At 38.3% G+C, this 144,179-nt stretch overlaps 2 protein-coding genes across 3 annotated transcripts in view; both read left to right on the forward strand.

The window, feature by feature from the left end:
* Window positions 1–16,085: 16,085 nt before the first annotated feature.
* Window positions 16,086–115,335, forward strand: fam20ca (FAM20C golgi associated secretory pathway kinase a). 2 transcript variants are annotated; one of them, XR_010530857.2, is made up of 11 exons: window positions 16,086–17,228; window positions 19,562–19,736; window positions 32,859–32,937; window positions 80,792–80,884; window positions 87,102–87,217; window positions 101,509–101,689; window positions 101,944–102,053; window positions 102,507–102,588; window positions 106,672–106,731; window positions 112,713–114,248; window positions 114,302–115,335. XR_010530857.2 is itself a non-coding variant. In XM_065263091.2 (10 exons), the coding sequence occupies exons 1-10, from the start codon at window positions 16,698–16,700 to the stop codon at window positions 112,972–112,974; spliced, it is 1,689 nt and encodes a 562-aa protein (XP_065119163.1). In that variant the 5' UTR covers window positions 16,086–16,697; the 3' UTR covers window positions 112,975–115,335. The 2 variants fall into 2 exon arrangements, 1 of the variants encoding a protein (XP_065119163.1); XM_065263091.2 differs by having other exon boundaries at window positions 112,713–115,335.
* Window positions 115,336–126,212: 10,877 nt separating this feature from the next.
* The window catches only part of rai1 (retinoic acid induced 1), a 64,100-nt gene continuing 46,133 nt past the window's right edge, over window positions 126,213–144,179 (forward strand). Inside the window, exon 1 of the mRNA XM_065263321.1 lies at window positions 126,213–126,390. The gene's annotated coding sequence lies outside the window, so the exon portion shown is untranslated. The remainder of the gene's footprint in view (window positions 126,391–144,179) is intronic.

Consider the following 144,179-nt stretch of genomic DNA (forward strand, 5'->3'; position numbering starts at 1 on the left):
ATGTGCAAAAGGATCTCTTTTACAACACTTTTGCATTTTCACGTAAAAATTCTTCAGCTATTTTTAGCAGTTAGTGTAATGCTGCGTTAACACCAAGGCGTCAAAAACACGCTATTCGCGCGTAGTTGGACACTTTTGAGTTCATTCTTTCATTCGCGCAGGAAAGCTGCACGTGAAATTCTAGTCATTCGATACATTCACGCGGAACTTCGTGTCAGGGGAGGAGCTTCTGGGACTTAGCCACTCTGCTCGCTTCCTGTAATTACGTCACTACTACAGCAAGGTCCTGATTGGTTAACGCGGCACGGAAATCCGCCGAAGTTCAGATTTTTCAACATGCTGTTTCCCACAGTAACACTCAACTTGCGCAGAACGCGCCATCCGCACGTTTCAATCCACTTGCCTCGCGTGTACCGCACCGCAGGATGCCTAATCGCATCTTTGCACTGACTTAACATGTAAATCACCCGCGCTTGCCACTGTCATAAGCAATTCCAAGGATTGGTACCGAGCACTAATGCCTGTTCAAAAATGTGTCATTGCGATATCTCGTCACATTTTTACAAATACAATTTTTTTTAAATAAAAGTTAACAATAAAATAATATAATAAACTTTTGTGTCAACATCTGCTTTACAAAAACAATACTTTTATTTTTGTAAATAATTAACATACCTTACGAAATGTATTTTTTTAATAGTAAAAGTGTAGTAATCATGGCTTATAAATTATAATTTTAATGTGTGATTTAGCTTTGTAGGAATCATGTTTTGTATAAGTAATTTATTAACTTTACACAGTACAAAAGTGGAAAGGGTACAGTATAATAATCTTAATAATAAAATTACACAAGCAATGTGTAGATCTCCCACCTATAGCCTCATTTATATACTACTATATGAAACACATCATTTAAAAGACATCAATTGTAACGTTTATAACGTTTTATAACTACCCATGAGGAGTTTTTTCAGCCAGCCAATGGAATCACACGGGGGTCCTAAGGGGGCAGAATTGCCAGGGGGGACCGAATGGCTCATGAGACCGCCTGCTGCTGGTGTAAATGCAGCATAACTCAGTGGTTCTCAACCCCAGTCCTCGCCCCCCCCCCCCAGAATGTTTTAGGCCCTGTTTACACGTACATGGTTATTTGGAAAAACTGAGACATTTCACCCGCCTCTGAATCCGATTCTTTCTAAAAACTCCGGCTAGAGTGGAGATTTGGAAAATCGTCGGGTTACACAGTTGCATGTAAACTGAGACAAAAGGATGTTTAGCCAGCCAAATGGATGTTTAGCGCCAGAGCTCACACCTATGCCAAAAGTGCGACCTTATTTAAAAGAGGAACAGGAAGTGATTTGTTGCTGTTTTCAGGATTCTGATTGGCTTACATGGGCTTCAGTTTCTCGATACATCGCCACCTAGAGTTTTGGCATGCTCTTAACGGCTTATTTACATCGGTACGTGTCAATGAATACTTTGAAACCGGAGAGGAGGTCTGTTTATGAAAATAGCCGCCCATGTGTAAACATAGTCTTAGATGTCATCTTATATGAAACACCTCATTAGGCTCCTTCCAGAATGTTTGAAACTTTCCCTTATTAACACACTAACAAGCTGATGAACTAAATCAGGTGTTTTATATATGGAGACATCTAAAATGGTCTGGGGGGGGGGGGGGGCGAGGACTGGAGTTGAAAACCACTGGTGTAACTAATCACTGTAATTGGTTGCCTCACTACGTGTCAACAGTCCAGATATGATTTATGGCTAAAAATACAATGATTAATCTTTACGTGAGGTTATCTTTGATGAAGTGGTAACTGTAAATTTGGATGGTTGCCATTGTTTCCCCTGATTGGGGACAGAGGCACAAACGTTTATTGCACATAATTAACAAATTCCTCTTTTCTGGGTTTTCTTCTTTGACGGCATTCTGTAGAAGCACAGCCCAGGATTATCTCCTCGTCGATTGCACCTTAATTTATTCAGTATTTCAACAAAAATAATCACACACTTCTTAACCTGTGGACAACGCTCTCTTGCCCTCCAGCGGGGCGTTGCCCTAAGTGTGTGAGGTCAGATGAAATAATGCGTGTCAAATTGTGGGGCTTTTTGGGTGTGCTTTTTGTGAGATGTGCTATTAACTAAATGACTTACAATTGTACCTGTCAGATGACAAATCATCAAAGTGACATTTTAACAAACCAACAGCAATGACGCAATGATGCACAAACAATGTAAAAATAAATTGTGTTATTTTTGTACAAAAGTATAGACGTATAATACCATGCTCTACATGCCACCTGCTTGCAGGATATAGCCTTGTAATCCCTTCATAGACCCACCACAGTCTTTTTCCTTTACTTTACACTACACATAATCTGCAGGAGATCAGAGAAAGGTTCAAATGACAGGATTTAACCTCAACTGAGGGGATTTTGATGTTTTTCTTTATCCAAGGCTTACACTGCGAGGACACATCGTCCCATTTAACCGCTCAATAAACACATCTGACCAAGACCTGACCGACTATGACCAATTTGTTTGTTTGTTCAAAGCAAAAAAGCACTTAGCTAGTATACAATGCATACAAATACATAATACTGTAACATGACAACACATTTTACTAGATGCATAGATATCCTTCAAATGTTTTAAAGTGAGTGAATTTGTACTTTTATGTAAGAACATAATAATAAAAATAACATTTATGGAGAGAGCAGATGCAGATCTCCCTGAACATCTGAAGGTGATCTGTAAGGTGGTCTATTCAGAGTTTCCTAAATATACCAGGGGTGTCTGATTTCCCAAAGCCATGCGCCCTTATAACTAAATCTCTTCTGAACAGACTGTTGTTTAAAATTAAAAGATGATGTATGATATGATGTATGGAGTGGTTCACCAGTATATAGTCTTTCTGTGGTTTTGTCCTGCGCAAAGAAATTGATTTTTTTTTTCAAAAATGCTTGCATGCACTTAGAGGGTTTTGCATCTGAATTCATATGTTGGATATTTCATCTTATCAGGAGCACGTAAGTGTTTTACTGTACAGCAAACCTTATTATTGTGACAAGTGAGGAAAGATGAATGGTGGATAAAAGTTGAACTCGCCTCAGATGATGGATGAATAAGTGAAGTGATGTTAGATTGGCAAGGCATGAGTCACATCGGCACTATAGGCGAGAAATTACACCCTATGGCTCTGTAAATGCATGCATGCTGGTTCGATGTATGCCCGTGTTAGGATTTCAAGGACAGCCAGAGAAGGCATGTGGCGCTACCACGTAATTTATGCCTTAAAAACATGTCTACACCAGTGCCATTTGGCATGGACATAAAAAATTATAAAAAATACATATACATTATAAAACTACATGTGAGCATGCAAGCTTTCTTCATCCCATTCTCAGTAAGAATAATTCACAAAGGTCCAAACCTTACGACCAGCGACGCAAAAACCGTTACTAAAAATCACAGCACCACATAGATGTTCATTTATTTGTTTCGCTTTTTCAACTCCAGCACATAGTGAATATATGTGCTTGGTTATAAATAAGTAAAGCTCTGTGCGCAAGTAAAAGGTCAGGCGCTGCTGTTATCAATAATGTAAAGAATTCATCTGCCTCAGGCTGAGACTCAGGTTGAGATCATCATTTACAGAGAGACAAATAAACGTCAACTCAAAAAGATACGAGAGTCCGAAATAAAAGCAGAGCACTTGTGTATATACCAGTCACGAGACGTTTTTCTGTAGTTATATTTTCATCCAAAACAATTGAAAATGTACAGCCATATTCTGACAGGAATGCTGGAATGTAATGGGATGCTATACAGCAGACTTGTAACTGCAACCAGGGTCCAAAATGTTCCTTTCGCCAACCTGGCAATGGTGTCTTTATTGAGGACATTCATGGGCCATCATGTTTTTGGTGTCATCAAAGTTTATTTTAAACATTAATACATCATCCAAGGGTCATTTTATGATGAAATTCTTAAAATGTTGGAATGTGGACCTGACATTGGTCTTACTGTTAAAATTTAGTATAATTAGTATATAAAACTTTCAAAAACACAAAGCATACTTTTTTGTATGTTTAAATAGACGTGAAGCATACCATGTAAACGTACACTCACCTAAAGGATTATTAGGAACACCTGTTAAATTTCTCATTAATGCAATTATCTAATCAACCAATCACATGGCAGTTGCTTCAATGCATTTAGGGGTGTGGTCCTGGTCAAGACAATATCATGAACTCCAAACTGAACGTCAGAATGGGAAAGAAAGGTGATTTAAGCAATTTTGAGCGTGGCATGGTTGTTGGTGCCAGACGAGCCGGTCTGAGTATTTCACTGAGTATATCTGCTCAGTTACTGGGATTTTCACACACAAACCATTTCAAGGGTTTACAAAGAATGATGTGAAAAGGGAAAAACATCCAGTATGTGGCAGTCCTGTGGGCGAAAATGCCTTGTTGATGCTAGAGGTCAGAGGAGAATGGGCCGACTGATTCAAGCTGATAGAAGAGCAACTGTGACTGAAATAACCACTTGTGACAACCGAGGTATGCAGCAAAGCATTTGTGAAGACAGAACACACACAACCTTGAGGCGGATGGGCTACAACAGCAGAAGACCCCATTGGGTACCACTCATCTCCACTACAAATAGGAAAAATATGATAACTGAGATCAAGATCGCTGGATAAAAGGCTGAATTTGGATCTGTTCCTCGCAATTGTATAAATTTTAAAGATGTGAATTACAAGGAATAAATAAAATGAACATTGTGAATTAATGTTCCGTTTTGGTGTAATTACTGTTGCATAGGAGAATACAGCACATGAGAAAACACATTTTGTGTGACATGGCAAACAACCTTAATATTACAGAATGATTAAATGATTACAGGTTACTTGTAACTAATTTTAAGGTTTTAAATGAATTTTAATGTAGTCTTATTTAATTGTGGAACGTTCATTCTTTGAAAGTCATGAACATTTCATTATTTAAATGAGCAAACGGTCTTAAATTAGTGGAAAATATGACTGAAAACATTGTGTAAGAAATGTCAATACCTGCGTGTCCTGTCAACATGTCTATTTTATACGTTTCAATGTGTATGAAAACCTAAGTAAATTTACGTTTGGTACAACCACACTTTACGTAAAAATACACACGTATTCTCATGAGATTACTTTGTTGACATTGTGACCTTTTGTTCTGAAACCTGATATTCCTGTCACTAATTCGTTTAATTATAACTTCTCTCTTCTCCTGCCCTACTTTGAATATTATCTGTACCTTAGACGCAATCAAGCTGTCAATAGCTCACAAAGCAAAACTCAAATAGCACTGGGAACACTGCAGAGCTGTGTGTCAAAGCATCTAAAAGTAGAACATAATGGATTGTGATGAAAAGGCAACAAACATGATAGAAACTCAATTATCCACCTCAGTGTCCTGCAACTTCGAATCTAAAGCATCTAAACAGTGTGGATGTCAGTCAAACCAAACGCACCTAAAGCCCAGAATCCTTTGTGACACTGGGGACTCAACGCTGCTAACAGAATTTACAAAGCCAATAGAGATACCGAGACTTCCTGTGAAGAATCCTGCCGGACCTGCGTGGTGCAGAATAATGAATGTCCATTGATCCGCTGATACCGGACCCTGGCAAAGTTTTATTCCCACATTCCAATCTTCTTGTGTCGGAGAGGGAACAATCCATTCTTGAAATATCTTCCTGACTTGGCACAGAGTGTGAGTCTATCTTGGATACATGCCAAGTACGATGTGCTTCTCCTTTGGGTCGAAAATGCCACATTTGAGCACACAGGTCATCAACCTTTAGTGACTGCAACTTATAAATGTGACACATCGACATTATACTGGGAAAGGCATAGCTGAGGAGTATACCAAAGTGATCTCATGAGAATACTTGTGAATTTTTACGTAATGTGTGGTTGTACCTCCTTTTTTCATACACACTGAAATGGATAATATCTAAGTATTGACAGGACTTATATGTTAAATATTTACATATTAACAGCTTTACAGACATACAAATATAAAAATTTCAGGCATTGGCGTTTTAGTCATATTTTCTGCCCTAATTATTTAAGACAGTTTACTAATTTACCTAATGAAATGTTAATGACTGACATATAATTACACAAGATTAAACAAGACTACACATTAATACCTTAAACTGAATAACATTTCTGTTAGACTTCTCATTAAAAAAACTACACCTTGACCAGGGAGATCTTAATAACTTTAGACCAACCTCAAATCTCCATCTTCTTTCTAAATTATTAGAAAAAGTAGTAGCAAGTCATCTATGCTTAGTGAATAATAGTACGTATGAAAAGTTCCAATCAGGATTCAGGATTCCAATCCCGACCATAGCACAGAGACAGCACTGCTTAGAGTCACAAATGACCTCCTTTTAACATCTGATCGTGGTGAAATCTCAATTGTTATATTATAAGACCTTAGTGAAGCCTTTGACACAATAGATCACACAATCTTACTCAATAGACTAGAAAACTATGTTGGCATCAGTGGTCAGGCGTTAGCCTGGTTTAGATCGTATCTATGTAAATGTATCATTTTATGTAAATGAGAAAGAGTCATATCACTCCCCGGTTAAACACGGTGTACCGCAGGGATCAGTTTTGGGTCCAATCCTGGACCACTTCCTTATGCTAAACTCCAATAAGAAAGAGATACTTATTATCTAACCGAATCGCTCCAAACAAAATATGTCAGATTACACTTGTAAAGTTAATTCATAGCCGCTGTATTTTGCTAATTATGTTGTCTGTCGATTTTTCTGTGTTTTCCCCTGCTTCTATTAATGTAAAGCTGCTTTGAAACAATTAACAATTGTGAAAAGCGCTAAATAAATAAATTTTATTGAATTGTTATCATTAAAACATTTTGTAATATTTAGTTTGTTTGCCATGACAACTGTTTTGGGTAGGTTTAGGGGTAGAACTTTTTCAGTGGCTTAAAACTTCTTTTAAATGCTATGTTGTTGTTGTTTCCCTACACATTTCTGTCCGTTATGTTGCATAATAAAAATAATACATTTTTAAAGAATACGGTATCGATAAAATGGTTAAAGGGAAATTATACAGCAATCTTTTATGGTATTTAAGATTTGTTAACGTTTAAAGTTTTGTAGCTGTAAAAAAGTAATAATGCTACGATTAAATGTTGCAAATATGTCTACATTTTATGCTTCAGCATCTATTTACAAAAAAGTATGTTTCGTGTTCTTGAAAGTTACGTATTGTTACTACGTATTAACAGTGAGACCAGGCGGTATTGATAGCTTCAGCAGTAAAAACATGAACAAACGATTTACATGGAACAAACTTCCGGTAAACTCTGCAAATAATCAATAACAACAGTCGCTATAGAGTAGTTTATTTCTGATAACAAGCTAAATAAACCACAAGTGGATTGCTTTAGTTCAAATCATAGCTAAAGCGTATCAAAAACTACACTGAGCGTGTTACTGTATAAAATGTGTACTATATAATGTATACTTAATGTCAGGAACTGTGGACAAATGAACCCAAACGCAAACGATGCCGGGGAGAACAAAAAAACACTTTATTAAACTGACATAAACAAAAACCCACGAGGGTGTACACAACATAAAACACGAAACAGATACACTAAATTTGACAAGATATGTGGCTGAATTACCACACAAAATACGGGAACAAAACAAAATGAACCTGCACAGAACTAAGGACACAATGACATTAAATAAGGAATTCTAAACAAGATAACGAGGGGGAACAGGTGATGGGAGAAAAACAAAGATTACTAATAAGCAGGAGAACGCGGGGGCCGGGACAAGAGACAAGACACCGGAGGCACATGACACAATAATCAAGGCCATGAACCTCCACATAAAGTATGGGACTGCCAGAACACTGCCATTATGACTAGATATAAATACAAAACAAGACTCCTTGGCAGGATTCTGACAGTACCCCCCCCCCCCTTAAGGGACGGGCACAGGGTATACAAGACAATAATGTCCAAGGGGGTGCAGGACGCAGGCGCAGCTGGGACTGCGCAAACTGCGCAGATTTTGACTGCACGGGCTGGGTCGACTGCGCGGGCTGTGTCGGCAGCACAGACTGGGCAGGCTGTGTCGGCGCAGGCTTGGCCATCCCGTGAGCTGAGGTAAACATAACAATGGCCAAGCCAAGGATTGGACCAAAAATGCAGCCAACCCCTCAAGGTTTGGATCGGACATAACGGTGGCCCTCCAAAGTTCGCCGAAAAACCACACACCGATCCTCCTGATCAGCCAATCCGGAACAGGGCGCACCGCGAGTGGCAGCAGAACAAAAACCGGAGGTGTAGCAACTATCCCTAACTTCCTAATAACAGATTTACTATCTTTCTTTAGTTACCCTTCTCTTTATCTCTTTCTCTATTTCCTCTTTATCTATATAAAAAAAATTACTAACATACCCTTGGCTATGTATATTGTGTTGGACTTGATGAGACTATTTCCAGTGCACTTATGTATTGCTGTTCTTATGTTGCCATAATTGCTTCTATTGTTTACCTCACTTGTAAGTCGCTTTGGACAAAAGCGTCTGCTAAATGACAAAATGTAAATGTAAATGTAAACCCTGGTTATTCCATCTATTGAGTTTTTATGACATAAAAAAACAGCAGAAATGGTTACCTGTCATTCTGGCCTTTAAATCTGTGGCGGAAGAAAGTAGTTCCCCAACAAAAAAGCTATTAAAATCACTCTGTTGTTGTTTTCTACTTTTCTCTTTTTAAACTTGTGCTGTCGAACTGTTGTATAAAAGAAATATCGCTCTCGGAGTCATGTGACAAATCTCTACATCATCATTGCTTCCTCTACTCGGCCGTAATGATATTGAGCAATATCACACTTCTACTCGAGCAATATTGCTACAGTTCAGCTGCCAAACCTCCCTTTACATATCAGTAATCAATAATCGCTGTCTCCCCTCATCTTTAGAAAACCAAAACATTTGTTATTTTCTACGAGATATTTGTTCCAGAGTTCAGTTTAGTCACTAGTTAGACCATTAAACAAACAGAGACCGGAAACCCAGACGCGTAACCACTACAACGCACATGCGTCCGATGAAACCTACGCACATGCGTCTATATACAGTACAGAGTGCTTAAAAGAGAGGCTTTTATACAATTTATGGTCAAAACTTTCCGGATAACCAAATACAACACCCACCAATAGGCTCATTTCAGATCCAAATAATAGTGAATTGGTCCTAACACCTTGCAATGATCTGTGAAGGCTTTCCAATAAATGTTGCAAGATGCCTGTGGGATTGATTCCCATTCAGACAGGCAAGCATCAGTGAGGTCAGGTCCGATGTTGGGTGATAAGGTCTGACTCACAGTTAACCTTCCAATTGATCCTAAAGGGATTCAGATCTAGGCTTTGTGCAGGCCAGTTCTTTCACATTAGACTCAATAAAGCAGTGAATGTTTCTCTATGCACCTGCTACCTTTGATGGGTATAGCTGTGACCGCCAATCTGGTACTTTTGGCCATGTTATGTACATTACACTAGCAGACATTATGGATCCAGCTTTGTACTGTTTGTCATGATGAAAAATTGGCATTTCCAGTCACAGACCTGCTGTGCAAACAGTACATCAATACAATAAACCTGTCCACGATTTACTAATATATTAAGCTGAGTACTTCTGCAATGAAATGTAAGCTCTACTACTGCTTCACTTTGGGATTTTGGGGAATTATTTGATATTGTTTTTAGCTTTGATTCCAGGGTCTACTATCTAAAACAGTGCTTTTCAATTCCAGTCCTTTTGCCCCCCCCAAGAATATTTTAAAAGTCTACCTATATAAAAAAACATCTGTATCAGCCCTTTCCAATGAAAGTTTTTTTCGACTAGATTCGGCAACCGCACAGAACGATCACATCATTACCGCGATAGTGTGATGTCACACGATAAACAATCTTTGAGGAACCGTTAAAGTCAATCAAGGCTGTAGGTGTCTCCCTTATTAAAACATTACCAAGCTGTTTAGTTTATTTATATTTTTATTTTATTTGAGCAGTAACCATTCTGCACAAAAGGAGTAGGCCGAAGCAAAAGAGCTTTTAAGCGCAAAATTAATAAAAATTCTCATTTTACAATAGTACAAAAAACCATAATACAAAAGCAACAACAGAACGATACAACATAAAAAAAAACAAAAAACAATACGTAAATAAAACAAAAATGGATTATATACACTTGAAATATCTGATCATGGTACAATAATAGCAATTCATCTTTTTTATTCTTTATACTTTTAAAAAATCTTTTGTTGGTATTTGATATTTGGACATCGTTTCATCTCCTCATGAGTGGAATCAGGTTTTTTATATAGAAAGACAACTAAAACATTTTGGGCGGGAAATGAGAAACACTAATCTAAACCCTGAATATAAAATAAATACATAAATAAATAAATATTAAGCTTAAATCTATTTGAAATTCCAAATTCTGCCAACTGGCTCATTGATATTCCAGCTTCACAAACATGTTTCTCCTGGTTGTCGAATGGTTAAAGGAAATGCGTGTGTTTGCGATTTTCACAGACCTGTTTAAGAGCTAATGAAATCTTGCTGCAACAGCTTGGATGATTACAATGTTTTATTTAAGCAGGTAAACCCCTTCAAATACTGTACAGCTCGCAATGAAAAATCCATCTAGCACTGCCATGAATTATCTTGAGAAAAACAAAGGTTAATAAATGGGGGAAAAACACTTTGCCTGCATTGTATCTGTTTCAAGACCCTGGAATTCCTTCATCATTATTTTTCTGACTAAAATGAAAGAAGGAAGCATCTCTGTTGTTTCCAGCGAAAACTGGGCTGAATAACCAGCTGGGCCGGGTGGTAAACAGGTTTAATATGAAGGTTAATGACGAGGGCATGATGTCGGAAGATGAGAAGGAATAATAATATGTTCTACACACCCATATACAAGCTATTAATGCAAGTCTCAGTTTTCTAATCCGTAATAAAACCAAGGCATGTTCACACAAGCTCTCAGATTTCCCAGAATCGCATCAGTGGAGCATAAGAGCAAGTGAGAGGATAACACAAAGGATAACATCTTCATTACTTCACATCTTTTGTTATGTTATGAAAGAGAGCTGGAAATTGGCTTTCAGTACAGAGGACAGGCAAATAAGGAAAGGTCATTTAGAAACAAAGGTGGATTTTGACCTACGTATAACCCGTATTTGGTTTCATCCTGGTCCTCTCGGTAAAACTGAACTGTAACCTCAATCTATAAATGCAGTTTAAAGAATATATGGCATTGAATGGTTGTATTAAGGCTATAACCTAATATAAACTAGTAATACAACTAACCAATCAGGCATGCAAATGTTAATTACCTATATTTATACCAGGGGCCCTGTTTAATGCTTTATTTTGATTGGTTGAGAAAGGTTCCACGGGTATGCATTATTTTTTAATAAATGCACACCTGACTTGTCAAATGTCTTAAAATAGCCACCAGAGCAATGTTTGAAGTGACATAAACGTAATAATTGACTTCGGTCTTATCTGAAACACAGTGGCTCAATGGGTAGCATGGTTGCCTTACATCTAAAAGGTTTCTGGTTCGAGCCCCGACTAAGTCAGGTGAAATGTCCCTGTGTCAGTATGCGTTTACTTCGGGTATTCTGGTTTCTTCCAACAGGCCAATTGGAGAAACCAAATTGCCCCTCTCCCTAACCTGTGTGTGGATCAATTTGTGTATGGATTAACCCAGTGGTTTTCAAACTTTTTTTATGACAATTTATGAAATACCATAATTTATCATGAATTCTCTGTTATTAAACCTAAAAAAAAAATAAGGCTACTAACCTAAATCACTACTTTTTGAATAATTTAATGGGTTTTTTTTTTATTAAAATGTTGAGTTTTAGAACAGTTTTTTGTCACAAATTTTCTTTTTTGAGGGGGGCCGCGAAGGAATGCACCGTACACAAGGGGGGCCACACGCTGAAAAAGTTTGGGAACCACTGGATTAACCATTTCTCAACATGAATATAGCCATAGATGCTAGAATGGGATAAAGAAGAAGAAGAATTATTTAAAATAATGCACACCTGCTTCTCCTCATGCCGCATTACCACCTTGTGCATTATTTTTGAATAATTTAACACCCGTTGTCAATTATTCCTCACGTAGGCCTACATTACAGCTATAAATTGTACAAATCTTTATTACACTGTAAGGTTGGTGTTATTATATTCATATTCTGTGTTATCTTTCACATAAGCCTTGCCAAAAAAATCTGTCATTAATCCTGCAGACACCTGAACTGCAGATCTAGGAAAGTTTCGGGATATTTTTAGCCTTCTTTGCTGGATCACGCAGAAAGATAAAAGCAGAAAGGTTTGATCAGACAACATGTAGAGCAGGATTGTTCTGACACAAGACATTGAGTTTTGTGTTCAGTCACATCAAAGAAATGCGGAACGAAACATCCTCACAGAAAATTTCACAACAATTTTTAAGATTAACCCTTTATACGGTACATTTCCTAAGTGTTATTCGGTGTGATTTCAGCTGTTACATTTCAAATCTGACATAAATGCAAACACTTTTATACACTTTCTTTTGAAGTCAAATTAAATCTGTATTATATTCCTGTTAGGAATGTTACATTTTCCCATTTGATCCTCTGTGGGGCTCTGTTTCAGACTCTAATTAGCTATGAAACAGTATTTTTCCTCTACTGTACTGTACTTGTTTTGAGTCAATTATAATCCTTATTAAGAAACCGCAGGAAAATGACAGTTTTTCATCAAATATATGTCCCAGGTATGAAACATAGCAGACTGCAATAGCAACTTTTAATGTTTTTATATATATTTTAGCAACATAATGTCAAATATGTACTTTCTATCAAGTTAGCACTTAATAAGTTTAAATGGGAAAGATTTTCAAGACTTTTTTAAGATGTAAAATAAATCTTTGTTGTCCCCAGAGTACACATGTAAAGTTTTAGCTTAAAATACCATATAGATAATTTATTATAGTATGTTAAAAATGCCACGTTGCAGGTGTGAAAAAAAGTGAAATTTTTAGGTGTGTCCTTTTAAATGCAAATAAGCTGATAAAATGCAAATACTGATTCGTCATGATGGTGGTTTGTTGAAATTGAAACTCAGTTGTGCCTACCCAGTCTCATGTGGATGCGTATAAATAGCAGTGTGAAAATCGAGCAATACATACGCTAAATTCCAGTTTGGCGTGCATTTGATACCCCAGTCCTTCCCATTCATTTAAACAACGCATCTTTTTTTGTCGTTTATTTATTGGTTTCTCATTGTTGTTGTTTTTTTAAACTATTTTCGCTTGGGTTTAGGGTTAGATTTCAGATTTGCTTAAGGAGGTTATTTAATATACAGGTTTCTCCATGTTTCTGTCTATATTTAAAGGAACAGTATGTAAGAAATGTATATTAATTAATCATAAAATGGCCCTGATATGTCACTAGACATTATGAAATCATTTTCATTTCAAATACTTATATCACTCACAACAGTGGTCTGGCCAGGATATTGTCATTTAAAAAGTGGAGTTGCAGTCCTCATCTGATGTTTATGTTGTCATTTTGTGTATTGGCCACCAGTTTTGTGATTGCAATACCAGTTTTGGCCACAATCCTAAATACAGTACTGTTCCTTTAAGCCATGGCGCTTGGAGTCGGGGTTAGAATTGGGGACCCAAGCGAAAATGGTAAAAAAGCAAAAAAAAGAGAAACCAATAAATAAAACAACAAAAAAGATGCGCTGTTTAAGTGAATGGGAAGGACTGGCGTATCATATGCACACCAAAGTGGAATTTGGCGTAGGTATTGCATGATTTTCACACTTCTACTCCGTGAGACTAGGTTAGTTGTGCTGTCAATTATTTTCTCTCTCTCTTTCTTTCTCTCCCCCCCCCCCCTCTCTCTCTCTCTCTCTCTCTCTGCACTAAGTGGAAGTACTGTGGTTGGATAGTACAGATTAAAGGGGTGGTAGTATTATAAAAAGATCCCCTTCTGACATCACAATGGGAGCCAAATTTTAATGACCTATTTTTACATGCTTGTAGAGAATGATTTACCAAAACTAAATTACTGGGTTGTTCTTTATTATATTTTCTTTGTTCACTGAAAAAAATGATTCATTGAATTTAATCAATTTTTTAAGGTAAGTGTATGCAATCAGTTTATTTAAGCTACATTTAAACACAAAAGATTAGTAAAGTAAAATAAAATATAAAACTTTTGTTTAAATGTAGCTTAAATTAATTGATTGCGACCACTTACCTTAAAAAAAATTGATTAAATTTGATGAATAATTTTTTTCAGTGTTGATAGAAGCAATGAGGACACAATTACACATGGAAGATTTTTATTATATGAAGAGTTTGGTTCGAAAAAGCAATATATCTATTTTGACTAATTTCGGTAAAAATGGGTTTTCTATACCAAGAAAGTGACGAGATGAAAACCACTATTTTCTGTTACAAACTTACACATAGCATCTTTATGTTATAATACCATTAAAAATTAAAATCCATAATTTGATTTTCAAAGATCTATTACTGTAAACTGATTTTTTCCCCCACAAAATGCAATAAATCCAAGTTTATTTCAGAATGCTATAAATCTTTTGAATCAATATATAAATGTGCATTTATCTTTTCCATGTTATATTCATTTAGTTGACTAGTGGTATATACTGATTGAAAAATATACATTAAACACTTACTTTGTCAGAACACTGTCATTGCTGCTGTCATCCTTGGGAGGTCGTCGCTAAAGCTTGATGCTTACTTATTTAATTATTAAATATTTTGATGGCTTACGTTTCTTCACCACCACAGGTTTATACTGCCATCAAAAGCATTATTTTGTTGTTTTTTTGTTTGTTGACCACGAAGTACAAAGTAGATGAAGAAAACTAGGATTCTGTGTGTATTCAACGCGCCGCCATTATTGTTTACAATGCGTGGAATGGTGCGGTGTGATTTATTGAGCGGATTTATTGCATTCTGCAGAGAAGGAGGACTGACGTTTATTGCGTTTTGGTAAAAAAGTGAGAAAAGATGACAGAATAACACGGCGGATATCAGATTATGCATAAAATGAAGAATTTATTTTTAATACTGGCCTGATACAATACTGATTTTGGCTGTAACTCATTTATTTTTATGGCGTTTATCGCGTTTTTGAACCAAACTCTTGAAATGTCTCCTTTAAAACGGTCGTGGATTTCTCGAAAATTGCAATACTAGGTTTACATTCTCAGGTATAAGTGTTAATAAACATATGATACAATGTTATGGGGTTAGTGATAGGTCACTGATCATCCACTCCCTCACCACATAGCTGCATTATTGGTCTTTTATGTATCATATATGGGCAGTACAATGTCTTTTTTGGAGTGGACAGGACAAATGATCATCTATTTTTTTTAATCTATAGTATGAAGACGAGCTTGGACATTCTGTACAATATCTACATTTGTATTATGTAGAAAATAATATGGATACACCCATGCAGGTGAACAAATAATTACAGCATTTTCCCTTTTAGAAACTATAGTCCAATTCCTCGGAAAAAATGCTGTAGTATAGTTTAGTATTTACTATAGTAAAGTGGAGAAAAAATCCTAGATGCTATAGTGTTTTACCATAGTAATTATTAAAGTATCTTGCATTATTTACTATAGTTTATTAATCCACTAAAGGGAACACTACAGAATACTATAGTATTATACATTAACAAAGTGTAATAACTGTTAGCCTACTACAGTATTTTTCATGTGGGATATGTAGGTTGGTCGATTTTTTTATCATTATAGTTCAGTGAACATTCAAATCTGATAAGCATTTCATAATGCTTCCATTTTTAACACCCAAGTTACTATCATGTTACCAATCACCAAGTCAGCACAGTGCGCATGAGCGCCCTCTTTACTTTCAGTAAGGAATTACAACACTAAACTGTGCGAGTCGCTGGGGCTCTGCCTGTGTGTCTGGACGCAGCCAATCTGAATCCCGTGACGAGGAGAGAGGCAGGGTCCCAATATTTAACACACAGGGCACTGATACATCTACACCTGTCACTGACTGCTTCCCATGAAGAGCAACTACAACAGCACTTTATCTCTTCAAAACCCGAGAATGAGGAGTTCATGGCACAGGACTGGTGATCAGACATCCGCGATGCTCTCGTGAACTCAAACGGCGATTATTTTTACCGGGACATTTATAAGATTCGCGTGCGTTTTGCGCAAACGCGCGTGGAGAGATGGACAGAAAGGATGCGCTCTGTTATGTACTGAACCTGTGACGATGCGACCACGCGTCTGATTTTCACCACAATTATCTCAACTATGCCGACAAGAAATATTTCTTGATCCGTAAGGACGCACCGGGAGATGCCAGGAAGATTTTGTACCTGTTTACGCATGGATCTCCCATCATAAGAAGGATTATTATAGGCTACTGGAAATGATAGAAGATATTTACCACAAGCACCTTTAAATATTTATTATTATTGTTATTATTATAGTGACACATATTGTCGCACTTTTTAATATTAAACATTTTTTACATCACTACAATACATGTACTTTAACACTATGAAGACGATCCTCTTACGCAAATTTCGCGTGCTGATTTTATTGGTGTTTCTCGTCGCATGCACCATGCACATCATGATAGACCTGTTACCCAAACTGGAGAAACGCGCGGTCGGATCGAGCACCGGAGCGGGAGGCGGCTGCTCGTGTCCACACAGCCCGGGCGAGGAGCCTCGAGCCTGGGCCATGCAGCGCTCGGAGCCTAAAAAACACTCTTTGAGACTACTGCAGGATTTCAGCAACGAGCCCAACTCGAATCTGAGCTCGCCGGAGAAGGTGACAGAGAAAGGCGAGTCTGTGAAGAGACTACAGCAGGGCTCAAAGACTCGAGCTTTGATGAAGGATACAGTGAATGGCGAGAAGAGAGCTGTCCAGGGTTCCTCCAGACTCAAACAGCTTCATGCGCATCCTCTTTATAACACTGAACTGCCACATTTATCCGATGATGACACCTTATTTAACCTCAACACTGAAATCAAATTTTACACCAAACCTGCAGATCCCCAAGAATGGCAAGTATTGCTTTAAAACAGTAATACTACTGAGTGATAATAGAAAATAGCATTGAGCAGGACACTTAGCAGCAACTATACTTTATAATAGCATATATTAACAGTAAGTCTTTAGCAAAGACAGATCTGACGTGTGGATATATAAAGTTCAAATCCCAATTGTTTGCATTGTGTGCTTAAATGCAATCATATCTCATTTTTACCTTTGGATTCTTTGTCAAACTTTAACATGGACACTTTCATTTTCAATAAGTGATGCTTTCTTATACCCAAGGCTGGAAATGGCACATTCACTGAGGAGACTAGTTTGGAGGGGTGATTTTAGATGACTTTTTGGATGGGTTTACAATGACATAACATTACAATTATTTATGTTTCAAGTATTTAAGCCATAAACTTAATTTAACAGGTTAAATACAATTTTGCAGAGTGTAAATATTTGAATATTTAGTTAACAAATATTGATTTTCTTTTTGTGAAACCGATACATCAGTCATATTGTGCCAATGTGACTGTGACAAGCTTGATGCAGCATTATAAAATAATAGATGCAATAAAAACACATAATGGGGAGTTGTTTAAAATGCTATAAAGTTGTTTAAATATCCTTTCCAATTCTACCATTTCTAAATTTGTAACCAATTTGAGGTGAAACTCTGCTCCCCCCTTCAAAAAAATTACTTCCTGGACTCATTCCCCCCATTTCCAGCCCTGCTTGTATCCCAAACCAGGTCCCCAAGACCGTGAAGTCCTGTACCACTTTAAACCATGATGTAGATGTAAAATAACAATTTACCCCAATTGTCTGCATTGCATGTCAAATCATAAGTACTCGTTACACTAAAAAAAAAAGGTTTATTTTCAACCCAGCGCGGGGTCAAAAAGGGGCAAACCCAGCTGTTGAGTTAAATTATCCCTGAAAATGTTTAGCTTCGACCCAGCAATGGGTTAAAAAAACAGCATAGGTTAAAGAGATAGTTCACCAAAAAATGAAAAATCGGTCATTCTTTTTTTCATCCTCACCTTTTTCCATTTTTCTGATGAACACAAAATAAGATATTTTGATAAATGATGGTAAGTACAAAGCTGATTGTAACCAAAGTAGGAAAAACAAATATGATGGAATTCAAACTGTGTGCTTACCACCATTTATCAAAATATCTTCTTTTGTGTTCATCAGAAAAAAAAATTCTTACAGATGAGGATGAGAAAATGATGACAGAATTCATTTTTGGGTGAATTATCCCTTTAAATTGGGTCGGTTTCATCCCTTTTTGATTCAACTATCTGTTCTTGAAAATAACCCAGCAGTTTCAAGTGTAAATGGTTACATACCCAACCTTACACAGTACAATAAAAAATAATGCACAGCAAAATATGTGATTGTTCAGATTTCCTCAGGAATCCGAGAATAGAAGAACTAAACTTAAACACAGAAGTGTGTATTTTTAAATATGCACACATAAAAACAGTACATGTTACGGAAAAAAAACATGCAAGTGTGTACTTTAATTTAAGATTCACGACTTATCGTGACTCACGTTGAGTGTTAAAAGCTTTGCTGTTAAAACTCATCTTTGCTCCTGTAGTGTGATGTGTTGTTTTTCTTCGAGCTGTCAGAGGCATTAAGCTGAAGAGGTTTTGTTGGTGTCATGGCTTTAGTTGCTCCTGCATCATGTCTTTCTCTTCTTCATTCGGCCAGCATTCGTATCCTCCTGGGATATTTCAGGGATAGCTTATACGCTCTCTCTGCCTGTTATCCATGCCTGGATTAACTAAACATCGCTTTAAACCATGCATGAATGATCCAAACATTGCCAAATAAACCTAAACACGAATACTCTCAGTTTTAACACTTTGAATATGTGTGCCAACCATTATGCTTTCATTTTTCCAAAATGTTTAGATTGAACTTTTTTTGTCGAAATTGTGTTGTTGAAAAGTCACGGGCCAGAGGGAATTGAAAGGACGTTTAGCTGAAGTGATGTATTCGGTCGTTCCTATTGCCATCGTAGTGTTTTCTGTGCACGGCATCGGTCCAGCACACACATCCAAACAAGTTAAACCCTCATATGTGTTCTTCAAGCATCTCCATCTGCTGCATTTCACAGTCATCAAACAATAGTATATTAACATAGAAAGAACAAGAGAACCCATCAGTTGTCTCCTGCATTTTACTATTTATATTTTCTTCAGTTCAGTTATTGTACCAATCCTAGAATATATAAAATCATTTTATTCTCGTGTGGCCATGTGGTTTCTTGTTGTCCTGCTGCATGTAAGATGAACACTGCTAGTTGTGACTCATGCCCTCCGCTGTCCTTTACTTACAGGCAGAACGAAGGCAATGAGGAAGATGAGTACAGTCCGGCAGGAGAGGCCGCAGCTGACTCATATCCCAACTGGCTCCGCTTCCACATCGGGATTAACCGCTACGAGCTTTACTCCAGACACAACCCTGTCATTGAGTCTCTGCTGAAAGACCTGACCTCTCAGAAGATCACCAGCGTAGGTGAGTTTGCCCAATGAAGATGGAGAAGACCTGCTCCTGTTTTAATGTCATAGCCCGACTGAAGGCACTAGACTGTGCTTTCATCACAAAAGCAATTATTGCCAAGTGCTTTAGAGCCATTATGGGAATGGCACGAGCCAACTAGGTCAGCGATGTGCGGTGTGTAATTTTGGCTGAATAACAATGAAGTTTCAGGGCTGGAGGGCCTGTAGAGGATGTGTGTGGACTGTTGGCGCCTATGTGTTTTTGTGATGGCTATTTAAAGCTAATTTACTTAAGGATGTTTGCCGAGTTTTTTTGTGTTGGATGCACAAACCATATTGATCTGCTTGATTACTAACAATATAATTTTAGCGGGTATGATTTATATTAAAATAATTATATATCTTATACTGTATATTTTCTGAGCCCCTAAGGTGACATTGGAGTAAAACAAATCTTACGTTTAGTTTCATGTGCTCACATGAAACTTTCATGTGCTCACATGAAACTTTCATGTGCTTACGCGAAACCTTTTTTTTACGTTTAATTTCGCATGCTCACGTGAAAGTTTTGCGTGCGCACTTGAAACTTTCGCATGCGCACGTTAAAGCAAAAGTTTCACGTAACCACGCAAAAGTTTCACGTGAGCACACAAAAGTTTCACGTAAGCACGCGGAAGTTTCACGTAAGCCCCCCAAACTTTCATGTGAGCACGCAAAACTAAACATTTTTAAATTTTTGCTCCATGTCCCCTTAGGGGCTCCATAGTATATCTTTAAAGGGCACTTATTATGCAACTTTTTACAAGATGTAATTTAAGTCTCGGGTGTGCCCAGAATGTGTCTGTGAAGTTTTACTTCAAAATCCCCATAGATATTTTCTAAATATATACATGCATGTGTGTGTATTTATATACACACACATATATGATGTAAACAAAAACTTTTACTGTGCAAACGATTAGTTGCGATTAATCGGTATGCAGCCCTACTCACTATTGAGATATGGGTACATGAGACCAGACAACTCATAACTTTGATAATACAGGGCTGTCAGTCAGTGGCTGTGAGTGGGGCTTTATCGGTGAGACCTCACATTGATAAGAGAAGCAAAACAGCATGTCTAATGACTAATAAAACATGACTGTGTGGATCATTTTGATTGTACGGTGGTTGTGTTCACACACAGTTAACACACATTTCACAAGTTTGCATTAATGTAATTTAATCAATAGGGAATGAAATAAAGCATATTTGGCGTGCTTTCCAAAGGGAGGGCTCAGAGCTCGGAATATTAGCCCGATCCCAAAGTACTCCCCCTCTTTAACTGGGATAGATACTGTACAGACAAGCAGTAGCAGAGCGACGCAAACTCATTCATTTCAATGGAAGCTTGGCGACTTTCAGTGACAGTCAAGTGACCGTTGGTGACCTTATGAGTGTGTCCAGCGATGCGTGAAAGTTACGAGAAGTTTAACTTTAGGCAAATGATGAGCGATTTTCGGTAGCGACTACCAGCGAAGCAGAGGAGTTCACGTCATCCTTCTCTCCTCAGTTTCTGTAGTGGATGGTAATCATTTGTTTATGACAACCAGATTTCGAAACACCTCATTGAAAGAGATGGGCGTCACGCAGCGAGAAAGTTGCGAGGCTTGAGGCAATGGGGTGGAGGAGGGATGCTGCAAAAATGGGACGGAGGTGAGAGGCAGCTATAAATAGAGACCTCTTTGCGATGATTGGTTGGATTACATGACCATGCTCCTCCCGAACTTAGGTTAATATACTTCATTTGTGTCCAGACACCTTGTAAAAGTGGATTTTGCATAATAGGTGCCCTAATTTAAATAACAAGGATTGACTGTCAGTTTAATTTTGGCTAAATAACAAAATCACACATATCATCCAAATTTTGGTAAGAGTTGCAAAAATCGCATACCTTAGAAAGTACATCTGAAATTAAACAACTGATGCCAGGTTTGACTTCCTGAGGTTTATAATTAAAGGTCAAGCATGTCTCTTCACTGACAGTTTGCCTCGATTTTTTTTATTTTTTAGTCTCTACTTTGCACATTTTTAATGCAAGTGTCATGTACTTTATTTCTAAGCTCGGTGTGGTCTCCAGAAAGAGATCTACATATAGGTGTACATGCGCTCAATCCAATCTGGTACACATCAAGAGTTATTTCTGTAGGTAAAATTCTGGCAGAAGTTATGCACACACATCTTCTCGTTCCCTGGAGATGATGTGATTGACAATAACTCTTCCTCCATTAGTCTCTAAAAGCCCACCTCAACATCTCATGTGACCTTTCCACTACTGTGAACATCAATCTGCATTATAAAACACACAGTCTCTTACCCCAGGGACTGTAGCCACTATACATCTAAAGTGATTCTGTTGAAGTCAAGAGTGTTTTTATGGATGAATTAATCCAATGATGTTGACTTACACCAAGCCAAGTCAATGGTCAGGAAATGTTCAACAATAACACATACTCACTTTGTAAAGTGTGGTTCAACACTCTGAAAGAAATCACACCTTTGTGCAAGGTAGTTTTAGTTATATTAAAATTAATTAAGGTTATAAATTGAATACTTTTTAAATTACTTTGTGTGTGAAAGCAAGATTAACACTAATTCAGCATTTGGCCTTAAACATTTATCAGAAATAGAAGGAATTAAATTAAGCCTTGTGTGATTTTGAAACAAATCATAAGTATCTTTATTTTATTATTTTATTTTATTTTTGTATTTTAAAGTAATAAACTAAAGGCCTTTGGCAGAATGGATCAGTTTCAGCTCAAACTATTGAGTTCAATAAGACTTTACTTTGGCTTAATTGCACAGTTGCCCCTTCAGGAAAATATCATATTGAATATATTTGTTTTTACCATAAAATCCTCTGATATGATTAATCACCCTGCCAAAATGAAATAAAAATCTTATCACAGTTTTGTGATTTTTTTTCTGGACTGTGTTGATTTAACTCTTCTAAGTATAGACCACATTTTGCACATACGCGTATCCAATTGTCACCATCAGTACTGTACACGCACCACAGATCTTTGAAAACTGCATACATTGTATGCGTAAGTCGGCAATGCGCGTACAGGAGAAGAAAGTAGTTTGTAGCCATATAAGTGATGTATAAGAGATACAAGAGATGGATTGCATTTCGTCGCAATGCGTATTGGTCTTACATTTGTGTACATGTAAAAGTCAAATAAACTATACCTTGCAAGACTATATGTTTGCATACACTTCAAGGTGCAGTAGAATGTAAAACGTCTCGGTTACGGATGTAACCCTCGTTCCCTGAAGGAGGGAACGGAGACGTCACGTCGTGACCGACGAATTGGGAACTCGCTTAGAGAGACCAATCTGCTTCGTATACTACTAAAACGCCAATGAACTTGGCATTGAGATATTTGCATAATGCTGGCGCCGCCCCGCCAGGTGCGTATATAAGCAGCAGGTGCAAATAGGGAAATTAGCTTCTTTTCGCTGAGAAAGCCGGAAAGTGTGACCGGCCGTAACAGCAGGTGGCAGCACCTGTGGCGACGGGACGTGACGTCTCCGTTCCCTCCTTCAGGGAACGAGGGTTACATCCGTAACCGAGACGTTCCCTTTCAGTCGGTCACTACGACGTCACGTCGTGACCGACGAATTGGGAATCCCTATCAAAACGCCACTAGGGGCTGACCTCTTCCAGTGACTGCGTAAAAGCCCTCCGGTTCCACTTAAGGAGGAGGAGATAGGTTTTAAGGCAGAAGGCCGGGCACTAGATGTTCCATAACCCCACAGTAGTGCCAGCGACTGGGAAGCGCCCTACCTGAGCGGGATAGGAACGCTGCGGAAGCCACCACCCGTCTTAAGGGCTAATGGTGGGCGAAAGTCAACCGTAGTTGAGGAAAAAAGACAGCCGTGGCTGTGTAAGCAAAGCAGTGCTCTGCTAAGGGAAACGTGGGCTGGTAGGATTAACCCCACGGAAAAATACTCACAAAGGAACCCGGTGGGACACAATGTGGAGCCCGAGCCAGACACGTAGGTTCGCGAGGATACAGCTAGTGAAAGGCTGACAGCCAATGCTCCGCAACAAAGGCTGCCAAGGCAGCGGAGGAAGAACAATTCAAACCATTACGCATTTTTGTTCTGAAGGCCTTCCATACTGACACAGTTATGAAGCATCAGTTGGAGGCTGCAAGCCGACCTGCGAGACTGTTCTCCGTGCTCCCCCTGGTGAGGAAAGAACACGAGAGGATACAGGCTCGATACGAACACTGTAAAATCTAATGAACGTATTAGGTGTCGCCCAACCAGCAGCTCTACAGATGTCTGTTAGCGAGGAACCACGAGCTAAAGCCCAAGATGAGGCAACACTCCGTGTGGAGTGCGCTCTCAAATTAAAGGGGCAAGGAATACCCTGAAGATTATAAGCCAGGGCGATAGTATCAACTATCCAATGAGACATCCTCTGCTTAGTGACAGCTTTCCCTTTCTGCTGGCCACCATAACAAACAAAGAGCTGGTCTGAGGTCCTGAGGCTTTGCGTGCGAACCACGTAGAGTCGCAGTGCGCGTACGGGGCACAACAAAGCCATGGTTGGGTCTGCGTCCTCCGGGGGCAGCGCTTGCAAGCTCACCACCTTATCTCTGAAGGGAGTGGTGGGAACTTTGGGCACGTAGCCTGGTCTGGGTCTCAGTGAGACAGCAGGACCAAACTAAAGCACGAATCGTCAACAGAGAATGCATGTAAATCCCCTACTCTCTTCATGGAGGCCAATGCTATCAGGGTCAGAGTTTTCATTGATAAAAACATCAGACTCGTAGACTGCAAAGGCTCAAAAGGGAGACCTGAAGGCTTCAGCACCATGGACAGGTCTCAGGCGGAAAGAGGGAGGGCGCGAGGGGTTTAGCCTACGAGCGCCTCTTAAAATGTAATAATTAAATCATGCTGGCCAACTGATCTGCCGTTGATAAGTGAGTGATAAGCAGAAATAGCGGCGATATCAACTTTAATGGCGGAGGGACAGCCTACCATCTAACCTATGTTAAAGATATAAAAGCACAATGTTAATGGCATTCTCTGGGGTCCTCGCGTTTGCGAAGAGCACCGGTGACGAAAAAGGTTTCATTAAGCGCGTAAGCCCGTCTTGTGGACGGTGCTCGAACCGCGTCGATGGTGTTAGATACCGCTTGCGATAAATCACCTAAACCTTGCGCGCGCTCAACGACCATACATGGAAATCCCACAGGTCGGGGCGCGGGTGCCATAATGTGCCCCTTCCTGAGAAAGAAAGTCTTTCCTCAGGGGAAATCGTCAGGGAGGGGCTGTCGCGAGGAGCATTAACTCTGAAAACCCATTCCTGGTAGTCCAGTACGGGCGACTAATAAAAAGGCTCTCCTCGTCCTGCCTGACTTTGCACAGTGTCTGCGCAATAAAGCTCACTGGAAGGAATGCGTATTTACGCACCCCCCGCGGCCAGCTGTGTGCCAACGCATCCACGCCGAGGCTGCCCTCGGTTAGTGAATAAAATAGGCGACAGTGGGTATCGTCCGGCGACGCAAACATATCCATCTACGCACAACCAAACTTCTTCCCATTTAGCTGGACCGTCTGGAGGTGGAGTCGCCATTCGCCGGGGGCGCAGCTCGGGAAGCGCGTCTGCCGCTGAATTGAGCGAACCCGGGATGTAAATGGCACGAAGGGACCTCAGATGCTTCTGACTCCAAAGGAGGAGATGACGAGCGAGATGCGACAGGTGACGAGAGCGCAAAACCGCCTTAACGGTAAATAACGCAACAGTCGCAATGTTATTGGTGTCGGCTAATACATCCTTCCCTCGCATCTCCTATAGCGGAGCGTACAAGTCCCAGATATACAGCGCACCGCTCGCGGCAGTTGGGGTGCTATGCACACCCCTGAGACTGCAAGCCCGTCATACGTGGCTGATCATCCCGTGCTGAGGGCATTGCAATATACAGAATGCCAGGAGACCCCTCAGGGGCATATCTTCTATCGGAAATGCCGGGTCTACCACGGGGAAAAATTGAAATGACACGCAGGTGCAATGTTTACACGGTGTATGTCGGTGTGCCACGCTCTCCTCGAGACTCGATCGTAAGCCAACGCTGAAGCGGTCTCATATGAAGCAGCTCGGGCGGCGTCACAGCCGCAGCATGCTGTCATATGTCCAGGAGCTTCTGAAATTGTTTCAGAGGGACCGCGTACTTCCCTCGAATTAAACCGAGGCAAGTCAGAACTGACTGGTTGCGCGCTCTTGTTAAACACGCCAATTAGTCGATCGAGTCTTATTTCCATACTGAGAAAAAGGATCCTCTGCACGGGGCAAAGTTGCTCTTTCCCAGTCGACCTGAAGACTAAAACGAGCGAGATGCCGAAGCATTAACTCTCTGTGTTCGCGCACGTCTGCCAAGAACGGGCTATTATAAGTCGACGTAGAAAAAAGCAGAATGCGAACAACGCTCTCTCTCTGACATTTTAATGCCGTGACTAGCACATGGAGACACGGAGAGAGAGAGACAGCTCGAATGGTGTACTTAGTATTAATATGCCCACCCCACGACGCAGAGCGAAAAACGGTCTAAAGCGAGGGGAGATGGACACATAAAGTACACGTCTTACAGGTCTAAGGCTGCAAACCGATCTGAATATTGAAATACGAGCCTCGGCGTTATCATCCAAAAAGAACATCTTCGTAGAGCCGGTGCGTAAATCAAATCGATCGTAACCCGCCGCGTATTTTGGGTACTATGAGATAAAGGCTGGAAAAACCCTATCATCATCATCTCGGTAAGAGGGACCGGCTCGAACATCCTTCGCCAACAGGATATCGACTTTTGCACGCAGTACATGTGCATCGGACGCTTTCACCACAGTGAAACGAAAGCCCGAATTTTGGGGTGTGCCGGATTCGTAACCGAGGCGGATCGTGCGTAAAACCCAACGAAACGGGCTGGGAACTGAAGCCAAGCACCCAGGCACCGTACGAGGAGAATAACGACACTACCGAAGTACCCGCGGTGGGGCAGCGAAGCGAGACAGGTGGGACTGCCGGTGCGTCTGCTGTGACAGCATAAACATCTACAGTATGTGTGTGTGACACTGACCTGAGCCCGCTGAGGGTGACGGTCGTCTGGTCTCCTCTGCGGAGAGCGCAGACTCCGATAAGGGTGCTGGTGGTCCGGTCTCCTCAGCGGAGAGCTCGGACTCCTCAGGTCACCCGCTGGCGATAGAGGAGAGGTAGGGTGAGCTGGTGTGTGCCCGCTCACGGCTCTCTCGATCCTCTGGAGACCTGGAGAGGGAAGAGGAATGCACTCTATGTGTGGTTAGTGGGTACCGGCTAAACAGCCGGTGGAACATATGCAAACCAAGGATTTTCCACCCGACCCTCTATCGGGGGAAGGAGCTCCATCTCCTGAAGAGTGATCCTCTGCCAATCCGGGTCGCCCTTCACTGGCCACTTAAACTCCCGATTTTCACGGGAAGCGGCTAAGCGGGCGGGGCGAGCTGCTGACGACCGGTTCCCCTGCGCTGCCGAGATGGGGTCCGAGGAGGGGAACGGAGGTGGTCGCCGCAGGACGCCGACGGCGAGAGGCAGACTGAGGAGCCGGCGTGGTGGACCAAGGGCAGCTCTGTTCCGCCGGGGCATGACCTAGGAGATCGCCTCAGTCTGTGCAGCGGAGCTGTACGACTCCCCTGGCTCGCCGAAGAGGCCGGTCTGTGAGACAGGAGCATTCAAGTTGTTCTCGTCTGCGTCCGTCATGTCAGCCAGACACAGCCAAAGGTGGCGATCTTGAACCACTGAGGTGGACATCGCACGACTGAAGGTCGCGGCCTCCCTGGTAAATCCTTTGTGAGCCTGCAGCAACGTTATTACGTGCAGGGCTGAAGCCGCCTCTCCGGCATGCCTGATGGGCAGCGTCCGTAACCGGACGACTGTCTACAAACACGGGAGGGAAGGGTTGGGTGGTCCCTCCAGGAACGCATCCCGCTCCACTGAAGGGGTCCCCGCCCTTAGCGGCTCCGTTGGTGAGGGAGGTGAGGGGTGAAAGCTGAACGGCCGGACGGCCGCAAATCACGTCAGCTCTTCGTGCCGTCGGGGAAGAAAGGCACAGGAGGAGAGGACCGAGAGGCCCGAGCAGCTCCGAAGTACCAATCATGTGGGCGGGACGGTTCGGGCGGAGAGGGGTTAACCTTTCCAACTCTACCGTCTCCGCCGCTCGCGGGCACGGCCGCCATCTCCGGAACGACTCTGCCTCGGAGGAAAAATGGACACCCCTCTGATGCTGCAGAAGTGACGGGACCAGCAGGAGGTCCAATGGATTCGGCAGACATCGTAGAACACGACTCTGCAGTCTCCACCGGAGCCTCAACCGGCTGAGGATGAGAAGGCCGGTAGGTGGAGGACGCATCCTCCGTCCTACTCAGCGTAGTGACGCGAAGGGCGCCCTGCGAGCGCTTGACAGCCGCACCATGGCGGCGTCAGCACTGCAAAGGCGCGGACAGCGTTCCCGTAGAAACGACAGTCGTCTCCGCAATCCAAGAGGGTTATGCTCTCACAGAGAGAACAGAAACTCTCCACGAACGCAGCCCCGGAGTGCTCGATGCCTGAGCACGAAGACAGCGCTCGTGACCGTCACTGGAACCCTTATACTTCTCGCATCCAAGATCGCACGGCGAAAAGCTATCCTGAAAAGGACGCTGATCTCCGCATATACGAGAGAGTGGCTGCCTTTAAAAAGACACAGAGCTCTCACGTATCACTCTTTTAGGGAAATCACTCTTTAGGTGCTCAGCTGATGATGCGCACAGGGAAGGCAACGCACACACTAAACTCAAAACAAAAAAGATGCAGAGCCGTGGAATACTGCGAGCGTCCGCTGTGTTAGTACTGCTTGTCAATCAACTTCAGCAACCGTTCCCAGAAGAGCAGAGAGTAGCTTCTCAGTAGCAGATAAAGCCGGCTTTCGAAGCGAAAAAGCTAATTTCCCTATTTGCACCTGCTGCTTATATACGCACCTGGCGGGGCGGCGCCAGCATTATGCAAATATCTCAATGCCAAGTTCATTGGCGTTTTAGTAGTATACGAAGCAGATTGGTCTCTCTAAGCGAGTTCCCAATTCGTCGGTCACGACGTGACGTCGTAGTGACCGACTGAAAGGGAACTGTATTTACTTAGTACCTTTGTACATGATAATGACATATTGTGAGCCTCAAACACGATTGCTTCCTTCTTTTTATGTAAACCTTGTGCAATGCAAAAGACAGCTGGAAAACAGACCAACTGTGATGTTTCAGTTCAGATGTACGCCTCCAACATAAAATTTCACATTAGATAAAGTACAATGTTCTTATAATGCTAAAAACAAAGTTGTTACTGTTGAGTTAGCGCTATGTGCTAGTTAATGTTATATGCTAGCGTTAAGGCTAAAGTGCTATTGACTTTATAGTTACGTTTTGCAGGTCCATACTAAAAAACACAAACTTACCACTCAAAAACGTTCATTAAATGCGGAGTGCACAATGTTTGAAAAAAGCTTTGGAAAAGGGAGTCAGGCCGACTACCAAAACACACTTGTTGCCAATCAGCAGTAAGGGTGGTGTCTACTAACCAACATCCTTGCCTGGGTTGCGTATGTGTGGGGCGGGATCTATCAAAAGAAGGTCCAGATTCTATTGGGGTAGGGGGAGTAGGTCAACATTGGCTTTCAAACATTGTGCACTCCGCCTTTAACAATCTCCAAACAATTGATCATTCCTTAAATTCTGTATCTTCATCTAATACAGACATAAGATCTGTTTACACACACACAGAGCTACTGAAGTAGCTGCTCTGAGAAACAGCCAATCAGAGTAGAGCTAAAAATTATTATTCATGACCCTTTCATATAAGGCAATAGGGTTGTAAATAGACATGTAAACCATCTCTAGACTTTTGCACTAAATAAATCCACAAACCTTATATCATAGAATAATTTAACATATTAATTTAATGCATCCTTTGGCACCTTTAAAAACAGACTATACTCCAGGCTTTAGGGGTGGTTTCCTGGACAGGGTTTAGACTAAGCCCAGATCTAGGCCTTAGTTAGATGTATTTAAAGTAGTTTTTACAAACATACTTTACGAAAATCATTACTAGTGTGCATCTTACGACAAAACATTGGCACTGTTATGTTTTAAGAAATGTCATTGCATGCATTTTAGTCTGGGACTAAGCTTAAGTCCTGTCTGGGATACCGCCCCATAGAGTGGGGGAAGGAATGTACAGTACTAATTATATCTGGCACAACCTGTCCCGATATAAGCCAAGAAAAACATGCCCTAACAATAGACAGTAGTGTGTTTTCAGAGGTTTATGTGGTTTGTAATAAACATGATTGTCGTCAGCCAGTAAAGCTGTCAAAGACTTTAACATGATTTACTTGTACCCTAGGGAGTGGCTGTATTTGTGATGAAACACATTTTAAAGGGCTAGTTCACTTGATATTAAGAATTATGTTGTCATATGTGAGCCTGTCTGTGTAAACCCAGCTTAAGTAATTTTATATGTTTTCTACATAAAATCATCCTACATAATGTAAAGATCATTTAGTAAAAATATAAACGTGATATCTTTAATATTGACTGAGTAAGATCAAAGATTGAAATCAATGTGAAACTTTGTTGCTCTTAAACTCATCATTAGATTATAAGACTAGTCTTGTTTTCACAGACAAGGTCACATTTTGTTTTCCAAACACAATTTTTCTTGGTTGAGTTTTGTTATTGATGCTTTTCAACATGTTTCAGCATGACTTTTTTATTTTCATGATATATTCCCTCAGAATATCTGTGGATTTTCAAAATGTCCAGACATGTATACCATGAATCACTTTACTTCAGTGGCGGGCCGTGCATTTACACCTAGGCTTTCAGTGGTGTCCTATCTGAATTAATCCATCATGTAATACCATCAATATGACGTCAGGGCAATAAAAGCACATCAACTGTTAGATTGCAAAGTAAAATAGAAATGACAGTATTTTACACCTCAAGGAATAACACTCAAAATTGACTATTAAAAAAAGACACTATAAAATAAGACGCATCGAATATTATACAGAAACCCGTTTGAAAGGTATTTTTTTTGCAAAAGAAATCACATAAATGGTTCTTGAAAAAGCTTACCAATTATTTTGGAGAATCAAAATTATAACAAATGATTTTGTTGACAGTCTATTTTTCAAATATAAAGCAAAGAGCCTTTTCAAAGGTTTACTATAAAAAAGTGATATTTACTTTTTAAATGCATTAAACTCACCAAATTAGCCTGTGGATTATTTGTAAACACAATCCATCTTCCTTTCTTTCCTCAAGAAGACTTTGATCACTTTGTTGTACAAGATGAGTTTCAGGACCCATCAAGTTTCAGGACCCTAAAACGCTGTTGTCATGTAAAAACTTTAAAATCTAGAGTAAACGCCCCTCAATGCCTCTCTATCGCCATGACAGCTAATGCTGAAAGTCGAGACTGTCCAGTAGTATTTTTGGCATAAGTGGCATAAGTTTGAAATCATTTTAGGTCGAAGCAGATGACACAGGATTAAAGGGATAGTTCGGCCAAAAATGATATTAAAGCCATGATTTACTCACCCCCAAGCTGTCCGAGTTGCATATGTCCATCATTTTTCAGACAAACACATTTTCGGATATTTTAGAAAATGTTTTAGATCTTTCAGTTGATGTAATGTTACGGGGTCCACGACCTTCAAGTCCAAAAAAAAGTGCGTCCATCCTTCACAAATTAAATCCAAACGGCTCCAGGATGATAAACAAAGGTCTTCTGAGGGTAATCTGCGCGGTGTTGTTGTAGAAATATCCATATTTAAAACTTTATTAACGTAAATAAATACCTTCCGGTAGCGCCGCCATCTTAGACTCCTCTGTATTCAGGAGAGCGTATTAGCGTAGTGTACGCACTTTTCTTAGTGACGTATGACAAATTCGGAGGGCGAGGGCACAGAGCAGCAGCAGAGTAGCCTCCGTAGGCTGCGTAAGCTCTCATCCTGAATGCGGACACGACTAAGATGGCGGCGCTACCGGAAGGTATTTATTTACGTTAATAAAGTTTTAAATATGGATATTTCTACAACAACACCGCACAGATTACCCTCAGAAGACCTTTGTTTATCATCCTGGAGCCGTTTGGATTTAATTTGTGAAGGATGGACGCACTTTTTTTGGACTTGAAGGTCGTGGACCCCGTAACATTACATTTAATCAACTGAAAGATCTAAAACATTTTCTAAAATATCCGAAAATGTGTTTGTCTGAAAAACTATGGACATATGCAACTCGGACAGCTTGGGGGTGAGAAAATCATGGGTTTAATATCATTTTTGGCCGAACTATCCCTTAATCACAGCCAAACATGTCAACGCGTACAGCTGCTGGATTTTTATGATGAAAAAAGATTTTTGCCTTCAAAATCAGTCAGGGCATACATTACAGTCAGTTCTGTGTGACTCTGCATTAAGCTGGAGGACGCTGTATTCGGTATCTTTCCCAAACATTCCAACGCTGACGTAATTGTAAGCTTTCTAGATGACCCCGGCGACACTAACTTGAAATCTGATTGGGTAATGCAATGATTTCATTGCCATTTATCTTAAGCTGAAGGCGCCAGCACTGTTCGTTCTGAAGCCGCTGGCTGAAATATGATTGGATAAATGCTTTATCATAAAAATACACTACTGGAAGCTGCGCAACCAAGAGAAAAGCTATGAAATAAAGATAATAGAATATTATGGCATTTATTTAATACACATTCATGGAAAAATATATTAAAATGTAAAATAGTGGTTTAGATAGTGTTTAGGTCAGCAGAGAAGCCAGCGACGGCCCACCACGGCCTTACTTATATTCCACCCTTGACACTTTGCCTATATCAGATGGTTGGATGCTTATGTAAGCATGTAATTCTGCACTCATGATCTGAGACCTGATAACACAAAGACTTGTTTTTCACACCCTTCACTGATATCGCACGTAAATGCTGGATGTTTACATTGATTTGATATTAAAAGTTTTTTTTTTATAAACTTTCAATGATGCATTTATTTTGTTTGCTTTACAGCTATGAAGTCAGGTGGCACCCAGTTGAAGCTTATCATGTCTTTCCAAAACTACGGACAAGCCCTGTTCAAGCCCATGAAGTAAGTGACATTGCTGTCTATGGTCATAATTACAGCGGGGGTGTGATGAATAACCAGTTTTCCTCTGCATACCTGCACTACAGGTTTACTAAATAGGTGTGGCACAAAGCCTTTAATGTCTCAACAAGAACTCATGTGTTATATATTTTAAATATGATGACACAGATGATACAATAATACTTTTGTTCATTTGTCCTTGTCTTTGTTAGAAAAGCACAGGTATAGTTAAAGTGGTTTTACCCCTAAATTATTGAAAATTGGGGGGCATTTACACTACAAAGTTTTCAAACTAAAGTTTTTAGTTTTTATGCATTTTGGCTGTTACATACATGAAAAAGCAAAGGACTACATCATTGTGTGTAAACATCTTCTCAGATAGTCTGCCCCCTGGAGGAGTTATAGCAAACAGTGTTTGGACGACAGCAGGGAGATTCACAGTACCTGTGTGATCTTTTGTGGTGCGTCACTCAATCTGGTTTAAGCAAACATTGCTAGGCTTATCCACTTAATTAAAAAAGACACTTTTATAGCTCTCAGGGATATTATCCAGCAGAAGTCGTAACTGAACAAAACAGGGCGGTACAATGGCGTGTGTCTGCCATATTGCATCTGTTGAAACAACCTTGCCAGGGCTACCTGACTCATTTATGATCAAATAATTGCTATGGGATGCTTGATTGCTCGCACCCAGAGGAAGCCACATCTCTGTTCTCTTTGATTATGCTTTGTCAATGCCATCTGTGGTTTCTTAGTCATGCTTGATGGGTAGAAAGACATAAAAATGCATTTATTGCGCAGCATCAGTGCCTTCGGTAGAAATGCGGTTTACAAACCAAACAAGGTGGCTTATTTATAGATCAGTACTTAATAACCAGCTTACATTAGGATGAATTAGTGCTGGTATGGTTGTAGTCTAAGCTAGTCTAAACTACATACATCATGATGCTTTTCCATTGCGTAGTACGATTATGCTCGGCATTAATGCTTTAATTTGGCTCAGTTTGCTTTTCCAATGCAGTTTAGTACCTCATAAAAATGGGTGGAACTACAGACTTTTTGTTATACTTGCCCCGCCTCTACTGCAGTGACATCATCGTAATACAACGTGATACAAACAAACTCCCTCGACACGGGAGCAACGGATCTGGATGTTTTTCACTGCACTTTGTTGTACAAGAGTTTGGGAGCTTGTACAACAAAGTGCAGATGCCGACATCACAATTTTTACTTGACACCACACAAGGGTTAACTAATCATGCATTTAGCAATGATGGCGGTAGTGACGATTATCTCTGACCGATCAGTAACAGCGCATTCAAATGGGGCGAAAGCGTTAACGCTTGATGGAAGGCTTGTCTGAAGCGTGCTCTGCCTAGGTTATATGTATAAGGCAATCTGATTGGCTGACGCTCGCGTTGCCGCTTGAAAAGTTGAGAAATTTTTAACTTCTGTCGCGAGCAACGGCAGTGACGCGTCGCCAACGGATCCACAATTCAGTTCGCCAATGCTTGACGTCACCCATTAAAAGTGAATGGGAAGCGTCAACGCTAACGCCCCTTGTGAATGCGCCAGTTTTTAAGCGGCTTTATACTTCTGCGTCGTTATACGGCATAGCCTACGCAGAGACGCAAACTCTACGCAGTAGCCTACAGCGTAGCCTGACATGTACCTCTCCCAAAATGTAACAGAGCATCAATGCTACGCGGACCGCAAGCGCTGTGATTGGGCTGCTAGAACCCCTTCCGTCAGGTCATTTACGACTGTAAAAACGAAGATAAAAAACAATTTTCTGAAATGCGTTAAGATTTACTTAGCTCATCGTTCTAAAAAGCACTGTGTGCTCGGATTGGTCAGCTACTGTATGCATTTTGTTTTGCTAGCCTAAATACCTCATGTGACAGAGATGTTACACCCCTTTCCATGACATGGCACTGGCAGCAACAATACTTTGGGCGGTGTTGTGCAAATCTTCCCACACATTGACGTAGATATGTGGGGACGTGTTTAAATGAGGTGTTTTTGGAAGGCATGGGTTAAGAATATAGTTTTGAGACTTTAATCTTATGGATCTTCAATATGCAGAAACAGCGTTTAACACTTTAAAGACTAAGGAAAACATGAAATTGCATCATATGACCCCTTCAAAAGGGCGACAGAAGTTAAAAAGCCTGGTGAGAATGCCAGCATCTGAAAACGACCATAATGTTTGCTACATAGGTGTCACATAGGACTTTGGAAAGAAAGGCGTATATGTTAGAATATATTGGCAATGGCTTGCCGCCTCCTTGCATGTTTTTCAAGCTGAGATGTTATTTATAGACATTTAATTAGATGTGTCACACAAAGTAACACATTTAAGATAGCGCTTGCCTTTACATCAGCGTTAAGCTCGTGACAAAGCCTGAGAAAGTAATCACACTTGGTTTATGATTTACTTAAGAAAAGCGTGATCCTCCCACAAGAGAACATTGTGTATCAGAAGTCATCTGATAAGACATAATCCATCTTTCATGTACTGCTGAGATTATATAAGTCATCTATATACAATGTTTGACAATAACTAATAATCTTCTAGACTGTCTGACAAAGAGTGCTTTTATTACACTGAGGTGTTAAGCAAACAACATATATTGTGCCATTGGTGAAACTTGGCAACCTTTATTGGTTTGCGCTTTGAGTAATAACAGTTAATGGCATAGTTACTCTTAAACTAAATTCAGTCATAATTTATGTATGCTCGTCTGCATCGTGTTTTCCTGTAAAACACAAAAGAAAAAAATGAAAAAATGTTGACAATTAATTCAATTTTTGCTTTCAATGCACGAACACATATGTGAAGAAATGACAGCAATCTTGTGAATTATCACTACAAAAAAGCAAATACCAAGTGCTAAGCTTGACGGATGACCTTGAATCATCTATCCGTCATATCATAGCCTGACATGAATAGCCTGCCATATGGTCCCAATCCAATGATCTAACATCCAAAGCACATCAAGGTCCTCAAATAATCGAGTTTGAACTTTTTTATGGCGAATGAACCAGCGGGTTACCCTCATTCCCAGGCTTAACGTCTATCTCCGACATGACTGTAGATTTCTCCAGCTCTGAAATGCTCATAGTATTTCCCAAAATCCTCATTGGGGTGCAGGGCCCTCACCTGCCCCACTGTGCGGACGCAGCGGGCATCAAAGCTTCTTTTGATGCTTCTTAGAGCTGGATGCTAATCTGTCCGCGGACACGTGGAAGGCTAACTGCACCGGTTCCTAACGTATGTACCAGGAGTTTATTGAGCTGAGTTATCTGGCTGGAAAATAAGTGGAACTGCAGCAATAAATGGTTGTGCAACCTTTCTTTCTGCGCGTTCATTCAGAGGGCAGATCGGCGAAAAATCTCTCGACCCATCAGTATGTTAAAGGAGTGGCTGTGTTATGCAGGAAAGCTCTGCTCACTGAACGGTTTCATTATTTCAGCGATGAGCGCTGCTGGCATGGAAAGAGAAAGAGTTTAAATGAGGGTAGGAGGGAGATGAGGGCTTTGTTTGGTGCAGGTTTACATATTTCTTCTTTGTAGCGTTCCTTCAACACAATGCATTGAGAGACTGTGACTCATATGTTTTTGTGTGTGCACAATAATTCTTCCAAGAAGGATGTGTTCCTAATCAATATCAATTAATGTGACTCTTACAACAATCCTCTGAACTAAAAGGATTTTCCCACTAACCTATACATAACCTTAACCCTTAAATCATTAGCCAATGATTGGTTAATAGCAGTGCTGTTCCAGGTCATTAAACCCTAACCCTGAAATCATACAGTGCTGATTGGTTAATAGTAGGGTTGTAAAGGGATGGAACGTTTCCTTTGGAACTTAATCTGGGGAATTTGGGAAATATTCCAAATTAAAAACTTTTAATGGGATTTTATTGGAATTAAAAATAGTAAGGTGTCCAAAATTTTGGGTGGTACAGTAATTCTGTATGATAACAGAAAACTGGCTAGCAGAATGTAGAAGAAAGTGTATCACAGCTTGGCTAGCCTTATACATTTTCAATAAAAAAGTGCTACAAAAGCTTACATTTAAATATGTCGTCGTTGCCCGATGAAACTCACGTATGTCCAAAATGGTTACTTTTCAGGAAGTGAAAAAACACTGTTATTCAAAAGCAGTTGAATGTAGCGTTGTCATACTTGGTATGGTATCTTTACATGTAACTATATTCTTGCCAGTGTAATGATAAATACACATTTGACCAAAATTGAGTTTAAATGGACATACGTGCATATTTGGTGGTCGAAAGAATGGTCAAGTCGCGTTTCATATTGACAGATGAATACGCTCAGTTTATTAAATAGCCTACATCTTAGTTTATTAAATTTATTAAGTTTATGGTAATGCTAGACAGATACTTTGTTTGCACAATCCTACCGTAATTTTGTCACTCCTAGACGTACGTCTGGCGTCAGGGGGGAAACGTTTACCTAAATGAAGGAAAGTCATTGTCTCACCAGGCTATGTTTATTCGGCTATCCAGTGCTGAGGTTCGATTAAACTTTACAAGACCGGTGAGATGCTTCCACAGGGCGGGAGATACGCGGCGTGATTGACAGCTTTGACACCAAATGGATATACGTGAAAATCAGATGACATGATTTCACAACTTTTCATTGGCCATTTAGATATGTGTGGATATGAAATTGTTTAACGCCAAACTTAAACTTAATAAACTTACGTTCAAAACTACTTAGAACACTATCTAAGGCTTCATTGAAAAGTAACTTCGCATCTGCTGCTGTGCTGGATACACAAAACTGCTTTGGTGTGTCACATAGACGTCATCATCGTCTTGCTGCCCCTTCCCCATTCTGTGATTGGTTCCCTATATCAGGGGCAAAAAAGGTCCATAGATTCCATGCTAGACTTGCAGTGTGAATAAATTTGCGTGCAAGGCATCGTGCGGAAACCCAGGCTAATTAATTCCCATTAATTCACATATATACCTGTTAATTCCTATATATTCCCATTAATTCCCATGGAAAGTTTTCAGTCTTGAAAATTCCTGGAATTTTGCAACCCTAGTTGATAGGAATGTTGTTCCAGGGTGACCAACATGATTAAGACATGATTTTTCTTGGTTCAATCCAGGTCTTAAATTGTGCTGGATCTGGCATCTTCAAGTTTAAATTTGTGTTGTCTTAATTATACTTATGTACAGCATGTGTTGAATTCATTTTTATTTTGTTTTGGGTTTATTTGCATGTCACGTGCAGTGACCATGATAACCTGTATGTGTATATACCTACCTAACTGTAGTTTTGGGACAAATTTGTACCCAAAAGTGAGCAAAACCTGTACAAAACCTTGTTTGGGGACATCCTCATTTGTAAAAAAAAAATAAAATGCTATAAAAATATACTTAAAATATATAAGTTTAGACAGCAGCCCTCAATAAACTGTGTGCCAGATTAAATGCGTCTCAACGGTGAAACAAAGGAAAACAAAAACTCTCACGCAGCAAAAACAGCTTGTGTATCTGAAGGTACAGAGCCAAGTTTGAGTTTTCATTCCTCTCTTGTTAATTTTTTTCTAGCATTACTTGTTAAATTGCTGCAGTGCCTTGATACAAACCCTCTCGGCGGCAATAGAAAATATTTTTGCTACAGCTGTTGTGCATTCATTGATGTAATGTAAAATGCGCTCCCGTAATGCAAAATATTACATGCAGCTCACCAAGGGCAAAGTTTTCTCTCAGACAGAGTTTTCAGAGAATGTGCTTTGGTGTCTCTCTCTCTCTCTCTCTCTCTCTCTCTCTCTACCTCCCAGGCCCAGCACCAGGGCATACATGCCCAGGGGCATTCACATTCTGGGGGGGCAACAAATTGGTATTTGGGCGACCTGTATAGCTCATACATATATGTAAGGGATAATGTATAGGCAGCAGGTTGTTAAAACAGAAATAAGCCACAAATGACACAAATACCCTCTTTGGTTTAATCATTTGTAAATATAACATCATATATGTTATTAAAAAAGATTAAATTTAACTTTTAATATTAAACTGAAGCGAAGGATTTTCAGCATCCGGTTTACCTTGTGTTATTTGTTTTTTGTGGTTGTTACCTGAAAAGAACAAAACTTGGCATGTTGTGACTGGCCCATCAGAATTAAACATTTTAGAAAGGCGTGTAATACATTTAATTTCATTTAATTTCATTAAATGCACTTAATATAAAGTTAAATAAGAACTTAAATAAGACGTGATTAATATGTTTTTTGAATAGCGCACATCCTGTATGGCTGTGTTTTGTCCATTACACAGAAAGTCACGTTAGCAAACGGCTAACGCATGCTCACTTACAGTTTTGCTATGGCCCGGTTAGCTTACATAAATGCTTCAATGAGTGTAAAATGTTAGTTTATGTCGTCGTTTTTATTGCTTGGGTTAATGATGAATGATGTCGATAATGTCTTCTCAGTAAATCACGTTAGCACTAGGTCAATACATGTTGCACTATTGTTGGTCTGTGCGGAGACTAGAGGTCTTCACGGGTCCACTTAGATCCGAAAACCCGAGGTCCGACCCGAGACCCGATCGGGTCTAAAAGTTTCACATGTGCCTGGGACACGGGTCGGGTACAATAATAGCGGCATCGGGTCTCGGGTAATTTAAATATGAATGTGTTTTTTCTGAACAGACCCGAGAAGACCCGAACTCTCTCGCCTGTGTGCGTCAATGTCCTTTTCAAACCTCTCATCTGTTTGCCAAGAGCGCTTGCGACATTGTGTGGTTGTCGGAAGGTTCATTTTCGTTGAGACAAACATGTCAGTCATTTATAAATGTACATTTTAGCGGTTACGTTGGTGTCGTCGTCAGATAACAAAGTAAAACGAATGGAGCAGCTCACCAAATTGGTTGCAAGGCCACTGGAGTTTCTTTCTGTCTGACTGCTGCGCGTGGGTCTGCAGAATGCACACACGTCAGTGCCGTTTACATTCGGTTCCAGTTGGGAAAAAAAAAATTTCCACTAGTTCGGGTCGGACTCGGGTCTAATTTTCTCGGGTTTGTCCTCGGGTCGGGTCTTTCTTTAACATTTTTTTATTTATGCACGTCGGGTTCGGGTATGAAGTGATTCGGGTCATTTCGGGTCGGGTACATTTCTTTGGACCCGAGAAGACCTCTAGCGGAGACTCTGTCAGTTAACCAATCAGAGGAAAGTAGGCTACAGAAGGCTGGGTTTAGGAAAACTGAGTCGTTGAACGGCTTCACACGAACCGTTTGGGGATCTCTGAGAAATGGGGTAATTTTAAATGTATATTCTAAGAAAATTACAGTGTTTTCTGACCTTGCATGCATTTAAACCTGTTGTCCGGGACATAAACAGTGATAGGATGCTTAAATTTGGCATCTTACTGGCTCTTTAAGCTAACTTTAGCAGTTAGTATAACTAATCACTGTAGTTGGCTGCCTCGGTATGCGACAATAATTCAGTAAGAAACTTTTGACTTGACTTATGGTTATAAAAAAAAAAAGGTTATGATGAAGTGGTTACTGTGAATACGAGTGTATGTTGATGGTTGTCATTGTTTCCCCTCACTGGGGAAAGTACTTTATAGAAACAATAAGGCTTTATACTTTTGCAAATGAAACACTTCATTCAAAACTTTACAAAAATGTATGAATACCCAATTATGGAAATTGGCACCGTATGGCACACACATGGTTCATACAATCTGTTTCTGTTCGAACCACTTACACACTGCAGTGCTCAATCTTAAACACTTAGTCTAGGTTTGATTTTCTTTCAGTAAAGTACGTGTATTGTTTAACAAAAAGTGTAAGGCTGTGAGGTTTTGCTTCTTGAGTATCAAGCCATTGTATTTAGCAATTGTAAAAAACCTGTTAAAAGTCTGGTCAATGAATAAGGACGTACATAAATACATAAATAATTCAGTATGTCTGGATCTATATTGGATCTCATTTTGAAACACAATTCTGATGTAGCGAAAGAGGCTTAGAATATTTTAGGTGGAAATCCTGTTATGGTGTTTCACATGTCAGACTGCATGAAATATGACAACTGGGGTAATGTTTAGAGCGTGCTGTCTAAGCCCTGAGCCGTGACAGAAAGTTAAGCTGAACTGAATGCATTTATGTGTTCGGTATGGAGAGAGATCCAAGTTTTTAAAAGTGACAGACACTCAACTCAGGTCTGACTGAAAGACGTGATGTGCGGGATTAGTCGATGATGCAAACAAATGTAGACAATATACAAGGTTGCCAGATAAACCATAATAGGAAAACTGTATAACCTTCACATATTGAAAGATATACAAAGGGGGGCCGAGGTCGCAGGTTTGTACGTCCTTCGATTTTAAAGAAGCTTATTTTGCAGTAAAAATGTAAAATGATGACTTTAGGAGCCTGCAGGTTTAATAGCTTGTTTTATGTAGCAGTAGGCTGAATGAACACACCAGTGCTCGTCTACAAATGTCTGCCTTTCAGTAAATCATTTAGTGTGAACGTCACAAAATGTAATTAATATTCATGACCCAATCTGTACCTGAGCCGCTATAGTAAGTAAACTAGAAGAAAAAGAGAAGAAAATGTATTTATACAACATTATAAAATATTACATTTCTAGTAGTCGGTTTTAGACCTCATTTTTGAGCTTTTATGATAAAAATAATATAGTTACTGAGGTCTTTAGAAAGTTTAAAAGTTAAAACTTTTACTATTTCATATAAGAGTTTCCATGGCAACTGAAGCATTTGAAACAGTGCCACAAACACACAAATCTACAAACGCTAGAATAACATTTGTAGTTAGATTCTTACTTCTTTCATTTAAACCATGTTCATATTGTCCGCCTCAAGCATCACACGAGTTAAACGCGGGCCGTCCGGTTGCGTCACTCTGTTTTCCGAATCCTCCGAGCAGAAATGAATTCGGTCTGAGCCCCTGAGGAGTGTGAAGGTAAACCTCTGTTAATGCATGCATTTCTGAAGCCATGCAGGGTGCTGGAAGCCAGCGAGCAGTGAATCAACATGTCAGAGCGCATTGTCTGCCTTATTCCTGACAGCTGTCTCGCACAGCTGCACGGCTTGCTTCACTGATCCAGGGTCTGTTTCTGTGCTCAGCTAAATGGGGACTTGAAATGTGTGGGTTTGGCTGTACTTGTGTGGGTGAAATTTGGGGAGTCTATTCAGGAATATAGTGAAGAAGTGATCATTACTACTGTAAGGCTCAGAAAGCATTCAAATCGTAAATTTATATCTATAACAATGTTTTGTGTGGGGGGTTAAGTATGAAAACTATTCTTGAGTCATTTGTATAGCAGTTTTTATAGCAGTTATTGTAGGGGCAGTTTTCAGGACATGGCTTATCCTAGTTCCAGACTAAAATGAACTATGGATAATGGTCTATGGATAATCCGGCCCTGATCAGCGCCGTTGTTTTGTCTCAAGATGCACATCAGTATTGTTTTTTGTAAGGTTTGTTTGTAAAAAAATTTAAGAATTGTGAGCATTGAGATGATGACGTCTTAAGAGATGGACATGAAACAGAAGTTGCGATTGTCTTTATTTTTTTGTCGTGATGCACATCCGATTGAAACGGCTTTTGAAATGAGAAAACTTGGATGGGACTTGATTTTGTCTATCGGGAACTGATTGGATCGTTGGAAGTTGGGGATTGCTAATAAAGCATGGAGGGCGGTGGTGGTGGCGCAGTGGATAAGACACACGCCTTTGGTGTGAGAGACCCGGGTTCGAATCCACGTGACACACCATTTTGTCCCTGACCAAGACACTTTACCCCTAGTTGCTCCAGAGGCGTGCGACCTCTGACATATATAGCAATTGTGAGTCGCTTTGGATAAAAGCGTCAGCTTAATGAATAAGTAAGATGATCAACTGCAGCGACCAGTGCTGAAGAGCAGTTAACTACAAGTAGTGACACTACTAACTTAACTACATTTTTCTGTAGCTTGACGGTAGTTCAGTTACTTTTCAAAAAGTGTAGCTGTAACAGTAGTTAAATACTTTTTTCCAGCAAGTCGCGGTGTAGCGTGACCAAACGATACATTACGTTGTGCCTTTTAGCAAAGAGCAGCACTGAGCACACTACTGTATGTACTTCTAAGATCACAGACTAAAATTCTTCATTACTGGCATTTATTGTTCTGTCACGCGTCTTTGTTAAGATTGTCTGACGAATATGTACAGAGCTTGCAGGGGTAAAGTGAAAAAAACACTCATATTATAATGTTCATGATGGAGCGGCATGATGCCAGAATCTGACGATGTAGAGATTAATTGTCCATGGCCATATTTGCACAAGTTCATATGTCATAAAGAAAAAAACAGTAAAGCTTACACGTTCATATGTAAAGTCCAATTTATAGTCGTGCACAAGGTCTACAGCGTATCTATACCGTAGGTTATCCATAGTCTCTGCGTAGCCTGATGTGCACCTCGCCAAATTTTTGTGGGTTAACATTTTTGATAAAGATTATGATTACTGTTCATTTTAATACTTTTCAACACAATCGTGACCAGTCACGGAAAGTAGGGACACAAGTCAGGTCTGGGCATTTTGAGTTATTCACAGATTCTGAAAGTGCAGTTTCTAAGCTTTCCAACGATGTCTAACACATGGAAATCTGATAAGAAGTTGTGGCCATTTGAATATAGGAACTCAGAAATACTCAAACCGAGAAAATCGAAACGAAAGGGACTCTTCTTTCCAGCTGGGGGAGACAATAGGGCTCATTTACATCTCATTTAGCTAAGCCATACCCCCTGTAAAGCCGTTTTGAGATGTTCTAGCATCATATGTGATATTTTATGACCAAATGAAAACATGCAAAAATAAACATGACTCTTTTTACCTTTGTGGGGATCACAAGTCGAATCCAGTCTGTTTCAGATTATCCAATGACCATTTTTCTCCACAAATGCGTATAATCCGTGAAATATAGATTGTTTACATCAGATTTCGCATGAATGTCTGGTAATACAATATAATATACAATCTGAAGACTATTTAAATCGTAACATGTAAGGGTATATGAACTTACACTCCTTTAAACACATGAACCCACCTTCAGTTTGTATTTAAAATAGGGAAGTAGTATAATAGATCATCCAAACAGCGCCGTCGAAAACGTGACATCCTTTAGAGATGTTACCAATGGCTCGCTCGTTCCTCCATCAGCCAATGACTTCATGGAAAAAATAGTTGGTGGACAAAACATGTAGCCAATTATACGAAGAATACAACGATATCTTTGTAACTTCTGTGTGTTTGGACTCATGCTGCAATGCAAGAACTGACATGGATATGACGTCAAAGTACCGCGAGAGCGAGTCGAAATTAAACTACTCCGTAAGATTTCTTAAGAGCTCTCGTGGTACTTTGACGTCATCCGACTGCGGCCCCGCATAAAGTCAGTGACGCGGCTGACGTACGATGCGGCTGACTGTTATTTGTTCCGCCCCAGCTTCTTGTATTTTTCTTTGGTTTTGTGCGCCTGAGCTTTACAGTCTGGGGAGACGCAGGCTATAAGTTTGAAAAAAAAAAAAACTTAGCAAACATGTCTGAGAAACAGGGCAGCCGCGTCACTACAGTCACATGACTTCACGCTCGAGCCGGAAGAGAAGACCATGCTGAATAAAGTCGTAATTCTGCTATTTTTGGACTAAACTGTATTTTCGATGCATCAACACAATCTTATCGACCCACTGATGTCCCATGGACTACTTTGATAATGTTTTTATTACCTTTCTGGACATGGAAACCATACATAGATTTTCAATGAAGGGGATAGAAAGCTCTCGGACTAAATCTAACGATAAAACATCTTAAACTGTGTTCCGAAGATGAACGGAGGTCTTCCGAGTTTGGAACGACATAAGGGTGAGTCATTAATTAGATTATTTTCATTTTTGGGCGAACTATCCTTATTTAGTAGTCACGCTGTTCCCTTTGGGGGCGGAGGCGAAAACAAAAGCTTATACAGTATGTAAATATACACACAGACATTGACGCCCCCCGCTGCACGCTAGAATCTCCGGAAAAACAAGCCTATTTCAAACGCAAAATGTACGCTTTTAAATATACAAAAACTGCTATCTCAAACATGGAGAGGGTTCTTTGTGATCTCAACTAAAAGATTCTGCAATAAAACGAAAATCCCAAATTTTGAAAAAAAAACTTTGTTTCTCATTTTCTCGAAACTTGTGCTGCCGACTTGTGTCCCTGGTTTCCGTGACGGGTCACAATTTGTTGAATCTTCGACATTTGGGTATTGAACAAGTTGAGGTACCACGAAGGGGTGGTGATATTGACAAAAACTTTCTACAGAGGAAAGCATTTTTTATATAGACGGTTTCAGCAATAACAACATAAACAAGCAGCGTTGTGGGACAAACTTAACTTTCGGTAAACCACGCAAAGAATCAATAACAACAGAGTCCTTTTAGAGTAGATTATTTCTGAAAAACAAGCAAAATAAACAACAGGTACTGCACATTACCATAAAGCTACACTTAGCTAACGTTACTGTGTAAAATGTGTACTATATAATGTATACAATCTTAACTACAGATCGGCTGCCAAACCTTCCTTCACAAAGCGGTGATCCATGATTGCCATCTTCCCTTGTCTTTAAGAAACTAAAATGTGTAATTTTCGATGAGGTATTTGTTTCAGAGTTCAGTTTAGCCACTAGTCAGACCATTAAACAAACATAACCGCGACAATGCACGTGCACCTGATAAAACCATCTATACACGTTAAATACTCTTTTTTCAAAATGTCTTCAAAAATATTTTTGATCTTTCTTTTGTTTTGTTATCTTTTTTGCCAAAAATGTCTTAATTTTGTGAACATGTTGAATGCCTGATGAAGACCTTTTAGGTCGAACAGTGCTTGTATTTTAATAAATTATCATGGGAGCAGTGGTGCCAGTGTCCCAATTCTTGTTTTCTATTAGTGAAGCATTTTGGCCAATTGTGCACCTGCCAAAAGTTTTTTTTTTTTTGAAAGTGCACATATATTTTTTGTTTTTTTTTAAAGATTATGAGAACACTCAAATAAAAATAAATGCACAGATGAATAATTTATAAAAAACACTTCAATTCCATAAAGAATAAGAATTGTCCATTGGGATTTCATGATGACTTTCAAAGTTTTATTGCATGTTGATTTGAGAAACTATTTTCTCAAGGTGCTATTGAAACTATAGGTACACAATGTCCTGCACAGTGCATTTATTTTTTTCATAATACTTTCCGAACCAAGGCCATTGTAAAAGTGGGCGGTCACAGTTGTGCTCTGTGTCCCGGTGACTCACCTCAGCCGTGACAAAGGGGAAATCTGATCCTAGATCAGACTTCCGAGGGACTTCATGAGCACAAACCTCTGTTCTCTCAGTTTCACCCCACCTGTCTCAAGAACAACCACAATACAATTCCTCTCACTGATTGTGTGTTGTTATGCACCAGAGAGCCAGCAGGAGCTCTGTTATCAAAGAAACACAGAGTCACATTTCACAGACAATTGTCTTGTTAGAGCGCCAAAGCCATAGCGTTGCCTTATTGCCAGGAGTCTTGCATGCTTACAATTATTATTATGTGTGATTTTGTGAACTTTTAGGCTGTGTGATGAGGAACTTTTTGACTTGAATTGATGAAGAATGTTTTGTAGATATGAAGATGTGTAGCTTTTTCTAGCTAGGAGCCAAATGTCAGAGGCATGAGAGTACAGAGTAAGAATGGAGGATTATTTTCACGATTTCCCCTCCTGGCTGTTTTGTGTTATTAATTCATACCGACTCTTACTATGAAAGTATCAAGGGTAGTGTCTTGTTTGAAACTAGCATTCGTGACATTGTCTGAAGGGGTTTAAACCGACTGGTGTAGATGGTTACATTTTCATTTTCCTCTACCTTTTCTCGATTACTCAAATATGTCTGCTCAAGTGCCTGCTTCACAATCTCAGCCTCTTAGTCTCATTGTATTCGGCTAACGTGACCCACAGTCCACCCCCTGATCTCTCATTCCCGTCTTTGTGATTCCATCGGTGAGATGGCAGGCAGTCAAAACACGCTCAGATAACAGGCCGGTTTCTTTCTCGGCAGTAAGCATACGCTCCCTGACTTAGTAGGACGGTCCTTTCAGTTCCGGTTACTCGCTCGCCCCCCTCTCTTCCTGTCTCTCTCACCACCTGCCTATTCTACCCACCCTGTGTCTCTCTCTTTCCTCACCCTGAACCTGTCTTTCTCTCTGGCATTTTTCTGGAATCTGCATGTGAATCGTCTCTCTTTCTCCTCAGTTCTCGTTCTCTCTCTGGCTCTCACACCTTCACTTTCTTCCCTGCTTCTCTGCCCTCAGATCTGCTGAATTGTAAGTGACAAAGGGAAGTGTGTGTCAGGATTAATCAGCAGTGTCAAACAATAAAAACCTCAGCAATTTCACCCCTGCAGACAGTGAGGTGAGTGTACCTAGTGAAGCATTAACACAAGGGCTCAGACTCTCTGTCTTCAGGTTCGGGGATGTGTGCTTTTGCAGAGGTTGTTGAAGAGTTTTCAAAGCGTATTTGTCAGATCATCATAGCAGCTGCTGTGATGCAGATGTAATGAGCTCATCATAAATGATTCCTGAGAAGGCAGATGGTCCGTTGTGTATTATACCTGCATTAAGATTGATGTTTCCGTCTTCTCCCATCACAGCAGATGTCTTTCAAACCTGCACGTCTAATCATCTCTCCATTTTCACCTGTAACTATTTGCACCTTTAAAGATGGACATCTTTTCTTCTCCTTTTATTTTCTTTGTGTAAACATAACAAAGTCTTTAACACATACACCTCATGTATTTTTCAGACTTCATGTCTCTACCTTCCTTCTGTAGTTTAGATTATGAAGGCTGATGTTATACTAGATATAGATAACCAGATAGCCTCAATGTGTCTCTGGTGACCTTTCAAAGAAAGGTTTGGAGTTCAGTAGCAGAATTCAACATTGAGCTCTACTGATATCATCTATGGCATGCCGTCGATTACCACAGAAAAAAAAAAAAACAGAAACGATGTGTTGGCAGATATGCACTTATAATGGAGCAGAGCAATCATGGTATGTCAGCCTGTGTAGTCTTTTGTAAGGGCAATTGTAACTGTCTAACTAAATGTTGTGTCTTGCACCTAAACGTGTCATGGCAATTATAGGAATAGAATTGAAAATCTTGCAAATCCAAATCTTGTATATCATAATGTTCCCGTTATATTACGTAAAGGAAAGAAAGTCATGGTTTGGGAACAACAAGATGACAGGATTTTTAGTTTTAGGGCGTACTGACACTATGCTTACCGAACCGTGTACCCAAGTATGTTTGACCCAACTAAAAATGTAAGTATTACAGTATTGTAGTAATGAAATGATTTTCTTAAACGTAATAAAATCTTAGATTGTATGAGAAATATTGTCATAACTGACGTTTTAAACATTGCAAATGTATTATTAGTGATCCTTGCATTAATGCAAAGCATCACTATTGTGATATAGTGTAGAGACATGGTGGGCTTGTTTCACTCAGCTTAATCACATCGGTGGATGTCAATTCCATAGCAATCATTTAGCGAGACCTATCCACCTTATTTTTGGCAATGTGGGCGCCGCCATCTTTGAGCTCTTTTGTGTAAGACTTCCGGTGAGCCACTAAAGCTAATGGTAGTTGTATTACGAGGGAAACGAGTGTGGCGTTTTGATTGTTTATTATAAAATTAAGGAAGACTGGCATAATTTGTACAGTTTGCTGTAATAGCTGGTACAAATGCAGTAAATCTCTACAAAACATTTAACCATAATCCATGCACAAGAGCTGAATTTGTATGTGGCGCACGTGCACCCATGATCTGTATCCACAGTAAAACCTTTCATAGAAACTGCCAGTAAACAATGAATACAATAATTGTTAAAAACAAATAATGTAATGCTGATAAAAATATGCTGATTTAGCTGGTTTATTTATTCTGCATACTATATATTATTTAAAAAATGTGATTACAGTACAGAATAAATTGCATGTGTTTTTGTTATGTTTTAAATGAAAAAGCAAATAATTTTAAAATAAGCAAATATTTTCCTAAGCTCATGTCTCCATCTAATGCATAATAAGTGATGTAATAATATTTTCATAAAACGAAAACAATACTGAATACATATAATAGTTTAATATGTTTATTATGGTTTGTTCAAAAATTTTACAATTGAATAAGAAATGCTGCTGACTGTCGGTGTATATTTTTCTATACCAGAACATTGTAGACACGTGGGTGGTTTCATTTCCTTCAACTGTAATCATTGGTGGATGCTAGGGCTGTAACGATTAAAAATGCCTGTCTGAAATGGATTCTGAATCGCAAGGCTGCGATTCTGTGTTTCATGCACCGCTTGTGCGTATACTACGGCATTTGGTCAGTAGCAAGTCCTCATCAATCTAAAATCATTATGAGTCAGAATCGTTTATAACGTGCATTTAAAAAAGCAACACTCGTCAAACACAATCATTCAAAATATTCTTTATTATCATGAAAATACCTGAAACAATTTGAAGAACAGCGATATAAATATTCCTGTAGACATTTCCTGGAATAGCGTTCGTAATGCTACAGTACTTCATCTGTGGCACATAGGGAGTTTCTGCACGAGAGCGCCCCCTGGCTTTGGGATGTGCCGGGATTTCACCGTAATTCATTAAAATTCATTCATTGAGAAAATGCGCATTTGCACGATTAATCATTACAGCCATAGTGGATGCCAATTCACTCCCTCTCAGCCACCCCTGGGTACCCTAGCAACCGCATAGCAACAGCCTATCAACCACCCAAGGTACCCCAGCAATCACATAGCAATACCCCAGCTACCACCTAGCAACCGCATGGCAGTCCCCCAGGTACCCTAGCAACCGTATAGCAACACCATATACAGGATTTATTGAGATATTATCAGTATTGTATGCCATGTATTGTGTATTGCATTGTATCATGAGTTACCCTATGACCCCCCCCCCCCACCCATTAGAGTGCTCCCTTGGATACTTTGTAGTTTTAGAGACATTATAGGCTACTTTACTTTTTAGTACTTTATTTACCCTAAAATATTTGAAATGTCTAACTCAGGATTTAACAAAATGGTCGAAACACTTTGGGGTGGTTCCCAAACAGAGCTTATCCTAGTCCCAAACTAAAATGCATGTTTGAGCTGCCTTAATTTAAAAAACATCTTTGATTCATTGAATTTAATACATTTTTTAAGGTAAATGGTTGCAATCAATTTATTTAAGCTACATTTATTTTGAATCATTTTTTTTCAGTGTATCAGCGTCATTGTCTACTTAAATTGTCTAAATATAATTAAGACCTAGTCCTGGATTAATCTAAACCCTGTCTGGGAAACTGCCCCAATATTTTAGTTTCTTCAGACTATTTAAGATGGAAGGTGGATAGTAAAATAATAAAGTGTGTTGTATTTTATCGGCCCACACAAACTAGCAAATCTGTGAGTCTGATATCACTTGGACTTTATTAATTCTGCCGTGTTAATGGAAAGAGCAAATACAACTTCCCTCCACATCAGCTGAGACTACACAACAGGTCCAAATGATCTGCCATGTGCAGAAACCTTCAAGTTCATCCTTGTATTACTAGTAAAGATGCTGTTAAGATTCAAAACACTTTGTGAAGACAACCCATAAATAACACCTAATGTGCTTTATTAAATAAAACATTTGAACAGTAATTGCAGCTTAATTGTACAGAGAAATTGAATGTCTATGATTATGTCTTCCTGTTTCTTTCAATTAATTGCGCATATAGGTGAAAAACAATTTAACGCATACATTTCGGCATAAGCTAACGTCTTTTTAGACATGTGCCTTTCTAATCACGCTAACTGTTACGGATGAATAGATATACATTAGCTGAGAAAAAGTTCAGAGCATAGAGGAAAAACTGATTCAGTGCCGTACTTTGTGATCCTTAAATCATTGTCATGGAGGAAGGGTTTTGCTTTCTAATTACCATTTACAAGAAGAAAAGCATTTGAATTTGTCGAAATGCTTTTGTACTTCTTAGTAAAATGAAGCACGGCTTTAATAGATGAAGAAAACTTGCTGGTAAATTGGCTAAGAAGTACAACTTAATGAAAGATGAAGAACTCCGATTTTCTCATAGTTATTCAAACACGCAGATGGTGAACCAACCACAGCCAATTACTGTACTGTCTGAAAGTAAAAGTTCCAATCAGATTGTTCGATTACAGTGCAACTATCTGTCAAGTTGGTGGTTCTTGTGCAGAATGAGCAAACTACACTGTAAAAAAATTCCGTAGAAATTACAATGTTATTGCAGCTGGGTTGCCGGTAATTTACCGTAGATTTACATTTATGTTATTTACTGGCAAGAGTTTGTTCAAAGTTAAATAAATTTTAAATATTAACAAGTCTTTATCTTTACAGAATAAAACTATACAATAAAAGCCTCATGCAAAGCATTCTGGGAACCAGAAATCATCATCAACCTTTTTCAGTTTTTTGCTTCAGATTTTGTTTCCCAGAATGTTTTGCTTGATGCTGTTTTTTAGGTTTACTCTGTAAAGACAAAGACTTGTAAATGTTTAATGTTTATTTAACTTTGAACAAAATGTTGCCAGTAAGAAACATAAATTTAAATCTACGGTAATTTACCGGCAACCCAGCTGCAATTTCTACGGAATTTTTTAACTCCAATGTGAGGATGCACAATATAAAAAAACTAAATCGGCGGCACCAGAGCAAGCACACTTTCGCAGTTCCTCCGGAAATGCATTTTCTATCTACAGTTTTTATCTATCATTTATCTAATCTAACTAAAATAAATAAAACACATATTTTCATATAACACATATCATCACATATTTAATAAATACATTAATAATTAAAGAATGTAATTACAAAAAATTATATTAATAATTCACTGCAAAAAATGATGTTCTTAATTAGTATTTTTTCTTGTTTTCAGTAGAAATATTCAAAAATTCTAGTTTTTAGACAAAAAAATACAATTTAGGTGAATTTGTGCTTAAAACAAGCAAAAAAATATGGCAATGGGGTAAGCAATTTTTTTAATTAAGTGTTTAAGAAAAAATGGCAGGTTGCCCCATTGGCAGATTCTTTTGCTTGTTTTATAAACCAATTCACCTAAATTGTATATTTTTTGGTCTAAAACCTAGACTTTTTTTCTTAGGTGATTTTGCTTTTCAAGAAAATGCATCTTCATTTAAGATTTTTTAGATATTTGTACTGAAAACAAGACAAAACAATGACTAAGTAAGAAAGTCATTTTTGGCAGCGTTTAAGCATGATGGACCAGATAAATCATCATCGCTACACAAAGCTCCTCTGTTTTTGTTCATGTTAGCTTGTACCTAGGTGGTTATCTGATTATTTGGCCATGCATCAGTGGGTAAAATCAGCATTGATGTGATTAGAGCTTTTTAACCCGCTTGAGTCAACTTCTTCAGCACTCTGAGCTGCACATTTGGCCATTGTCATTATAATGAGGTGCTGTTGTCGTAAGGGGCTGCAAAACCACCATGGAGGCGTTTTCAGCCTAACTCGCCTCACAGTTTGAGGTGGAACACAGTGATAGGATATAATGATGCTTAAGGCCCTCAGCAATCTTTCCTAAGTGGCTTTATTTGAGGTTCGTTGCTCCCACACACACAATTTCGACCAAGTTCTTCGAGCATGCTGTGCCTTTCCTGGAACAGTCGGAAGTTTTGACTCTATTAATGTTGTTTGCATGAAAGGTCTGATTCTGTGCCCAATTGTCATCAATGAGTACCACTGTGAGTGAGGACATGGATGAGAAAATTTCAGCTTAATTGTTGTTTTATTCTTGATTTCATTACCACCAAGAACTTCACTTCTGCTCACCTGCATCAGATATAAAAGCTGCTTTCTGTAGACAGTTTTGTCTGAGACAAAAGGCTTATGAGAAATGCATTACACTGTAACAAGGCTGAGCAGGAGTGTGCAAAGATTTAAATGATACATCATCAATTGCGGTTCACTTCCACAGTTTACATAACAGATTACGTTCGTGCCAACTGCGAACCGAAGCAGAGCACAAGAGGAATTTAAAAAACCAAAGGAGCCTCAAGTCGAGCTTTCTACAGTATCTCATCACAGAAGTGTAATTTTTCCTTAAAAAGATCTGGATGTGCCTGAAAGAACCTTTGCCTCTAGATTTGGTTCTCATCATACAAAAATGAAAAACAAGTCTAGTCTTATTTTAAAATCCCTTTAGCCCGTACAGTCACCACCATGCGCCTGCATTTCACAAGACCACAATCCCACTAAGTGTTGTTTATGCATTTGTTCTATTTATGAAGTAAATGCGGTTTTAGAAGGTTGTTACAAAGAAGAAGGCAGGTTCACAAACATTAACATACAAGAGTAGAAACAAAAACAGCCCACATCAATAGATTCAGATTGTTTGAAAGACATTGGATGGTTGGTATTAAAGTGCACGATTTTTGCACCCCTATAAGAGCATTGCCTTTTCACACTGTGCGACATGGATTGTTTAAACTTGGGTACAAAAAGCATGTAGACTCTACGATGATGACACCTTTTGAGTCGGAGGCTTTGAAGGCTGCGATACACGTTAATAGTATGGAGGTCGTAGCAACAAACACTTGGGGTGGCAGTGGCTTGGTGGTTAATGTAGGTTGTATACAAACTGGAAGGTTGGTGGTCAATCCCGGGCTCCACCTGACCAAGTGTCGAGGTTTCTTTGAGCAAGTCATGGGATATTAGCAAACGAGACTTCATTACATCATAACTGTTTCGAAACATTTCAAAAATCTGATGGTTCACCACTTTGGGGAAATGATCACAATGACCAGTGTGTAATATGGTTAGTTGAACTCAAGTCAATAAACATGCATCCTTTAGACATGGGGTGGGCATTCCTGGTCCTGGAGGGCCACTGTTTTGAACATTTTAGTTCCAATCATTATCAAACACACCTGAAAATCCTAATCAAAGGCTACAGGATTACTTGGAAATGACTTTGGAGGACAGTGGCCCTCCAGGACAAGGAATGCCCACCCTTGCTTTAGATTCATAGTACAACCCTACCTCAAAGCATTTCATGGTATAGTCACAAAAGATTTGATTTATTTTTCGTGTTTAGATACACAATTTTCTGCTTTTTTCGTGTCATTGATCACAAATGTCTTTTTAGTGTCACTTAGCATGAATGTCTTATGATTAATTTCTTTTTTATGTAATTTTAGTTATTGTATTATCCTTTGGGGTTGGGGTGCAATTTTATGTATTGGTTTCTACTTGGTTTTTCCAATTTTAAAACTATTTTTGCTTGGGGTCAGATTTGGGGTTTGGGTTAGGATGTTAGAAAGTCGTTCTAACCCCAACCCCAAGTGACAATGGTAAAAAAAATCATAAAATGACATGGAAAAAGAAGTTGTGCTACCGACACGAAAAACTTTTTATAGATATTTGTGCTAAGTGACACGAAAAATACACGGAAAAGCAGAAATTAATAAATGAAATATTTTGTGACTCTACCACAACTTGCCTTGAGATTGGGTTTTGAAAAGGTACACTGTAAAAAATAAATTGTTGGCTCAATGAATTATTTTTTAGTAATCCACAGAAATTTTACGTTCACTCAATTTCTGACTCCAAAGTGTTACCTGGATTGATGTTTTTTAGTTGGCCCAATTTTGACTCAAATATAAAAAAGTATGTTTGCTCAACTAGCTTTATAGTTCATTCAACTAAAATGTTTTAATCAGTTGAATCTTTAAAAACTTACAGCAAAGACTCTGTCAATTAAATTTTAAGTATTTACTCAATGTTTTATGTGTTACTTCAATTAATATTTATTATTTGGGAATACTTAATACATTTTTTTTAAATTATTAATCAAATAATTTATGCTGGTGTTGTTAACAAATAATTAACTTCAGTCACATAAAAACAAAAGCTTTATTCACTTATCATACAGACTGAACATACAGAATTAAGTCTTCTCTAAATCGAGGGCATAAAACAGTCCAAAAGCACTCCATAAACAGTCAGAACATCTCCAGGGCCATTTAGGAGAACTTCTTTCGCCATGTATCCCTCTCTGCCTCTCTCCACATCATCACCGCTCTGGTTTGATAAACAGAGGAATATAAATACATACATAAAAACATGTTTAATATAATAAAGCTTGATGGTGAAAGACTTTATACCCTAAAAATGCCAAATTTCCCTCAGACATCACACGTAATTGAATTAAACACTATTGGGCTGTTTTCTCGAACAGGACTTATCACTGACTAAAATACTGACATCTCTTAACATATGAGTGCTATTGTTTTGTCTCAAAATGCACGCCAGTATTGTATTTTATAAGGTTTGTTTGTAAAAATGTCCCAATTATAATTAAGATGGAGTAATAAACCCTGTCCGGTAATCTTAACTAAAATAGCTCCACTTTAACTCGGACACATAACATAACACACCTTTATATAACTTATATCTTTACAAAAACGTCGAGTATTTGCGTCTTTGCCAATTAATATAGTCTAAAATTAACATTTATTTACAAACACTTACCTGACGTGAACTTGAGGAAACGGCTGTTGACTTGTGTCATGTGAATCAGTAAGTGATTCAGGCTGTTAGGTGCGGATTGATCTCAGATGAAATGACCTGTGTTCCAGTCCAGATCCTTCCGAGTTAAGACATTTTAAATTAAAAACTCACGCACATACTGTACATACATACACACGCGCGCGCGAGCGGGTCGCGCGTACGCGCGCGCGCACACGGGTACACACACGGGTATATTTAGAAGTTTTATTTAAGATTGTTATGATATTGGGACTATTTCTCCCCCCGCTCCTTCAGCTCTGAAGTTCAAATTCGCATGCAGTCCGGTTATAACGAATGTAAAAGATATGAAACATCACTCAACAGCCATATTAATTAAGTGCAATCCTAAAATATGATTTAAAACATAACCCTTTCATTGTTAAGTATGAGAAATTAAATTGAATTAAATCACGTTTAAACGCCACAGAGATATCAGAGCCAGCAGTCGATTTCTGATGCGCTTGCCGAGGCGAGGCTGCGCTGGGCAGGGGTGTGAGCACTTAAGCGCCGGTGATTTTCTGGAGCTCATATTGAGCTCATATGGAGCTCCGTCCGAAAGTGTCCGAGCACATTTTTAAATAGGCGCTAACTTTATTAACCGACCGCATATTTAAACTTTGAGCACATACATTCACGCCTGAACAACTCTTACAATTACATTTTGTGACCAAATAACAGTAATATTATGAGCATTTTGTTGTCAGGAAACAAAGCTGTCATAAGTCCACATATTTACCTGATTTGTCTTAATTAGTTCAGTCAACATTAGCCATTCTGAATGTTGACTGGAACTGAAAATAACCATTCATTTAATGTTTTAAACACAGATTTATCTAGACTTAAAATAATATGTCTTCTCAACTAGCTCAAACAAAAAAATTGGTTTAACTTATATATTTTTGCCCGTCCAACATTTCATTAATTGGATTTTTTACAGTGTAACCATTTTTCCTACTTTTTGTTTACAGACGCATTTAACGTCTATTAGGGCTGCTCGATGTGAGGAAAAGTTGCGATGTGCGGTGACATTATTTAATGTTGCGTTGACGATTGCGATAAATATTTTATATGTTTTCATGTTTTAGGGGCCATTCACATGTCGGGCCTAAAAACGTGTGGAAAACGCTAGACACATAGGTTATTGACACTGCCTACTTTCATACTATATAGTATGCAAAAAGTTCGAGAAGTAGTGCGTTTCGCCTACTATATAGTATGGAAGTATGCGGTTTGGGACGCAGGGCATGTCTTCAGGACTAAACGTGATAGGTCAAACGTTTATTACATGCGCTTACCGTTTTCTGTCTAACCCCAGGCTGTCTGTTGCGATGTGTTCATCGCGTGAGTTCATATCGCGATGACGATGAAAATTCAATGTATCATTCAGCCCTAACGTTTATAATTAAAAAGGGAAGTTTGGTTGTTAATGATTTGTTTACCCTAAATAAAACTAAAAATACAGAATATAATTTAACTTAATGGCTTAATTAAGTTAAATAATTTATTTTCATAGTTTTAGAAAAATCGTACAATGTTTGGACTGAGATCTTGTACCTTTACAATGTTTTCACCAGCAGGTGGCACCATAATTAGGAGTTTTGAGCGTTTCGAAACAATGTTCAATTGATTTGAAGTTTCGAAAAGCTTTGTTTTTCCCATCACATAGATGTTCCACATCCCTCGTTCATCTTCTGAACACAGATTAAGATATTTTTTATTAAATCCGAGAGCTTTTGGAGAACAAAATATTTGGACCTATTTGGTCTTCTTTGGTACAGTTATACCAGAAGAGGTACCAGAAGCGAGGGCCCACCAATAAGTTATTTATCCTGGGCCTGTACATTTTTGGGACTGGCAGCCAAACAGTATTGTCTAAATTGCCTCGCGTCTACCACCTGACCAGCGAATCTTCATAAAAAATATCATGCAGCAGGCTTACTGAAATCTCTTAATTGAAGACTAGCATTTAGACTAGCATTTAGCTTCTATGCTAATCAAACATACCTGACACTGATGATCAAATTCTTAAAGAAAACATGAGAAGTACAGGTGAGGAATAGGGTGGCCATTCGTGCCAGTTCCGCCAGACACCCGGAACAGGATTTCGGGTGCGTTTCCCCGGAAGTCGCGTTGCTTGACCGCATATGTCATCAAGGTTCTTTTCAGTTAAAATACGTTAGAAAATTAAGATATATTTCTTTTAAGACGTACAATCATTGTAGTTTCATTCTTAATTTGAAATGCAACGGCTGCTTTTCTGAAATTAAACTCGAAATAGTAAACCTTGATGATGTATGCGTTCGACCAACGCAACTTCTGGAAAATGCACCCGAAATCCTGCGGGGCGTGTCTGGCAGAACTGACACGAATGGCCTAGTGAGAAAGGGCAGGATGTGCATGAAAAGTATATTTATTTTGCCGTATAGTAAATGTTTGGTTAGCTACATTTAGCATAGATTTTTCCTCTTGTTGCCTAATTTCACCCGACCAGAACAGACCATTTTTGGTGACTAATATTTTGGGTTTGCAACCCACCCACTGGGGAACCTTTGGCTTAGAGGATGTTTCTGACAGGTGCTTGGAGGAGATGATATTGTGCACTTCCTCTTTATACCAAATTAGCAATGAGTCATGTGCCACCATTATATGACGTTGTAATGAACATCAGGCTGTTTCAGTAAGGGCACTGACAGCTGTGTAGAGGGGCGTAGAGTCTATTCTTAGGTTGTTGTTATACTTGGTAGAAAAAACAAAACTGAAAGCTGTGAATTGCCACACTGTCATTGTGGTCAAATCTGTGGTTTTTTAAGTTTGTTTAAGTAGATACAGATGGAGTGTTCAGAGAATATTCTTTTGGTCTCTCTCTCTCTCTCTCTCTCTCTCTCTCTCTCTCTCTCTCTCTCTCTCGGTCAAACCTCTGCTGAAGCCAGAATCCCACAGTTAGAAGCTCAGGCTTGTTTTCCACTTCATTTAAAGTGTTTTCACTCTTCTGTGGTAGGAAACTGTGCTCAAGATCTCCAAAAGCCTTCAGTCTACATATAGAAAGATAAAAGCTCAGCTGAGAGTCATTAGTCAAATGTTAACAGGAGTTTGTTAAGACAAATTCAGCAGAACCGGGGCACAGCCGGTGACTGAAAAGCCCATGTGAAATAATGGCAGATTATTATTATCATCACAATTCAGCCAACGTGTACTGCTTCACTGAAGTGTAAATGTGTACATGAGGATACACTCATTCTTAAAGAGCATATTCTTTCCTACTGTCTTTATTTTGCATTTTGTAAGATAAATAAGATAGAAACAGTAAATTATGAAAAATGACTTCAGGTGGGTTTTTACAGGCAAAGTCACATTTACCAAAAAGACAGTTGGACGTTTTTAAGGCGCGTTCTTGTAAATCCGTCTGTCAGACTGTAAGAATTGCATGCGCTTGGCAACAAATACATCTCTAAATTGAATGTGTGATAGAAGCGTGGCTCCGTTTTGTGTGTAGTGTTTTCTCATTTACCCGAAAATGCTTGCGAGCTCAGAATGTAAAGTTAGCCCTCAGGTAGAAGAACGGGCTGTTTTTTACACCCAATCTCAGCGGCTGTCAAGCACTCAGATGAGTTTCCTGCAGATCCTGCAATTCCACAAGGTACGCCAGCTCGCTCTGCCATCAATCCGTGGACCAGCGCTCGGTGCATGCTAAAGACCGCCGCTCGATATACAAGACCATGAGGCTTGATAAACACCAATTGATTCTGTGTGCTGGGAAAGACACAGGAAAAGTGCTTAAGATGGCTATCAGTGTAAAGAAGCTGAAAGTGGATGGGCAAGTCATTGGTTATGCCACTGATTGCTGCTCTTAGCCTCTCTCAGCTTCTGTCGGACTGGGAGAAACACTCGGGGGGGAAATTCACTAATCGCATGTGCTGATGGCGCAGTTTATTTACAAATGCTGTCCGTGTTAACAGTCTATTCGCTAAAGTGTATATGCAAATCGGGGTAATAGCACAAATGCACCAACTAAGATTTTTGATCGCCACAAAATAAATTCTGTTCTGAAAAGATTTGTGTTTACTTGTTGTAGACATCACGCATTTATAGCAGATTGATTAAACAGAACTGTGATGGGTTGTCAGAGCCCACCTGAGTCTTAAAGTGTCGTATGTATTTAAAAGCCAAAGCCAAACCCCAACCCACCATCTCGTCTCTCTAACACCCCATCCATCTTTCTGCTCTTTCTCTGAAGCCATGAAGGATTGAGGCCTTTCACCGAAGCTCTCGGGAGGGGAATTCTTGATCTCCGCTGCCCATTATTCCCGTAAATCTGGGCTCGGCACAAAAAAAGCGAACGAGGACGAATGACCAGCCTGTGGCACTCTTAAACCTTGATTTAGGATTCATTATCTGGCGCTGCTGTAATGGCTCATTTGTGTGTCCCTTCAATGGCCCTTCACTCCCTGCACGACTAACAATGCACATCCATTACCTCTCAAGCCCCGTTTGTTACATCTGAACTGTGTCGCTCACTTAAGTGTGGCTTTGTTGTTGAAGAAGGAAAAGATAGTAAAGGGGATCTTTATACAGATTCACCATTAGGGGTGTCACAATTCTCCAAATCCTCGATTCGTTTACATTTTCGATCCTAAGGTCACGATTCAATTCAATTCTCGACTTTTACATTTTTTAAGACAAAAAAATGCTACGCCATTATTATTTATTATTATTTTATAGTTTCACATGAACATGCACATTGCGTGCTTTTCCTCGCATGGGGGTTTGTGGGCTTCACTACGCGAGAGAGCTTGTAGAGAGAGGACTCCTTCTTGCACCCACATGGACTGTAATGCGCGCGTCTTGGACTCCTAGCATCTGAAATAAATCCAGCGCGTCATAAACAGCTGCGCTTCTCTCGGTCTCACGTGCACGCGCTATCGCATCTGTCCGAAGTCTAAACATAAACTGAAGTAGTAATCCTCACGTATTTGTTCAGTTTTATGCGTTTCTTGCGAGCTGAAGGGGGGTGGTGATAGCGCAGTGACACTCGCCTTTGGTGTAAGAGACCCGGGTTCGAATCCACTGTGCCACACCATTGTGTCCCTGAGCAAGACACATAACCCCTAGTTGCTCCAGAGGCATGCGACCTCTGACATATATAGCAATTGTAAGTCGCTTTGGACAAAAGCGTTAGCTAAATGAATAAGTAAATGAATAAGTAAGCTGAAGCTTTTTTTGTTTAAAATATAACCCGCTTCATCTTGTCGCCTCTCTCACTCACGCGCACGTGCAGAGAGCTGCGCTCTGTCCGAAGTCAGATCACTAGGTATTTACTCTTTCCCCGCCATTGACGAGATATCTCGTCAATCAAGAGAAAACGCTTCCCTGCCAATGACGAGTTTTTCCGTCTTTCCGCAATACCGCTATTATCCACTAGGTGGCGCCGGAACTTTTAAAACCCGGAAGTATTGGCCTATGGCAAGCAGCTGCATGTCCGTGTCTGTTTTAAAGATCGCTCTGAATGGGATTTGCTCAAAATGTGGTGTTTTTGCAGAAACCTACCCATATTCAAAAGCTGATTACAAAAGAACCACTGAAGGTAGGATGAAACATTTTTGGGTTTGAAAGCAGAGGGTCTGTTCTTTACTTTGGTATATTGTATGTTTATATATTTGAAGAAGAAAATTTTCTGGAAGACATTAAACTTTTGTGAAAATCATGAAAAACGCTGGCGCTGGCTGGCAACTTTTTTTAAAAACGCTGGTGGTTAAAGAGTTAATCCTGTTTATGATATGCATTTCAAGGAGTTGTAGCAATACATCCCTTGTGTTTAAAATATAAATTGCGTTCCGCTGAAACAATGTTTTTAAAGGCACCTGAGAGAGTTTTTCCCCACTTGGCAAGCCGACTGGATGTGACATGCATGGGGCATCGACAATCCCATTTTTTTATTCGAAGTTCGAGGTCGTGACTTAGTTTCGATCGATTTCGATTTAAAATCGAGATACCCTTATTCGCCATACATGTTGAAATGCGTTTTCACTTGACGTTTCGCTAATTTATCAAGTTTAATCTACATGCTCTTCAGTATGAAAAGCGTGATAAAATTACTATCGATGTAAAGTACAGCTTTCAATTTACAGTGCTTATTTTTTATTTGTGACCACATCCGTTGAACGCATCTTTGGCTGTTTCGTCATGTCCCTGTGCTCCTTTAGCAGCATGTTTTCATAGCTTAAAGCAAGAATGCATCCTGTTTAATAGCATAATGCAAGAATGCATCCTGTTTAATGTCGGTGTGGTTTGGTAGGACTTATTTTTATACAGCATATAAAAATATTTGCACTTCTGTCGTATGAAAATTACTCACTGTCATGTTGTTACAAACCTGCATAAATGTCTTTGTTCTGATGAACACGAAGGAAGATATTTTGAGAAATGCTTATAACCAAACCGATCATGAGCCCCATTCACTTCCATAGTACAGTAGTATGGAAGTGAATGGGTCTCATGAACGGTTTGGTTCGCAAGGGTTAGCATACAGTACAAAATGCTAATTTCATCATCAGTATGTGTCTAATGCACACCAACCGATTTTGTGACCTTGTGTACTTTGTACATGCAGGTCGCACATGCGCAATTTGTTGCTCATTAAGTATACTTTGCAGTTTGCAAGGCTGTGTATTGGACTGTGCAGGTACGCTTGCGTATGCATACAAAACTAAATATAGTTTGGCCTTTACTGTGCCTTATGAGGTATGCAGTTTATCAGTATATGTTGAATGGGCTCAAACCCACATCCTTTTACACTATTAACACAATGCTCTACCGCTGAGCTAACATGAACGTTTTCATAATAAACATTTTCATATAAAATTGACTTGTTTAATTGACCACTCTAATACATACTTTTCTAATTAAAAAATCTTTAGAAATAACCAGTGGGTAACTTGCAGTATTTCAATCCTACGGACACAGTTATTTATGTATTGCAGGTGCTTGTGGCCGCCACGCTGTGTCCGACAGCCGAGCTGAGAGCCGGTGCTAATCTTTCAATTCATAAAACATCATTAAGCAAATAATTTAATCGACTGTAATTTGATTAAATCTGATTGGTTGCAGTGAAATGGAGTGTGTTTGTAACTCTGTTATTTCCATTCATTTGTCAAAACAGCTCATTCGGGTTTGCGTGCACTGCACACTGCTAACTAAAAGAAGAAAGATTGTCACTTTTCCCTTCCAAGAAAACCATTTCAAGGATTATGAATTATAGATAGTTCACTTCAGAAGATATGGCACGCAGTTTTTTCTTACATATGAGGGTCTAGGGTTGCAAAAGGGACCCTCTGTGTTACAAAGAAACTTAAAATGTGATTTTCCAGCAAATCTTGTGAACAGACCGAGGCGAAGCAAGCTGCTAGAACTGGGCGTTGCTGAAAGAAGTAGAAGCAGTCATTTCTCTTAAGTCTCACAGGATTTAACTATTTGAATTATTTCTCTCACAGAGTTTCAAAGTGAAATTTCCAAACGCCAAACTGCAGTCTTGTGGTTTCAGTTTTTTTTAAACATAGAAGCATCCATATTAAGCCCAGGCAGTATGAGCTTTTCAGGTTTTTTACATATATAGAAGTCTTAAAGGTACAGTAGCAACATTCTGCTTGTGCATTATCCTGCTTATTACTAGGGATGCACAGAATCCAGGATACAGATTTAATTTTTGTGTATATTAACCTTAACCAAATGATGTGCAGCATCCAGGTTACGCTGTGTTATTAGTTTTAAGCAGTAAATATCTAGGAATAACAAACTTCACTTTTTTTAAGCTACATTTAAACAAAGATTTTTTGTTTTGTCCTCCTAAATTTTTTTTGTTTAAATGTAGCTTAAATAAATTGATTGCAACCACTTACCTTAAAAAATTGAGTAAATTGAATGAATCATTTTTTTCAGTGCTGCAAATGTCGTAACTGGCCAATCAGAATCAAGCAAGTGTAATAAAGGAAGAATACGACGCTACAGAAAGGGTAAAATATGGCCAGTCTGTTTTAACTTACACTTCTGAGTCTGTCTGTGAATTGCAATTATTGCTCTGAGCCTCAGGGGTCTGAAGTGCCGAGCAGGAGTTTGACTCTGCGTGTGCTCATTCGGTTTGGAGGAATTTCGCACTGCTAGCATCCAGTCGCTCCCTTGTTAATTAAATAGACATTGTAAGGCATGTCACCCATATGTTCTCTGCAGAGAAAGACCGTACCAACATATGTCCAGCCTTCAAACTCCTCTCAGACAGACGCAGCGGGTCACAGATGATGCTGGGAACGTCTGGGGTCGCTCCGACTTACCGCAGGGCAACCACTAGTTGGACTGGCTTGTTTACTCTCATTCACTTAATCCATATTTACTGGTTGTAAAGACAAATTGCGGTCAGAACATCAGGTAGTACTTGCTGGTTAGCATGTTGGAGGTGACACCTGCGTGGCATGCTGGCTGGGAACAGTGACGTGCAGTAAACACAAATCTGCGCCTCGTAATGAATCTGTAGCCAGGGGAAAATGTCAATTATATTCAGTGAGAAAGAAGACTGAGACAGAAATTAAATCAATGTATTGTAATCTTCCTAGGGCGTCCTATAGGGCAATTCTAATTAAAAATCACAATGACCCTTAATTCTCTTAACCCTGGATTATAATTACTGCAGCAATTTGCACTGCTTACAATTATCATACTGTAAGTGTGCGAAAGTCATGAGGCAAAGTGTTTGGGATTATTAAAAAAGGGTGGGGGAAACATCCGACCATTTTGTCTTTTGTATCAATTGTTTGACCCCTGAGTTAAACAATTAACCAGTACTAACACCTATTTAGTTTAAAGTCTGACTCGCTTGAACCCTCCACAACTTAGTTGCATTTCAAAGTTAAATTAGACACACAAAATCACTGCTTTATTAATTACAAAAATTATGATAATATGTCAAGTTATTATCAAGGCGTATGGCAGACACCTTTTTAAATGTGTTTGGTTTAATATACAACTTTTAACAAAACTTCAGTTGTGTGTCACCATATACAGTATAATGTACACTACTCATAGCCGGACTATATCGAGTCTATACTTTATATAGTTGGCAAAATAGCGGCTATTGCTTGCTGTTTTAATTCATTATTGTTTTATTGACTTCACAAATCATATTTATCCTAAAAAAAATTTGATAACTATTAATAGTTTAACTATTAATACTAATACACATAATATATACACATAATATTTTCTGTAAATATGTACCATTGCATATTTTTAAATGTTTTGCCATTATGTATTTTTTTATACCATTTTTGCCATTTATGGTAATAGTAAGAAAACATTAGACACAAGAAAAGTTACTCATAGCTGAACTATATCGAGTCTATACTTAACATAGACATTGAAACGATGCATATTGCTTGCTGGGAGGTTTTTTAATGGCTTCACAAATCATATTTATCCTAAAAAGTTATTTATTATTCATAATTATTGATAACTATTTGTGATTATTAATCATTTAAGTATTAATAATATACACATAATATTTCCTGTGAATATGTACTGTTGTGCATTAGTTGCATATTTTTATATCATTTTTGCCATTATATAATTTTTTAAGTATTTATTTGCAATTTATGGTAATAGTAAGAAAACATTAGAAACAGGTAATGTTACACCTAGCCGGACAGAATTGAGTCTATACTTAATGTAGACAGTGAAATACGTGTTTTAATGGCTACACAAATCATTATTGATAATTATTAATAATTTAATTATTTATAATATTACACATAATATTTTCTCTGAATATGTACCATTGTACATTTGTTGCAACATTTTTGGTAATAGTACGAAAACTTTTCAAATGGGTAAGATGCAGGTAAAATAATTAGTTTTTTTATGTAAAAGCAATACACAAAAAGTTCATAAAATCTGGAGGAAAAAGACACATAATATTTTCTGTGAAATATTTGTTTTTCTGAATTAGGTTAGGAACCTCATAAGCAGATAAAGCTGTATAATAATCTTTGCGCTGGCTTATGTAAGCCCCCTGTAAGCCTTCTGAAAGCCCTGAACATTTCTTCACAAATGTTCAGGTCATTTGCACATGAGTAACAGTTATTCTCTAAAAGGTTTCCATGTTTGATCTCCTGTCTGGATAAATGGACAACTTCACTGTGCCTTTTGTGTAACTGCACAGGCCAAACCCTAAATCAAATCTCATAATTCTATGTTATATCTCCTCGTGTCTTTTTCTCATACAGTACGTGATCGACACATATACCTCTAGCTTTCTATAAAACTTCTCTTTCACAGTCTCACAGTGAGTTTAGTTTAGAAATGAGTCGCTCACAAAGCAAATCTACACACAAGCTTAGACATTCAGCCCAGGTGCAGGTATCCACAGATATGTCAGATAAATTCATCCTCTGAGTCTGCCTGCGGGTACAGTATATGGACATGAAGGAGATTCTGATCCAATATTAACAAAAATGTTCCTGTCAATATGAAATAAAGCCAAACCATGATCATCCTTATTGTGTTTCATCTGTTTATCTCACTTGAGGTTTAACTTTATACTTTATTATCTAACCCAAAATCAAAATAGAAAAGAATTCTGTACCAAATTATATATACATTTTCATACTCACTACATATTAAAATTAATAGTTTTGATTTGCAAAATGGTGCCTGTTACTGTAGTTATTCTAACACAATAGGCATTGTAAGTGGCACCAGTTAATTTAGTGAAGATCGGTGTAATAAACATACATGAAATACATTAATATGATGATAAAATATTAAATATCATCAAAGACTAAAGAAAATTCAAATAGGAATGCAGAGATATATCATTGGTATCAGTAGAAAAAGCAATTTTCCCCATTATTCATGGGGACCAATGATCTGAGCCAATTATATGCTAGGAATCAAAAGGAGCGAAAAAATGCACCAGAACTCATATTGTGTGGGTTTTTTCTTATTTGGTGACGTTAGGATGACATTTTGAAAAAAAGAAGCAGGTATAAATCGGTATCTAAGTAATCGAATATGGGTATCGGCACAAAAATTTAATGATTTAATAATGACCTTTATACCACGGGTCTGTTGAATGCTGTATTCTGATTGGCTGAGAAATTTTCCGTGGGTATGCATTAATTTCTGATAACCGCACACCTAACTTGTCAAATGTCTTCAAAGGAGGCACCAGAGCATTGTTTGTGGTAACCGTGGTATAAGAGGAATAATTGGCTCTGGTCCTTTAAATTATTTGTAAATACTTTGAAAATAATAATGCCGCATTGCACCTTGGGTGTGCATTATTTTCTTATAATTCAATGGCTCGTCATCAATTATTCCTTACATAATAGCCAGCTGTATATTGTCCAAATGTGAAGAGATCATTATCTCACGACTGTGTGTCTGAAGCTTAGGACGTTCAGACAGGATTCAAGTGTGGACAGCAACACAGTTCACCGGGTTTGAGTACTATAGGTGCTACAGGTATTTTAATACCTGTGGGAAACAGAAAAGGATGCACTTGGATCTTGGGAGTGAAGGTGCGAGAGGTTGTTCGACTCTGCCTCTCTTTCTGTATGTGCTGGAGACATCTGTGGCTGAATTAAACCATCTGGACGCGCCGAAGCGTGATGCTTTATGCTCCGCATGTGCTGGTTACAGACATGAAAGGCTCAGACGGGAGATATTAAGTCATATGCGTGTGAAATAAACAGTTCTAGTGCTGTGATGTACTGTAGCTGACAGCCATTATTGTGCTTTTAATGTCAATATGGCATCTTTTTCTGCTGATATTACCAATTTTGGTATGTCATTTTGGTACGTTTCACTTTTTAAAGTTCATTCCTACTGCACATGCTGTATTTGTTATCATCGATTGTTCGTTTTGAAATGCATCACAATGGGGAAGTTTAATGGGTTGTTAACTGCATTTAGGTTGAATTTATTCTGCACAGATGTCATTTTATTTCTTCATGCTCTTTTCACCCAATATAGAGAATTGGTTTTAAATTTATTGAGAGACTGAATTAAAGTAACTGCGGTTTAAAGTGTGTTTTGTCCCTTCCCTTTTTGTGTCTGTGTGCGTGTGCACGTGTATAGATCAATGTTTGCCGGTGACTTTTTTGAGGGCTCATGATGCGAAGCTCCTCACATTTAGGCAATCATATGTGTGGCTCGTCATGTGAAAATATGTGTCTGCTGCAGACACTTCGAAAAGGTTTATGATAAAAGAGACGCTCGCTTTGCCAGAGTCTCGCTTAATCTCATGTGTAATCAGAGTTTAGTGTTAAATTAGAGGCTGTTTACACTTAAAGATGTGTTTTTGTCGATCGGATCACTAGTGGACGATGTTAATGTCTGGTCTGAACGGTGTTCAAAGCGTTTTGAGCTTGTCCACTTTTGACCACTTTCAACCACATTTAGAGGTAGTCAAGAACACTTTCGATCGGATTGCTTTTGTAGTGTCAACGCGCATGTGGTTGAATGTGTTCAAACAGCCACAGGAGACCACCTTCTCTCCGCCCATTTATCTAATCTGAGGTACCGAGCACAATGTTTTATGTCTTTTCTGACTTCTGGCACAAACACACAGTGCACAGCGCTATCTTTAGGCTTTCATTGACAAAACTAAATCGGCTGATCTCTGCGTCTTTCATTGGTTTCATTTTGCGAGCGTGTGAAAGTTGCACAATCTTATTTCATCAATTGCGCTGAAATATCAGAGAAAGCTTTTACATACACATGTACAAAGCACTGTACAGCATGTTTACTTACAATACAAGCAGTGGACTCTGACATAATATTAGTTCGCATCTATTTAAACCCATCAGTACTCCCGCTTGCGTTTAAATGACTGCAGAGGGACTCGCCCCCAGTCTCGACAGACCACCCCCTCAAAGTAATCAAGACAGAAGCGGTCGAAATTGGACAGAAGAGACGGATTTAAATACCAGGAGTAAACGTGATGTGTCTCTCTTATCCACTTGTGATCTGATCGACGAAAACACATCTTAATACCAAGTATAAACAGCCCCTTAGTGTCTTTCGAGTAGGGATGGGCATGATTAATCGACGATCGATAATTGATCGTTAAGAATTTAGTCGATGACGTTCATTTGTTATTGATTAATCGAATACTTTTTTATCTAATGCAGGTTTCGTTGCCTAGCGTAGCGTGTGTCTTGAAGCAATTAAATGAATTTCACTGTGTGGCAGCAATTCAACATTTTACCACCAGGGTGCAATATTTGACACCATACTCCGTTATCTGTGACCTTCCGTTTTGATTTAAAAAAAAATAATCATGAAGAGGTCATGATTTTTTGGAACGAATGAGGTCTCTGTTTAGGAATGCGGCTCGCAGCTGCAGGTTCCGCTGCTTTAGAGTGCCGCATATTCAAGCGCGTATATGGTCCGTTTGTCTAACTAAATGTAGTTCAACTGTTTGCCACAAGTTGATCTTGTAATAAAGGTCTCATGGAGGAAAACACGCTGTATTTTTGTATTCAACATTTTTGAATAATAAGTTAAATAATTATTTTTTATTATAAAAATATTAATGATTAATCGATAGTCGATCGTTAATTCTCCCGACAATCGACTAAAAAAATTTAATCGAATGCCCATCCCTACTTTCGAGTATTCTGTGAACGTGAGCATCTCTTTTATCATTAACCCTTTAGACATGTGTGCAGCAGGCACGTAATTTTATTTACAACACAAGTGACACTACTGTACGAACACATTTTGAATTTGTGCTCTTCGGAACATAAGTCACTGGCCGCCACTGGTATTGATTACCATTGGTTTTACTACAGTAACCATGTTTTTTCTAATGTAGTTAAACCATGGTTAATATTAGCCAGCTAAGTCAAGTAAATTACGTTAATCTTATATGCATATAATGCAAAAATATTTTTCTATCAAATTTTATCTCTCCAAAAATGTAAAAAGTTTGATTCAAAATATAAGATGAAATTTTCATATTACCGTAAATGTTGAATAACAGCCCTTCTGTGTTTACTGATGTTGTGATATTCAGAGACTGCAAGCATTACTGTCTGAAAACCTGGTACTGCAATGATTATTCGTTCATTTCATTCATAGCTTAGACTTCTGTTTCCTTAGTGACACTGCAAAAAAATGATTTCATGAAAAGTCAATATCGTTTATGTTTCCATTCTATATTCCTGCTAGTTTATCTTTAGAAAGCTTGGCCTCTGAGATTTTATAACTGTGTTGCTTTATGAAAGACAGAATTATGCATACAGTCAGTTCAGCATGTTCTGTTCACCTCATTTTTCTTTTTAGTTTTTTGTTCCCTTAAAGTAATAATTCACTCATGTACAACCAGAAGTACAATGGCCAGGCCCTTTCAAGCTACCATATAAGTATCATCAAATTAGTCCTTATGACTTATGCATTATCTTCCAGGTCCTCTGAGAGCATATTTACCTCCACATTTATATATTTAACAGATGCTTTTATCACATAGCATATTTTTATACAGTGCAAGCTATATTAATTTTTTTTTGGTCAGTTAGTATTTGCCTTGAACCCATAAAAAGATGGACTCCATTGTAAAAAAAAGCCAAAATATCTTACGCTGACGTCTTGCGCCAATGAAGTCATGTGGAGCCAGAGTCTGCTCAGTAGTGATTGTAAGGTGGAGCCAAGGTATCATAGCCCCACCCATCAAAGCCCCACCCATTTTCCACTTTGGCTCAATTAAAAACAAAAATCACTTGTTGTCAAACCCTTGGCATCTAATAACCAAACTTATTCGAAAAGTGAACAGTTAAAAATAAATCAACATGATAAGAAATAACTAAAATAACAGAAATCATTGTTGAAAAAAAATGTGAAGTGTAATTAGATTTTTTAAGTTTGGCTCACGTTCCATTCGTTTACATGGAGTGGGCGGGGTTTATGACATAAACCCTCAAAAATAGGCTGGGTTGTTTCAACTCATAATTGGGTAAAAACAATCCATCATAGAGTTATTTCTTAATTATTAAGTAACAATTATTTAACCAGGAAAACCTCACTGAGATCAATAATCTATTTTACAGGAGTGTCCTGCCCAAGATAAGCTGCAGAACAAAGAATTTCAAACACAAATAGACAAAACAACAATTACAACACACCAAAGGCATTAAAAACAGTTACACATCATAGAGTCGTCTCCTAGCTCCTGAATCATCAACTTAAAGTGATTCATGGACAGCAGATTTTGTAATTTCAGTCTCGACTGAAGAAAGTAGTACTAGACCTATCGACAGACCTTGACACAGTCAATCATCAGACCTGCCACCCTATCATGGCTAGAGATCAAGTGTACTCCCCTCCAATGGTTCAAATCTCTCCGACAGATCCTTCAGGGTGTCGTGGAAGGATGCACGGTCCACTGTTCACCAGATGGTCACTGGGGTCCCTCATGGATCAGTGCTTGGTCCACTCCTTTTTTCCATATACACAACATCCTTAGGACCTGTCATACAGGCACATGGCTTCTCCTACCACTGCTATGCTGATGACACACAGATCTTCTTCTCATTTCACCCTGATGATCCCACCATTGCAGCACGTATTACAACCTGCTTAGAAGACATCTCGGCTTGGATGAAGAAACACCACCTCCAGATGAACCTTGCTAGAGTTGCTTGTTTTTTTTTTGCACAACCCACGCTACAGCAAGACCTATCCATTCAACTTGCCAACACAACCATTTCAGTGGGCTAGTGGTTCATGTAGGTTGGTGGTTCAATCCCCGGCTCCACCGGACCAAGTGTCGAGGTGTCCTTGAGCAAGACACCTACACCAGCTGCTCCCGATGAGCTGGCTGGCGCCTTGCATGGCTGACACCGCTGTCGGTGTATGAATGTGTGAGTGAATGTGAGGCTAATTGTAAAGTGCTTTTGATGGCCATAGGTCTGTTACAAGCGCTATATAAATGCAGTCCATTTACCATTTCTCCTTCCAAACGGCAAGGAAACTTTGTGTTATCTTTGAGAAGAACTGTCCTTTTCATATAACATTGCAAAGACAACGGGATCATGCAGTTTTGCGTTATACAATATCAAGATGATACAGCCATATCTAACAGTGCATGCTGCACAACTTCTAATTCAGGCCCTTGTAATCTCCAGGCTGGAGTACTGCAATGCTCTTCTTGCTGGCCTTCCTGTACAGTCTATTAAACAACTCCAATTAGTTCAGAACGCAACACCTTGGCTCATCTTCCAGGAGCCCTAAAAGGCTCATGTAACGCCACTCTTCATCTTTCTCCACTGGCTACCGATTAAATTGTGTATCAGGTACAAGTCACTAATGCTTACTTACAGAACTTTCACTGGGACCGCACTAGTCTCGCGTAGCCAGACCTTCAATACTGAAGGTCTGGTGTTTTTAGCTGCTTTTTCTGGACAAAGCCCATCTACGAGGCTGTTTGACCGACTTGTCAAACAACCAATCACAGTTTGTTTCGTCTAGCCCCACGTTTCGGACTCCCAACAATAACGAGCCGGCTGGCAACAAGTCAGTTATTGAAATAACCAGCCATATCCGAATAGCAAAACATTACTCACCATAGAACAACGCTATGAACTTCATCATCTCCTGGAAATCCGGTTTATTTCAACAAATCAAAAGACAACTTCGTCATTCCCACAAGGTTTCCAGGAAAATGTACGATAAACATCAGACATTTAGCCAACATTCTGTGGGCGTGACGTCTGAGGCTGAGACTACAGTAGGACCACACCAGCAAACTTTCACACCTTCATACATTCCTACACCCCATCCAGAACCTTACGTTCAGCAAATGAGCCACACCTAGCACGTGGTGTTACCTTCACAAAGGGGCACTAAATCACGTTCCCACTCATTCTCCTTCACTTCTCCTTGCTGGTGGATGATCTTCCTATTGCAATCCAGTCCGCCACATCACTTGGAACATTAAAAAAACAATTAAAAAACAATTTCTTCCGAAAATACCTAACATAGATATTGATATTGATGACATTTCTTTCTCTTCTCTCTTTTCAGTTAAAGAAAAAAACTCTCTTTCTGTTTCGGAATATTGAAAACTTCATATAAGCACCTTTTGTACTATTGCCTCCCTATGACACATCGCTTTTCTTGTTTCCTAATCTTTGTAAGTCGCTTTGGACAAAAGCATCTGCTAAATGCCTAGATGTAAATGTAAAGTAGTTAGAGGGAGCTGCATACAAGAAGATTTATCTCAGATTAGTTCTGGCAAATGGCACAGAGAGAGTAAAACATTTATGAGATCGAAGAGAATATTACCCAACATGTTTCTGTTGGGTTAAACAACTAAGTTATGAAAGCAACAACCTTAAAATGAATTTATAAATGATTAAATACCAATGCATTTTTCTTCGCATGGATAAAGGCGGCCAACAAACCATATTATACAAAGTGCAATGATGAGTTAATGGCGTACAGCCGGATATAAATTTTAATGCACCATGATAAACAGCATCCAGAGGAAAGAAGTAAAGATGAAACAAATTGATACCATTCATCGCAATAATCAAGCACAAGCAAGAAAGTAGCAGAAACTAGTTCTCACATTAAAAAAATACATCAACCCCCCCCCCTGTTTTGGACCCCAGGGGGTTAAAGGAAAAACAAAACTTGTTTCGAAAGTATAAACCAAGCTCGATTCTTAGTTTTTTCTTTATTTGAGTAATGTTGGAACTAAAAGAAAATGTGTTGTTTTTACATAACCCAACAGTTGTGTTTGACCCAATTATGGGTTGAAAACAACTCAGCATTTTTTGTAGTATACTGCAGCTCGCCGATACGATCAAGATGTTTTGGCTTCACTTTTGTCCTATCGTTTAAGCTAAAGGAATATATCATTGTTTTATGTGAGGAGCAGATGAGAATTTAAGACACTGTAGTACAGTAGACACTTTAATGATAAATGCTAATAAATTACTTGCCAGTATAGTGAAATACAACACATTTGTGTTATCTGGCATGCATCCATAAAGCTTTTAATGTGATTACTGTTAAGATGACAGGATTTTAAATTGACAGGTTTAGGTGGCTGATTGATGTTTTGGCATCAAGTGTTGACGGATTGTTAAAGCAATCTGCCAAAAAAGAGAAGTCTGCTGTCTTTTCCTTTGTTTCTAAGCAGCAGAACTTAAAACTAAATTGAGACATTTTAATGTCAGCTGCTGACACATGCAGTCTGTGTGTCATATGTTGTATTTGTCACACAAGTGTCCTTTAAGTATCTCAGCAGCAGTCCCGTGTTTAACTTCAAGGTGACCTCTCTTTGTTTACCTGCACGATGAGAATTCATCCGGCCATTTTGAGTGGCACATATAGCCACGGCTCTATCGTCACTCTGCAAACAACAAACGCGCAGACAGTCTCCTGCTTTTATTGGGAATGAGATTTATATCAAGATAATTGATCTGCCTGTTCTCTCAGCGGAAAAGCACATTAATACGGCACAACCACTGAGCGATCCGCCCAGCAGCCCCTGAAGCACAATGAGCTGTCACATGTCAAACTGCCAGGGCTTCTTCACAGACCGGAGGCTGCGCACAGGGTCAGGGTGACCGTGGCAACCGTTCTGCCAATCACAGCACAGTATGATGAAAACGGCACAGGCAGAGATGAGCTCAGAGCGCTTTTAGCCACAGTGCAAGGTGATGGAGACATATTATTTTAGATGCATTTAAATAAATGTAATTTTTTTTACTAACACATTTACTATTTAGGGGCTATCATTTCAAAAGTTTTAATTCTTTTTTCAATTTTATAGTATAGTATTTAACATATAGTATTTTGAATGTGCAATACTTCATATATAGTATTTTGCTATTGGATCAACCTACTGCTTCCTATAACTTTAATTTAATAAAAAAATAAAAAATGAATTCCCATAAAACTGTATAATATAGTATTTAATATATAGTATATTTTCTGTAGGATCAGTTATGTCTCTCTCTCTCTAAGGTTTTTTCCCTAGGACTTTTTTCCCTGCAGGGTTTTTCTCAAATTAGTTTTTTTCAACTCCTTGGGAGTCAGCTGACATTAGCTTAATTTAGATCTTTCTTTTATACGTTACATTATTACTCTGCTGCTCACTGGTGCGGTTTATTCTGAGCTGCTGTACTTTGCTAGTTTGGTTGTCCTCTGATTTTATTTTGTGTTTTCTCTTGCTTTTATTAATGTAAAGCTGCTCTGAAACAATTAAACAATAGTGAAAAGCGCTATATAAATAACATTTAATTTAAAAATTGTCTGTCTGTCTTTGTTCAACATCCCTTCTGTCCTCTATCTAATCATCTGTCTGTCTGTCTGTCTGTCTGTCTGTCTGTCTGTCTGTCTGTCTTTGTCCAGCATCCCTCCTGTCCCTCTGTCTGTCTGTCTTTGTCTAGCATCCCTTCTGTCCTCGATCTAACCGTCTGTCTGTCTGTCTGTCTGTCTGTCTGTCTTTGTCCAGCATCCCTCATGTCCTCTATCTCTCTGTCTGTCTGTCTGTCTGTCTGTTTGTCCACATCCAGCATCCCTCCTGTCCCTCTGTCTGTCTGTCTTTGTCCAGCATCCCTCCTGTCCCTCTGTCTGTCTGTCTTTGTCCAGCATCCCTTCTGTCCTCTATCTAACCGTCTGTCTGTCTGTCTGTCTTTGTCCAGCATCCCTCATGTCCTCTATCTCTCTGTCTGTCTGTCTGTTTGTCCACATCCAGCATCCCTCATGTCCCTCTGTCTGTCTGTCTTTGTCCAGCATCCCTCCTGTCCCTCTGTCTGTCTGTCTTTGTCCAGCATCCCTTCTGTCCTCTATCTAACCGTCTGTCTGTCTGTCTGTCTGTCTGTCTGTCTGTCTGTCTGTCTGTCTGTCTTTGTCCAGCATCCCTCATGTCCTCTATCTCTCTGTCTGTCTGTCTGTCTGTCTGTTTGTCCACATCCAGCATCCCTCCTGTCCCTCTGTCTGTCTGTCTTTGTCCAGCATCCCTCCTGTCCCTCTGTCTGTCTGTCTTTGTCCAGCATCCCTTCTGTCCTCTATCTAATCGTCTGTCTGTCTGTCTGTCTGTCTGTCTGTCTATCTGTCTGTCTTTGTCCAGCTTCCCTTCTGTCCTCTATCTAACTGTCTGTCTGTCTGTCTGTCTGTCTGTCTGTCTGTCTTTGTCCAGCATTCCTCATGTCCTCTATCTCTCTGTCTGTCTGTCTGTCTGTCTGTCTGTCTGTCTGTCTGTCTGTCTGTTTGTCCACATCCAGCATCCCTCCTGTCCCTCTGTCTGTCTGTCTGTCTGTCTGTCTTTGTCCAGCATCCCTCATGTCCTCTATCTATCTGTCTGTCTGTCTGTCTGTCTGTCTGTCTGTCTGTCTTTGTCCAGCATCCCTCCTGTCCCTCTGTCTGTCTGTCTGTCTATCTGTCTGTCTTTGTCCAGCATCCCTCCTGTCCCTCTGTCTGTCTGTCTTTGTCCAGCATCCCTTCTGTCCTCTATCTAATCGTCTGTCTGTCTGTCTGTCTGTCTGTCTATCTCTCTGTCTTTGTCCAGCATCCCGCCTGTCCTCTATCTGTCTGTCTCTCTGTCCTTGTTCAGCATCCCTCCTGTCCTTCTGTGTGTCTGTCTGTCTGTCTATCCATCCATCCATCCATCCATCAATCATCAATCAATCAATCCATCCATCCATCCATCCATCCATCCATCAATCCATCCATCAATCCATCTTACACTTTCCAGAGAGGTTGTCTGAATCTGTCTGTCTGTCCTCGGGATCCTCGTCCAGCATCCCTCCTGTCTGTCTGTCTGTCCACATCCAGCATTACTCCTGTCTGTCTGTCTGACTGACTGTCTGTCTGTCTATCCATCCATCCATCCATCCATCCATCCCTCCAGCCATCCATTTCACCCATTCCAGAGAGGTTTTCTGAATCAGCACTATATTTTAGGCTTCGTCTGGCATATAAAGTCCATTATTTCTCTTTGATTCGGGAAATCGAGTGAATCATATTGGTGGAGGGTGATTTCAGAGCGGAAAGCTTGCTTTGTTCCTCAAATGAAAATATATGAAGTCTTTTCCATTAGTGTTTCGACAGCATAGAGGCAGAGGATATAAACAGCACTTCGAGCTAATGGCTAGTTGAAATGCTAAAGGATTTTTCTCTTGGCTGTATAAAGTTAATATACTGCAAGTTTTGTTAGGTTTGGTAAAAATGAAGGTTTTAGAGATGAGAGCAAGAATAAAACAATTCGAATGAGATATCTTTAAACAGAACTCTAGAAATAAAGAACCCAAATAATCTCAAAAACATTGTCATAAAAAAAGGTTTTACATCAGACTTGCTCATGACCAAATATTCCTGTAGTTCAGGTGGTAGAGCATGGTGTTGATAGCACAAAAAGTCATGGGTGAACACACTTGTATAGCTTGAATGAACTGTAAATAAAAGCATTTGCCAAATGCATACATGAAAATTATCTCTGCATGCTACATACATAACTCATTATTCTTGCTGTTTATTTCCTTTAATAAAAGAAACCTCTAATAACTGCAGTGTTGGCTGAGATTATTGGTTATGAGCAGTAACCTACAGTATAAGCAATCACTTATTCCTCTGGGTTTGCTTGTTTGATATACAACTCTGTTGTGTTGCAGGGTATTATTAGTCTTACCGTTGGGAAAATGTCTATACTTATTCCCAGAAAGATCTTACAACTCTTTCCGGGGAGAACCATGTAAAAGATTTCTATGAGGGATATCACTGCAGTTGGCAGTTAAGATCTTGCGGTTTATTGCACGTCTGGCTGGATTGTAATGCTTATTTTCTGTGCCTGTCTGTCTGAGTCTTGTAATCTGTCTGTCTGAATGCAGGCTAGGTAAGTGGAGTGAACATGCACCTGCAGGTTGTTTCCTGCCGAAATCTGTTCTGCACACACACACACACACTTCTTAGATAGCACATTCAGCTGTGCAGCACGCACAGTGTCTGTGTTTTTGTCTGCCCGTGTCAGGATATATGTGTAGTAGGTTGCAATATAAGGCTTTCATTACTGCAATTTGATTTGAACAGTTAAAATAGTTTACAGGCCCATTGCTAAAATGTAATAGGTAAATCCTTCCCCCTTTCTGCAGCTTAATTGGTAGAGCATTGTATTAGCAGCACAGAGATTATGGGTTTGAATCTCAGGTGAAATACCTTGAATGCACCATAAGGCCATGTTTACATTAGAGCATTTGCGTTTTAAAACGGCATTTTAAAATGAAAACGATCATCGTTTATACTGGCATTTTAAAAAGAATCTTCATCCAGACTATACACCACCATAAAGGCATGAAACATGACCAATCACGTAACTGGGCATGCGCATAAAAGTGTAAAATAACTTATTACTCTAATAATAGCTTACCTTTGCGCGTTTATGCAGCCTAGGGGTGTGCGATATTGACAAAAAGTCATACATGGGTCCTTTGCTGGCAACTATAACAGACACTATTTTTGAACCTATAAAAATGTGTTTGGGAAAGTCTTATACTGTTCTATTTCCCTCCTACAACATATTAATATGATTAATAGGTTAATTTTGATTTTATAACTAAACAGAAAGGTCTTTATGATTTAAAAAGAAAGCATTCAAGTGAACAGTACTAAACAGTAGCGAACTTGAAGCAAAAATAAATTTCAGCAAATGCAAACTTCAATCAAACACAGTAAGAGGTGAAGTATTGCTTTAGCCTACCAGAAATGCGTATTGCTTTAGCCTACCAGAAATGCGTATTGCATTAATTTTTAAAAGTGTGCGAGGTCCGTGCACTTCCTCCGCTAGCAACACACAAATAGCTAAAAGCGCAAGCGCCTAAACGAGCATTATATTAATTACGTTGAGTTTATTGTTTTTATTAATTTATATTCACAAAACGTATCAACAAAACATCGATTAAAATTAAGAGACGAATTATCTGAAACGAAATTCATTTTAAAGTAGCAAACAAAACTTACATTAAACTGGAAAATAATGTCTGACCCATTACAATTCTCACTTCATATTGGCCTTTACAACGCCTATATGGCGTTTAAAATTACAGTCTATCTTTCGTAAGCTAACTAAATTTAAACAAAACATAAACACTTATACTGTTCTAGCTCCCCATACAACATATTAATATGATTAATAGGTTAATTTTGATTTTATAACTAAACAGAAAGGTCTTTATGATTTAAAAAGAAAGCATTCAAGTGAACAGTACTAAACAGTAGCGAACTTGAAGCAAAAATAAATTTCAGCAAATGCAAACTTCAATCAAACATAGTAAGAAGTGAAGTATTGCTTTAGCCTACCAGATATGCTTATTGCATTAATTTTTAAAAGTGTGCGAGGTCCGTGCACGTCCTCCGCTAGCAACACACAAATAGCTTAAAGCCAATAATTTATATTCACAAAACTTATCAACAAAACATCGATTAAAATTAAGAGACAAATTATCTGAAACGAAATTCATTTTAAAGTAGCAAACAAAACTTACATTAAACTGGAAAATAATGTCTGACCCATTACAATTCTCCCTTCATATTGGCCTTTGCAACGCCTATATGGCGTTTAAAATTACAGTCTATCTTTCGTAAGCTAACTACATTTAAACAAAACATAAACACATTAAACCCAACAATACTCAAACATTAACTCTTTCACCGCCAGCGTTTTTAGAAAAAGTTGCCAGCCAGCGCCAGCGTTTTTCATGATTTTCACCAAAGTTTAAAGCAACACTATGTAGTTTCCATGTAAAAATGACTTACAGCTCCCCCATGTGGTTGAAAAGCGCAACAGTGCCTGGTATCAGACACTCTTCTGCAGGCAGGGGGAGGGGCGGGGCTGTGTTTTCTACCCTCCACTGCCACTTTCAGAGTGTGCTTGTAGCAGCTAGGAGGCTGCTCAGGTTGCAGCAACAGTACAATTTGTCCAGTTAAAAGTTGTTCTTTCACTGAAATAATTTTAGAGACATTATTTAAAGGTAAAAAAAACTACATAGTGTTGCTTTAATGCCTTCCAGAAAATGTTCTTCTTTAAATATATAAACATACAATATACCAAATGAAAGAACAGACCCTCTGCTTTCAAACAAAAAAAATCGTTTCATCCTACCTCTAGTGGTTCTTTTGCAATCAGCTTTTGAATATGGGTAGGTTTTTGCAAAAACACCATATTTTGAGCAAAAAGCAGAGATAATTCCATTTTTGTGACGGACTTTTCATAGAGATCCCATTCAGAGCGATCTTTAAAACAGACACGGACATGCAGCAGCTTGCCATAGGGCAATACTTCCGGTTTTAAAAAGTTGCGGAAGCGCGCCACCTGGTGGATAATAGCGGTATTGCGGAAAGACGGAAAATCTCGTCATTGGCTGGGAAGCGTTTTCTCTTAATTGACGAGATATCTCGTCAATGGCGGGGAAAGAGTTAATATAAAACAGACATTATCTATAAAGATACATGTTAAAACAATCCGATATAGGGTTTATAATAGCTGGTTGGTAGATGTTTACAATTTTTGGCAAAACCTCCGCTGCAAACCAACATTTACATGAATAAAATAATTTTTACTTTGAAAATGATGCGCTGTCACGTTAACGTCAGCTGTTCGTTTACATAAGACTCCGTCTACGTTCATTTACATTCAGCGCAACGTCTGAGTTCTCAAAACTAAAACAGGGTCTTCAGCATTTGCGAACGACTCCGTTTATGAGGGTCGAAAACGGTGATGTAGTGTAGATGAAAGGCGTAAACGTAGCAAAAGTAACGCGTTTTAAAGCATAAACACATTAATGTAAACATAGCCTAAGTTGCATAAAAGTGTCCACATGTTATGTTTCTTTGTGCAAAATGGTGATGTCTTGCATACAACTGGTTGAAATGATGTTGCATATTTTATACTGATTCAAAATAACATATGATGTAGTATGTACTGTAGTAAACAGAATTGCAGTAAAGAGATTGTGTGTTGATGTAGCCGATCTCTCTAGCAGCAGCAGCAATATTTTAGCTGTAGTCTATCTGTTAACTCTGCCTCTGATACTACCAGTGTCTCAGACTCTAACAAGCAATCTCATCTAACTTCCATCTCATTTCTCTTGCAGACAAACCAGGGACCAAGAGACACCTCCAGACTTCTTCTACTTCTCTGACTTTGAGCGGCACAATGCTGAGATCGCTGCATTTCATCTAGACAGGTAAGACTACAACAGCTGCAGAAAGATAGAGAGAGAGAGAGAGAGAGTATAAATGGGAGAGAGAGAGTTATGTGTGTCCATTTATTCCCACTTAAAGAGAAGATTTGGCTGTACTGATCCAATATATAACTGATCCAAAGACACCCACTTTACTAACTTGAATAACAATGAGCCCATATAACCTTTAGCATTGCCAAGAATGCATGCTTTTGCTTCCTGCTGCGTTTTCTTTGTTTATTCTGTCTTTATCTTCATTTGACATAAATGTTTAGACTTTGGAGGAAGTTTACAGATGGCAGGTCTAAGGTTAGAAGAGATGTTGATTTAGCTTGCACCTCAATCTGGAAATGTCATTGTTGTTGTCTAAACTTTAAATTGTATTTTTCCTTACGTTTGGACCCTTTTCTAAGATGTCTTGTGACATATCATGACATAGTCCATGTGGTGTTTGCCTTCAGTTTACCCATTGAAATACATTGGTAACTTCAAATCTTACTGTTCTTGCATATCTCATAATAAAATATGTAGCTAGACGTGAGATGAATAAGAAACAATGAGATCTGACGTTATCGTTGTGCTCCCACTTTTAAATTTAGCAAGGTTTTGGTTTAGATATGGCTAAATAAGTTCTAAATATTAATAAAATTACAAAATAATTAAGCCTCATGTAAGAAGAGAGCATGGCATTTTAAAGGGGACATTTCACAATATTTTTTAAGATGTGAAATAAATATTTGGTTTCCCCAGAGTACATATGTGAAGCTTTAGCTCAAAATGTCATATAGATAATTTATTATAGCATGTTAAAATTTTTGGGTGTGCCCTAAAATGCAAATGAGTTGGATGCAAATCCAACCACAACACTAAATGGCAGTGTCGTGGTTGGATAGTGCAGATTAAGGGGCGGTATTATTATAATAATATCCCATCTTTTTTAATAAGATGAACTATTTTTTTACATGCTTGCAGAGAATGGTTTATCAAAACTAAATTACTGCGTTGATCTTTTTCACATTATCTAGGTTGATAGAAGCACTGGGAATTGTAAAGCGTAAATATGGGAAAAAGTCAGATTTTCATGATATGTCCCCTTTAATATAAAACGATGGTAATACTTTACAATAAGGTTTTATTAGTAAAAATTAGTAAATGCATTAACTAACATGAACTAGCAATGAACATTATTCATGATTTATTCATGTTAGTTCATGGTACATTAACTTATGTTAACAGTTTCAATGTTTGATTTTAAAAATGTTTTAGTAAATGCTAACATTAACATTAACTAAAACAAAAAATGCTGTAGAAGTATTGTTCATTGATAGTTTATGTTAGATAATGCATTAATTCAGTAGCTGTGTTTACATGGACAATTGTTATCAGTTTAAAGGGCACCTATTATACAAAATCCACTTTAACGAGGTGTTTGGGCATAAATGTGTAATGGCAGTGTGTGACCACAACCACCCTATGATCAGGGCCGCCTTAACCTAATGTGAGGCCCTGGGGCTGAGAGGTTTTGGAGGCCCCCCATACCCTCAATTTATAGTCTCATTTTGAAAAAAAAAGTGTAATATCTATGTAATCTACATCACAAAATGTAGTTTTCCCTCTTTGACCCAGAAAACACCATATTATCATTAATAACATATCACTGAGCCCACTTGAGCATAAACACAAGACACTTTATTTAACAACCACAAACAGCAACTTGTGGTGAAAATAAAACCAAAAGTATATATGTTTATAAGCTTTATGTTTATATAGTTTTTAGAATATACAAATTTGCAGAAAATTGCCACTCACTAACTAAATGCTCACCACAGTTGTAAAAATATAAGAAGTTAAAGTTAGTTTTAATGTGAAAATGCATTAATGTTAACAAAAGATAAGTCTTTATAGACAGAATCTTGTTTTTTAATCAGTTATTTATTTTGTAGGCTATTGAAGATATAGTATGCATTGTATTTAGTATTTATGCATACTACGCATGTACAACGAACACGTATGATAAATATGCACAAAACAGACAGGGAACATACCTGTATATAAGATCTTTAGATAAGGAGATTATAAATATGAATGGTGCGATCAGGGGATGATCATTTGAGATGGTCTTGTCACGCTTTGAGTTGCACATTTACCGTTGCGTCGTCTTTCTAAACCAGATCTGTGTACTGTGAGCTTACATCGCGTCAAACTACAGCGCTCCAGCTGCGCACGCGTCACTGATATAAACGCGAGTAAACTTAAACTTTATAACAACGAACAGCATTAATGTTCTGGAACCCCATTTTTATTTGGCGGCACAGTTTCTTGCGCACCGTTGGAGAGACTTCTGCATGCCAGAGACGCAGCTGTACGAGCACAGAGAGAGTGAGCGCGCGCGCGAAAGAGAGAGAGAGACCTGCACCTCAGTGCTTATTATGAAATTTCGGAAATCACTCTTTCATTTGTTGGTGGATTATTTCCCGTTTCTCTGTCACACTCACTCTTACATGCAGGAATGCCAAGTTGACAACGCGCACTTAATTACATTACACGGAATAGAAAAATCTGTTACGTCTGATATTTTATTTATTCACAGTAAGTTACCACGGACCAATCAGCAGCCATGTAACGTGCAGTTAGAGTGATTGACAGACAACCTGACAAGTTAAAAAACAAAATGAACGTGAACTTGGGAGGCCCCTGAACTTGTGAGGCCCCTGGGCTTCAGCCCAGGTAAGCCCGTGCATTAAGGCGGCCTTGCCTATGATGAACAAAATCAATTAACCGCTTTTTTTTAATCCCCATTAAACAAAAGCAGTCTAATTAGACATGCTGTTTTGATTCTCTAAGCAATGTGATGTCACACTGCTAAAGCCCCGCCCAAGGCACTGACTGACAGCCCACAGTTTCTGCCTTCAGTGAGTTCAACGTTGTCTGTTATTTTTTTATGTGCCTTTTTGATCTATTTTAACCAAAGCATCTCTTTTGGTAAGGTAGCGAAGAGCAACAGCTCATTTGCATTCAAAGGTATACACATATATAAACAAGGGATGCTCCCACCCAAATAGGGGCATTTTGGACATAAAATAATAAATGATCTGTGGGATATTTTGAGCTGAGACTTCACAGACAGATTCTGGAAACTGATATTACATATTGTAAAGATGGGCATAATATGTGCCCTTAAAATGTTCAATTCAAATGGAAATTCTCCATGCAAACACGTCTTAATCGGAATAAAAAGAGCCAAATGGATAAAAAATTCAATCAGTTTGAGAGGGGTGGTTTATACAACTTGTAATCCGCTCAAAAGGAAATGTAAACACTTGATCGGATTAATAAATTAAACTGGGACGCTCTGCACATGTGCAATCTTCTTCTTTACTGATGGTTGGCAAACCCACTTAAGGGCCGTTCACATTATAACGATAAATATAACATTAACTTTAACAATAACTATATTAGCATCCACATTATAACAATAACTTTATGATTATTTGCTCACGCGCATGGGCACTCACGAAAATATTTGCCTGAATGACATTAACTTTTATTGGATATTTCTTGTAATAAAAACGTTTGCAATTATTTACATGTCACTGAATATGTAAATATGCTGTTCTTGCTGCATTACACAGCATCTATCTTTACACAGCGGGTAACCAGCAAATGTCCTGCTGCATTGGCTGTCAATGTTTTATCGTTCAAGTCGCTCAGAAAGTGATCCCAACGATATTGTTTGTTGTATCTTTATTGTTGTAGTTATAGTGTGAACTCTGCTTTTGTCTTTAATATAAAACGGCTTTCAAAACTATATTTTTATAGTTATAGTTATCATTATTGTTATAATGTGAACAGCCCTTTAAATGTGCATTTCCGCCACCTACTGGACCGGGGTGTGGAGCATATGCGCTCGTGCATTGACGAAGAATTTGCCTAATGACAATAAATTCAGTTTTGGTTGAACTATTCCTTTAAGTTTTAGACTGTAAAACTCATCCAGTACCGGTTGTGCTACAGATATAAATGAAACCTCAAATCTTGCATGTTGTTACCTGTCTGTTTGATCACATTTGCATCTGTAAAAAAAAACAGGCAAACAAATACACATAATAACCAATATATCCCAAAGATGGTATATTATAGAAAATCTGCTAAAACACACAAAACATCACAATGCCCATGGCAACCACCCATATAGCACCCAAGCATCAGTTTGCATATGCAAACACCACCCACATTAAGAAAAATGAATTAGATCTACAATCTGATAGCCTGTGTCAGTTTGAAAAGGTTTATTGACAGCTTCAGTCCAACCCTATTCAACAGTCTTTAAGAAGAAATTCACTCTGAGACCTTTACTTTGGCACTCCCCCAATCCTTTAACTAGAACACCTGTTGTGCAATGATATGCTTTTGAATGGACGCTGAGGGAAAGAAGTCTTCAGCAAGCACACACACGAGCTTCACATTAATGCACAAGAGCGCTCAGTGATGTCACATAGCCAAACTGACGATTATATTCTCGACGTCACTCAAGGTTTTTGGACAACGGCCTGGAAAGCACTTAGTGCGATCGAGTCGATACACCTTACAGTTCCTTGGCGGTAACACAGTGAATGTGAGAGCAGTCGAAACTCGGGAGGAACTCCCCGTTGACTTTAAGACGCCCCACAGAGAGCGGCTTTGTGAAGTCCGAGCGATAATTGAGTTTGTAGGAGCCACTTAATTTCCTGTGAGAACCTTTGTTTTGTCTTGTCCAAGACGCCCGTCATGTCCATTATTTTGTTTTAATTGGGAACTGGACAATGCGTGTTCTTATATGCCAATATAAGTGATAAAGCTGAGACGTTCGCAAGTGAAATATTATACTGATATCTTAATAGCCAGCGCATGTGGAAACAATTGATATTACACTGTGATACTGGATTTACTCTCAATGCAAGCCACTTTCATTTCTCGCTGTGGTGTAGTTTATTTTCACGAAAAGCTGACTGAAGGTTCCTAGAATGCTGAGTCTCCACACTGGGCTCTTTGTCATCGGCGTCCAGCGTGACTTTGCAACTTGTGACCCCCGAATCGTTTCATATGGGGCTTGGGTTTCTGTCTGTCAAGGGTCGGGAGCCGATCTGTCTCTGAAGGTTTAATCTTAAAAGCAGGCAGCACACCACATGATTTTCTTTGAAACAGTCCACTGCTCACATAGAGAAAGATTGAGAGGTGAATCTTGGTAGTGCACCATTCTGGAGATACTTAATTTAGTATTTTTCTATCTATTTTGCCATCTAAATTGGAAATATCGCAACTGGCTGTTAAAGGGGATGAGAGCTTGTCATTGGTTTATTGCGCGTTACGCCCAAAACACACCCATTATTAATTACGAGAATAGGAACAACCTTTTTAGACCGTGTGCTTGGTGCACAAACCATTTTTCCTGTGGTTAAATTAGCAAACTGGAATCGGACACGCCCGTTTAGACCGTGTGCTGTGCGCTTTAGACAATGTGCTTAGATCGTTAAAAATAGGGCCATTCATCTTAATGATGAGATGCTAAGTCATTATTATGAGAAACTATACTAATTTTGACTACGAAAATCTAAAACATTTAACCAAACCTGATGGGTTTTCACACAACAGGCTTCCATACAAATCTTTTTAAACACTCTTGAAGCATTTTTATACATTCTCATTTCTGGGGTGCTGTGAGTGATATATTGTGCTGACAGTGACGTCTTGTGAGTTCAGTGTTGGACTAATCTGTTGTTTTAACCATTTGTTCAAACGAATCAGTTCAAAGGAGTCAGTTCCCGAATCAGTTATGTGTCAATCCTGGCTGTGCATCGCAAAACTGTTACAAAGTGTTACTGTAACACAGAAAACATTTCCTCATTGGATATGATTTGGTCTTCCGACCTTTCGCCATCGTGTCAGTTTGAGGAATATACGCAAGGAAGAGAGAGCAGAGAGACAGTTTGGAGACCAAATCAAATGAGCCCAATCTTTGTGAGCTCACGGATGGTGCACCCCGAGACATAAGCTTGTAGCAAGAGGTAGAATCACGTGTTCTACAACAACGCTTAGCTGCTCGCAGATGCGCCTGCATATTAATAAGCCAAATTTGGAGCACAATTGGTCAAAGACGGCCAATCAATCGGTCGACCACTATTTCATTCTATAAAGAATTGCAGATGAATAATTGCCGCTGTTGTTTGTTTGTTGTTCACAGAGTCTTGGATTTCCGGAGAGTTCCACCGGTGGCCGGCCGCTTGGTGAACATGACACGTGAGATCCGGGACGTGACCCGTGACAAAAAGCTCTGGCGGACATTCTTTATATCCCCAGGTATGAGTACTTTTCCAGACCTTGTCTTCTGTCCCGCCAGGCCATGACTCTCACGCATATAGAGTTCAGCACATGATAAGCTGCACTTGGCAAACTTTGGTGTACTTTGTGGTAAAGTTTATATGTTGAGCTTGCACAGTAGTAAGAATCAACAAGTGTTTGGAGATGTTACCACGTAGTAAAATTGCATCTCTCTTGATGTGTAGTTGTGACATTTTTTATTATTTATTTTAGGCATAAACCCCACAAAAGTTTGTTAGATGAATGGTTAAAACTTGATAAAATATCATTTTAATTTAGTGACTCTAAATTTCATCATTACTTCAACTTAATTACTTTAGTTTTATTACCTTTTTAGGTAAAGACATTAAACAAATGTTGTGCTAGTTTCAGATGCACATCTGTACCTCAAATTTTCAGAGAGAACGATCACAAACAACTCAGGGGCTAATTTTAGCCCAAAGTGATGCAAGCACATGTGGTCGGATGCCTCCATAAACCGGCACACGACACCCAACCAAGCTGCAAGGCTAATTACAGTCTTTAATTTGGAAACACCAAGCATGCAATAACACGCATGCCGAAAGTTTGGCGACTAAATTACCGACATTTAGATGATGTATGCTTTGGGATAAAGCACATAGATTGGCCATATTCCCTCTCTGCAGGGCTATCATTAGCATCCTGCCTCCACATTTCATGACAAATGTGTTTTTCTGAGAACGAGTGAAAGGGCTTCTCTCCCCCCGGGGAGTCATGTCAGGAAACATTTGAAAAGGCGTTGTACACAATGATTCATCATTGGCTAAACAGCAGCGTTTAATGAGCTCTTGGTGAATCGGAGTTTTCTAGTTCATCTGCATTCTTCATCACAGAAAGGCACATCTGGGGAAGGCGCATATTTCATAAACGCTTTATACAAACAGTGTTTACACTATAAACAAGATCACTGCATGAGAAAAGCATCAGGGTGAGCGGGAAGTTTCATCAGTTGTAGTTGGGTGGTATGAGAGTACCACGCCATCATCAGCTCAAGATGATGAATATATTTGTGTATATATACAGTGCTTAACAAATGTATTTATTTGTGAAACCACCCAATGTGTCACATCTGCCCTAAACTAACAATATTGGTGATAACCAAAATATTTTTTTTTTGTTTCAGTATGGCACTGTCACTTGGGCAGTACCTTTTAAAAACTCACCAATATCTACTTTTGAGGTACTAATATAAGCTCTTTAGTACCAATATGTACCTTTGATTTACTAATATAAACTCTTTGGTACCAATATCTACCTTTGATGTACTGATATGAACTATTTGGTACCAATATGTACCTTTGATGTACTAATATGAACTTTTTGGTACCAATATGTACTTTTGAGGTACTAATATAAACTATTTGGTACCAATATGTATCTTTGATTTACTGATATGAACTCTTTGGTACCAATATGTACCTTTGATGTACTAATATGAACCTTTTGGTACCAATATGTACTTTTGAGGTAATAATATAAACTCTTTGGTACCAATTATGTACCTTTGATGTACTGATGCGAACTCTTTGGTACCAATATATACTTTCGATGTACTAATATAAACTCTTTGGTACCAATATGTACCTTTGATGTACTGATAAGAACTCTTTGGTACCAATATGTACTTTCAAGGTACTAATATAAACTACCAATATGCACCTTTGATTTACTTATATGAACTCTTTAGTACCAATATGTAATTTTGATGAACTAATATTAACTATTTGGTACCAATATGTACTTTTGAGGTACTAATATAAACTCTTTGGAAACAATATGTACCATTGATTTACTAATATAAACTCTTTGGTACCAATATGTACCTTTGATGTACTGATATGAACTCTTTGGTACCAATATGTACTTTGAAGGTACTAATATAAACTCTTTGGTACCAATATGCACCTTTTATGTACTGATATGAACTCTTTGGTACCAATATGTACTTTCGAGGTACTAATATAAACTCTTTGGTACCAATATGTACCTTTGATTTACGTATATGAACTCTTTAGTACCAATATGTACCTGTGATGTACTGATATGCACTCTTTAGTACCAATATGTACCTTTAATGTACTAATATGAACTCATAAGCTGCAAAAGTGTACTGTAGTTTTAGAAAAAGGGTAGTGAAACCCTTACGAAAAAGAAGTTTATTCAAGTGGGCTATAAGTATACTTCTTTTAAACTTAAAATAAAAAAGTATACTTTCAGTTTACTTTTTATGTACCTCTCTAAAATGTACTTTAGGTACTTCTTCTCAGAAATATATTTAAATTGTACTAAAGTATACTTGACCTATACTGACCGAAATGTCTAAGTATATTTGGCCTATACTTGTTTACTGACATATACTTAAAAGTATTAAGTAAAAATGCAACAACGAAAGCTACATCAAGAAAGCTGCAAAAAGCCATATGAATAGCCCTGGTGAAAAATAAATATACTTTATTGTATTTCAAGCATATTTAACTTTGCATGTACCAACTTTGAATATATTGAAAGTATGCTTACAACATATTTGCTTACAATTAAACTTTTAACATATTTCAAAATAATTATAATTTAATATATTTTCTAAAAGTATACTTTAAAAAAAATATACTTGGAGTTAAAGTTCTATGCAATTTTTAAAGTATACTAATTTGAACTTATTTTAAAGTTTATTTTAGGTATACTTTATCTGTTAAAGTTATCATTATAATAATGCACTGACAGCATATTTATAAAATACATTATTTAGCATCCTTTAGAAACAGTACATTTTTAAGTACATTTTGAAAGTATATGTAGTGTACAAATGTATATTATCTTCATGGAGAATCTTTAGTGTTAGTAGGTTATTAATTTGGTGCTGCAGGTATACTTGCAAGTATTCTTTTACTATACTTTTAGTTAACTAGTGTACTCATACTGAAAGTGTACATGCAAGTGTTCTGTTAGTGTACTCTTAGTAAACTAGTAAGTTACTAATTGTGTGCTGCAGGTATACTTGCAAGTATTCTTTTACTATACTTTTAGTTAACTAGTAGTTTACTACTCAACTTTACTTTAAGTGAACTTAACATCATACTATATATATATATATATATATATATATATATATATATATATATATATATATATATATATATATATATATATATATATATATTGCACTTCAAGTACAATACATTGTTCCTGTGTATTAATTTTTATACTTGACATATACTTTTAATTGTACTTTCAATTTGACGCTAAATCTTTCGCATTCTATCAGTGAGCTAATCAAACAAAAATAAAATAAAATAAAAATTATATATATATGATGGGACACTACAGTGGGACACTGTAGCAATTGTGAGTAAAAAAAGGAAATGGAATAATTACCAAATCTCATAAATTTATATTTTATTCACAATGGAATATAATATATCTGCCCATCTTGACTTCTGAGAGACACTGCCACACTTTTTATACCCAATCATGTTGCCAATTAAGTTAGTTGTTCCTTATGTACATTAAACTTTTATACTCTTATTGCTACCTGTCCCAACTTTTTTGGAATGTGTAGCTCTCATAAAATCCAAATTGAGCCAATATTTGGCATGACATTTCAAAATATCATTTGATGTTATCTATATTCTATTGTGAATAAAATATAAGTTTATGAGATTTGTAAATTACAGATGTGGCCTTTAAAAACGCGCGTTTTCTCCCGCGGCATTCGCCAAATCGTCTCGCGGAGTCACGCAGAATTCTGCAAGTGTTTTCGGGGGGGCTACTTTCCCTTTTCCCTTAATGTGTTTCGCTTCACAGAAAATCCACCAGGTGGCGCATAAAAAACTAAATTTTTATATGCGTTGTCATTGCGGTTGTTTCCAGAAGTTAATAAGGGCATTGCTGAATATTTAACATTTCTATTAAAACAGCAAAGTGACGTCAACCCCTTCTTGCCAGCATAACAGCGCATACATATATTAAGATGACTGTACGTGCAATGGGCATTTATACTAAGTGCAACAAAGAATTTAGTGTGAGCCTAATACACTTAGGCTAACTCTATTTACAATGAATATCTTAATTATTTGTGTTGTCGAATTTTGACACCGTTTCATTGTTTGTTCATAATATTAATAATTATGTCAGTTTTTCTAAAAGTATTAATATTTTAAAGAGATTCATGTGGTATAAAAAACATGTTTTAAAGTTATAAATGTTGTAAAAATATATTAGTATTATTGTTCTTAATATATTAAGAACAATAATATGACACATGTATATTGCGCTAAATTGCTTTACATATGGAAAGAGGAATTCTTCTCAACCACCACCAATAAAGTTTAAAAAATATTCTTTAAAAACGGCGTTTAAACCCACGCAGAGCGAACAAGAAAACATGGGCCTACATACTGTACAGTGGGCCTATGATATCTTTATTTAGTTTTACATATTTAAAACTTTAATAATACCTTTCTTGCGCATATAGGCAGTCAGTGTTATGATTTTTTTTTATCCTTTCAGCCGTTATTCATAACAGTAAAAATATTCAGTGGCTTTGTAAATATATTACTAAAATAATGGATTAAAGTAACTTTATAAAATCTCTTAATGTCACTTATGTATTTTTTAGTAGGTCAAAACAAAATAAATTGCTAGAAATAGAACAGACATTTTAATTTAAAATGTACATATATTATAGTCGTATATTATAGGTCCTTCCAGATATCTTATCTCAGACGTTCGCAGTCAACACTTTTAAAACTTATTTATATAAAATCTAATTTATAAATTAAAAAACAAAGTTTTAAGTTAAGACAATAATAAATATGTTTATTTTTATTGAAAGAAAAACGTAGAAAATGTTATTATGGGTGTAGTTGATGCAAATAAAGTGTGCAGTATACAAAAAATGCAAACAAATTATTTCTAAAAGTGGCAAGATTTTAAAAAGATAAAGGTGGTATAAAGAAAGACATGAGAAAAGTAGAGGTATGCAAAAGAGCACAGTTTAGTTATTGTTAATTAAAGCGGTTTTATACACCTTTGTTTGAATTGACAAGCATTTTATTCGCCACTTTCAACACATTTTGTGATTGATTTACTGATTTATTACAGAAAATTGTTGTCAGAAGCAAAGCTATTGTACAAAGCATCTTTATATGTATGTTTTAAAGTTAAAAATGTTGTAAAAAATATATTAGTATTCTTTTATATTAAGAATAACAATATGATACATTTATATTGCGCTAAAATGCAATATACATTATTCTGCAATATAAATTATTCTCAACCACCACCAATAAAGTTTAAACATTATTCTTTAGAAAAAAATGGCGTTTAAACCCGTGTTGCGTGGAGCGAACAAGAAAACATATGCTTACATGCTCAATCGGCATATGATTTCTTTTTTATTTAGTTTTACAGTTTTAAAAGTGACAAAAAAGTTCTTAAAATCTAATGAATACCGGTTTTGTAAAATGTATATAACTGCAGATGCGTGCGTGGGATCCGGGCAGGTATCCTTTTCCTCCAGACCTTGACGCATGGTCGCGGAAAAGCGAGAAATATATATTTTTTTTTAAGTAAAAATATTTTGCACAATTGATATATTACTTATGAATATTTTAGGAAATTATTTTTGACACACGTAGGTTATTACGTGTATTTTGGATTTTAATTTCATTACTGTCTGTGCCTATCCGTGGCCTCATCCGAGCGCACTTTCTTTGTCTTGCGTCTTTTGAAGACAAGGGTACGCAGCACTATGAACCAGAAAAGACTCACACACCTTTCCCTGATGCATGCCCACACAGAAATACTGAACTCCATGGACATTCGTCCCCTAGCTCATGAGAGACTTTGGAATTTCTATTATACAACCGGCGCAATGCGCGACGCGAGTTTTTTCTGCGCGAGTAAAGAGCGCATTGATAATATGCGTATTAACGGAATGACAACGCGGGTTTGTTTATTACATACATGGAAGCGCAGCAGCACAAAAACGCTTTTTAATATGAAAAATTAAAGGATTAAAATGTGACAGATTATTATTGAGTCTCTTGGACATAAATGATGACCAATTATGAGACGTTAGAAGGCTTAAATAGCTGCTTCATCTGTAGCTAAGTAAATAAATGCTTTGCTTTAAACAAATGCATCTACTTTTAAATGTTTTTTTTTAAAATGCTACCCAACGGATTTATTGTATATAATGACTCTGCACCTGTAGATATGGTGAGATGAGAAAACATTTTAAGTAATGCTTTAAAAAAAAACATTTCGCTGTCCAAGTGCTGAAATGGCTCTCCACACGTTTGTAAATTCTTTATCTTTTGTTTGTAACAAATAGAGTATTTTTACAGTACAAACCTTATATAAAGCCTATTCTAAAAATGTAATTATACACCATGTATTTCTTTATAAAAGTATACAATATCAGAATTAAACCCATCATTATTTTTGTTCAAATTATGAATTATTTATAAGTTTAAAAAAGACAGTAATAGTACTATTTAGTAAAAAAAAAAGATCTATATAAAAATATACTAGGTATGTTAATGTGAGAATATTTTATATCTGTCGTGTGATTCTAACTTAAAAACGAAAGTAAAATATGTTCGTCCGCATGGACATTGAAAATTGTGAAGTTTAATTAATATTATATGTTGTTATAATATTATATGTTGTATGTAAATTGTAACGAAAGTAATTCCCCCTGGGATAAGTATTTTTGCTTCTGATTAATAGCGCATATTCATCTGAGAACTGATGATGTCTGTGTGTTTCAGACCCTGGCTGTGTGCCCTGAAGTGTATATGACAATAAAGTAGTAAATCTCAATGTATTTATTTTTAAAATGTATTTTAAATAGGCCTATAGGCTCATAGGTTTTTGGTTAAAAAATTCACAGCACCCCCTGTTCAAAATGACTTCCAGCGGCCCTGCCTTGACGCTTTGTGTGTTCGACTTTAAATGGTGCGGCGCTGACTGGTCGGCGTATGACATCAGAGTACCGCGAGAGCAAAGGTAAAGTCGGACCATTTGTAACATTTCGACTTGCTCTCGCGGTACTTTGATGTCTTCGTTGCCGAACTGTCTGCGCAGCGCCACATAGAAACGCCCTTTGACTCTTTAAGGCAAAGTACCAGCAACATGAGAAGTGGTGGCACGCAAAAGAAAGTGAAGGTACGCAGTACGCTAAAATATAAAGCGTCTGTACTGCGAGCACTGGTATAATTATTTACATCGTGTGTTGCTCTTTCACCATTGTGCACCCGCGCACTCGCTCTGTAGTTTGTAGCTCGCGCTCCGGCTTCGATAAACAATGCCCGTTTCTCAATACCAAGTAGGGGAGAGTGGGGCAAAGTGAGCCAGTGGGTAAGTTGACCCACCCCCTTTATCTAGGCAACCATACAGATTTGTAGCCGTGTGACCACAAATACAGGTAGCAACCATAATTTAAAGAGAAGGACAAATTAAAGAGTTATGATTAAAGTATGATTTTTTTAAACAAAAAAAAACAGTTTTTATCCTATCAAAGTAAAATTTATACATACCAGGTATAAAGGCTGTTATGTTAAAGTAGATTTATCCAGGTCTAAATATTCATACCATAAATATTTGTGATAGGCTAATGTATAAAACCATGTGAATGATTTAGCTAAAGATTAGCCTGAATTACTAAGCTAGGCAGTTTCCCAGAAAGGTGGCTGTGGGGCAAAGTGAACCAGATGGGGTAAACTGAACCAGGGGTTCAACCCCACCATGAGGCACTGTAACCATTGAATATGTTTTATTAAAAAAAAATTCTGTGTAGTTTCGCACAACTGATTTGTTCATTTTTAAACATTTTAGAAAACATATCATGCTAAGACATTACCATATTAATTAATTTTTATGCATTTGGCGTTTTGCAGGTCTACACTGAAAAAACAAACATACCACTCAGAAACGTCCATTGACAATCTCCAAACAATAAGTTGTTCCTCAAAATCTGTATTTTCATCTGATACAGACTCAAACATGAGTGGATGACATCAGAGTACCGCGAGAGCGATTTAAAACCAACCTCCTCCGCTTTATTTCTCGCGGTACTCTGATGTCATCTGCTTGTCGGTTCTTGTGGCGCTGCGTAAAGTTGACCACACCTAAAAAATGTACTGCTAAACTCGACAGAAATGCTCTGTATACCAGCACCTCCTTTATTAATTTGTATAGCAGGAAAAGTTCTATTTTACTTCTCAGCGTGATAAATAGCTTACAAGGTTTGGTGTGTGAGCGTGTGAACTGACAGAAATGCGTGTGTCTCATGGTGATTGCATGGGACTTAAGAGCCTAGGTTATATCAACATATGTCAAATTAAGTTACCTGATATCCACTTAATTTTATAAGTTATTAACATTCATTTAAAATAACATACAGCGTATGTATTAGGCCTATTTGCCTAAATTACATTTTAACAAAGAAACTGCAAGGGTTGATATTAAAACCCAGCACGCTGGTGAAAACTGGATAAACCGGTTTTCTTTGATGAGGTGATCGATTAGCATTGGGGGTTGGCAAAGAATTGGCAGACCTAGGGGTGGGTGGTTTTTAATTTCTTGACTCTCTCTGGTAGCTGCTAAAACAAGCAGCTAAACCATGTACAATTAATTACATTTTGGAATTAACTTCCTTCATGTCTTTTTATTTATACACTGTAAAAAATATTTTCTGAATTTTTAAGTAAAGTTAGCATTAAATATGTTTTACAAACAATTGGTTTACAAACTCTGGGATGTTTGTGATTATCATCATTCAGAAAAGTGGTGCTTGTGTTTAGACTCATGTTTTACGTGATTAAATCAGGAAGATTACATTAGTTTCTTTTCAGTGTAGAACAGTTTGTAATCAAAATGCAAAAATATAGTACATTTATAAACATCGCTGAAACAAAGAGTGAATTAAAATTAAAAAAGTAATAAAGTTAAAGCTGCTGATAATTTTGTTTATATTTACTAGCATTTTCTGAGTGAAAAATGTTTAGATTTTGTTAAGTAGCCTAAATCCTACTCCAATTTATTTCAGTGTAGGTTTCTCATTTTTATCAGCTTTCTTTTGCTTTTCAAAGGGCCGTCTACCTTTAGCCTGGCTCCGCCCTCCTACGTGCTTCCGCTTATTTTTAATTTCGCTTCAGCAGTACGTCTGGGATTTCTCTATAGAGTTTCGTTTTCTCCTGCAAAAATCTGCAGGACCAATCAGCGAACAGATGGGGGTGGCTAAGAACGATGACGTTGAGGTCGTGCGTCAGTTTGAGTTGTAGTTCAGTAATGGCAGCGGAGAAAGACGTGAGAAAAGCTATTCGGTCCGTTGTTGCAAAACTGCCGAATATACAGAAGTTAAAGCCGGAGCAAGAACCAGGTTTGCTAACTTTTGTTTGTCTGATTATTCTGACTTCTTGTTTCCGGACGGTTTCGGTGCATGATATACGTCACGACCACATGTTAGCGATTGGCTTTGGCAGATCCTGAGTGACTCTGGGCAGATCCAATAGTTTTAAACTTCAACAATGGACCCTCCTTACGGAAGTAACGCTTTGCTATGGAGCGTGGCCAGACTCTCTGTACAAATGAAATGAATGTACGAGATTCTGGTTATACCAGGCTAGTCTACCTTTGCTACCGCCAGTGCTTTAATGTGGGCCGGTAGGCGCCAGTACACAGTACCGCCACTTCCAAATATAGCTCTTGAGCGTACCACCGCCTCTCCCTGCGCCCAGAACGTACTTCTAGCGTACCAGAACGCTCATTTGCACATCTGTTTAAATCAGAGGCTTAATTTAATTATTTGGCTGCGCTGCCGCTTTTCAAAGAGCCCTTCACAATGCAAGCTACCTAATTCGTCCCACCGAGAGCAGAGACTACATTACCCATTCACCTTTGAGTTTTACAAGTTAAAAGCGCATGCGTAGCTTTTGCTGCTGTCAATAGGCTTGTTCGACTTCATGCGGCGCCCCGAGAATCGACAGCCAGAAGACGTCACAGTATCGCGAGAGCGAGGCGAAATATGATTTCTTGAATCATTCTCGCGGTACTCTGACATCATCCGGCTGTCGGTTGTTGCGGCGCCGCATGAAGTCGAACAAGCATAGTGTTAACAACGTGGTTTGAAGAGGTGTGTGAAACGCGCAACCATAGCTGCTCTGTTAAAATGAAAATACAATGAATACTTAATATGCCCTCCTGGTTTTAGACTCTGAGGAGTAAAAGAACAAGGTCAGAATCAGAGGACTCTCGCTGGCTGACATCCCACCAAGCCAGAATGATATCGCTGCAGGTCAGATGCCAGCTTTTTCCAATACCCTTCTGTAGGTACGTGACAATCTCTGCTGTCGCGGCTGTCAGCTTGGTTCCCCTCGACGCAACTTCGGATTTCCTCAGACAGTATAAAACATTATTGAAATTGTATTATACATACTTGCTAAAGTACAAGTGAACGAAATTTCAATGAATTTGAACGACGCGCACAGGAGTTTTACCACACGCAAAATGGAAAACAATGGGACAAAATAAAGTGATGACTTTCGAGTTTCAAATGGCCAATATTCTGTTGTTCTTGAACCCATAGACATGGTCTTGGTGTCCAGAGAGTAACTTTGCCCGACAGCGACAATATGTTATTAAAAAATAAATTACATCATTATGGATAAATGAGTGCTTGCAGAATATATATGTTTGAGAATGCTTATCAGTACTTTTTTGTTTCTTAAACTTTAAAGATGAATATTCTCCTTTAGAGATGGGCAATTTTCAGCAATAGCACATTATATTCAAATTTTTGAGCTCATAAAAAATATTTTTTCGCTTATTTAAATGACTTTTTTATGTTTTTATGCACGTTTAGTTTTGGTGCAATTTCATCAAAAGCTTGTAATTAGGAAATACACACAACATGCTTAACGTGTATTTTCTTTATGTTAAAAATGTTGTAAAAATTGCGTATTCTTATATAATAAGAATAACAATATGATATATTTATATTGCGCTCAAAATGATTTAGAAATGGAAAAAGGAATTCTTCTCAACTACCACCAATAAAGTTTTAAAATTCTTCTTTAGAAAAACGGCATTTAAACCCACGTGCACCGAACAAGAAAACGTATGCTTACATACAGTCCGTGTATGATATCTTTTTATTTAGTTTTACATATTTTTATTTATATGCATTTAATAATAGTCTACCGTAAGGTCATAATGTACACACTGTTAAAAATGATTCAGTGGCTTTGTAAATATCTCTAAAATAAATGATTAAAGTAACTTACTTAATGCAGTTATGCGATTTTTTTTAGTTGGAAAATAAATTACTAAAAATAGAACAGATATTTTGTGTAAAATGTACATATATTATTTGATGTATACGCATTAATAATATAAGTATTACATTTACAGATTATTTTAGTCAATATATTTAAAAAGGTCAGAGTAATATATTTAAGTTTTTAAAACTGTAATAATTGCATATTTCAAATTATTATTATTTCTTTTTGACATCAAAAATGTGTAAGTTTTACGCCTAACTTGAAGTATGATTTACTTATATTTTCACATTGATATTAATTGAGTAAATGTAGGCAAAAAATTAATTAATAATAAGTAGAAAAAATGTCAATTTTAAACAATCACATAGCCAACGGTTTTTAATCAGCAACAAAGAAACTGCGCATTTTGCCGATGACAAACACATCAGAAACTCCTCAAATTTATGAATATTTACACTCACAATATGATTTTATTTCCTTAGTACAAAAGTATAACATATTATACAAATTCTCAGTGAAATGTATTAAACACCAATGCATACTTTTTATCGTGTTTCATACCATGTAAAGGGAAACATAATAATATAAAAAGTAGCCTACTGTTCAGTAATGCAGAAAAGCGCACCACAACCATGTTAAAGCTATTAAAACGTTCAGATGCAAAAATGAACTAAATGTAAAATTAGATAAACTAGTTAATGATATTGCGTAAATGCGCTCGGTCTCTTCAAAGGTCTTCGCGAATTATTTTGTTATAAGACTCGATTATCATACATCACGTCTCTTCTACTGTAAGTACACGGAAAAAATAAGACAAATGATGCGCGTTTGAGTCGGATTTTTATGAAGAATATGTGACTGTTTATGTAACTGGCAAAAGAAAACTTCACCAACAAAATGTTTGCCAAAAAGCATGCATTTGTATGACATCAAAGTATATCGCCTAAACATCGATAATCCGTGTCATGTTACTTCAATATCATACAGTATACGCTCAGCATGAAGTCGAGCACACACATTGTCGTCAGTATGGCCTGCAAGAAACACGCCTGCCCTCTACAGGTTTTTATATTTCCTGCGTCCCCCACCGAACCCCCCTTTTGCGGGATCTCGCAGAATTTCGGAAGTCTCCGCGGCATTCTGGTCTCAAAGACGCGCATTTTTAAAGGCCACATCTGTATTCCATTCCTTTTTTACTCACAATTTCTACAGTGTCCCAACTTTTTCTGATTTGAGGTTATATATCTATATATATGGCTGAACCCCCTGAATATTAACTTTCGTTCTGGACTCCATTTCCCATAATCCCGCATGCCTGGACTGATTAGTCTGTCACCTGAAACTCATTGGACAGCCTATATAAACTCTCTGGAAACATTCAGTCAGTGCAAAGTCTTAATTTGTACTGGCTGTCATTGCTGAGCGGTTTGCCTGCCTGCATATCTATCTGTATTTATTGATTTTTATCTGTTTTACCCGGTTTATGCCCTGACCCTTTTGCCTGTTTCATGACTATGAGATTTGCCTGCCCTACATTGCTGTGTTTGCTGTTGTTTGACCTTGCCTGATGGAATATGAGTGTGTTTAATAAAAACCTGCAGATGGATCCTCAGTGTCAAAGTGCTTTGTTACACAAGCAGTATACAATAAGTAACCTACTAGTTTACTAAGAGTACACTAACAGAACACTTGCATGTACACTTTAAGTATATGACTAATAAACTACTAGTTAACTAAAAGTATATTAAAAGAACACTTGGAAGTATACCTGCAGCACACAATAAGTAACCTACTAGTTAACTAAGAGTACACTAACAGAACACTTGCATGTACACTTGAAGTATATGACTAATAAACTACTAGTTAACTAAAAGTATATTAAAAGAACACTTGGAAGTATACCTGCAGCACACAATAAGTAACCTACTAGTTAACTAAGAGTACACTAACAGAACACTTGCATGTACACTTGAAGTATATGACTAATAAACTACTAGTTAACTAAAAGTATATTAAAAGAACACTTGGAAGTATACCTGCAGCACACAATAAGTAACTTCTGGTTTACTAAGAGTACACTAACAGAACATTTGCATGTACACTTGAAGTATATGACTAATAAACTACTAGTATACTCATGAGTTCACTTACATTACAAATGAAGAACTAATTGTGCACTAGTTGTACACTTAAAGTTGACTAGTCTTACACTTATAGTACACTTAGAAGTATACTTTTATATACTAAAAGTGGGCCAATTTAGTCCCAAGCGGTATTCAAGCAGTACACTTACAAGTATACTACTAGAACATAAATGTAAGTACACTTACTACATAAAGTATACTTAAAACTATACTCCAACATTACTTAAGTACACTTAATAAAATTAACTTGAAGTGTACTTCTTTTTCGTAAGGGAAGCTAGGGACCATTATCTGGCCATTTTTTTCTGACAGTCTGTACGCTCTTTAGTCACAGTAGTATACACAGTATGACACAAAAATTTTATTATTGTTGTTATCAAGATAGTAAAGCACTTTATTGTTTTTATAGTTAGTTAGTTAGTTAGTTATTTACTTGCAGTCCTAGTTAAAGACCCAAAGAGTGAAGCTGAATTATGAGTTCAAATCCCATAATAGGCAATCTATGAGTCCTTAAACAAGACAAAATTGTCCAGGTTACTCTTAAAGGACTAATTTATGAGTTTATGAACCGTATCACACTTTAAATAAAAACATCAGCTAAAGGTCCGCTTACGAGAATAATAACCAGCTCTAATGGGTTAACTTTACTTTGAAGAGACCACAAGAAATTCAATGTTCCTCCTCCATAGATGCTTGACCTCAGTAAGGATCACCTCTGACCTTCTTATCAGATTTCTCTCTTTCATTGTCGGTCCATTTTAGACCTCTAGGGACTATTTCTCACTCTACTAAAACCTCAAGTCTTTCATTTGTCTCACAGCCAACAACATCTGTTTCTACGGCGAGTGTTCATACTACTGCTCAACCGAACATGCCCTGTGCGGGAAGCCCGACCAGATTGAAGGCTCACTGGCTGCGTTTCTTCCTGACTTGGCAGTAGCTAAGCGCAAGACCTGGAGGAACCCTTGGCGCAGATCCTACCACAAACGCAAGAAAGCTGAGTAAGCTCTTTTCCTCTACTTTATCTCAGGTCTCCATGCACCACCCCATATCTTCATTAAACTACAGTCTGGCCTTATCAGCAAAAAAAGACTGCTGCGGTTCTCACTTACGTTCAGAGAAACCCTATCTGTGCAGTAAAACAATGAGCCACCCTGTTTTAGATGGCACGTGGGCTCCTAAGTAAGGTTATATGTAAAAGAGTGGAAATGCACCGTATATTTAAAGGTGAAATAAGTTTGTCTGTTGTTTAAAGGTGGGAAGTGGATCCGGATTATTGTGATGAAGTCAAACAGACTCCACCATATGACCGAGGAACACGTCTTCTGGACGTCATGGACATGACTATTTTTGACTTTCTGATGGGTATGTTTCGAAATGATTAAATCCACATATTGTATATGTGAGCCAGTGTTATATGTTAAAAATTAAAATCAATGAGCGAAATCAAACTTTGATGCTTCATATCTCATTGTAGATTATGAGACGGCTTTTTATTCTGTGCCATCTGTGGTCTGTTTTATACTTCAAGCTAAAACCACTGAGCAATAAAAGGATTTATCGTAGAATTTATATTCATTAAATCTTAGCCATGATTAATTGCATAATTGTTTAATCACTTTTGTTTAATAACTGGTCACACTCATTTAACAGGTTAAAGTGATGGCCCTCATTTTAAACTACATTAAAGGTATTATGAATAAATGGGCCTGTCTTCATAGCAGTAATAAATAATAATGTGGTATAGACATTAATAAGCAAAAGAAAAACTCTGTGTTCCTCCTCAGTTGACCTGTATTTCATTCTTTCTTTGTACAGGAAACATGGATCGCCACCATTATGAAACGTTTGAGAAGTTTGGAAACGAGACCTTCATCATTCATTTGGACAATGGCAGGGGGTAAAGTCATTTTTATAAACACGTGCTCCTTTTTGTCCTTCACAACTTGTTCCTCAAAGCTTCATGTGACTCCACAGGCATTCCTTTTCTTACTGTGAAACCATGGAAACAAAGTGTTTGGATCTGAAGAGATGTGAATATGTAGATTTGTTGAAAAAGTCAGAGTCATAGAGTAGCAGTCAGGTGTTATATACGACCGGCCACTGCGACGTTTAGTGAAACCAAAAGCTGCTCTCTCAAAGGCCTTGTCTAAAATGTACATTTATTTAAATGTATTACATGGCTTGTTGGAATGCCTTTTTCTGATTGGCCAGGCGCAACATTTGCTGGTTTGTTATTCTCAGATAACAAGCGCTTAAAAATAAAATAATATAAAAAGAAATGCTGCAAATCATTTGACAGGTACAGTTTAAAATACACAAAATAAAAAATAAATTATTTTAAAGCAACACTATGTAGTTTTTTTACCTTTAAATAATGTCTCTAAAATTATTTCAGTGATAGAACAACTTTTAACTGGACAAATTGTACTGTTGCTGCAACCTGAGCAGCCTCCTAGCTGCTACAAGCACACTCTGAAAGTGGCGGTGGAGGGTAGAGCACACAGCCCCGCCCCTCCCCCTGCCTGCAGAAGAGTGTCTGATACCAGGCACTGTTGCGCTTTTCAACCACATGGGGGAGCTGTAAGTCATTTTTACATGGAAACTACATAGTGTTGCTTTAATAATATATATGACATTATTTAAAAATTATTTAACCAAATAGTGTATTTGTGACAATTGAACGTCTTGTCTTATCTTAAAAGCGGAAGTAAACAGCTTTTCCTCGAAAAAGAACTGCATTCATTAAAAATTAGCAAATAAAATGTTTCAAATCAATATTTAATGTTCCTTACCTTACTTATGAGATAAATAGCCATGTAACAAGCGGCATGATGTACAGTACATGGCAGTCAGTTGTTATCGCGAAATAAACCCTTTCCGTGTAATACAAGATACATACTGTCTGGACTTATTTCTGCAATATTATTTCTGCAATATCCCTTACATAAATTTGCTTTTATTACTTGAATAATAATGGGAATAATACTATGGGAATAATAACATAAACTATCATTAGATGAATCAATCATGCATTTAGGCCTTGTTCACACTAATATGTTTCCATTAAAAACATCTTCTTCTCCCCGTTTTGACCTTTTGTCCACACTGAGATGGTGTTTTTAACAAAACATTAGCTTTTTGAAAATGCTCTTCAAAAGGTTCATCCACTCTGCAGTGCAACCATTGAGTTTTCAAACTAATGGATGACAGGCGTAACCGTAGCAAAGTAATGTGATTGAAAACAAAAACGCAATATAAACGTAGCCTTAAGCTCTATTCAGACAGGATTAGTTTTATTGGGGTTGATGGAGTAATGATACTTAACACAGTACGTCTGTAATATTGATGGTCAATTCGCATGGGATTAGAAATCTAAGTAAAACATTTAGAAGTGGGAGGGGTAACTCGATTACACAGCGCGTCACGTCCCTTGTCGTCCGGGCATATTACCTTGCTTCCTGATATCATATGTGCAAACACGGAACACTGCGCAGACAAAGATTATGAGGAATTGGATTAGGAACAGTGTTTAATTTTGGTTTAGGAAGAATGACAGTTTCAGAAACAGTTTTGTGCCTCTTAAAGAGTGCTTTCGACCTTTTTTAAAGGTCTGTATCGTCGAATGCAGGAACTGACTTGCCACTGACTTGTTTTTACAGCTAGAAAGCAATTGCTCCAATTGCATATTTGGAAAAAAAAAGTTCAAAATTACAAGAAATTACGGAATTTACACGTACATTTACAGCTGGTCTATTCACACTGGATTAGTATTACCTGAGGTAATTTCTCCGGACCTTTTACAGAAGGTATAAGCCGCCGTAATCTTAACCGACATTGTCCGTAATGATTACTGACATGGAGAATTCAGACCGGACTAAAATCACTGATATCACTGATGAAAAGCTCTGATAAAAATTGCTTTGCCCCACCTTTATATGTAAAACTAATCCTGTCCGAATAGCATTTCCCCGCAAGCATTTTTTTTTTACAGTTGCCAGCCAGCGCCAGCATTTTTCATGATTTTCACAAAAGTTTAATGCCTTCCAGAAAATGTTATTCTTTAAATATATAAACAAACAATATATCAGATGAAAGAACAGACCCTCTGCTTTCAAACAAAAAAAATGAGTAGGTTTCTTCAAAAACACCCAATTTTGAGCAAAAAGCTGAGATAATTCAATTTTTGTGAAGGACTTTTGAATGAGATCAGATGCAGAGCGATCTTTAAAACATACACAGAGTTCTTTCTCTTTCATGTGAGGCGCTACTTCCGGGTTGTATAAGTTGGCGGGGAAGCGTTTTCTCTTAATTGACGAGATATCTATTCAATGGCGGTGAAAGAGTTAAGTAGATAAATAAAAAAGCTGTTTTAATGGACTGTGAAAACAAAGGCTTTTTGAAAACGAAGACGTTAAAGTTTTAGTCATGTGACAAAGCCACGTCACCCATTCAACCCAAAGCAAGATACTAGACGACAGTGTGCTGCAGTTGTTTTGGCTGCTGTGCAGTTTTATAACACGCTATCTCCATCAGTTAAGAACATGTTAAGAACAAGTTGATATAGCGTTTTTGTAGACGGTTTCAGCAGTAACAACATAAACAAACGGCTTTCGTATTACAAACGTAACTTTCGGTAAACTCAGCAAAGAATCAAAAACAGATTCATTTTAGAGTAGTTTATTTCTGATAACAAGCAACATAAACAAAAAGTATATTACTAAATTGTATTAAAATAGTATTAAAAACTACACTGAGCTAATTTTACTGTGTAAAATGTGTACTATATAATGTTAACTACAGATTGTCTGCCAAACCTCCCTTCAAATTGACGTCTCCCCTCGTCTTTAAGAAACCAAAACATGTGTTATTTTTAACTAGGTATTTTTTCCAGAGTTCAGTTTAGCCACTAGTCAGACCATTAAACAAACAAGAGACCTTACATTAAAGGTGCAGTGTGTAATTTTAGAAAAGGATCTCTTGACCGAAAAGCAAAATAATATACAAAACTTTATTATCAGAGGTGTATAAAGACCTTTCATAATGAACCGTTATATGTTTATTACCTTAGAATGAAACGTTTTAATCTACATACACAGAGGGTCCCCTTACATGGAAGTCGCCATTTTGTGTTGCCATGTTTCTACAGAAGTCCTTAATGGACAAACTTTTTTTACTAAGTTGTCCCCGAAAATGACATGTTTGTCCGGTGGCAGCTTCCATAGCTTCTCTATGTGTTTCAAAAGCGAGAGGTAAGGAGTGGACTGAGCCGTTGGTTGCAATTCGCTACCTTACCACTAGATGCCGCTGAAATTTACACACTGCACCTTTACGTTACGGTCAGACGCGTAACTGCAACAACATGCATTCGATGAAACCCTCTATAGTCTGTGGGAATAGTTTGTGGCACTAAATGCACTTTAAAAAATCTGCATTTAACAGAAAGAAATCACTTTCTCTTTAAAAATTAGGTGCTGTCACATTAAAGCCGGCTGTCATGTTATGTTCTCATTATTTGCGAAAAGTGGGCATCCACGCTTTCATTTACGTATGTATCCGGTTAAGTCCGTCGTAGTGCCAGATGTAACCGTAGCAAATATAAAATATTTTAAAACGAAAACACACTAATATAAACATAGTCTCAAGTTGACATATTATGAACTATTATAATACATTTCATTTTAATAGAAAAAATTAATTAGATGTTTAGGTTTAATATAATAAAGTAAATAGTAATTACAATCTATTAATTCATAACAGGTAGATAAAGGGAAGAATAGAGATTGCTTGTTTCCACAGTAACCGCACATCATGGAAATGTATGATTGCCAGCATGCTATAAACCTTGTGTTGAAGGAAATTATCTTTATCAGAGGTTATTAAAATCTTCTCTCATTTAATTTATTTTAATATTGAAACTATTTTAGTTCCTTTCATTACTGGCTGAGAAAACCTAATATACCGTTTCCTTGTAATCCCTCAGATTTGGGAAACATTCTCACGATGAAATGTCCATCCTGGTCCCCTTGACTCAATGCTGCAGGTACGATTGTCTTTCTTCTCACACTGAAATGTCTCTTGAATCAAAGTTGTCATCTTTCATCTGCAGTGCAGTCATTCGACACAGAACCAACACAGTTACAGCCCCCTGTCTTCTGTGTTCAAATGTCTGCCTTTGCCAAACTTCAGTTTATCCTTTATTGCACATTTACATTTATTTCTTGTCTGCATTGCTATTCACACACAAAATATGTTACATATGGTGATGATAAAGTACTGCAGGTAATCTATATGCAATGTTAATATCATAGACTGTTAATAATATGGACATAGTGTCTGTGATGTCACCAATAGGTTTGTGAAGAGCCTTTTTGAGGCAAGTAGTTGTCGGAGTTTGCGTTACCTCGCATCACTCACGGATAACCGAATATGGGTAAAGAGGCAGGACGTGGGTGAAGCGAAGGTGTCTGGTTGATGGAACCACACCTACCTAGTTCAATGGTAGTGACCGCAGTGGCAGTCCAACCGTCACTCAAGTGGCCACGCCCTCAATTATGCAGAACTTCGCACATTCACCTATGAATGACAAAAATGTGCTATATAGACCAAAAACACGTTTTGTACCAGGCTGTAAACACATTATTTTCTGCTGTTAAGTTGGGCATTTTAACATGGGGGTCTATGGGAATTGACTCCCTTTTGGAATCAGCCTCTAGCGGCCAGTCGATGAATTGCAGTTTAAGTCATTCCTGTTTTGGCTTCATCAGAGAGATCTCTCGGTTAATACACACAGATTTAAACCGTGGAAACATACAAACTTTAGCAAGCCGGCCTATCTACACAACAGCGGCAGTCAAACCATTCAAGATAGACTGTTTGTCAGCTGGTCTGTTCCCTGGAAATCAATCTTATCATTATGGCTTGTGTTGTGAAACGCTCCACCACATTTCAGTACATTTGTACATCAATGCAGACAGTGCAACTGCATGTTGTCAATACATTTACATTTATGCATTTATGCAGAGACTATTATCCAAAATGACTTTCAGTGCATTACAACATGTACATTTTATACAGTATGGGCCCTATCTTGCACCCAGCGCAATTGACTTTGTCAGTGCCGCATGTATCATTCGTATTTTGCACCGGCGCACAGCTGGTTTTTCCCTCCACAAACGCACGTCGGCAAACTAGGGAATGAACTTGCGCTCCCTGGGCGGTTCAGCGCAAAAAAAGAGGCGTGTTCCGGTGCAAACCATCCCTGATGCTATTTTGCAGTTTCAAAAAACAATTGCGCCACTGACCAGAAAAAAAAAGTTTAAAGACAGTGGCGCGTTGCGCGTTGTTCATTATGCTATTTTAAGGGTGCATGCTTGACCATAATGTATAGCGTGCACAATGCGCACACACTTTGCATCTAATCTACACAGATGCAACAGTTATTTTTGCAAATCATAAATTGTTACAATAAAAAATATTAACACATGAGATAAGAGGAATCATAGTGGTGAGCATTGTGGTGATAGTTTTTATTTATTTTGTGTGGCTGCATTAAAAAATTCTCATGCAAATAACGATTAAAATATTTTCATAAGTTTGTTGTGTGGCTGTATTATGTTTATTTTATGTAAATAATAATTAACTCTTTCACCGCCAGCATTTTTAAAAAAAGTTGCCAGCCAGCGCCAGCGTTTTTCATGATTTTCACCAAAGTTTAATGCCTTCCAGAAAATGTTCTTCTTTAAATATATAAACATACAATATACCAAATGAAAGAACAGACCCTCTGCTTTCAAACAAAAAAACCCGTTTCATCCTACCTTTAGTGGTTCTTTTGCAATCAGCTTTTGAATATGGGCAGGTTTTTGCAAAAACACCATATTTTGAGCAAAAAGCAGAGATAATTCAATTTTTATGACGGACTTTTCATAGAGATCATATTCAGAGCGATCTTTAAAACAGACACGGACATGCAGCAGCTTGCCATAGGGCAATACTTCCGGTTTTAAAAAGTTGCGGAAGGGCGCCACCTGGTGGATAATAGCGGTATTGCGGAAAGACGGAAAATCTCGTCATTGGCGGGGAAGCGTTTTCTCTTAATTGACGAGATATCTCGTCAATGGCGGGGAAAGAGTTAAAATGTTTTCATAAGAAACCTTTATGTGACCTTGATTTATAAGTGTACTTTGGGGTTGGACCTTGCTTGCGTTTCTTGGGTCCGATTTTAAAGTCCCCAAACCCTATCAGCGGTGAGCGTGGACGCAGCGATGACCTCTGCTGGCGTCAGGTCATGTGTAGAGGCAGATCCACCTCCCGTTACACGGCGTGCCCGACTTATGCTGGCAAGCTTGGGATTCCCCTGTCTCCTGACATCATTGTAGCACTTGGCGCAACGATCGGGATGCCAGCTGATGAGACAATTGTGGCTATTTCCTCTCACGCCTGTTTGACCTACGCTGATTTGGGCGGGTTTCTCCTATCCCCATACAAAATAACTTCTCTGTCTTTGACTGCTCTTACAAGAACGTGGGTCTCCTCGGCTGTAAACCGCTCCTGGCGTACGCCTGGTAAATCCGTCATAATAATAGCAACCCACCATGGAACTTGCGCCCTTGGGTTTAAGGGAATGTTGGATGACGTTCTGGTTGGTTTATTTGACGTTACGCCCAAACCACACCTATGAATAATGAACCTACTTCAGACCAACCCCTTATTGATTTGCGCCCGGCGCAAGAGTTATTTCTCACGCCGGGAAAATAGCAACAGCGCCCAAGATCCGCCCACAAACTCACTTGCGCGTTGCGCTTCGCACTTGCGTTTCAGATCGTTAAAATAGGGCCCTATGTGTTATCTTGGAATCACTTTTTGTGGTGCTATCACAATATTCTACCTAATTAGCTACAGGAACACTAAGACCTAAAGTGTATCCCAAATCACACTGTTGTATCCCAGCTAACAGAGAAAAGTTCTAAGAACGTTCCCTGAAAGTTCCCACGTTCCCAAAAACTTTCTGCCAATGTAAAAAGTGTCCAGTTTTCTTGACGTTCTAAGAACGTTTCTTGGTTGTCTTAGGGCTGTGACGGTGGCAAATTTTTACCACCGCGGTGGAACCATCAACAACAACAACCGCCGGTGTTGCGGTGGTGGGGTCCATGGGAGGGGTTAGGGTGGTTTAAATGGTGAAAGAAAATAAAGTTTCACTAAATGCGCTTCCTGATGCGCGCGACTTTAACCTGGTAAAATTTTTATTTCACAACAAAAGACAAACGTGATGTGTATGTATCACTGTCACTGGAGACCAAAAGAAACTAAAGCAGACGCACAACACAGTGACATGGCTAAACTCCAACGTGCTGAGTTATGCTTAAATCCACCAGTTTAGTGGAAACGCCATACATGGTAATGTAGCGGAGATTTGTGTATTAACATAAAACAATGTTATAAATTTGTATCTTAGGCTTTAAATTACTGTACAACTTTTGTTATTATTATTTCACGTGTAAAAAAACTGCAATTTTTACTTATTATTTTGTTTAATCATTCACCTGATATGTGACGTCACCACCGTGCGGTGGCATTGCACCACCACGGTGGTGCGGTGGTCATGACAACCGTCCCACCCCTAGGTTGTCTGAACGTTAGAGGAATGTTACATTTTACGTTTAACGTTATGACAATGTCCTGTTTTAATGTTCACACACTTCACAAAAAACAACAACTGTTCATATGGACTTGTTTGCTTGTTATGTAAATGAAAGAGAAACATTGCATTTTATTATTTTAAAACTGTTATAAAACATTATTTCTAAATGTTCAGTAAAAATATTCCTGTAGAAAACTTATTCACTTATTAGTTTTAGATGTTGATGATTTGTTTCATTTAAAGTCTCCATGATGGTGATCATTGTTTGTTTTAGTTGGACTCTTGACTTTTTGTTTGCTACTTTTTGTGTATAAAGCACATTTGTTATACATTGTAAAACCTAAAAGTTAACTCAACTCAAACCATTTAAGTAAACCGGTTGCATTAGTTTTAAAACACATACATTTGAGTACTGTGAACTTAAACAAATTGAGTCATATGCAAGTATGCACTTATATTTAAGTTAAGTGCATAATTGCACATGACTCAAGTTCACAGTACTTAAATTTATGTTTTAAAACTTAAATGATCTAATGCAACCGGTTTACTTAAATGGTTTGTGTCAAGTTAACTGTTAGGTTTTACAGTGTAGTAATGTAAAATTAGTGCATTTCTGTAGTGGTTGGTACATAAAGATCATTAACTAATAACTTGATTACTCATGAAGTTTCTTGAATATTATTAACAATTATTTTCACCGCAGTTTGTCATTAAAGAGTTTTAGAAACTTCGAACAAAAATTAACTGCTGTATATTTGGGACGTACAAACATCAAGAATCAGAGTATGAATCTCAACCATGGTGACAATTAAATGAAAAACTTCATGCTGCAATGCATGCTGGGTATCAACAAATAACAAATCTCACCCATGACTCCCAGCTTGCACTGCGGCATGGATAAATAATAAACTTTTTTAAATTTTGTTTGTCACCGTGGTTGAGAATCATACTCTGATTCTTGATGTTTGTACATCCCAAATACACAGCGGTTAATTTTTATTCAAAGTTTTTAAGAATCCTTAATGACAAACTGCTGTGAAAGTGCTGGATCTCTTATACATTATTCACAGAAAAGAAACTTGATAAGTAATCAATTAATTAGATGATGATCTTAATTATTATGTACCAACCACTACAGAAATGCACTAACTTTACATTACTATAACACATGTGCTTTATTCACACAAAGTAATGCAACCAGAGACAAACCAGCAGACAAAAAGTCAAGAGTCAAGAGTCCAACTAAAACAAACATTGATCACCATAATGTTGACTTTAAATAAAACAAAACATCAACATCTAAAACTAATAAGTGAATTGTGTTTTCTACAGCAGTATTTTTAGAGAACATTCAGAAATAAATAAAAAATTATATAATAAAAAACATTTACATAACAAGCAAACAAGTCTATAATAAATAGCCATGTAAATATAATAAACTGTTGTTGTTTTAAACATCGTGTGAACATTAAAACAGGACATTGTCATAATGTTTTAAAATGGTAGAATGTAACATTCCTCTAACGTTCAGACAACCCAGAAACGTTCTTAGAACGTCAAGAAAACTGGACACTTTTTACATTGGCAAAATGTTTTGGGAATGTTGGGAACTTTCAGGGAACGTTCTTAGAACTCTTCTCTGTTAGCTGGGATAGTATCAAAGTAATATTGGAAATCGGAAAATCCTGAAAAAAAGAAGTGCACTAGGTACCAGGATAATTCACTTGTTCAACCAAAAAGGTGAAGCATGGAACGCTGGACACGTCACTCAATCAGTATTGCTTACGTAGCGAAAGAGGGGCGGCCCTAATACACGCCCAAAGGTTCAAAATGGCGTAGACCATTACAATTCAGTTTGATGTTGGTCAGATAATACTGACATCAGAAATAAGATGAGCAAATTAACTTGCATTCATGCGTTTGACATCGTTCACCCTCGTCTTAATACATATATTGGCACTTATATCTCCAGTTTGTTAAATAAATGTTAAGCATTCTGTTTGGAATGATAATTCTCGTAAAATTCATACACTAGATAATAAAGTACAAAACAGTATACTATAAAGTGCATAGTTTATAGTATGCACAGTGTATAGTATGTCATTCGGGACACAGCTTATGTCCTCTATCTCCAATTCATCACTTTAATTTCATGATGAAGCTCTATATTGTTTTTGCAACAGTAAGGACGATTAACAACACTTGCAAGCACCTATTGGAAATAGTAATGCACAGATGCATAAAAATTTGACGGATTGTAAACTAGAACACATTTATCCTAAGTTGGCACACTGTGCAGCACGAATAGTATGCAAATTATGATCCTGCTATTTTATCAGTGTTTTACCTATTACTGTCCTCTCTCTCTCTCTCACTGTCAGAGTGAAGAGGTCAACGTATCTCCGACTGCAGCTGTTGGCTAAAGAAGAGTACCAGCTGAGCTCTCTGATGGAGGAATCTCTGCTGCAGGACCAGCTGGTGCCCATCCTAATTCAACCGCACCTGGAGGCCATGGACCGCCGCCTGCGTCTGGTTTTGAAGGTGTTGGCCGACTGCGTGGAAAAAGATGGTTTCTCATCAGTGGTTGAGGACGACCTGAATGGAAATCCCACCTCGAACCACCACCAGGGACACAGGAGGTAGTGAGGCCTGAATGTCCGTCCTCAACGGTCGAACCTCCACCATGAGCCTCCGGCGTTACTGAGGCTTGTGCTCGAGTCTCTCTGAATTCAGTGAATTCCAAGACTTGCCAACATTGCCTGTGGAGATAATATAAGATATACGGACACTATACGGACATACATATGCGTGTGTTGTCAGAGGAATGCTGGGAAAATAGTTCTTGTTTATCGATGGTTCACTGCAGTTGGAGCTGGGGAATGTACTTTCTTTGTTGCATCCTTGAAAAGTTTGCTGAAATAATTTATTACATTTGCATACTGTATTTATCTCTAAGAGTTGATGAGTGTACAGAGGACATCTTCGGTGTACCAACATGGAGAAAGGAAATAAATGTCAACAATCCATCTACAATTGAGATTCTTGGAAAAGCACATGATATTATTTATGTTAGCTCTAACATAAGGGCATGTGCAAGCTTTAATGGTAGTGCTTCAATGTAGTTCTCCTTTGCGAGGACACTTCATCACGCATTTCTTTCCGGTACGTTCACAATTTAACATCATTCGCCGCCATCCAAACTAACTACATCCAAAAGCCATCGTTTAAAAAGCATTGTGCAATCAAGCCCGTTGTGTCGTTTTCTGCACTTTTGTTGTGTTTCATTTGGGGTACTTCAGAGGTGAAGTGCACACTTCATTTGAGGGTATTCATTGGTGAAGCAGGCGGCCTCCGCGGAGAACGAGAGAATGAATCTGATTGGTCGTTTGGTCGTCTGGTGCCGGAGGTGATTCCCTTCTCAGGCCCCACGCTGAATACACCTGCTCTCTCTTAATGAGAACCTTGAGGACGGCGTGATGCCGGCTCGTGTTTGTAATGTTAGTCGTACTTCACGCCGCACTTATCTTCTCTATCGTCTGTGATCTCAATGATTGATTATGGAGTAGAGTACAAGCCTAAGGTAATGAAACAAAGCTTTAAGGGATTAACTGGGGTGCAGAGAGTGTGCCGAACCATGTGATATGTAAAACCTCAAGCAATAAAACCTCTTTGGTGTTAATGGGTAGTTTTTCGACTGCAGCGGGGCACAGGACGTATTATTTGTTGTTTGGTTTCTTTGTTTTTAACGTTGTGCATTGGTCATTGATCATTGGTTTTAAACTGCACCCCACATACCCATTTAATTCTGCGTCCCATTCAAAGTCAAATGTATTTGTACCGCTTCAGTGTGGCAGGTGTTAACAAAGACATCATTACGCATCCGAATCGAGGAAGGTGAATAATGCTTTGCAACCCAGGTAGCAGACGACTCTAGGCCGGAGCTGCTGACTTTGGCGTGGATCCGGCCTAGAGTTGTCTGCTGTATGGAAATCCTGTCATTTGTTTTTCAGCTGTATGGTTATTAACAGAAGAAATTAAACACTTTCATTTTCTACTTTCTCAACGTGTATTGATTACCAATCGTTTTATTATGACATCATTTCCTTTTTTACCACTTACGCTTTATTGTACAGTACTAGACTGTGAGAAAAAGGTACAGGAGCTGTCACTGGGATGGTCCTAGTGTGTAACATTTAGGTATAGGTACAGTATGTACCTCCAAGGGACTAATATAGGTACAAATGTGTACTTTTTGAAAGGTAAGCGCCCCATTGACAGCTTTTGTATCTTTATTTCTGAGAGTGTTGTAACATTTACTCTGCTGTATTTCTGTTACATTACATTGTATATGCTTTCAGGTCTCACTTACAGTATTTTGTATTGTGTAAACTATTGGCCAAAAAGGCAACAGAGTGCCTTTAACTTTCAATAGCAGCAGTGAGTGCCCATCCAGCACGAACACACTCATAAATCATTTTCCAAGAAATATAAGTTGATCTAAAAATTGAACTAAAGTAGACAGTACTGTGTGTTAAAAACTTACATGGCTATTTATTAATAATAAGTACGTTTGCGAGGAAATACTGTGGGTTTTTTAGATCAGTTTTTTTTTTCATTTGAGATTTGTTTAGCTTTAAACGAAGTCCATGTTCTTCGCAGATGTTGTGTAAAGTTGAATCTTTGAGAAGGGTCACATGTGTTTTCTGTGTTTAACCCCAGTGCCTGTGCAATGCTTGAGAAACTTGAATGTTTTGGGATTATATAAACTGAACTTTTAGAAGCCCACGGCCTGGACTCGAGGGATTATGGGATTCTTGTGGCTTCCATGAGCCCGACGGACTCAAAAACCCATGTTGTTTGTGTGTTTGTGTACATATCTATAAATACGGTACGTGGGTCCAGGAAGTTGTTTTTTTGGAGCAAAAATACTTTATTCTTTTCTCTCTTAGGCATTGTTACTGTGAAGACCTGTTTGCAAAATGATAAAAGTGTGCAATAAATGAAGCTACGTTGTTGAACGTCTTTAATCCAAATACAAATTGTAAACGATCAAACTATTGCATATTATTGTCAACTCATCTCTTAGTTTGTTTAAACAAGCAAAACAACATGTTAACAGTCGTGCACTATATGACAAGGTATACTGGAAGAAGAAAATCCTATAAAGAATATGAAGCTTGTTTTTATATGAATTATTTCCGTTTGTTTTTAGTTTAAAGTTATACAAATCATCCCTTCGAGTGGTGGGACTACTTGTTTCATGCAAGATTGTTAGACTACATACAGTACATCTAAAGTCTGGTTTTATTTGGATAGTTTAAACTTAGAGCTACTGTACAGGACAAGGGGCTGCTCTCTCTTCCCAGACTCTTAACAGGTCATATACAGACCTCTGATACATAATAGCGCTCTAATCCTTAGCGTATATCTGTCACACACATATTCTGCTATATTCTCCTCTATGACATTATAGTCATTCATGCTGAGACAGTTACAGGACATGCAGGGATATCACAGTGACCTTAAAGCTACATTTCTATCTGGTTTATATACACTGGTGCCTATCACCTTTAAAAATGTGCAAGTTTTCTTTCTATACATTTTGGAAATAATATAATGCAACATTTTACATAACCACTGGGTGGCGATACAACTTCCAAACAATCTTTTTTAAATACCATACATCAGAGGTCTTCAACCCTGCTCCAAGGGACCCACGATCCTGCAAACATTATCCTAAAGTGATCTTAAAGCTTATGATTAGTTGGTTCAGGTGTGTTTGATAAGGAAACTCTGCACGACAGTGGAAACCTAGGGATGAAGACCTCTGCCATACATTGTCTTGCTATTGTTTGACCCTAAATGTTTAATGCTTGTTTAATAATACTATAACAAATATTTCATGTGGAAAAGAATACATTTACATACATTTAACAGATAACATAAAATTGTTATAAATATAGAAAAAATATAGAATAGATGTGGAATAGAATAAAATATAGATATGGATGGATGGATGTAGAATAGGATAAAATTAAATAGACATATAATAGCATAGGATAGAACAGAATAGAATATAGATATAGAATTTATGTAAAATAGAATATATATAGAATAGATGTAGAATAAAATAGAATATACATATATAATATATGTAGAATAGAAAATAGATATACAATAGATAAAAATGGAATGTAGAATAGAATAACGATATAAAATATATGTAGAATAGAATATAGAATAGAATAGATGTAGAAAAGAATAGAATTGAATATAGATATAGAATGGATGTAGAGTATGATAGAATAGAATAGAGATAGAATATAATAGAATGGAAAAGAATAGAATATAGATATAGTATAGATGTAAAGTATAATATAATATAGATTTAAAGTAGATGCAGAATATAATAAAATGGAATAGAATATAGAATAAGATAGAATAGAATATAGAATAGATAAAATAGAATGTAGAATAAAATAGAACAGAAAATAGATATATAATAGAATGTAGAATAGATATAGAATATATAGATATAGAATAATATATATATATATATATATATATATATATATATATATATATATATATATATATATATATATATAATAGATAGATTTAGAATAGAATAGAATAGAATAGAATAGAATAGAATAGAATAGAATAGAATAGAATAGAATAGATGTAGAATAGAATAGATATAGAATAAAATAAAATAGAAAATAGATATAGAATAGAATAGAATAAATGTAGAATAAAATAGATGTAGAATAAAAAAGAGAATAGATATAGAATAGAAAGATGTAGAATAGAATAAAATGTAAAATAGAATAGATGTAGAATAGAATAGATACAGAATAAAATAGATATAGAATAGAGATGCAAACTAGAATAGAATGTAGAATAGATGTGGAATAGAATAGGATAAATGTAGAATAGAATGTATATAGAATAAAATAGATATAGAATAGATAGATGTAAACAAGAATAGAATGTAGAATAGATAAAATAGAATGTAGAATAAAATAGAACAGAAAAAAGATATATAATATAATGTAGAATAGATATAGAATATATAGATATAGAATAATATATATATATATATATATATATATATATATATATATATATATATATATATATATATAATAGATAGATTTAGAATAGAATAGAATAGAATAGAATAGAATAGAATAGAATAGAATAGAATAGAATAGAATAGAATAGAATAGAATAAATGTAGAATAGTATAGATATAGAATAAAATAAAATAGAAAATAGATATAGAACAGAATAGAATAAATGTAGAATAAAATAGATGTGGAATAAAATAGAGAATAGATATAGAATAGAAAGATGTAGAATAGAATAAAATGTAAAATAGAATAGATGTAGAATAGAATAGATATAGAATAAAATAGATATAGAATAGATAGATGTAAACTAGAATAGAATGTAGAATAGATGTAGAATAGAATAGATATAGAATAAAATATAAAATAGATATAGAATAGATAGATGCAAACTAGAATAGAATGTAGAATAGATGTAGAATAGAATAGGATAAATGAAGAATAGAATAGATATAGAATAAAATAGAAAATAGATATAGAATAGATAGATGTAAACTAGAATAAAATGTAGAATAGAATAGAATAGAATAAATAGAATGTAGAATAGAATAGGTGTGGGATAGATATAGATATAGAATAAAATAGAAAATAGATATAGAATAGATAGATGTAAAAAAGAATAGAATGTAGAATAGATGTAGAATAGAATAGATATAGAATCTAATAGAAAATAGATATAGAATAGATAAATGTAGAATAGAATAGATATAGAATAAAATATAATTAATAGAATAAAATAGAAAATAGATATAGAATAGATAGACTAGACTAGAGTAGACTAGACTGGACTGGACTGGACTGGACTGGACTGGACTGGACTAGAATAGAATAGAATAGAATAGAATAGAATAGAATAAATGTAGAATAGAATGTATATAGAATCAAATAGATATAGAATAGATAGATGTAAACTAGAATAGAATGTAGAATAGATGTAGAATAGAATAGATATAGAATAAAATATAATTAATAGAATAAAATAGAAAATAGATATAGAATAGATAGACTAGACTAGACTAGACTAGACTGGACTGGACTGGACTGGACTGGACTGGACTGGACTAGAATAGAATAGAATAGAATAGAATAGAATAGAATAGAATAGAATAGAATAGAATAGAATAAATAGTGGTTGGTGAAATGTATTATATAACATAAACTATGTGTTCGATGTGTTTTTATTGTGAGTCTTTGATGTGAATAGTGCAGTAGAAGGTGTTTCATGACCCCTGTAAACCTGCTCCCCACACAATGGATTAGGCAGTAAGATGATGGAAGGACCAGCTGCTGTCTCCAGGCAACTGCTTGTTGCTCACTGTGAGGAAATATTTCACATGTATACAAAACTGAGATGCTGGTAGCATATTCATCTCCTACAGCTAAACAGCAGGTTGCATTTCAAAGGGGAGGAAAGCCTTTTCGCATTTCTTGTGAAATTACACGGTTCTTTGAGCAATACCCACCTTGTAGCTGACAGAAAGCAGACATTTCACTCAGGCACGAACAAAGAGACTTGCATTAGATCTGACGGCACTTCGATTTAGCTGTTTAAGATTGAAATTGAAATATCTCTATCTGCATGTCATTCATAAAGGTCATTACCAATCTCTGAGCCATGCTACGACTAATTTTCCAGATATGAAATTTAGATTACTTTCCAGGGCAGTGAATTTTCCCGTATAGAATAGATTAACTTTCATGTGAAAAGTTATTTATAAACCAAACAAGAGTGAAGTGAAACTCTAATATTACATGAATCTGAAAAAAACAAACAACATTTAATTTAAAGCAGTTGTGTTGATGGGGTCTGATTTGGTCCTTGCATGCTGTGACAGTGACAAATTAATAAACGAATCATGTAAACTACTCATGCATATTCATTAGACCGACAGGTGGGTTGATTGTGTTGTTTTTGATTAATATTACTTATGAGCTTCATTTACATGTGTCAACAGCCCCAAGGGTGCAAGCCAGATTAGTAAATAGTAAAAGTAATGAAAAATGCATGTAGTTTTACCTTTATTATTATTGAATTCAATGAATCCAGTGCTGGTCAGCCATTTTGTTCCAGTATGGCTCTAAATATAAGACACAATTGAATAATTATACCAGATTAACAGGAAAGAATTTTTTTTTTGCCTTTATATTTAAAAATAATATTAGGTTAGACAAACTAAAGTCAATCATAGACAATAGATTATTTACAGATAACTCCTGTTTTAATCTGAAGATTATAATGTCTTGACAACATGTGAGTACAAAGCTGGGTTGTTTCAACCCACGGCTTGTAAAAAATATGGACAAATTGGTAACGATTACCTAAATATAATTTCTAATGAGTCTGCTTATCAATCTGTATATTTTTGTTAATGTTACTTAAGGTTTAATCTGCTTGAATCACTAAAGTGCTAATTACATATTAAAATGAATTAATTATTACTACAAGAAGTAAGCATGTTTTTGCATTTTTGTTGTATGATTTTCATATCAGTGTAAAAATCAAAACAGACTGCTGGGTGGTAAAAGAAAACCAGCACCAGTTTTAGTACATAGATACCTAACAATATAAAATACAGTACAAGAAAGATACCACATCCCAAAAATTGGTTAATAGAATCTGGCATGTAAAAAAAATCTCGTCTTGTGCGAAGTACATGGGAAAGTCATTACAAATTACACTTCATAATCAGTCTGAGCATTAAGATAGTTATAAATAAACAGAGAGCTGAGCATTAAAATAATTGTGAATAAACAATTGAGGGACTCGTCATCTCTTTGATTAAATACTTAAAAAATCTTCACTTAAACTGTATGTTTGTCCGTCACTACAGTAGACAGTAATCTAGGTATCTCATCTCATGCATCCACTAGATGGCGCCAAAAAACAAAAAATAACAAGTCGATTGTTTTTTTTCTCCACATGAAAATCTAATAAATTATATTTTACTATAGTAAAAATTGTTTTTTATAGTAGGCTTGTTTACTACCGTAAAGTAAGGTTCCTAAGGTTCTAAAACATTATATTATAATATTAAGTAGGCCATATAGCATTTAGGAATTTTACGATATTTTATTTACAGTAGGCCTATATACAGTATTTTGGTCAGGTGATAATGATGACAGAATTTTATTTTTATATTTAAAAGATTTTATATTCCAGATAGTCTTGTTCGGTACTCTATTAATGTAAAGATCTGTCATTATAAAAGTAGTTGTATCAATATACGACCGCTAGATGGCAGCACTTGTGTTGCGCTGTCAGTCGTATGTAGCGCCGCAGACTCATGTCTGATTGTAAACATGTATTTCAGTAACAACTGCCGATTGTATAACAACAGCATTATTATTTCTACTGGGCATAGCAGAAAGCCACGTTAATATAAACTAATTACTATTTAGCCTGAGCATATCCCTGCTGAAAAACAGTATATCAGCAAGACCAGCATTCTGTTTTGGTGCTGGTATGACCCTTACGAAAATTAAGCATGGGTTTATCGTGGTAAAAGTGTAGTAACCATGGTTTTTGGTATATTGATTGCAAAACCATGGTTTAACTATGATTTTTGAAAACCATGGTTGTCAAACCATGATAATTTTGTGGTTACATGGTTTTACTACAGTAGCCTAACCATGTTTTTTTTTGTTTTAACTGTAGTAAAACCATTGTTAATTTTCGATAGGGGACCACCAGCTAAACCAGCCCCAAACCAGCATGGGAATTGTGCTTGTCTGTTTTTTCAGCAGGGTAATATATTGCAGTAGCTAAAACAAAATATGTGTTTGTGGTAATATTTTTAACAGTAACCCACTAAAAGCAACAGTCCTTACATTTCACCATCAATGCAAGCAGTTTGTCTGTGGTTTATCTTATTTTCATGCACACCAGCATCTAGGCCTATAACCTTTTCCATAGCTTCTATGAGCATCCCTCCTGCCCAACAGTGATGTTCAAGACCACTGTCCTCTCGTCTCTATGGTAACAGCGAGAAAGCCTCTCCCCCCAACACACACACATGCACACACACACACACACCTTATTTCTCTATTGATCATGTGCTCATGAGAGCATCTGACCCAAAGAGGTCTTTCTCTCCATACCCAAAGCTCATTAACATCACTCGTCTGTGTCAGGCACACATTTAAAAAAGTAAATAAAAGAATAAAAAAGTAAAACGGACATCCATTAATTGCAGTGCTCTGTCCTCATTAGTAGTCGCATAGATAGACAAACATGTGACAAAAACACCGCCTCAAAAATCGTCTGACTGTCCATGTATCTGTCTGTCTGTCTGTCTGTATGTATGTCAGTCTGTCAGACAGATAAACAGGCAGACAGACAGACAAACAGTCGGATAGACAAACAGTGAGACAGCCAGGCAGGCAGAGAGTTGGACAGACAGACAGACAGACAAACAGACAGACATACACATAGACAGTCTGATTGTCTATGTATCTATCTGTTCGTCTGTATATCTGTCTGTTTCACTCACTGTGTGTCTGCCTGTTTGTCTGTCTGTCTCACTATCTGTCTATCTGTCTGTCTGTCTGTCTGTCTGTCTGTCTGTCTGTCTGTCTGTATGTATGTATGTATGTATGTATGTATGTATGTATGTATGTTTGTCTCTCTGACTGTCTAACGGTCTGCTTGTCTGCCTGTCTGTCTGTTTGTTTGTTTGTTTGTCTGTCTGTCTGTCTGTCTCACTGTCTGTATGTCTGTCTATCTGCCTGTTTGTCTGTCTGTCTCACTGTATGTCTGTTTGTCTGTCTGTTTCACTGTCTGTCTGTCTGTCTGCCTGTCTGTCTGTCTGAATGTATGTATGTATGTATGTCTGTCTCTCTGACTGTCTATGTATCTATCTGTTGGTCTGTATATCTGTCTGTCTGTCTGTCTGTCTATCTATCTGTCTGTCTGTCTGTCTGTTTGTTTGTTTGTCTGTCTGTCTCATTGTCTGTCTGTCTGCCTGTCTCACTGTCTGTCTGTCTGTCTGTATGTATGTCTGTCTCTCTGACTGTCTAACTGTCTGTCTGTCTGTCTGCCTGTCTCACTATCTGTCTGTTTGTTTGTCTGTCTGTCTCACTGTCTATCTGCCTGTTTGTCTGTCTATCCCACTGTCTGTTTGTCTGTCTGTCTCCCTGTCTGTATGTATGCATGTCTGTCCCTCTGCCTGTCTGTCTCACTATCTGTCTGTCTGTCTGTCTGTCTGTATGTATGTATGTTTGTCTCTCTGACTGTCTAACTGTCTGCTTGTCTGCCTGTCTGTTTGTTTGTCTGTCTGTCTCACTGTCTGTATGTCTGTCTATCTGCCTGTTTGTCTGTCTGTCTCACTGTCTGTCTGTCTGTCTGTCTGTATGTATGCATGTCTGTCCCTCTGCCTGTCTGTCTTTCTGTTTGACTGTCTGTCTGTCACTCTGCCGGTATGTCTGTCTGTCTGTATGTCTGTCTGTCTTTCTGTCTGTCTATGTATCTATCTGTTGGTCTGTATATCTGTCTGTCTCACTGTCTGTCTGTCTGTCTATCTGTCTGTGTGTCTGTCTGCCGGTCTGTCTGTCTGTTTGTTTGTTTGTTTGTCTGTCTGTCTCATTGTCTGTCTGTATGCCTGTCACACTGTCTGTCTGTATGTATGTATGTATGTATGTATGTATGTATGTCTCTCTGACTGTCTAACTGTCTGTCTGTTTGTCTGTCTGTCTCGCTGTCGGTCTGTCTGTATGTATGTATGTATGTATGTATCCTGTCTCTCTGACTGTCTAACTGTCTGCCTGTCTGTCTGTTTGTCTGTCTGTCTCACTGTCTGTCTGTCTGTATGTATGCATGTCTGTACCTCTGCCTGTCTGTCTTTCTGTTTGACTGTCTGTCTGTCCCTCTGCCTGTCTGTCTGTCTGTCTGTCTGTCTTTCTGTCTGTCTGACTGACTGACTGTTTGTTTGTCTGACTGACTGTCTGTCTGTCTGTCTTTCTGTCTGTCTGTATGTATGTCTCACTGTCTGTCTGTCTATCTGTCTGTGTGTCTGTCTGTATGTCTCACTGTCTGTCTGACTGTTTGTCTGACTGACTGCCTGACTGTTTGTTTGTTTGTTTGTTTGTCTGTCTGTATGTCTAGCTGTCTTTATGGCTCTCTGTTTGTTTGTCTGTCTGTCTGTCTGTCTGTCTGTCTGTCTCACTGTCTGTCTGTCTGTCTGTGATTTTACTTATTTTGTAATTAAATTGCTATAAAGTCTTAATATATTAAAATTGATGTATGATGTCATTAGTAGTGCTGTCAAACGATTAATCGCGATTAATTGCATGCAAAAGAAAGAAGTTTGTGTTTGCATGATATATGTGTGTGCACTGTGTCTAATTATATATACTGTATACAGTACTGTGCAAAAGTCTTAGGCCACCATGCCACTATTAAATTTGTTGTTTTTGCAATGTTATTATAGTGATCATATATAAGTATTTCTCAGTCTCTTTAATAGAATACATCCAGAAAGTACAGGAAATGTGTATGTAGTATTAAAAACAGTATAAAAGTATAAGCTGAAGTGTCGAGTATTTTGGGTAAACTCCCCTTCCACTTGGCAATAAGCAGGCAGCTGCAGGATCTCTTAAACATAAATGAAATTAAATACTAATTTCTAATTCTAATCAAATGACTTCAGGATTCAGTCTCTTCAAAAAAGCTCAAGATGTGTTTCGTGCCAAGAGAGGTCACACTAAATACTGACTGATGCCTGAAGAAGACATTTAGTTCTGAGAATTTTTTGGTTTTTAGGTTTTTATACATATTTCCTGTATTTTCTGTTTGTATCTTAATAAAAAGATTGAAAAATTTATATTTATGGACATTAAAACTGTGCTAAAACATATATACATACATGTATACATTTAAAAAAAAATGTAACTTCTATATATATATTTTTTAATTTAGGTATAATATAAAATATAACAATATAAATAAAATACATTTTCTGTAGAAATTACAGTATTTTACAGTAAATTACAACTAGCTGCCATTAACTTACTGTAGATTTTACATTTATGTTATTTGAACAGTTTGTTCAAAGTTAAATGAACATAAACATTTTCAGTCTTTATCTTCTACAGTAAGTTACTGGCAACCAGCTGCATAATTACAGCAATTTTTTACAGTGATGCATACATGAATGTGTATTTATATATACAGAATAATTACACACAGGACACATACATTATATTATGCAAACACAAACGTTTATTTTGTATGTGATTAGTCACGATTAATTGTTTGACAGCTCTAGTCTTAAGCATACCTCTGCCCTGCCCCCATACATGTTTACATCATTGGATCATACCATCATTTTAAACTGATAATTGCTTTTATTTTGACTACACTTACATACAAAATGCTTACAAAACAATTTCATGTTTACGTTAATATCGCTATTTGACATCATCTTGCATTTCAGAGTGTTTTATAACTGATCATTTAAGATCTGCATGCGAAGCATCAGTCTGGTCTTTCGTCAAGGTCGCACGGCGGTGTGCATCGAGAGAGAAATTAAATCCCAAATCAATTGCTGTACTTCACAGGGCACTGACGGTAAGCTTCATAAGAGAAATGCTGTCAGCATCATAAACGCACCAGCTAGATGTTTAATATGGCCTGCTTTTCAATCTGGTTGCCAATTTGTACGAATAAAGGAATGATAATGATAACTATCTTCTAAAATCATGAACATGGTAGGCACAGAAAAAGTATAAAAAATATGCATAACAGGGAAAGATGGGCTTTAGCACGCTTTCACCTTATTTTTATTCATGGCACAATCAGTCACCCACATACAGAGACACAGAGAGAGAGAGAGAGAGAGAGAGAGAGAGAGAGAGAGATTCTCACTGTTGTAGTCTGTGGCTCGTCCCCCTTTCAAATCATAAAAACATCACATCTCTCCAGCATCCCATTTCAGCATCTCTAACAGATCTCTTTAAACCTCCGGACTCACACACGTATTAATGAGGCAGCATTTCAAAGCATTGTACTTCAAACACAAAGTCTGTTTCAGAAGGTATCTTGTTTTTGGACACATTTTAAGCCAGCATCACATGATTATTATAACCAAAGCAAGGGCAAACCCAGACAGTAGACGACTTCGGACCGGAATCTGTTGACTTTAGCGTGGATGTGGGTGCAGATCCGGCCCTGAGTTGTATGCTGATTCCCAGAAGTGCTATTATCACTTCATTAGCATTGTCATGATCGCATATTATTTGTGGATCAGGCCATCGCAAACAAAACTTATATTTCCAGGGCAGGCATTGGGATGAAGGGAATGCAGGTTTTGCAGATCCCTTGGCTGCGATTTCAACCGATCCCACCGATCTCCTTTCTATGTTGTTCTCCCTATTTCGAACTGAACTCATTCAACCTTTACTCCCCCACACACACTTTCCCTGTACGTTCCTTTCACATCCGCTCTGAAGAAAGATGGCTAACCTGTGAAACAGCCTTTGAAGCTGACATTCCCCTCTATCTAGAGCAGGTGGTCTCCAGTCTTCCCCTCATTCACATCAGCATTCACACATACATTCCCTCTCTCTCGCCGGTCTGCGGACGTCTCACGAGCCCCCGTGAGCTGATACCATTATACATTCAGTCAAGAAGTGAGAGAGGACTGCCTCCTAATTGCTTTCTTATCCCCCTGAGTCCCTTTCCTTTACGTTCCGCTCGCCCCCCTCCAAACAGCACCCCCAACTCTGTACGGCCCACCCCCAGCACCCGCCTCGCTCTGAAAATGGCAGCAAAGGGAAGGAGGCAAGTGCAATAGAGAGAGAGAGAGAGAGTTTGTGTGCAGAAGAGAGAGAGGTGTCTGCCACTGACAAGGAATATCTGCCATTTTCCGCGTCGCAGGAGGCTGCAGTCCTGATCCAGAGGAACGGGATCCAGGCGTACGCACCGCCACAGGTAGAGACGCATGTTTCGTCGCATTTAAGGGGCTTAATGCCTGTGATAGTAGATGGATGGATGAATGAATGCTGGGGAATGTGAGCAGCGCTGCTGTGTCTCCAGAGCTGCATGCACGGGGACAGGGGGGCGTGTTGGGTAACAGGCTGCACATGTGTTTACTGCGCTCCTTCGTACTGACCTGAGTTCAGCTTCATACGCTAATCCTAATCGGAAGACTTGATTATAATACTGATTTCAATTCAGAGACGGGCAACTTTTAGATATGTGAAAGCTGTGATATGTTGCTTTGGAAACGCATTCGGCACTGCGATTAATATTCAGTCGATGTGTGAATGACGCATCGGATGCATTTGTGCATGGGTCCGCATTTGAAATGCACATATTTGTCTTGGAGCAGTCAAGCAAACAGACAACACAGAATGCGTTCATGCCAGCCTCAACATGCGGTTGTGTTTATGTTGACGACGCGCTATGCATATGCACTGCGTGCTGCGTTTTATATAAGACCAGGAATTTGTGTGATAATACCAGGATTAGACATATCCAACTTAAGGTCCCACATATAAGGTCTGTTTATGTGTTGTTCATGCTGTATGTGCATGCGTGTTATGTTGCATGCACCATGCCCTTGATCGGGGAAATAAAGGGGGTGAGAGAGCTCTAACCTATTAAAGACTGCACTGAGAGACTGCAGTGTCACAGCTGACTGATATTGATGCTCTGGTCGCCCCCCTCTCCGCAAGAATCCATTTAGAGATGCGAGTGCTCGATGCATGCGTGTGTGCAGACTGACAGAGAGAGGAAGGTGTGTGTGTGCGTGTGTGTGCGGGTGTGTTTGTGTTTGTGCATGTGTGTTGCTATGTGTGAGACAGAGGGATACGGAGTATAGACGGAGAGGTGAGAGGAATATGACGGTGGGGGAGATGAAGAGTGAAAAACTAGGATGTAAATGAAAAGGGATCAAATGAATACGTGAGTGAATTAGAGAACGAAGAAAAAATGTATTCCAGCATCCGCAATAACACAATGAATACAATAAACAAATGACAACAACTATAAAAAACAATTCAATGTTTTTTCCAAGGTTAAGATCGCCCCTCTGCATGCAACCCAACCCTTGAGATTGGAGATGATATGACAGAAAGCTTATATAATTTTTAAGTCAATTTGTCACAACATTATTCTTTTTGCAAATAATTTTGCAAAATAAGGGTGTTTTATATTTAATAGACACATGTGAAAATACAGGTGAAATTATCTTTTTTTTGGAACTTGATTGACACAAAAAAGTGTACAACTGCACTGCAAAAAAATCTGTATTTTATATTGTTTTCAAATGAGAATATATACAGTAAATCCTTAAAACATTTGTGGCAAAATTTAGTAAGAGAATATGTTTATATTTTTTTTTAATGTTTCAATTTTCTAATTTGATTAATGTTGATAAATTGGTAATAGAAAGAAAGTCTTAATATCTTACATTTTAAATTCTAAATGTATTTTATTTTAAGTATTTAAGTATTACATTTTTTTACCAGAAAACAAGACAAAAATGTTCATCATATAACAAATTAATGGTGAATCTAGCATCAATGCAAATATAAAAAATATGAAAGCTATTATTATACAACAGATCATTCTGAATTGTGATTGGATGAGCCGCATTCAAAGCTGCACATCAGGCGAATGCTATATTTATTCAGAAAGATGTGACGTTTCTCGGTAACAATACACAACCTAACACTGCTTTGCATCACAAACATACAAGATAAATAAAATGATTATGTTTTTTTATATGTAAATTACGTAAAGCAGCTTAACTGCGACTGATCAATTTCGGTATTAATGTTGTATTGTAACATCTCTCTGCCCGTTAATGCGTTTTTATTATTGCGCAATATATACCATCATAGAGAAAGCATAACCTGGCGCTATATTGTATACTGTCAGTCAGTAATCTGAATGTGTGTGTGTTGCGATAGTCTGATGCAATCCCCTGAAACTGTCACCCACCTGAGGGTCAGTCAGAGAACAACCAGCGCCTCTTTCAGGAATAGAAAGCGATGGAAGGAAATTAGATAGAGGCACGGAAAGAATAGACGGAGAGAGAGAGAGACAGACGGATATTAGAAGATTAGGAAAGACGGCACCCCTCCCCCTTCCGCTGTTTTCTAGGTGCGAGAGTCTTGAGCAACAATCTGGCACGGCTCACAACAGATCCATAAGGTCAGGACGGGCCGGAGCTCGCCGGGGAGGAGGAAGAGAGAGCGATGGAGGAATTATTTATCTCCAGATGCTGCTGTCTCCGCAGCGCTGGCCTCAGCAGTCTTGCTCGGAAGAGGAGAGGGCAGGAAACAATCGGATAAAAGAGAAAAATAAAAAACAAATCTGACGGTCAGGGGTCAGAGGTATGACGGCGCAATGAATTGGCACATGAATTGTGAAAAATGTTCACAAATGTGTCCAAAATACATCGGACGATTTTTACATCTTAAATGATTTTAAATCCACGGGCGACCATAGACCTCAGAACCTCAAAAGCGAGATGAAACGTAACAAACGTCAGACATTATAAAAGCAAAATGTTGCCAAAGTAGTTCAAGTCGATACTACTTTCATGTCATGTTTGTAAGTGTCTTGTTTCAGCTATAAAAGCAGGCAACATCTGGTTGAAGCTTGCACGCTCTCATTGGCTATTGCAGCTGTCATGTTGGGGGCAGCTCGATTAAGAGTCGTGAACTTTTTTGCGATTATTTTGCCACTCCCAATCGCTTTGAAGCCTCCCGGAGCCAAAATCGATCGTCGAAAGGGGGCTTAAAATCTTTACGTGTGTGGCCAGCCTTAGCTAGATGTCACACAGAAACAAAATAAATGTGTGTAATGATGACACCGAATGGACTTAACAATTAAAGTGACACTTTGTAGTTTTTCAACCTTCATAATATATTTTCAAGACCTGTATGATGGTACATCAACTTAAAATAGGTTTTAAGCCTAACGGTGTCTGTATCGCTTTTACTCATACTTTTAAACTTGGGGTTTTGGGTAGTAACCCGAGCACAAAACAAAAAACTACAAAAATCTGCTTTATGGCAAACGTCACCTCCTCCACTTCCTCAAATTCGGACGTGAGAGCGCAACTATTTATTTTCCTGGTGTTTTTGGCATGGCCAAAGCAACTAAGAAAAAGAAACCCAAGGTTTTGTCGGAGGAGACCAGAAAGAGAAAAGTGACAGAATAAAAAGAAAGACGAGGATCAATTATATTGGGTCAGCGTTCGCTCGCTGGCGTGAACTAAAGAAGGAGGAGGGGTTTCTGACTGATGCTGACTTGGCCCTCATGTTTTTGTACTAGTAAGTAATGTTATAATGTTTGCATATATTACTTAAGTCCTGTCTGGCGCCCGAACACAAATTTTTTTACGTGAATTTTACTGGAGGCTACTTGGACAGGTTAGAGAGAGAGCCGTTGTGGCGCCATGGACCTAGGACACGGGCAAGCCGGGTTCGATTCGCCTTTAAGGCAATATTTTTTTAATATAAACTTTAACCAAGCGACCACTGTTAAAACTGGCTTGTAAACGTGAGCTACGCGATCTTTTGGCATTTGAAAAAAATAAAACCCATGAAATTATATTATATGACACATGACATGCTGGAAGGCACACTTTGTGACCTAAAGAGTTGTCTTTTTTCCTTTGCAACAGTGCTGCGGCACTTGTGGCCTCTAGGGGCGCTAGACATTAAAAATACATGTCTAGTACCCCCTAATGGTCAAAAAGTTCCATGGTGTGCCTTTTAAATAACAATTGTTTTTTAACAATTTTTTTTAAAAACATACCCCTCTGCTATTGGTCGAACAAACAGATCGTACTGCCCCCAAAATAATGTGATAGATTGAATTTTTTTCACACTGAAAAGAATTATTCATTCAATTTACTAAATTTTTTAAGGTAAGTGGTTGCAATCAATTAATTTAAGCTTCATTTAATCAAGGTTTTTTGTTTTGCTTTTCTAATTTCTTTTGTTTAAATGTAGCTTTAATAAATTGATTGTGACCACTTACCTTAAAAAATTTAGTAAATTGAATGAATCATCTTTTTTCAGTGCATTTGTGGCACTTTAAACCAAGAGAGCAATGTTTTTCGACAGCACAAACCGTACTGAAACAACCAACAACTACCTTACTTATAGTTGTCTCTGCAATTTATGCTTGGCTACGAGAAAATATTTCATATAGAAAAAATGCATATTGCAGATAAAATGCTGAAAAGCCAAACTGATCATCAGAGCCTCAGACTGTCATGTGAGGTGGTACAAGACAGCGTAATATATAAATCTGCCCTTGCAGGGAAAAAGTAAAACAGAAATAAATAATCAGAGGTATGGGATGAGGCTCAAGACTGGGAGAGATTCATTGGTTCGTTCACAAGCCAGCAATGCAGACATTGTGACACGTCGAAATATGACCAACCTCAAATCCATTACTGAAATACTGAACTGCAGTGCGCTACTGTTTATATGTGAAGGTAATGCTAATCGGAGTATCTTTCTCTGATCAGCCAAAACAAAATAACATATTTTTTTTATTCTTTGTTTCAGCGTAGGCTGCACATGTAGCAGCGTGTACAGTATGTGTGCTGTGTTTAATGAACTTGTGCCCTGTTGTTTATGTGTGCGCGTTCACACCCCTCATTTTCCACGCGCATCTGAATGCACACATCTGTGTGATGTGTGCCATCGGTGGGAGATCGCTGCATGGTGAAAATGCTTGGATGTCATCCAGATTCAGTGGAAGGTCATCCACCGTTTCTCCAAATAGATGCAGCCTTCATTTTCACTCCAGAGCTGTTGTGTTTACCAGTTCACTGCCCCAGAACGCCACCGTCCATGAGCATGCGCACACAAATACACCTGGCACTATACATCGATATACCTCACCACTGACACAATGAGAAAATGTTCACTTATTAAAAAAGCTGCTTTTGTCCTTTGTTATAACAGGAGTAGTCTCAAGTAATAGGTTTTGCAATGGAGATCTTATGAAAATTTTCCATGGTTGTATTATAGATTAAAAGTGAAGTAACCTATTTGTTTGGTGTATTCATTGCTGTTTGTAAAAACATTGTTTAACTAAAGCACCACTTATTGTTAATATTTATAAGGAAAGTGCCATTGCCTAGCGATTAGCACACCTGACATATTGAGCTGTGGTGCTCATTTGGGCAATAAGAGATCAAGTCTGACTTGTGATCCATAGTAATATCTAGTCCTGTATTTTTACATTTGTGAAGAAATTTAAGCAGTTGGCTCATGCACAACTTGGTGCCACAGTGCTCATGGTGCTATGGTAAACTGGGAAGTTTCCAGGTGGTTGCCCGTATCAAAAGAGTCTATTTCCAAGTCTGCTGATTTTTATTCCATAGATATGAATAAGGTTTTTACTTAAAGACCCATCTAAGTGTCTTGATATGTGCAGTTTTGTTTTTAATGCATTGACTTAATTTTCACTGAAACAGGTTGGGCGGGACATATTGAGTGGCTCCTCCTGCTTTTAAAAGAGCCAATAGCACTCAGTTTACCCCACAGCCCAGAATCTGATAATGGTTTTGGAGTTAGATTTGGGGGTTAGGATTAGGATGAAAACAGCAGTTCTGGCTAGATGGGAGCTACGGCTCAAATCTCGTGAGATGTTGGGTTAAGAGTTAGATTTGGGGTAGGATTAGAAGATTATTACAGTTATGGCTTAAAACTCACAAGATGTTGGGTTTAGGGTTGGATTTGGGGGTAGGATTGGATGAAAACCGCGATTCTGGCTAGGTAGGATACAATTATGGCTTAAAACTCAGAAGATGTTGGGTTTAGGGTTAGTTTGGGGTAGGATTAGGATGAAAACCGCAGTTCTGGCTAGGTAGGATACAGTTATGGCTTAAAACTCACGAGATGTTGGGTTTAGGGTAAGATTTGGGGATAGGATTTGGATGAAAACAGCGGTTCTGGCTAGGTAGGCTTCGATTATGGTAGATTATGGCTTAAATCTCGCAAGATGCTTGGTTTATGGTTAGATTTGGGGATAAGATTAGGATGAAAAGAGTGGTTCTGGCTAGGTAGGATACAGTTATGGCTTAAAAGTCACGAGATGTTGGGTTTAGGGTTAGATTTGGGGGTAGGATTAAGTTGAAAGCAGCTGTTCTGGCTAGATGGGATATGGCTTAAATCTAGTGAGATGATGGGTTTAGGGCAGTGTTCTTCACTCCCAATCCTGGAGAGCCGGTGTCCTGCAGAGTTTAGCACCAACCTTAATCAAACACACCTGCAAGCTAATCAATGTCTTCATGAGCACTAGAAAATCACAGGTAGGTATGTTTGATTAAGGTTGGAGCTAAACTCTGCAGGACACCGGCTCTCCAGGATTGGGAGTGAAGAGCAGTGGTTTAGGGTTAGATTTGGGGGTAGGATTTGGATGAAAACAGCGGCTCTGGCTAGGTAGGATACAGCTATGGCTTAAAACTCACGAGATGTTGGGTTTAGGGTTAGATTTGGGGCTAGGATTTGGATGAAAAACCGCGGTTCTGGCTAGGTAGGCTTAGATTATGGTAGATTATGGTTTAAATCTCGCAAGATGTTTGGTTTATGGTTAGATTTGGGGATAAGATTAGGATGAAAATTGTGGTTCTGGCTAGGTAGGATACAGTTATGGCTTAAATCTCCCGAGATGTTCGGTTTTAGATTAGATTTGGGGATAGAATTAGGATGAAAACAGCGGTTCTGGCTAGATGGTATACAGCTATTGCTTAAATCTCATGAGATGTTGGGTTTAAGGTTAGATTTGGGGGTAGGATTAAGTTGAAAGCAGCTGTTCTGGCTAGATGGGATATGGCTTAGTCTCACGAGATGTTGGGTTTAGGGTTAGATTTGGGGGTAGGATTAGGATGAAAACCGCGGTTCTGGCTAGGTAGGATAAAGTTATGGCTTAAAACTCATGAGATGGTTAGGGTTAGGGTTAGATTTGGGGGTAGGATTGGATGAAAGCAGCGGTCCTGGCTAGGTAGGATACAATTATGTCTTAAAACTCAGAAGATGTTGGGTTTAGGGTTAGATTTGGGGTAGGATTAGGATGAAAACCACAGTTCTGGCTAGGTAGGATGAAGTTATGGCTTAAAACTCACAAGATGTTGGGTTTGGGGTTAGATTTGGGGATAGAATTTGGATGAAAACAGCGGTTCTGGCTAGGTAGGATACAGCTATGGCTAAAATCTCGCGAGATGTTTGGTTTAGGGTTAGATTTGGGGATAAGATTAGGATAAAAAGAGTGGTTCTGGCTAGGTAGGATACAGTTATGGCTTAAAACACACAAGATGTTGGGTTTAGGGTTAGATTTTGGGGTAGGATTAGGATCAAAACATTTGTTCTGGCTAGATGGGATATGACTTAAATCTCGTGAGATGATGGGTTTACGGTTTTATATGGATTCAGTTGAAACAGCTGTTCTGGCTAGATGGGACATGGCTTAAATCTTGTGAGATGATTGGTTTAAGGTTAGATTTGGGGGTAGGATTTGGATGAAAACAGCAGTTCTGGCTAGGTGGAATACGGTTATCGCTTAAATCTCACGAGATGTTGGGTTTAAGGTTAGATTTGGGGGTAGGATTAAGTTGAAAGCAACTGTTCTGGCTAGATGGGATATGGCTTAAATCTCGTGAGATGATGGGTTTAGGGTTAGATTTGGGGGTAGGATTTGGATGAAAACAGAGGCTCTGGCTAGGTAGGATACAGTTATGGCTTACAACTCACGAGATGATGGGTTTAGGGTTAGATTTGGGGGTAGGATTTGGATGAAAACAGCGGCTCTGGCTAGGTAGGATACAGTTATGCCGAGATCTTGGGTTTAGGGTTAGATTTGGGGGTAGGATTTGGATGAAAACAGCGGTTATGGCTAGGTAGGATACAGTTATGGCTTACAACTCACGAGATCTTGGGTTTAGGGTTAAATTTGGGGTAGGATTAGGATGAAAAGAACGGTTCTAGCTAGATGGGATACAGCTACAGCTCAAATCTTGCGAGATGTTTGGTTAGGGTTAGATTTGGGGGTAGGATTAGGATCAAAACAGCTGTTCTGGCTAGATGGGATATGACTTAAATCTCGTGAGATGATGGGTTTAGGGTTAGATTTGGGGGTAGGATTACCCTGATAGCAATTGGCTCCGGAACGGATCTGCAACGGATCTGCTCCGAAGCCGACAGCTCCGGTCTGGATCCGTTGCGGATCCGTCCCGGAGCTTATTGCTATCAGGGTAGGATCAAAACAGCTGTTCTGGCTAGATGGGATATGACTTAAATCTCGTGAGATGATGGGTTTACGGTTATATATGGGGGTAGGATTAGGATGAAAACAGCGGATCTGGCTAGATGTGATAACTGATTCATACCACGTCTTTCCTTTATGACTTGCATGTTTGATGTGATCATTCATCTAAAGCACAGCACAAACATCTAACAACAGCCATAAAGGGCAAAAAAGCTTTACCTGTTTAATTGCAACGGTAGCTGTGCCATGTATGGCGCTGCAGGTTCAAGTCCTTACATACTGAAGCATTTGCATGTGATTTATTTGCGTCCCAATTCTAGCTGTATGTGATCCATACCACCTACACCCAGGAGAGGCCAGCTGCGCAGACCCATATACCGTCGAGCATCAGCACATCCTACGCTACAGTAGCTAGCATGCGATACTATTGAGGGCACCTACAGGTAGCTGCGCATGCGTGCATTTGATTGCTTGTTTCTGTGGCAGCCTTTGACTCTGCAGCATTTTAAAGGCGATTGCGTGGGATTTTCATGCAACGCTCGGGGGCCAGCAATAGATGAGAAGGATTTGAAGCTTCTCGCTGTTGAAGATGCATCGACACGATCAGAACAGCTCGACTGAACAGAAAAGTTTTCTGCTGGCTTCAAATGCCCGTTTGAATTATAAAACCAGTAGAAAGAGACGATGCTTAGCCTAACAATAGCATCAAACCCCTCGCTGTAATAAGGACCACACAACAAGGTGGGGTGTCACAAAGAGGTCTGGTTCACCCAATACTATTCCTTTTATACAGTTACATAATACATTATGTATAATGATGCAACAGTAAAAGCAAGCTGTGCTTGTTTGAATTGCATGGTTTGACTTGAGAAGATTCTGTTTTTGGGTAGTTTACTGTCTATAAGTGGTACTGCACCAAATGGCCTTCACCTGCTCTTGAGGGGACAAAATGCACGTGTGTGTGTGTGTGTGTGTGTGTGTGTGTGTGTGTGTGTGTGTGTGCGTGCGTGCGTGCGTGCGTGCGTGCGTGCGTGCGTGCGTGCGTGCGTGTGTGTGTGTGTGTGTGTGTAGGGGATCACGTGCCCCTCTTTTTGTTTGTGGCTGGCTGATGTTCTTCTGATGGGTGTGATTGTGGGGGTTGTGGGGGACGGCATGTATCTGAGAGACCTATGAGGTGCGCCTGTGCAGTAAAATGGGCCATGAGCACACACCTACGATTCGGATTTGGACGATGTTGTTAATCTCTTGAAAAGGACAGAATTTACAGTTTCTTTCTGTGTATTTTCATCTTTCTCTCCTCTCTTTGTGGTAGCAGATTACTTGCTCACTGACGAATCAGTCGGCGCTCTAGTCGGATATGGAAGGGATTTTACAGATGATGTTTATAATGAAGGTCTGGGCTTGTTTTTGCTTTGTTTGTCCGAGGGACGTCGCATTGATGACTAAACAAATTTTACAGCTGTTTATAATTGTATACAAACATGCTGTTTCATTTCTCTGGTTTTCGGTATGCACACTGTGCAAGTTATCTGTATCTATAAAATACCTGAATCATCTGCATTTGTTAAATGCACGCAATTCTGTATCACATCAGGCTCGGTGCTCAAGGGGGCAAAAGGAGGCATTGCCCTCTCAGATCTGATTTGTGCCCATTCAGTTTATATTTGGTATTCATGGCAAAGTTTAAAAAAGAGGCTTTATAAATAAGATAACTAATTAAAACTGTTGCGTGTTTACAAGACTAACTGAATTAAACAAAAAATATTTTAAAAATTCCTTTTGCTATTTTCTATTTTTTTTAAGACCACATATATAAAAGGGTCAATGTGTCTCAGACTGGTGATGAGGTATAGATGAATTATCACACTAAAAGATAAACCTTAAACCATAAAATTTGCACGCCTTCTCAGTTATTCATTCTGCAGTCGGGCCTGTATCTCATAATTTGGGCTACACGATTTTGAAGAAAAAATGTGATGTGCGATAACTTGCTAAATAATGTGATATGCTTTAAGTTTGTAAAATCTATTTAAATTATAATAAAATATATTTAAAAATGTAAAGTAATATAACCAACATACCCTTTACATTCGTTCTGGGGAAAGAAAGCATCACTATCTGTCTCAGAAGTCTCTTTACTATCTTCATCAACCAAAAACTTTGATTATTCATACATTTATTACATACAAGTATTACAATACATTCAGTTATTGCAAACCATTGTTACTTTATATTGTATGCATATTAGCAATATTATATTGATTACGCTATATCTTGCTGCCTTACCCACAATGCATTGTGCACCAATGGATCTTTTACTAATTGATCTATTACTTATTCAGACTGAAAAAAGGTAACATTTTTATTTTAAATCATAACGTACCACTGAAAAACATTTCAAAGACAACTAAAAAACACTGACATGAAACATCTAAAATAAACTGTACTATTTTTCACCCACTACTCTCATTTGATTCGCCTAGCGTGCAATCCACATAGCAACCCTAATGCATATTCTGTGACAATGAAAGTAGACAATTAAAGCCTTAAAAATAAACATCACACGTGCCAGTATGAACTCCAGTTCACTGCAGGCACTAAAATGAAGAATAAAGAAATACAGCCACCCAATGCATTACCCTCCATGGCAACCAAACAGCTTTAGCGTGTATGTTTGTGTGTGTGTGTGCGTGTTTGAAATGTGTGTTACAGGCCCACCGCCAGCAGGAAACAATGCCCCCGGCACTTCACCATCGCCAAAGACAATGGGCATGCCGTGCCGCGGGCACTGATAATGGGCGCAGGCATGCTACTGGCACACACGCGCAACATCAAAACAGACCAAAAGAGCGAGAGAGAGAGAGAGAGAGAGAGAGAGAGAGAGAGAGAGAGAGAGAGAGAGAATGCGGCAGATGAACAGACACAGAGTGAGACAGGAGACATGCCCACTAGCTGTCTGTCTGACTAGCTGTCTGTCCTCAGATGCGTGTATAATTATCTGTCCATGCATGTGGGCAGTAGATCTTGCATTTCCTAGGAGGGCCCGTCAATGCAAACACCACCAAAACTGGAGTGACAAAAACACATCTCCTCCTCTTAAGGGAGTGCAATGTCACACACGGACTACTCTCGGCCGTGTGACGTTAATTAGTCACACTTCAGGTTATTAATGTCAGTCACTCCGGACACACTTGTGGTGCAGTTATCCTGTCTGGACTCATCCGGGCACACGTGCATTGCGAGTGTTTCATCTGCTTTTCTTCTTGACTCGTCTCTGGGCTGTTAACACTCGCAACCTGCTACAGGCAATCAGGGTGTTCACTATCTAGTGTACTGCAAAGACAGAGACACACAGACATACTCTTTATCTGTCAGTATGTAAGGAGAGCTGGGTTATGTATGCTATGACTTCATTTCATATCTCTCGTGCTGTTTCTGCATTAGTTAGTTTGAACATTTGTATGCATGGAGTTTGTACTGCATTCGGCGGGCTATATACCACCAGGTATTTATTTATTTATGAAGCGTACTTGATCTGACCCTCCATTTTAAGTGTGATAATTTAAGCGTAAGTAATATCAATCTATTACTTTTGTTATTTAGTACAGAACTGAATTACAAATGCAAAACAGCCATTATTCTATTCCAAATAAAGCTTGCATGCAATAACGCATAATGCAAAGCACTCAACCTTTCATTTACAGTTTGATAAATAAACCAGTAGTAATATCAGCCTCATCTTTACAGTACTTGTTGCTCAACATTTCTAAAAGTAAAAATTGCATTTAAAATGATAAATAACCAGGCCTATTTGAAAACTGCACTGCACTAGCTGTGATCAAACAATATTTAAAATATTTTTGTTGTGTAACATGCACTATTACATTTACATTTATGCATTTGGCAGACACTTTTATTCAGAGTTACTTCATTCTATAAAAATTTATATGCATTAATTTTGCATTACAAGCGTTGTAACCGAATAACACAAAACACCTATAGCCCTGAAATAAATATAGAGAGCTCAGATACAAAAGCCACTACACTGTATAAATGAAAGTTGAATCTACTTAAAAAATTATTTCAACTGGTATTGGTGTTACCACTGAAGTAATACAAAAAATTCAGCTTAAGTTTTTCAAGTAAAGTGAGAGAATGTTGACAAAACATAATTTTTAAGTTAATACAACTTTCACTTTTTACAGTGTAAACGCCACCTCTGTCAAAAATAAGATAAAGAAAAAATGGGAGAGTGACAGAATAAAAAGAAGGACGAGGATCAATATTGGGCCAGGGTTCGCTCGCTGGCGTGAACTAAAGGAGGAGGAGGGGTTCCTGACCGATGCTGACTTGGCCGTCATGCTTTTGGACTACTGTTATATTGCTTGCATATACAAGTCCTGTCTGGCACACGAACACTATTTTTAAATTTTTTTAACGTGAATTTAACTGAAGGCTACTTGGATAGTGTAGAGAGAGACTCTTATATCATGTGACATTGTGACGCTGTGGACGCTGCATGGACTTAAAGGCAATATTTTTTATATATAATCTTTAACCAAGCAACCACCATTACACATGGCTTGTAAACGTGAGCTAGACTTCTGGCGTTTGAAAAAAAATAAAACCAATGAAATATGTTCATATGACATGCTGGAAAGCACACTTTGTGACCTAAAGAGTTGTCTTCTTTTCCTTTGCGACAGTGCTGCGGCTCTTGTGGCCTCTAGGGGCGCTAGACGTGAAGAATACATATCCTGCACCCCCTAGTGGCCAAAAAGTTCCGCGGTGTGCCTTTAACAAATTATAAGCTTTTCATTGCCATGAATGTGAAATGAATACAGTACACTAGAATTCAACTTTGAACATAGCTGTAGACATAAGAGCCGCAATACACATGTAGACAATGCATTAATCACAGCATCACCCACACACGTACATACATCATCCTCTCTCTGATTTCATATGTCAGGCTGTTAAGTACACACACACACAGACATACACTCTCACAACTGCTATATATTATGGGCACACACACACTCACAAATGCCAAGCTTGATAAGGTGTGAATGCATGCTGTACAAATATATCTGAGCTTAAGTCCATGCTTGCATGCGCACACATGCACACACAGGGCAATGTAACTCCACAGTGACTTGCATTTAATTCACATACACACAATGCCACAAACACACAATGTCACATACACAAGCACTACAGACAGCTGTAGAGGTGGACTGGAGGTAGGGCGAGTGTGTGTATGTACAGGTATGTGTGAAGGGATGTGCTCTGGCAATAGATCTGTGTGTCTGTGTGCGCATGTGTGTTTAGCATTACAATGACTGCAGTGAGTCACACTGAAGCCGCACAAGTCAGTACTACAATAATGAACACAACATCATCTTCTCACACACACACACACACACACTCATATGGTATATACTGTACACTCTTTAAATAAAAGGTCCCTCATTTGTTTCAAGCACCTTAAGAAACCTCTGCCATTTTTTACTGTCAGTGGTTCTTGAATTGTCTGTATGGTTCTTTGGAGATTAAAAATGTTCTTGATGTTTATTATAGGTTCTTCAGATCAGCATTTTGCTTTCTGGATATTTTAAATCACCAGTGCGATCACTCATAAACTTCATTAAACTTTGGCACGTAACTCACCTCCCACGTCTCTTCTAACGGATATAAATGATGAGCTGTCCTATTACTAAAAGATTCGATTTTTTAGTCTGCTGGATGAAAAAACAGGCAAAAATCCAACAGCCTTATCCAGGGAATGTGGGCATGGGGCATATTGACTTGGACCAGTAAGCAACCATCCCGAACCTCTTAGCAACTGCACTAACAACGGAGTCGGAGCTCCTTAGTTACCACAAAGCAGCACTAGGAATCATTCCCTAGCAACCCTCCAGATGAGTCTATTCATGAATATCAGCTGACATCACTCACATCTCAAACTTGTCTTCCGCCATTTTGAGTACCTGAAGTGGTCGCAAAAAAACTAGAAGCTATGCCTTCAATATGTTGTGAGCATCAAAATCGCTATTTTACAACACTAAGAAGGCTCGACACAACATAATACTTTGCTCGAAGTATCACCTGTGTCTCTGCACGTGAACTCGAGCATTGAGAACATTGTTTGTGTACACAGAGTCTACTAAAAAGAAGGTTTTGAACAACTGACTTTGCTTGTTTTGGTGTCCGCTTGCCTCCATCTTCCCAGTCAAGATGTATCGATCTCAGAATGCGCATAAGGAGGGAGGAGAGTAAAGATGGATAGCTCCTAAAGCATAGTTCCATATTAATGCACGGACAATTCACGTTGAAAAAGGAGCCTCATCTGAGATTCATTCATTCGTATTCGGAAATCGATTCTTTATGTCTGTCAAAGATGGCAGGCGGACACCATATCAGTCAAAGTAAGTTGTTTAAAACCTTTCTTTTTAGTAAACTCTGTGTACACAAACAATTTTCTCAATGTTCGCGTTCATGTGTAGAGATCCAGGTGATACTTCAAACAAAGTTTCATGTCGCGCCTTCTTAAGGGCTCGTTATAGTTGTGCGTAGGTCCTACGGCGTAGCAGCGACGGCGTAGGTTCCGCAACGGTTTTCATTTATACTTTTGCGTCGTCGTCCGCATCGACGTGCAAACACACGCTCGACCGCTGGTGGGCACTATCCACGCGTGTAACCACAGTAGCAGCGCTTGCGGTCCGCGTAGATCTGACGCGCTGTTAAAATTTTTGCGAGGTGCGCGTCAGGCTATGCAGAGGCTACGCACACGACTATAAATCGCCCTTTAGTGTTGTAAAAATAGTGGTAGTTCAGTAGCAGCGGACAGCGGCTGGAAAAACGCATTAGAGATCGAGTAGGCATCACACCCTAAACAAGATCATTTTTTAAAATAGCGTCTCTTTTCATGAGATTCGAGGTCCGAAATATTGTCTTTCGTTGCCATTTCCCATATCCATAAGAATCATAGACAGTAAAAGATAAGAAATACGTAAATCGTAGCAAGCTACCAAATGCTTGTCAGTAGCCTACTGGTAGTCGGTAGGTACTCAAGATGGTGGCAGGCAACTGGAATGACCTAAAAGGTCACATGACTGATATTCTTGAATAGCAGCCACATAACAACATGCTAACATGACGATAAAACCTTTAAAACTGCATAGCACACCCTAGCAACCACCCAGAGAGTAGAAGCATCAAGGTACTGTAGCAAAGGCAAACCCACTCTTATTTCTCTCAAAATGTAAATCATCATCATTCAATCATTATTAGCCTGTTTAAAGCAACATTAAAGAGTTTTTGCTCTTTGCTCCCCCTACAGGTTAGAAGCATAATTGTATATTACCACTGTCGTAAATACTGCAGCATAGCTGGCTCTGATTGGATTTTAGGTCTGCCTGCCGTAAAGCAAGTTTTTGTAGTTTTCACTCGAACTACAGGACCGCGACCTGACGGTTGGAAACTTCTTTAGTGCGGTTTTGTCCAATAGAGGGCTGCAAAGCGAATGTGAAAGTGCCATTCACCCTGTTTCAAGTGGATGAACGACTGAAACTTTTTTGGAAATGTTATTTTAAGGTAAAAAAAAGTGCCCTCGAAAAAAGAAGTCACCAGCCGCCACTGGATGTAAGAAAGGAATAATGACAACGGGCCATTGAATTATAAGAAAATAATGCACACCTAAGGTCTATAATATGGCACGACGCAAGCAGAGAGAGTTTTATTATCAAATAATTCAAAGAACCGAAGTCAATTACAGTATTCCGCTTATGCCACAGTTACCACAAACATTGCTCTGGTGCCTATTTTTAAGACATTTGACAGGTCAGGCGTGGTATAAGCATAAATAAAATGCAGCTTGTCTTATTACGAACTAAACTAACCATATTACTGATTGCAAGTCCAGCAGAGTATGCCGATCTCAGGATGAGTCTCAAGGTTTATGAACTAATCTTTGCATGCACAGACCGTATAAATCAAGAAAGCTTTGAAACCATTGTACAGTCTACAGTTTATTGATTTTATTTGCTATCTTAGCACGCATGCAGAGTCTGACGCTTGTGTACCGGGCTACGGGATGGTCAACGTGAGCTCGACAGCCTCCGAGCAATTTAAAAACTGAGAGAGAATCTTTGAGAAACTGAATCTGTCAGATGTCCGTGTGAGTATAATTGTGTGTGTGTGTGTGTAATGGAAAGGGAGGTAGTGTGGTACATATCGACTCAAAAACAACAAAACACAGCACCTCTGCCTTTCCTCCACTTCTATTTTAAAACCACACATCTTCTCTGTCTCTCGCTCTCCAGGTGACCGCTTTTGTTCTTTACCCTCTTTATCTTTCTTCATCTCATTTTCCCCATTTCTATTTTTCCAATAACAATTTCTCTTTTCACGTTTCCCCTCTCTCTTCGTGCTCTCTCTATGACCCTGTCTTTCTCTTTCACTCGTCTAGCTGCCAATTTTAACACTAAGCATCTCTCATCTGCACCACCCCATCTCCCTCTCTCTCTCTGATTCATTCCCCTCTTCCTCTTTCACTTGTCACTATCTCCCAGTTCTAAATGTAGCTCTGAAACCCTATCACCTCAATACGGCTTGATAATTTATTCTGTGTTATGCTGAGAGGCATAGGCTGGTCTCAGAGCAGAGGTGCATGATGGGAATAGAGGTCTGCTGCAGCTTATACACAGAGCAGCTGATCTCAGTGTAGACCTTAGAAACAAAAAACCTGGGTTTACAATAAACGCTGTAGAATAATGTAGCGTAGTTATGCATAGTGTTGTTACTGAATAGCATTGCTTATTTATGTATGTCTTATATAAAATATACCTGCTTTCTTTGTGTACTTTTTTCATGTAAAGCTGTTGTAAAACAATGCAACACTGTAAAAAAGCCCAATATAAATAAATATGAAATTATTAAAGTGTATAAAGTACAGTATAACACAGAGTGGTAGGTTATGGTAATGTATGTGCGTGCGTGCGTGTGTATACGGTATGTATCAGAAGGTTACGGGATTGTATATACGGTATGTATCACAGTGATGTATAGTGTAGCATGATATAGCATATCATAACATAGCATAGCATCATATCGCATCAAACCATATCACGCCGTATCATATCACATCACCTAGTATGGTATGGTATTGTATTGTATAATGATGTATACAGTAATACAGTATTGTACCATATATAGTATACTTTAGTGTCTTATAGTATTGGATTTTATATGCTATAGTTTTATATGGCATAGAATAGTATAGTATTCCATAGCACAGTTACTGCTTACTATCAAATTGCATTGTATCACACAGCACTGTATCATATTATAAGGTATAGTGTATAGTATGGCATAGTGTCATACAGTAGTCTATTGTATGCTACAGTACCATAAAGCAATAGTACAGCACAGTACCATATTGCACCCTACCACACAGCACAGTATCGCATTATATCGTA

The sequence above is a fragment of the Paramisgurnus dabryanus genome, chromosome 3, assembly GCF_030506205.2.
Source record: "Paramisgurnus dabryanus chromosome 3, PD_genome_1.1, whole genome shotgun sequence".
Lineage (NCBI taxonomy): Eukaryota > Metazoa > Chordata > Actinopteri > Cypriniformes > Cobitidae > Paramisgurnus > Paramisgurnus dabryanus.

Excerpts from the sequence above, each read along its gene's own strand:
- fam20ca (XM_065263091.2), top strand. The coding sequence starts at position 16,698 with ATGTACTTTAACACTATGAAGACGATCCTCTTACGCAAATTTCGCGTG. Across the intron at positions 87,218-101,508 it reads GACATTCTTTATATCCCCAG|CCAACAACATCTGTTTCTAC; the intron begins GTATGAGTACTT and ends TTTGTCTCACAG. Across the intron at positions 102,054-102,506 it reads TATTTTTGACTTTCTGATGG|GAAACATGGATCGCCACCAT; the intron begins GTATGTTTCGAA and ends TTCTTTGTACAG.